General features: G+C 45.5%; 3 protein-coding genes across 12 annotated transcripts in view; 1 reads left to right on the top strand and 2 right to left on the bottom strand.

Moving 5' to 3' along the window:
• ANKS1A (ankyrin repeat and sterile alpha motif domain containing 1A) overlaps positions 1–66,186 on the bottom strand; it is a 182,794-nt gene extending 116,608 nt beyond the window's left edge. For all 5 annotated transcript variants that reach the window (XM_028161275.2, XM_028161274.2, XM_028161278.2 and 2 more), the window contains exon 1: positions 65,903–66,186. In XM_028161275.2, the coding sequence (XP_028017076.2) occupies positions 65,903–66,087 (185 nt within the window). In that variant the 5' untranslated portion in view covers positions 66,088–66,186. The remainder of the gene's footprint in view (positions 1–65,902) is intronic.
• A 101-nt stretch (positions 66,187–66,287) lies between these two features.
• On the top strand, positions 66,288–74,866 carry TAF11 (TATA-box binding protein associated factor 11). Of its 5 annotated transcripts, none has more exons than XM_054722068.1 (7): positions 66,294–66,495; positions 66,947–67,524; positions 69,863–69,958; positions 71,250–71,398; positions 73,077–73,164; positions 73,491–73,602; positions 74,243–74,866. In XM_054722068.1, exons 2-7 carry the CDS (start codon positions 67,354–67,356, stop codon positions 74,371–74,373), a joined length of 747 nt encoding a protein of 248 aa, XP_054578043.1. In that variant the 5' UTR covers positions 66,294–66,495; positions 66,947–67,353; the 3' UTR covers positions 74,374–74,866. The 5 variants fall into 5 exon arrangements, with proteins under 5 accessions (XP_054578046.1, XP_054578043.1, XP_054578044.1 ...); XM_054722069.1 differs by having other exon boundaries at positions 66,299–66,495; positions 73,491–73,587; XM_054722071.1 differs by lacking the exons at positions 73,491–73,602; positions 74,243–74,866 and adding an exon at positions 73,341–73,484 and having other exon boundaries at positions 66,288–66,495.
• A 1,453-nt stretch (positions 74,867–76,319) lies between these two features.
• Positions 76,320–138,717, bottom strand: BLTP3A (bridge-like lipid transfer protein family member 3A). Of its 2 annotated transcripts, XM_054722066.1 has the most exons (21): positions 138,462–138,717; positions 115,804–115,966; positions 115,679–115,717; positions 110,899–110,990; positions 103,671–103,860; positions 103,224–103,364; positions 101,919–102,089; positions 101,046–101,238; positions 95,519–95,605; positions 94,835–95,005; positions 94,285–94,424; positions 93,751–93,892; positions 93,308–93,501; positions 91,649–93,105; positions 85,959–86,155; positions 83,549–83,703; positions 83,314–83,464; positions 81,112–81,374; positions 80,481–80,589; positions 80,288–80,355; positions 76,320–79,577 (listed from the first exon to the last, which is right to left on the bottom strand). In XM_054722066.1, the coding sequence occupies exons 1-21, from the start codon at positions 138,503–138,505 to the stop codon at positions 79,452–79,454; spliced, it is 4,293 nt and encodes a 1,430-aa protein (XP_054578041.1). In that variant the 5' UTR covers positions 138,506–138,717; the 3' UTR covers positions 76,320–79,451. The 2 variants fall into 2 exon arrangements, with proteins under 2 accessions (XP_054578041.1, XP_054578042.1); XM_054722067.1 differs by lacking the exons at positions 103,224–103,364; positions 103,671–103,860; positions 110,899–110,990; ... (1 more) ...; positions 115,804–115,966; positions 138,462–138,717 and adding an exon at positions 102,490–102,571.
• Positions 138,718–144,179: the final 5,462 nt, after the last annotated feature.

Below are 144,179 nucleotides of genomic sequence, written 5' to 3'. Positions count from 1 at the left end.
GAGGCTGACTACACACTGTGACACTCGGTGAAGGGAGAACAGGAAGGGTGGCTCGTGGGGAAATGGGAGCAAGGGGGGCTTGGCAGAAGCCTTAAAGCTCAGAAGGCATCAGCGAGGCAGAAGAAACAGAGGGAAACCCAAATCTAGGTCCCCAAGGAGCCCCAGCAAACTGGGGCCACTGCACGCAATTGAGAGCGGCTGGAACCCAAAAGTGACAGGACAGTGACAGCAAGGATGGGGAGGCGGGCAGAGCCCGGTCACCAAGGTCCTGGACGCTACTGCCAAGTGCTCAGCAGGGACGGAGCAGATCTGTGTTTTAGAAAAGCCCTTGTTGACAGCTGGGAGGTGGGAACACAGAAGGTTAATTTGTTATCCCCCATACTGCTGTGAAGGCCGCACGTATTGTAGGATTGGGGGGTCATTATGCTAAACGGTTACACAGGTGATGCAGTGGGAGAAGATCCAGGAGCCCAGTCAGAAGTCAGCAATTTGGGCGAGAAGTGAGGACCTGAAGGAAGGCAGAGGACAGAGAAAAGGGGATAGATTCAACAGGAAAGACAGACCTACCGTCAGGGTGGGGGCCCGGGGGTAGGTGTGACCGGACAACTCAGTGGGTAAGGAGAGCAAATTCAGGAGGGAAGCCAGGGTTGCTGTCTTGTGGTTGTGGCAGTGTGCGGCAGGGAGGAGGGGAGAGGTGGTAGAGGGGGTTTTGTTGTGCATTAGTTGAGGCAGAAATGAATTTGGACTCCCATATGCAGATGTCCAGTCAGTAGGTGGATGTAAGGGTTTGGACCACCACAGTTATATGGGCAGTTTAAAATGACAATGTTCAGCCTGGCCGGTGTTGCTCAGTGGTTGAGCGTCAATCCATGAACCAGGAGGTCACGGTTCGATTCCCGGGCAGGGCATGTGCCGGGTTTCTGGCTTTGTCCCCAGTAGGGGTGTGTAGGAGGCAGCCGACCAATGTTTCTCCCATCATTGATGTTTCTATCTCTCTCTCTCCCTTTCCCCCTGAAATCAGTAGGAAAAAATATATATATAATGTGGAACTGAAACAAAATCCCACACTTGACTTCGTGCATGTTCCTTCCAAGTTCTCCAGGCTCTTGACCTTGACTGTTGAGAGAAAACAGCTTGGAGCTCTAGGAGTCTCCTCCTGACTTAGTTCTCAGGAGGCCAACGGCTCCCAGAGCACGGGGTTAGGAGAGGGCCTCTCCATTTCAGACCCTGTGAAGCGGAGCAACGGCAATGAACTTGAGGGAAGGAGGTTCTGGCGGCTCTCCATCACTCCTGATTACCTCATTAAGGGGGGTCTACACAGGAGTCAGTCTCATCAGCCTTTTTCTGCCGCGCCTCGCTGTCTTCCTCTGCGGGTGACCCTCGCAAGGGCAAGTCCGTCTCTGACCCTCAGGAAGGGCTGGCAGTGTTCCAACACAATGAAACACTGCCCGAAGTCAGCCCAGCTTTAAAAAGACTTCATCTTACTGGACTGAGGTGGACACATCCTTACTAAGAAGCTTTCTACAGACTTAACTGTTGAGGGTAAAAGGAGAGAGAGCAAGGAGCCTACGAAACCGTCGCCATTGTCAAAGAAGCGTGTGATCCTTAGAGAAAGACATGAAGCAATCACCGTAAAACCCCAAGGAATTCCAGCTAGCTGACGGGGAAAATTAAACACGCACGTTTATTTCTGCCCACTGCTGAACCTCATTAAAATGAGAGTAAAAACAAACAAACAGAAAAGGAACAGGAGAAGGAGAACAGTGAGCATCAAATGTCAACATTTGGGGGAAGATGAAGAATAGTTAGGGTAGCAGAGCTGAGAGTGACTCCCCGTGGCCGGAGAACGGATGTCAGTCCACACAGGCACCCGGGGAGGCTGAGGAGTAAAGGCACCGGGCGGCAGAGGACGTCAGGGTGGAGGGGCTGGGAACGGGGGCTGGATACAAAGTCCGCATAAGAAGGCGGTGCACGTCCAGGTCTCTGGTCACGTCTAGGGCAGCCAGTGCACTACTGCTCCCGTGCCCGGTGGGAGAAGGTGGGTTTATTCTGTGAAGGAAGTGAACCAGAGGGGGCTAGACTTGGGGACATTAGGAACAGGGGTGCAGGGGGAGCACTATACTAGGAGGAAGCCAACACCCTGAAGGACAAGAGCCCAGCCCTGCTTATCCACCTGGTTCCAGGATGCTGGCAGCCCCACCCCACCCCACCCCACCCCGAATAGTAGGTTGGAAGATTCTTTCCTGGAGAAAGCAAATACTACACAAAAAAGTTTAATCGATGCTGACTTTTGGGGATTCCCCCAACAAAGCAGGTGGGTTCCTGCCCAATCACCTTACAGTATGTAAAAGCTCCTCCCACCTCTGCACCGACCATGGCTTTTCAGTGTCTCACTCTTAAATGAAAATGACAACCAAGAACCCGGGAACATCTGAAGAAAGCACTCAACATGAAAAGAGAGCACAAAACAAACAGAATGAAGGGGCTCAAAGGAACAGGAACAAGGACCCAAATAAAACCTCAACAATAAAAACCTACTATTTGCCTGGCTCAGTGGTTGAGTACTGACCCATGAACCAGGAAGTCACGGTTCGATTCCCCGTCAGGGCACATGCCTGGGTTGCGGGCTCGATCCTCAGTGCAGGAGGCAGCCGATCAATGATTCTCTCTCATCATGGATGTTTCTATCTCTCTCTCCCTCCTTCTCTCTCTAAAATCAATGAAAACATACCTTAAAAATATAACCTACTATCACACAAAAATCGGATTAGAAAAAACTGGAACAATCCGTACAAAGTTCTTGGAAATTAACAAATGAGAGTAGAAAAATATATATAAGAGCTAGAAGATGAAGCTGAGTAAATCAGGAAATGAAACAACAACAAAAAGAGAGATGAGAAATACGAGAGAAAATATTTTAATAATTAGCGGACCAAGAGATCCAGAGAGAAGAGGAGGAAATTATCAAAGAAATACTTCAGAAATTTTCCTAGAACCCAGGGGCATGAACTCCCGGCTGAAAGAGTCCGTCCCCTGCTCAGTACGGTTTTGAAAAGACCCACCCCCAAGCACACTGTGAAATTTCAGAAACATTTCAGAACACACAAGATAAAGAGAGCAGTTTCCAGAGAGAAAAGCAGTTCGCACACAAAGGATTGGGTGGCATCAGAATTCTCAAAAGCATCTCTGGGAGCCCTAAGACAAAGGAGCAATGCTTTCAAACTGAGGCAACGTAATTTCCAACCTAGAATTCCGTAGCAGACAAAGAGTAAGTGCGGAGAATACAGGTATTTTTAGACATGCAGGGTCTCAAATTTTACCTCCCACACACCCTTCTTATCAGGAAGTGCCTGGAGGGTCTACTCTATCAAATAAATGAGCAAACCAAGAAAGAGGAAAACAGGCATCCAGGAAACGGGACAAAAAAGGCACAGGGAATGAGCCCTGCAGCAAACCTCACGATCAGGTGTCCCCCGTGACCTCGGCTGGAGGACCCAGGGGCAGGCGGGGCGGGGTGGGGGCGCTGCAGGAGAAAGTGCACCTGGCAAGACCAACTCTGTGTCCACCTGGGACGAGGAAAGGGATTTAAAAATTATGGCTGTACTTTGGGAATTAAAAGTGAGCCGGACATAGGAAACTCAGAAAACCAACGAGAGGCAGTTAAGGGGGTGCAGGAGAGAAAAGCATTGTGGTATATGAACTGGTTCAGCAGGTGAACCATGCTAAGAGCCAGAACAGCATAAACCTAAATATTCAACCTGGTCTAACGAAAAACCATGATGTACCTGAAGGGTGAAGGGAGAGGCAGTGGACCAAGAGAGTGGAGAGAGTGAAACCCGCCTCTTCCGCCGAGGGCTGGCAGAGGATGTCTAAATGTGGAAAGCAAGAAATAGCAGCATAAACATAACCTTTAGAAATGCGGAGGAAACACCTGAGGAAGCTCCGAGCGGGACATGGCCCTCAGGGGGTGCAGAAACGACTCGGAGCAGACAGGGCAGGCTGCACCCCGTCACTGTGAGTGTGGAACTGGCAGCCTCGGCTTTGCGGGCTGCAGGCGTGGGTTGAAAGGCAGTGACTCTGAAGGGTTTGTTCACGGGAGAGAAGCACAATGGAAAGGCAATGCCATTTTAACTTCACAGGAGACACAACTCACGTAACGGAGTTGGGAGGATGGCCTCCTTGTCCCTCCCACTAACCAGGTACCCCTCTCCTGCCAACGACAACGGTCAGAATAGACACGTTGTTATCAATGCTGCTCTCTACAGCATCCCATGCCGGGACCTTCTGTTTCTAGTCAGTAAACTGCGGACACACACACACCAGCAAGTTCCTTAAGAGCAAGGACTGTTTGAAACATCAGCTCTAAGAACCGCCATTTTCAGCCTCTGCTCTCTTAGGCAAACCTGCACTGCCTCCCCATCGGTGCCTCTAGCAGGAAGGGGCAACGAGAACAGCGGCTAGAGGGAGTGCAGAGTGAAACTGTCATTTGCGGACACGGGATGACAACCCGAACAGTATACACTGTGATGTGGGCACCGCGTCAGAAGTGAGGATTCACAGATAAATCGGATGTATACAAGCCCCACGCCTCCCGTGGTTTACATGATTACTGTGGGGGCCCATACCTTTTATTTGTCTCAGTTTTCCTTCACATGGCTTCTTAACACATAAGCATTCACTGCTCCTGTTTCACAACTGAAAAAAAGGCGTGGAACTTTATAGAGAGCGCCTGGGAAAGGCCCCTGAGCTGATTGTCATCTGAATCCAGTGGTGCCCGGCAGAGCCAAGCCCTGGAAACATACCTTGCCAGAGGCAGGTGTGTTGTCAGCCTGACCTTCAGCTCAGGCGCCAGGGGGTGGGTTTCATTATCTAAATCCAGCCAAGCACCAGGAACAAACACGATTATCCGGGCCCACCCAGAAGTGACAATTACAAAGAAGCCACAAGAATGCACATAATCTCCCTTGTCTTGGTCTTTAGTAAAACTTCCTGGTATTTTGCTGTATAAAACAAAGGTGCTATATCGGCTCTGGGTCACTGTCTCACCATTAGAGGACAGCTGTCCCACCCGGCCCTACTCAGGAACCTGACCACTCTCTAGCCATGCTGGACTCGGAAAAGAGAGAAATATTTATAGAACTGCTTGCTGACTGCATAAAAATAATCTCTGAGGTTCAAAACTCTGATTCTGAGCAGTGACTCGCTCAATGTATTCACTCACTGAGCACAGCTGTCTCACTGCAAGCTCCATGGGAGCGAGGCTGTCCTGTCTGTGGCCCCTTCACAGAAGCAAGCACACCATGCCTGGCACACAGCATATACACTCAAATATCTGGGGCCAGGGAAGAAGGGGAAACGCCATAGCGCTGTCCCAGGTACCTTACAGTAAAAGAGGCCGAGTCCCTGCCCTAAAGAACCTCAGACAGAAACCAAGTTGAAATGCAATGTGATAGAGAACTGTGCAGAGGCTAAAGGAGCATGGAGAAGGGCTTGGATGAGTGGCATTCCATTAGCAAGAGAAAGGGAAGAAAGGCTTTGCAAACGGGAAGTGTGTGATCACACTCAGCCAGGATGCTTTTAACACCAGCCGCTGCCCAGGCTTCTGCATTCCTCATGCATGGTACAGGCGCCATGCTCCGCGCCCCCCCCCCCAAACCCGCCTCCGCCTTGGGGGGCAGGCTCTTCCTGAGCTGCTTGCAGAGCTCCGGTACTTTGCCATCATTGCAGCCACCTCAGGTTAGAGCTCTATATCGGCCATTATTTGACTGTCTTTCTCACTAGACCACATGCAACGTAGAGGCAGATCCAAATACGTTTACCACTGTACCCTCCCTCCAAGGACGCACTGCAGCGGGCACACGCGGAGAGCTCCACAGGTAAGAGAAATCGACACCTATGAAGTGTGGTAAATTATTTTTTTAGATTTTAAGAGCTGCAAGAACTCAACTATCCTCTGTCAAGTTATTTCTTGAGCAACAAACACTGCACACATTTTATTAATTATACGTACAAACTCATACTCCTCTAAGATAACATGTTACCTAGAAAGAAAGGACAATGTTTCCTCTATTGTTTAACGAATGTGTGTGTGTCTGTCCTTCTGAAGAAGAGCTTTTAAGAATCACTTGTCACCCTCACAGGTGTGGCTCAGTGGATAGAGCGTCGGCCTGCGGACTCAAGGGTCCCAGGTTCGATTCCGGTCAAGGGCATGTACCTTGGTTGCGGGCACATCCCCAGTAGGGGGTGTGCAGGAGGCAGCTGATCGATGTTTCTTGCTCATCAATGTTTCTAGCTCTCTGTCCCTCTCCCTTCCTCTCTGTAAAAAGTCAATAAAATATATTAAAAAAAAAAAAAGAAAAGAATCACTTGTCTGTCTGCCTGCCTGTCTAAAGGAGAGCTTTTAAGAACTATTTGCTCTCTGGTTTGTCAAAGTCTAGAGGCTTGCGCTGAGGCAGGGAGGCAGATGACTTAACCAGTCGTGTTTGGGTGTCCACCTCAGGGAAACCATAAATCCTGGCTTACAGCTCTTGTCCCAGCATGCTTAACAGCATCCTGACCTGGACAATGAACTACATGGTCACTTTACTCCACCCAGACTTTGACATCCCTTTCTTGACATTCTGATTTAGTCTAAAGGCCCGGAAATAACAGCTAACATTAAATGTTTACTATGATGGCCCTGGCTGGTGTGGCTCAGTTGGTTGGAGCGTCAGCCTGTGCACCAAAAGGTTGCCAGTTCGATTCCTGGTCAGAGCACATACCTATGTTGTGGGTTCGATCCAATCAATGTTTCTCACATTGAAGTTTCTCTCTCTCCTTCCCCCCCTCTCTAAAATTAATAACCAAGTATACTTTAGGTGGATTAAATAACTCACTATTTACTTTTCAACAGACCAGAGACAGCACAGGGATTTGGGCCCAGGCCTAAGGAAAGCCGAAGGTCAGAATAATCACCAAATAGACAAACTAAGCACAAGAGTGCAGACACACATGCACCCCCTGCAAACAGTGTAAAAAGTATTTGTCTCCCTTCTAACCGCTTACACCTCCTTGCAGATGTTGAAATCACAACTCCGCATGTGCAATTGATGAAGCTTAGACCAGTATAGACCTTCCCCGGGCAATGACCAGATTAGCCCTCACAGGGCAGGTGTGGGAGATAGTTGCTAAGCAACCAACAGAGGCAGCAGCCTGATCCTGACGTGGAAAATTCCACTCTGAACCCTTCACAAGCCCTCCTTTTCCACAAGCCTTTTTGCATAAGCCTTGTCCCCAGTGTATAAAAGCAACGCACGAGTCTCCCAGAGTCAGTTTGGAGGATTCCTTTCCTCTGTGCTGCCTCCTTTGTGCTAGAGCATAAGCTTAATAAAATTCGTCCAGAAATTTCAGGCAGTTCCTCTTGATTTTTAACTGGGAACCTAAGGCCCCTACACACTGGTAACAGAACCCCAAAGGGAACCCTGGGAAACAAACAAGTATGGAGGTGAATAACTTACCCAGGCTCACAGAGCTGGAATGAGTGACAACTGGGTTTAACTCCAAAACCTTAACCACTGTGCTATACAATTTCTTGAAAACAGCTCTCTCCGCACTGCTTTTGCTCACAGTCTTTCATTTCCGCCCTGCTTCACACGCCCCCACTCTTCACTCATTCGGTCTCGCTCATAAGAAACCAATGAAGAGGACAGAGAGAGGCACTCTGCTCTATCTAGGAACCAGGTCCTGAGGGAAAGGAGTAGAGGTAGTTAACTGGAAAACTCCCACCAGCATTTCCAGAAATCCAATTAGCTGACAAACTCTGTCACAAGAGTAATTAGTGAAAACATCAGCATTATAATGAAAGCTATAAATTGACTGAATTCATTTAATCTGAAGTAAAGATGATTATTTTGTTGTTTGGAGGAAATTAAAATGACAAAAATTTCAATTTAGAAATCAGTACATACAAAAGGAATGAACACCTCAAATGAAATTTATTATCAGATTCTAGGTCCAAAAATACCACATGCATTACCTAAATGTCTCAAGAACCAAAAACAAAAACAGTTTTCAGAATGTGGCTAACATGTAAGCTGAATGTCAAAGATCTATTTTTTTTTCATACATGCAATTGACCCATAGGAGTGAATCCTGGACTTGACATGTATTATCTACAATATCTCTGTTAAGTCACCTACCCGTGACGTAAAATGGAGATGTCACTTGCCCCATCCCTACACTGCGAAGGTTGCTTTGTTAAATAAATGTCATAATGTATGTGAAAAAAAGAAGTGTGAACTGTAATCTGAGATATAAGGGCTTGGCATCGGTATCTAGAATGAGGCAGGCGGTCTACAGAATGAGACCAGTGTATAGCGCTGACATGAAACACGGAAGATATATGAAGTGGGAAACACACCTGCATCACAGCATGCAGCGCATGATCTCATTTCTGTGAGAACGGTGTGTTTCTCCGAGCCTGTGCCAACATACGAAAGGCCACATACCAACCTGTGAAGACCGGTTAGTTCTGGGGGTGAGGCGTGCATTACTTCTATAACACCTCTCTCTCTCTCTCTCTCTCTCTCTCTCTCTCTCTCTCCTCTCTCTCCCCCACCCCTTGACCAAACTTCAGTCAGGATCCTGTGAACACTCTTTACAACTAGGCCGTGACACTGGACCCCCTCCCGTCTTTGGCCTGCTCAGCCCGGTTTTAGCAAGAATCATGTTAATTAAGTTTAACATCAGTTCCCCCACCCTCCCTGAATATCTGATTGAGTGTCCCTCCCCCACCTCTGATGTCTAAGTCTTTGGCCTGCCTTTAGCAAAAATCCTGTTAGGTTAGTTTTAGCAATGACCCCTCTACCCTTCAAGTCTCCTCTTAGTAACTGTCCACGCACTGACCCCCTCACCCTGCTCCTTGGCTATAAATCCCCCCTAGTCCTTATTGTATTTCGAGTTGAGCCCCATTTCCCTCTCCTAGTCTTAAATCAAGTCTCCCTTACTGTTTTAACAAGTGTTTGAACAATTTTTTCTTTAATCGCACACACTCACCACACACACACACATACACACACACACACACACACACACACTGTTTCTTTTTAAGTGAAGCCAGATCTATTCCAGAGACACAGGCTTCCAGTTATGAGATTCTTAACCCTTTGCACTCGCTTGCTTTTTTCTCGATTCCTTTATTCTACTCGGGATTTAATTTTTTAAATACCCCAGATTTTATTACAAAGCGCAGCAGTAGAATAAAAAACTGGAGTTTCTTTTCATACAAACTTATTTATTTGGATTATTTTATATTTCAAATTATTGATACATTCAAAGAGTATAAGAAGTGCTGCTACCGATGCTAACCGTGTCGAGTCACACTCGACATCTGAGTGCAAAAGGTTAAGAGTTCTTGCAAGGAGTTTTGAAGGAAACGTGTTTCCGGGTTTGGCCTCCTTTTCTAAAAACCTCCTTGCGCTTTGATTTTCCCAGCCGCTGGAGCATTAAAACCAATTCTGCCCATTTGCTTCTGAACGGAGCTCTTCCGACACAGGCCAAGAACAGCTGGCCCAAAAGGCTGGAGTACCGCAGTACCGCCCAGAGAGGGAACCAGCTGGGTCAGGGTTTCAAAGGGAGTGGGTTCAGAGGGCTGTGCGGGAATTGTGCCTATGGCTACGCACCGGTAAAGTGATGGTGAGATCAGAGGAGGTGACTGAGTCCAGGGGGTCCAACCCCAGACACTTAGCTCCTAAAACAGTTCACAGCCTTGTCCCTTCTCCATTTATCTTGACTCTCTTCCTCATTGATGAAAAGCAAACAACTCTCCGATGTTGGCCTTTAACTTTCTGAAGTGTGTGTCCCATCAGGTTTCTCTGCTAAAGAGCTGTGGGTGCTCTCTCTGCCCACGGGGAAACCGCCCAGCCTGCCCTGCAGCAAGGACCTGCCCAAGCCGTCCCCTTACCCTCCACACTCCAGGTACCCCCACCGTCTTCGCACTTGCCCCTCTCTCTGCTCGCCCCCTCTGAATCTCTGTGAAATCTCAAACATCCTTCAAGGCCCCAATGAAAAGTCACCCCCCTTTCCAGCTGAATGAACTTTCACTGCAATCTTTTCCGACCTCTATTTAAACATCTGCAATACCATGTTTTCTCTCTTGTTTACAACAAACTTGTTTCCTTCCTCAGACAATGACCTCCTCAAAGGCAGGGGCCTTGTGTATTCCTTCATCTGTCATCCCCAGTGCCTGAACCATCTTGTCCAAAACTGAGACGCAGCGAAGAGGACAGCCGGCCGAGGCCCACCGGCGCCCTGACCCCAACGCCAGGACAAATCCTCTCTACTTCCTCACAGGACCTTCCTCAGCTCTCTCCTCTGATCGGCCCTGCCCTTCTCCCCCAACAGCCTGAACACTCAGTCCAGCAGACAGAGGAGGCTCGAATTGTTAAGGCTCAGATCACTTTCCTAACCGGTAAGTCTATAAGTCTTGCTGTGAGGAGGCTAAGTCTGAGGTCTGCAAAGGAAGCCAGAGCACTGAGGGGACGTAACGCCCCCCCCCCCCCCCCGTGCCACCCCGCCTATGGCTAACCTCTGGCCTGCCTGGCACCCAGTCCAAGGCCAAGGCTCCATATCCAGTGCCACCCTTTACTCTGAACCAGGAGCCAGGACCCAGTTCTAGCAGCCGCGCCTCTGCTCTAGATTCCTGCCGCCAAGGTGACTTCCTCAGGCAGACTCTTTCCTTTCTGAAAGTCACATTCTGCTTCTGAAGGAAACCTGGCAGTTATTTCTCAAAATACAGACATACAGGTTAGAGAGATCAAATGTTGCTGCTGTGAGCTTCTATATAAACTCATTTTAAAAGTTTTTTTCTCCATAATTTCTCCATAAGTTCTGTGGCCACTTCCGTTAATGAAAATAACTGAACAAGGCACATTGCTTTGGAAAATTTAAGAAAAAACAAAACAGAACTTGCTGGCCTAAACCAAGTCCAGGTTCCTCACTTTCTCTGTCTCTATTGTAATATGCCTACATTTAGTTCAACCCCAGAGCCTGTCTCAGGAGCTCTCCTGGCCGCGTTTAATCAGCCTCCCAAGTCTGCTCTATTTGCCAAACTTCTCTTCTAGGCTTTCCTACAGCCACCAGCATGCTGTCCTTGGACTCTGCCCACAAATAAGCACTCATTCCAGATGACGAAGGAGCTTGGCAAACACCTGGCTAAAAAGCAAGGCTACGCTCTATGCAGCATCTACCAAGTGGGGAATAAGAGACTTGCCCACAAAGGTTATAAAGGGAACAGTTTGCCCAAAAGGAGGGCTTTTCCACAAACAGCTTTTGCTTCTCGCTTCTCACATTTTAAATGTTCAGTCAAGAGGCAGCCACTGATGAGAACAAAAATTCTATCTGGGAATAAATATAGCTTCATATATCCAGGGACAAGAGGAAAGCCCTGTTACCTGGTAATGGCCCAGAGTAGAATACACCCTGAAAGCCTTTAATTAGTCTAATGCAGGTTGCCTTTTAGACGTACAAGACTACAATAGAGTCTACCACATACTAGGTATCATACTAGACACCTAACATATATTAGCTCTAATTTTCATATCCTATATAATATCCTATATAATAAAAGGCTAATATGCAAATCGGCCAAACGGCAGAACAACCGGTCGCTATGATGCTCACTGACCATCAGAGGGCAGACGCTCAACACAGGAGCTGCCCCCTGGTGGTCAGTGCGCTCCCACAGGGGGAGCGCCACTCAGCCAGAAACCGGGCTCACAGCTGACGAGCACAGCAGCAGTGGTGGGAGCCTCTCCCGCCTCCGAGGCAGCGCTAAGGATGTCCGACTGACGGCTTAGGCCGAGCGGGCCTAAGCCATCAGTTGGACATCCCCCGAGGGCTCCCGGACTGCGAGAGGGCACAGGCCAGGCTGAGGGACTCCCCCGAGTGCACGAATTTCATGCACTGGGCCTCTAGTTAAATAATAAAATAAGAACTTGCTTTTATAAGCTTTAACACACTCAGAGAGATGAACAGAACATAGAACTAAAGCCACACAGTTGGAGGACACACAGTTGCACGGGAAGCCAGCATGCAAACTTGCTCGGCCTGCCGTCTACGTTACTCTGTTTACCACCTACTCCAGTCAGTCGTCCAGTAGATTTAAGTAACTGTTGGTTCATACAGCTGCCCCTTGGTATCCACAGGGTATGCTTCCAGGACCCCTCACAGATACCAAAACCCACGGATGCTCAAGCCCCTTGTATAAAACGGCATAGTGTTTGCATATAACCTGCGCGCACCCTCCCACATACTTCAAGTCATCTCTGGATTACTTACAATACCTCATATAATACATGTGCTACGCAAATATTTTATACTGCATTTTTTAGGGAATAATGACTAGAAAGAAGTCTGTACATGTTCAGTACAGATGCAACCATCCTAGGCCTCACTTACATAATACATGTCAGCAACAGCCTAACTTTTTTTTTTAATTACTTTCAATCTGCAGTTGATTGAATCTACAGATGCAGAGCCCACGAATATGGAGGGCTGACTGCACAGCCATTCTGTTAATAGTGAAATAATAAGCCTTACAAAGTCTAACGATACGATACCTGTGTTAGCTCCACATACATACACCTTTGTGCACACATATGTACAGCAATTACTGACAAAAGTTTAGAGACTAACTCAAAGCCAAGAAATATATGGCTCTAAACTGCAATCTGAACTAAAAATACCACACTCTAAGCTGGTTCTCTGAAAATATCAATACAGTTGATAAATGCCTATCTGGGCTATCCAAGAAAACAAGACACCAACTACTACTGATCCCATGGGCTTTGGAAGGATAATAAGAGAATATATGAACAACTCTATGCCCGCAGATATGATAACTTACACATGAAATGGACCAATTCCTACCAAAATTCACATAAGAAAAACAGATCATCTGAATGGGCCAATAGCCAAAAATTTTTTTGAACCAATTAAAACCTTCTCAATTATATAGATTGATACAAATTAAATCAGTGCTCATTTCCATTTTTCCTCCAAATTCTAATCTTCGCCACGGGTGCCCCAGGCAGACTCCCATAGGTGCCTCAAGGGTCATACCAAGTATATTGCCCTGAACACAAGGCACATGGATTAATTACGTTTTCAAGAGAAACAATATGAAACAGCACATTCCCGCTCCTCGGATCTGTCTTCAGGTCAGTGAACTCCATCAGTCAACTCTGTGCTCCCAAGATAAGGGACGCGTAATTAACCTTTTGGTTATCTTCCACACTCCGGGCAGTTGTTTTCCAGAGCTCACCCTGTGGAAGCTCAGCTTGAGAGGCACAATGAACCGTCGGACAGTGCAAAATACACTCGGTTCTAAAATCCACATGGTGCTGATCTTGTGACTATTCTTGGCTCAAAAGACAAGTGAACAGGGCCTGAGGCGTCAAGTCTGGAAATGAGGGCGGTAAGGGCCATCTAACCAGACCCAGAGACCCCAACTGCCAGCCCGCACCACAGCACTCCGGCAAAGCCTGCTCCTGGCCTCAGCATGCCCGCAGGGCTGGAACCGCAGCCCTGTTTCTCAGCCGAGCACCATGCAAAAGGCCACAGAAACACTACATGCTCCCGATTCCTCAAGCTTCCTGTGGCTGATTTTCCCACCACCATTTACTTTGGACATATTTCCTCAAAGCAGAACAGAGAAACCATGACCAAATACTATTAATTGTCCTTAACATATTCCCAAATATTATTTTTAAAATATATTTTACTGATTTCAGAGAGGAAGGGAAAGGGTGAGAATGAGATAGAAACATCAATGATGAGAGAGAATCATTGATGGGTTGCCTCCTGCACGCCCCCCCCACTGGGGATCAAGCTCGCAATCCAGGCATGTGCCCTTGACCAGAATCGAACCCGGGACCCTTTAGTTCACAGGCCGATGCTCTATCCACTGAGCCAAACCAGCTAGGGCTATTCCCAAATACTTTTTATTTCTAATTACATGAAAGCAAATAGCATGTAGTACATGTCAAGATTGCTAAGACAAACTGGACTAATCATGATAAAAATATTTATCAAATGCATCCTGCAACCCAGATGTCCACTGAGTCAATAAGACCTGAAAATAAATCCACAAACCTGGTCACATTAGGTAAGTTTGTGGAGAGCACGTGTGAAACCCCAGTAAAGCTGCGAAGAGACCCCGCCTCCATCCGCAGGAGGTGCTCTCTGATCAGTGTGCCCTGAGGGAGAGGGCTCCAGGGACAGGTCTACTCCAGATGTTCAAGTTGGGGAGCTCACTTGACTGCAGATCAATTACCTTTGCTGGTAATACAACTGATATGTCTATCTCCATCCGGGTGACACTGTGTATTTTACTCTCTTCTATGGTTTCAGAAACAACTAAAGAGAGGCATTCTTTAAATGGCTCCCTTACGCCTCATTAAAGATACAAAGAACCTGAAATCAGCACCCTAAGCCCTTCTATAATAGACAATCAAATGTTTTTAGAACAAAAATTCCTAATTCTCAGGACAATCATTTAATACTCTTTAACATTGTAACAGCTTATGAGATGAGTTTCAAAGACACACTTGTTTGTCAGACTCTTTCAAACTCAGAGAGAAACAAAAACAAAAAAACAACAACACTGTAGGAACCACTGTGGCATCCCAGAAGTCAGAAAACAAATAAAACTAAATAAAAAATAAAATTCCAGTGTGACAGCAACACCCTTCGGGGGGGGGGGGGGGGGGATAGAATGAGCATGGGAAGTGCGTGGCGCAGGCTGTGGCCGTGAGAGGCAAACATCTGTCCACCAAGGGGCAGGCATCTACGTGCATGAGGAACAGGGTGACGGTGCCAGGGCAGGGAGGGCAGTGACACAGGCCTTTCCCACAAAGCAATGTCACCCCATCCCTCACGGGAGAGGGCAGCTCTCTTTGGGAAAGATACTGGAGACCTCTCCTGCCCCCAACTCTAAAAACGCCTAAAGAAGATTGATTTTTTTAGAGCCACTTCAATTGGCCTAAAAGGATTGTTCCCAATCTCCTTGATGCTTGAAATTCTTCTAAGAAAAGCCTTTTTAACCACAATTAGAAATAAATGGATTAAAACATGCTTTAAAATGATTGAGAAGTAATGCATTTTATTTCACTATGAGTAACTGACGTCGCAGCCTAGCTTAGATGAGGGCGGAAGAGAACAGGAAAGAGGTCAATAGGTGTCTTAAGTGGAAGAGAGGTCACTGCAGAGGGAGGTGTAGGTGGGGATGGGAGAGAAGGATGTAAAACCATCATTTAAAATGACAATGTACTAGGGAATTCAGTGACCAAGGACGGTGACCACAAATTCTGTTGGACCAAATTATAGAAGGGTAAAGGCTATGAGGCAACTGACAGTTCAGGCCCTAGATCTTGGCCCCAATCACTTCCCCCACTATGGTCACCATAAAGACTACTGTCAGATTAATTTCCTAAAGCCCAATTCCAATCACTATCAGCTCAACCCTTCAAAATGAGTCACGTGGGTGCTCTCCCTCCAGGGAGCACACCCCGCCTTGCCCCTCCCCTCCCCCAGGCATGTTACCAACAGCTTCCCCATTCTCAAGCTCCAAGGGCCCTCCTTTACCTCTGTAACTTGTTTCCTAAGCCCATCTTTTTTTCTTTTTTATAAATTACATTTCTTTTCTTTTTAAAAAAAATATTTTTATTGATTTCAGAGAGGGAGGAGAGATAGAAACATTAATAATTTTAGGGAGAGGAAAAGGATAGAAACATCAATCATTGAGAGAGAATCATTGATCAGCGGCCTCCTGTAAGCCCCACACTGGGGATCAAGCCCAAGCCCATTTCTTCTAGAAATTACTTTTTCTATCTCTAATTTACCCAGTAAATGTTCTCTTAGAGTTAAAAAAAAAAAAAAGGTCAAATGGCTCAGCCCATGTGTCCCAGTAGCTGAGCATCAACCCATGAACCAGGTGGTCTTGGGTTCAATTCCTGGTCAAGGCACATGCCCGGATTGCGAGTTTCATCCCTGGTGGGGGGCGGGGGGTAGGACCAATCGGTGATTCTCTCTCATCATTGATGTTTCTATCCCTCTCTTCCTCTCCCCGAAATCAATAAAAACATATTTTTAAAAAATGTTCTTAATGAGGTCAAATGATTGAGGGAAGGATTAATGACGTGTGTGGTCCAACTGCAACTTATATTTTCCACCCTGTTTTCTTCTTTACTACTTTGTACCCCACTGATTCAGCAAAACTAGCTTTTCTCCAAATATGCACAGCCGCTTCCACTTTGATGCTTTCGTCACCCGCCTCCCTCCGGGTCCGCCTCTCCCCCCATCCACCTCGCTCCCCATCTGCCTCATGCCTTAATGCACCTCCTCCTTCAAAGGCTACAGCCGCCCCAACGTCTCTCTGGTCCCCGCCCGCAGACCAGACCACCCCGGTCAGGCCCTCTGCTAAGGCTTCGCCTACATTATGCTGTCTACTCCTCACACCCACCCTGTGACGTAGGTACTTACTGTCCCTCTTTACCAGGTGAAGAAGCAGAGTCTTTGAGAAATGAAATAACCCGTCCGAGGGCCCTCCACCAGTCAGTACTAAACCAGGATTTGAATCAGGCACTCGGACCCCGGAGCCCAACGCCACCGCCACTGTGCCGTGCAGTGTGGCACAGCCAGAAAGACTCTGACCTTCTGGAACTTTACCTGCTCACACTCGCTGTCAACAGGGTAAAGTGGTGTGCTATGTAGGCGTCCATATGCCCGTATCCATGTGCATGTATGTGAGGTGTATACGTGTCTTTCTAGACTCTAAGACACTTGAGATCTAGGTCCGGCGAGGGGGCTCATCTGCGTGGTATCCACACGGTACCTCGCACGCAGTGGGGAGAGGAGGAAGTGTTTGCATAAATGAGGCTATGCATGAGTCTTGGGCTTCGTTTTTCAAACAAGAGTAGCTTCTTATAAAAGTTTGGCTCCCAAGTAATTTATTTATCTAGATGCCAGGGGGATATATTTCAAATTAATTGACAGCAATGAGGACATTAGTCCTATACATGTTGAGGATGGAGTGAATGAGCGTAACATCCTCAAGAGCCAGGACCTCTGTTAAAATGTATTAGGGTCCGCCTCTCTCCCCATCCACCTCGCTCCCATCTGCCTATGCCTTAATTCACCTCCTGAGAGGAACTGGAGAGCCGGGAGGTTTGACATTACAGCAGCACTTCACTTCCGACCACTAAGGAAGGAGACACATTCCAGGCGCTGGGACAGTCTGGCAAAGGCCTGGCGATGGAAGCAAACGAACAGCTGAAGGGGGATTTGAACTGTTTCCCTCGGCCGGAAAGAACACAGAGAACTGAGGGTCAGGGTAATGACCTCCATGCTACATGGTGAGCCATCAGCAGCTGGAGGCCCGTGGCCAGCTCCCACCGAGCGTCCCACGGGCTGCAGAGGCAATCGGGGCTCCTCAGAGGCACCCCCAGCTGTGCGAGGCCTAGTGGGTGCCTCCCACTCTCCAGAGCCACACCGCGACGGCAGCAAGGTCAGGGCGCTGCTGCGGCCGCCCTGCCTGAACCGGCCCCGCAGTGAGGGCTCCTGGCATGATGCGCACCCCTCAAGGCACGCTCCAGACCAGGGTGCGGCGCACTCCAAGCAGGTTCCAGAAGCTCTCCTGCCAGGAAGTGGGAGGTGCTAGCCCAGCACCACTGCCGGGTGCAAGTAAGTCCCCTCACCTTCTTCCTTCAGGCCTCCTTCCACCGCTGGTGGCAGAGATGCTGAGGAAACGCCAATGGCTCTTTCATTTATGTTTCTTTGTTGGCTTATTTTCAGTTATGTGGGCATCCTGGTATAGTTACCAACAGAGTTGGTATGAACCAGGCCCAGCATGCCACCCGCTTCCGGCTGCTGTTCTCCCAGCAGTGTGACAACCCAGGCGGCTGGGGAAACATTTTTTTAAATCCTCACCCGAATATATTTTTCCATTGATTTTTAAAGAGAGTGGAAGGGAGAGGGAGAGGGAGAGAGAAACATCGATGTGAGAGAGACACAAGGTACACGCCTGTGACCGGAATCAAACCCGAGACCCTTCAGTCCAAGGGCCAACGCTCTATCCACTGAGCCAAACCGGCGAGGGCTTTTAATGTTAAGATGCTGGTGTGTATTCTACCCAGTGGAGCCTTTAACAACAAATATTAATTTAAAATGTTTATTCCTTCAGGATTCAGTTTAAAGAAAGGAGACAACTAAAGCTACTGGACAGAGGAGCCCAACATTTTAAAGTTCCCTTTCTCATGTTCAAGCACAAACGACCGACAAGGTCAGCAAGTCCCAGCTTAACATCTAATCTCAGCAGTTTTTAATGCAAACTAACACCAGGGCAGTCCCGCTTCTGACTTGGAAGACGAGGCATTAGAAAATGTAAACCAGCTCATCCCTGTGCGCAGAAGCGTGAAAACGAAGTCCGATCTCCTGAGCACGGCCGAAGGACAAAACTCAAAGATTGCCTCCCATTAAACTGCGTGAGAAGGGCCTCGCGTGGCCACTGCCCCACAGGAAATAAAAACAGAGGACGGGAGGGACCCGAGCGGCCTGGTATTCGAAATCACTACCAAGTGGCCCGCAGCAGGCCCATAAAATAAAGTGGGAGGTGGCGGAAGGGAGAAGGTTAGAAGGGGGCAGGGGAAGGGAGGGGAATAAGACAAAGTAGACACTTTCTTCTTTAAACGCTGTGGCCAAAAGAAACAGGTTTCACATGTGTAAGAGCAAGGGCAGCTTGGTTCAGAGCCAACTTGTCATGAAGCCCAGTTTCCAGCACTTACTAAGAGGCAAAGCTGCAAGGATTCTTTTCTGCCTGAGCTTCCAGGGGAGGGAATACAGGCAAGACCCCGAGCTACTGCAAATGAGAAAAGGGGTCCGTGAGGAAGGCCAGGTCATTTAAAGCCAACCAAGCCCTCGGCCAGCTCCAAAGGCTTCAGTGACTGAAAACCAGCTCTGCCAGCACTGCCAGCGTCCTGGGAGCTAACACGGGGCTGCCTTCCGCACCAGCTCTCTGGAAAAGGCTTCAATTTGCAAGGAGAGGGAAAGAAAAAAACAAAGCTTTCAACTCCCCAACATACACAGTTATTGGCGGTTCTTCCATTCTTCTGCCTTTCTCTCAGCCAGTCGTCCAAATAGCAAGTACACTTGTCTAACCCACAGCTTCCGGGACAACAGCCATAAATTATCAGCTACTGACGGCCATATTCAAAAGCACCCACAATGTCCTCAAGTGAAAATAATGTTTAATTGCATTAATTTCCATCTAATTCATGAGTATTTTTAAGAGGCATTAGCCCCCAAAACTCTTTTGGAAGATGTCAAAGTCACAAAAGAGTAGGAAGAAACATTGGTATGACATCAAAGGAAGTCAAGTGTTTGAAGAAAGAGCAGTTGCTTCCAGAACCCTAACATTGTTTTTCCTATATAAATCCAAAATAGCCTTTTGCCGGTCACTCTACGCATGACCCCTCTGCCACCCTGCATTTAAAATCTTTTTAAGCTTCCATTTCTAATAGCTTGACTTCAAAACAATCCATTTAGCCAATGACATTTAGTCTATAAAAGTAGTGATAGAATGATCTGTAACATAAATTTAAATTCAACACTGCCAAAAACACTTTCAAAGAGGAACCACTTTTTTTTTTTTAACTCAACAACAAAAAGGCAAATATGGCCAAAGGATTTGAAAAGATCTCTCTCCAAAGATACACAAATGGCTACTAAGCAAATGAAGTTGCTCAATATCGTTAGCAATGAGCGAAAAGCAAATCAAAAAATCACTTTTACCCATTAGGATGGCTAAAATAAAATAGACAGTAACAAGTGCTAGCAAGGAATGGAAAATCTGGCACTGCCGATACAGAGATAAAACTGGCTTCTGAGAATCCTCAAAGCTAAGAGGACATGAAGGTCCAAGATTAAAAACAGCCTTTATCTGAGCTAGCATAAACGCTTCCCTTGACCAAAGTCATAAGAAAGAAGGGTCATTTCTGATGGGCAGCTTACCAACCAGGAAGGGGACTTGCTGCATTGCTGGTGGAATTGCAAAATAGTGTAGCCATTTTGGAAAACAACTGGGCGGGTCAACAAAAAGCTCAATACGGCCCTGGCCAGTTTAGCTCAGTGGATAGAGTGCTGGCCTGCAGACTGAAGGGTTGTGGGTTCAATTCCAGTCAAGGGTACGTACCTCGGTTGCAGGCTCCTCCCCAGACGGAGCCTCGGTTAGGGCACATGCAGGAGGCAACCAATCAATGAGTTTTTCTCACATCGATATTTCTCTCTGTCTTTCCCTCTCTCTTCCACTCTCTCTAAAAATCAATGGGAAAATATCCTCAGGTGAGGATTAAAAAAAAAAAGCTCAATATGGAATTACCACATACCTGAGCAATTCACTCCTAGAGAAATGGAGACGTACGTTCACACAAGAACTTTTGTACAACCAATGTTCAAAGTAGCATTATCCATAACAGACAAAACGTAACAACTATCTAACTTTTCATCAACTAATGCATGGATGAATAAAATGTAGCATACTTGCCCTGGCTGATTTGGCTCAGTGGATAGAGCATCGGCCTGCGGACTTAAGGGTCCCAGGTTCGATTCTGGTCAAGGGCACATGCCCAAGTTTCGGGCTCAATCCCCAGTAGGGGGCATGCTGAAGGCAGCCGATCAGTGATTCTCTCTCATCACTGATGTTTCTATCTCTCTCTCCCTCTCCCTTCCTCTCTGAAATAAATAAAAAATATATTTAAAAAATAAAAATAAAATAAAATGTAGCATACTTATACAATGGAATATTATTTGGCAAAAAAAAAAAAAAATGAAGTACTGATACTTGTGCTACAATATAGATGAACCTTGAAAACATTATGCTAAGGACAAGAATCCAGTCACAGCCTGGCCTGAATGGCACAGTTGGTTGAGCGTCATCCTGTGCACCAAAAGGTTGTCCCTGGTTGGGCACGTATAGAAGGCAACCAATCGATGTTTCTCTCTCACATCAATGTTTCTCTCTCTCTCTCTCTCTCTCTCTCTCTCTCTCTCTCTCTCCCCCCCCCCCTAATTTCTCTAAGCATATCCACAGGTGAGAATTAAAAAACAACAACAACGAATCCAGTCACAAAAGACCACATACTGCATGATTCATTTATGTGAAATGTTCAGAATAGGCCCCTCCATTGAGACAGATCAGTGTTGCTGGGGAGACTGGAGGAAATGAGGAGCGAAATCTAATGGGTATGGGATTTCTTTTTGGGGTGATGAAAATGTTCTAAAATTAGACTGTGGTGTGTTTGTACAACTCTGTGGCTATACTATAAACCAAGCATGTCAAACTCGCAGCCCACACAAATATTTTTGTGTCCCAGCCAATATAACGGTATGTAAGAAACGTTTTAATAAAAACTTCGTAACTTCATTTTTACAGCATCCTGGTATACATAATTATTAATAATGAACTACAACGTTCACTAATGACTGATTACTATAATCGTGTTGCATTCATTTTCCTTAACGCCTTATGCACAGTGCCATTTGTAGGAGTAGAACATGAAAAACAGGTTTATTTGTGTTACACTTATTATTTTGTGCAGTTATTCAATGTTTGGTAAGTTAATGTTCAAGAAAAAATGTTAATTTTTATTAAAATGTCCTAAAATTTTATGTTAATGATTACTCATTTATTTCAGCCCTTTGTATTCAGCATGTCTCTTTTGAAATAAACCTACGTTTCTATGAAAAGTGAAGCTTTTGGTTTTTTGCGGCCACATAAGCTTAAACCTTGTTTATTTGGCCCGTGTTAGCCTTTGAGTTTGACATGCTTGCTATAAACTATTAAACTGTACACTCTAAGTAGATGAATTTTATAATAGGTGAAATATATCTCAAAAAAGCTTACAACCCTGCCAGCATGGCTCAGTGGTTGAACGTAGACCTAGGAACCAGGAGGTTGCAGTTCGATTCCTGGTCAGGGCGCATGCCCAGTCTGTGCGCTCAGTCCCCCTTGGGGGGGTGCAGGAGGCAGCCGCTCAATGACTGTCTCTCATCATTGATGTTTCTGCCCTCTCTCCCTCTCCCTTCCTCTCTGAAATCAATTAAAAAACTTATTTTTTAAAAAGCTTATATATCTCAAAATCCCCCACACTATTTGACTGGTAGCTATGATCAGATTAAAGACAAAAATAACACACACATCCATTAAGGCATATGAATATGTGTCTATCTTGTCTCTTACATGAGCAAGATGCTAGGAATCAGCAGCTTTGGAGCTAGAGGGGACCTGAGAAAGCATCCAGACCAACTCCCTCATCTTATATACGAAAAACTCCAGTCAAAGAGGCAAAGTCGGGGCCAGAACTGAGTCAGGGCCTAATCCCAGGCTGGACCCTGCAGGCTCTTTCTGAACTTTGAAATCCGTCACAACGACCCCCGAGGGCATCTGAGTGTCCAACACGCACCTCAGCCCTTCTCCAGGGGCTAACAACTGCTTTAAGGCAATTCTCTCTTGTATCTGCAATGTGGTCATTAAAATGAGAATACAGAAAAGGCCAGTCTCACACACACTAGTCTGTAGTTCTTACTCAACTAGTTTTCTGCCTTTAGCTCTCTGAAGTGTCCACGACAGAAGGATGTTATTTACTGAGCCAACGCCCGCCTTAGTGAGCTGGATGTTCCCGAGTCTGCATGTGGATTGCAGGGGATTTTCCTGGGTGAAGGACAAAGGACTCAGCAAATGGCTTCATGCCACGCCCCAGACTGGTTGGAAGAAAAGGTATAGCAGTTCCCTCCTCGAACCATTGTGAGTCACTCAGGTTTTATAAGATTTAAATACCTTTTAACATTTGGTGGCTCCAGGAAATAGTGCCATTTGTAGGGAATGAAAGAAAAAAAGAAGAAGAAGAAGGCGGGGGCAGGGGGGCCAGACGGGACTTTTCGATAAAGATAAAACTTGCTTCTGAGAACTCTCAAAGCTAAGAAGATGTGAAGGTCTTTATCTGAGATCAGCATAAAACCCGTCCCTCGACCAAAGTAATAACAAAGAAGGGTCATTTCTGCTGGCCGTGAGGAAGGGGACTTGGCTACACCTGTGGCCATGATCACAGGAATGAGGTAAAATGATACATTTTAAAAATAGACATTTTTATTGATTTCAGAGAGGAAGGAAAAGAGAGAAAGATAGAAACATCATCAATGATGAGAGAGAATCATTGATCGGCTGCCTCCTGCAGGGTCGCCCCACACTGGGGATCGAGCTCGTAACCCGGACCCCGATCTGGAATTGAACCATGACCTCCTGGTTCATAGGTTGATGTTCAACCACTGAGCCACACCATCTGGGCAAAATGATATTCTTAGGAGACAGAACATTCCTAAGTTTGCAAAACTGGGTTAACTTCCATGAGGGGAAATGGCCCCACGGCAGAGAAACTGGCTTCATCAGAGGCAGCTGGAGAGCAGGGAGGAAAGCAAAGGAAGGGAGAGACAAGTGAAAGCTGGCCACAGGCCATCTTGACCAACGCTGACCGATTCTGTGTGGTCAACATCAGCATCCCTATCGTACAAGGAGTCTGGGACTTAGGAGAATGAAGCAGGCTGCCCAGGTCACACTGTGAGTGGCCGCCTGGAGTTCGAACCCTGTCCTGCTGGGCCCGCGGCTGGGTTAGCAATGCCACGTGGACCGTCCACCCCCTTCCGCCACACAGAAGCCTGCTCTCTCCGTTCCCTTCCTGTGCTTTATCTACTTATGTTGTTGACCCTCCAAACACAGCCCAGGAGAGATGCATCGACCACCCCCTGGCTGAATCCCTTCCAAGAAGTAATGAGGAAAGTATCAAGATCAATATGAAAAACAAAATCATGAATATTCCAATACACTGGGAGAGTTTAGGATCATTGGGAAATGATCGCATCCAATGTGGAAACTACCCATTGATTGGCATACTAAGAAGACTGAAACCTTTTATTCAGTTAAAATTAGTCTTTTGAAATCCAAGGTGGGGAGAAGACAGCGCTCAAGAGAAGATAAAGAAAAAGAAAAACCCAGCTCATGAATGTCAGAAGTCACACAGCAGGAACATGGAGGGTGAGCCAGAACTAACGGGAAAATAGGATAAAAATGAGGCCTACTAGACAGGTATTTCGTAGGGGCTTTGGTTTTATAACTGAAAGTAATGGTTAGCTAGTATGATCTTTACAATAAAGAGAAAGGTAAATATTTCAAAAGGATAAAGAAACAAGATCAAAAAATTTTAAGCAAAGAGGCAGGTGGCTAAATACTCTAACGGCAATGATGGGAAATAACCCTGCCCCACGAGGCTGGCGAGCTAAACGGTAAGGCATGCCCAGTCGGTCCGAGCGCATGTGCAGATCCACTCGGGAACAACGGGAGCTGGTCCAGGCAGAGAAAACCAAACAGGAGAGGTACAGCTATTCATCTATCATCTTATCAAGTCCCTGCCATGCAAGGTTCGCTCATGAGTCAAAAGTACATGAAATTTAAGCAAAGAGGCCTAATGCTGTTAGGAGCAGAAACAGAACCCTGGGGACTAGCTATGGCTGTGGGAAATATTAATCACGCTCCGTTAACCGTGACTGCCTTGTGCTGGTTAAAGGAAGGACATTCTGACCTGGCTGGGAGGTGTACGCCCGGGAACCTGGGAGTCAGCCTTGGAAGTGGTCCCTCTCATTCAAGAGCTGCCATTAGCATGGAAAGATTAGCAACCTTGGTGCCCAAACAATGGGGCCCACCCAGCCTGCATGGCCTACTTCCCCTGCCCTCAATCCCTACTTCCCCATGTGATCCTGGTCCTGCCTGTACAACAGCTGGTCTCTGGGGGGCAGAGCAGATTTAGTGGATGACCTGCTGCTCCCCCATACCGCAGGCAGGACTGGAATGAACGCTCAGATTTGATTCAACCCTGTCTCTGCTGAATTGGCTCAAGTAGTGACAGGCAGCCTGGACCCATTGATTGTCCGGTTACACTAACAGTACTGGGTAGTTACTACACTGCAGACATTATTTTAAGGCCTTTATTGTAAAGCCTTTATGGAGGTAAGAATTACCTTCATTCTTACAGAGGAGGTTGAATAACTAGACCAACACCTCACAGCCACTGAGCTCGGAGCACTGGACAAAACCTCTCACTTCCTCATTACCAGTCTTATCTTCACTGCGAGGATCCAGAAACGAGGCTCCGAGGCTAAGTGACCTAGTGACTCGCTCTGGGTCACCCAGCCGATGAGTGGCGCGGCCAGTGTTCAAACCAGGGCTATCGGACTGGAAAAAGCACTGCTCCTCATGCTGCCCTGTGACCTTCCTAAAACAAACTCGTCAGAACTAAAAAGGGGAAACAGAAAATGCCATCTTAAAAATGGTGGCTCCAGCTAACTGAAGGGAGACTGTGAAACAAAGGGGTTAAGAGCAGGGGCCCGCCCTGGCCGGGAGCTCAGCTGGTTAGAGCACCGTCCTGATATGCCAAGGTTGTGGGTTCAATCCCTGATCAGGGCACATGCGAGAAGCAACCGATGACTGCATAAGGAAGGGGGACAACAAATCCATGTGGTATTTTTCTCTCTCTCACTAAAATCAATTTTAAAAAAAGAGAGAGCGCAGGGGCCCTGGAGCCTGCCTGTCAGGATTCAATTCCCAGCCACAACACTAGGTGTGCAACTCCGGGCAACCCTTGACCATGCTGTGCCTCAGTTTCCTCATCGGCTGTGCCCTCCTCATAGGGTTTGTTGTGAAGATTAAATGAGACCACACCTGGAGAGGATTAGAACAGTGTCTGACACAAAGCAGTGAGCACAGAAGGGGACAACGAAGCAAAGCAAACACGGCCGGTCCTGGCCCGCCCCCCGGCTATGACGGTGCTTTCACTGGGCTGTTGGGCGACAGCCAGCAGCTCCGCTGTGACAGTGCTCCCGACGGAGTGATTCCAGCCTTAAAATCCGAGACCTTCCAGGTGGTCCTGTGCCGCCCGGGGCTCTAAAGGGCGGCTCTTGTCCACGGCGTCCCTTCTTCTGCAATCTCAAAAGCAACCACGTAACTGGCAGTGCCAGGCCGCGGCAGTGGAGGGCTTCACAGAGACTTCAAAGGGCAGAATACGTGGTCCGTGAACACAGGGGAGGGAAGACCATTTCCCCAACTTCCTTCAAGGCGCAGCGGTTCCCTCACGGAAAACAGGGTGGAGGCCCAAATACCACCTGGCACTCTGAGGGTCCGAGGGAACCAGCGAGCAGTAGCCACAAAGAAGCAAGCCCCAAGTCTGCACGAAGCAGACCAGGTGGAGCCAGACGCCCTGTCAGTGGATGGGAGGAATGCCAGCCTTGCCCACTGCTCCTACAGTCAAGCTGCGGCCGAAGGAAGCCACCTCCAGGGGGATGGGCCGCTCCTGGTTGTAAGATGTAATTACTTTTTTTTTTTTTTGATTTTTTTTTTTTTTTTGAAAGAGAGAGGAAGGGAGAGGGAGAGAGAGGTAGAAACATCGATGAGAGATCAACATTGATTATCTGCTTCCTAGCAGGAATAGAACAGGCAACCTCTTGGTGCAGGGGTCAACGCTCAACCACTGAGCCACACCGGCTGGGCAAGGATAATTACTTTCACGATGATCACAAACTTCCCGAACCTGCTCCTCCCCCGAGCCCGGACCAGTTTTTGACGGCCATTACATGGGATTGGAGACTCACGTCACCTTGCACCTGTTTCCCCTGCGTCTCCATCAGTCATCAGATCCTGTTGCTACAGGACTATTTCCAAACACCGCCTACACCTACCCTTCCCTCCTTATTCCCACGGCCGGCAGCGTGTCCTGGCCCAAAGGAGAGCAACTTCCTGGCTGGCCTTCGGACTCCCGTCACCCTCCTCACTTCACCCCACCCTGAGTCCACAGCTGACTCATCTGCTTTATCGTCCAGTTCTGTATGCTGTTCAGCTCAGAAACCCCAGTTCATCGCACCCCTGGCCCACACCCCCATGCCAGGGCATCACTCCCCGCCCCTCACAAAAACTGGTCTTTGGATTCGTGTTAGAACTTATCAGTCTTCCAGCTCCCGGGTCAGGTCCCCAGTCAATCTCCCATGGCCCTAACAGTCTCCTTACAGCTTCCACAGCACCAGCCCCGCCACTTCCACACCCGCATGCACCTTGCTCCCCTAGCAACCGTTCTCTGCCCCCTCAACCTTCAGCCGGTTCAAGCCCCACCAAGAAAGCTCTCCGGTCCACATCTCCCTCAACTTCCTCCTCCTCCTCCTCGGAGTTCCTCTAGTACTTGTATCATTTTATGTCGTAACCACAGTACTGAGGACGCATACGTGCCAGGCACCATTCCACATGTCCTACGCTCATCTGCTCTTTACAACAGCCTGACTGAGTTACTCTCATTTTGCAAACGGACAAGCTGAGGCACAGGCAGGCTAAGTGCACAGCAAGCCCGGAGCCAGGATTCGCCTGGTGCCAGAGCCCACACTCCTAACAGCACAGGACAATTACAGGTGCTTCATATGCACCCCGGTCACAGCCCTCGACAGTCGGGTCCGTGCCTGCACCCCCTCCGTCCCAGGCTGCACGCCAGCGAGCTCTCCACAGCTGCGGACCAGGAGGCAAGGCCATGCCCCGTCAGGAACTGGTGCTGGGGCCCCGCAGCAGCTGGAGCCAGGCTGTGCTCCTCCTGGGAGGCCGGGGGCGCCGGGGAAACGGGGCGAGTGAGCCTCACCAAAGCCCCCTTCACACTGACATCTGACTCATGGGAGTGCTCCCATGTAAATGCACCTCAAGTACCGAGACAGGACACCCTCACCTTCAGGGCTGGGATGCTACAGTGAGAAACACCTGTTTCAAGGGATTCAAATAAACTGCGTGACTCGGATCAGAAGGGGTCACAAAACCATTCAAAGGCCCCATTTTGGAAACTCCACGTGGCGCTGTCTCCTAGAGAAAGGGTCTTGGCCTCCCAGCACTCCCACGCACTCGGGGAGCCCAGGGTCAGCGATCGCTAGCCCCAGGCACGGCTCCGAGAGGCTGGGACACTGTACTTTCCAAGGACTCTAGAAGCTTCGGAGGGATTTTCTTTCTCCCTTAAACACATCCAGTCAGAGGCAGGGGTGCTCAAGGGAGCCCCCGGTGGCCCTCAAAGAGGTTCCCCAGCCACCACAGTGAGTTTCCCACACCGCCGCCACCCCGGGGATGTGCAGACTCCGGAATGCCCGCCCCCTCACCGCGAGCACCCCTCACTGGGTGGGCCTCTGGAGGTGGCACCCGGGGGCTGCAGCGGCCTCGCTGCCTTAGCACCATCTGTGACCCACACAAATACAGAGAGAACTACACTGACACCGCCTCAGTCAGTCTTCTTCCCTTAGCCTGGGACCCGTTAATACGGACACACAACATAGCCTTTCCAGCCTCCGCCACTTTACTTCCCGCGCTAACCATGCTCAGCCCCTCCTGAACCCCCCCCACCCCCCCCCAAGGCTCTCTGAAGCAGGCTTCTCAACACCAGCACTGCCCACTCTTTGGCCAGATCGTTCTTGGTGTGGGAGCCGTCCCTTGCATCGTAGGATGCTTATAGCACCTCTGGTCTACACCCCCTCCCATGCACCTCTGGTCTACACCCCCCCAGGCCACTGGCCCCCTCCCCGCCCCGAGCAGCGACACAGACACTGCCCATGTCGGGGGCAGGGAGGATCACCCCAAGCTGGTAATCACGGCTGTAAGGAAACGAAGGCGCAATTTGGTCTGAATCCCAGACCACCTGCTACCCGGCTTTCCATTTCCCAACCCCGCACACCACTCCCCAGAATTCTGTCAACAAAATCACTGAATGAGTCTCCTCCTCCACCATGTCTGTCACCTAAGTCTCCCTCACGGTTTCTGAGCTATTTCTCTAGAAAGGTCTCAATTCCCTTCTCCGTCACCCCCGCGCCCCAGCTCACCCTCCCACCACACAGGCTGCGTGGAGGCCTGTGCCCAAGGCCCGAGCACAGCCAGGGCCTGACCGGACTTCCTCTCCGCACTCGTGACGTCACCTGCCCGTCACACAGGCCTTCAGGGACTGAGGGAGAAAAACCTACTGAAGGGGGTTTAGAAAAGGCCTAAAGCAAATGGGTTTCTCTTTAAAACTCATCATTTACAGAGGCTAGGACAGCAAGCAGGCCTGCGAGGCAGTCCAGGCTCCTGAGAAGAGGGACAGGGGAAGGAGGCCAGGAGGGCCTAGAATTCCGTCTCCCTGGAAATGAGTGTAACGAAGAAACACCGGAGCAATGCACGTCCGACAGAAACAAACCCCACAGTGCCTGCTGAGCTGCCGTGTGAAGAAAGTCTTCAACCACCAAGAGGCAAGGATCTGCGTGATTAGGCAGGAACATAAAACTGTGCTGGGGCCACTGAGGCTCTTCTAAAACCAGGTAACGGTAGTAAGTGCATCAGCGAACAGATCTTTATGCTTTCTCTACCCATTCTGCCTCCTCCTCCACCTCCTCGGTCACTTCAGACACCTTTTCTTGAACTGGCAGGAGCCACCCACGAGAACAGCCATGTCGCCGCCGTGCCAGGTGCCAACCACACTCAGGAGAGCAGTGCGAACTGCCCCCAAAGGGCTCCTTTGGAAGGCGCGAGCGGCTGAGCAAACAGCACTCGTGGGAGCGAGTCCTCACCGATCCCTGGGGGACTGCAGTGACCGTGATGCGTTGGGACAGCAAGAAGCCAGAAGAGTGCCGAACGGAAGCCGGAGGACGGTGTGCCTAAAGCCCAAACACTGGCCAGCTTCACAGACCTAGCTTCTCGGTTCACATTAACGCCTGTAAATACGGGGAAACAAAAACACACCCACCAAAACCCTCCATTCAATGCCAAGGACAAAAAGACCCGGGAGGCCATTCCCAGCGCACTCCCTGTCCACAGAGCTGGCTTTTTTATTTTTATTTTTTAAATATATTTTTATTTTTGAAAAAATATATTTTTTAATTGATTTCAGAGAGGAAGGGAGAGGGAGACAGAGATAGAAACATCAGTGATCAGCCACCTCCGGCATGCCCCCCAACTGGGGATAGAGCCTGCAACCCGGGCATGTGCCCTGACCAGGAATGGAACCTCCTGGATTATCGATGGATGCCAGCCGGGCAGAGCTGGCTGTCCTAACCCTCCTCCAGATGTCTGAAGTCCCTACCTCTGGAGAAAGACCAAACAGAAAAAGGGCAGATCCTCCCCACCGCCTCGGGCTTTTTGAGGATGGGGCTGCGAGGATCAGGGTGAGCTCGATGCTGAAAACACAGGCACTCACATCAGGCTCAGAAAGCCACCCATCTCCTCTCTCTCTCCAGCTGAATTCAGGAACCTCTCGTAGGGTCTCAGAGGGAGAAGGGCACCTCTCTTCTCAGACTGCGTCTCCCCTACCATCTGCTCACTCCGTTACATCTGTGACGTAGTTTGATAGACTTTGGTCTAAATGCAACTTAAGATTCTGAGCTTAAGCTCCAAGCCTGTCGCCTCCTCTGGGAAAGGGGGTGTGAATTACATGACCTACCACGGAAACGTGCTTCCCCGGAACAGGCACACATTCAGCATGTGCTCTGAGCATCACCCTAGCACCTTCTATTGCTCCCTTTCTATGAGGTTCTCCCTCTGCCTCCAATATGTATCGGTCAGAACAGAGAACCCAACAGAGGAAAAGGACTTCACCCAGTCCCTGAGGCCCCCAATCCTTCCTACTTCCATTCTTCCTGTCCTGGCCAAACTCTCGGAGCCAATGTTCCCCTCCCCAATGTTCCCCTCCCAATTGCCTCTGCAAATTTGCTGAAACACAAAGCCATGATCAAGGTGGCAAAGCCATGTCTGTGGCCAAAACAATGGCTTGGCCCTGGCCGGTTTGGCCCAGTGCTTAGAGTGTCGGACCCCACACGGAAGGGTCCTGGATTCAATTCCCAGTCAAGGGCACGTACCTGGGTTGCAGGTTTGATCCCTGGCCCCAGCTCTGACAGGCATAGTGCACTGGTTAAGAATATGGCCTCTGCAAGTGGCCCTGGGTCTGGGAGAGGCCAAGCGTCCCTGGGTCCGGGTGCGACCATGTGTCCCTGGATCCAGATGAGGCCTCGTGCACCTAGGTCCGGGTGAGCCCAAGTGGCCCTGGGTCTGGGAGAGGCCAAGCGTCCCTGGGTCCGGGTGAGACCATGTGTTCCTGGATCCAGATGAGGCCTCGTGCACCTAGGCCCGGGTGAGCCCAAGTGGCCCTGGGTCTGGGAGAGGCCAAGCGTCCCTGGGTCCGGGTGCGACCATGTGTCCCTGGATCCGGATGAGGCCTCGTGCACCTAGGCCCGGGTGAGCCCAAGTGGCCCTGGGTCTGGGAGAGGCCAAGCGTCCCTGGATCCGGGTGAGACCATGTGTCCCTGGATCCGGGTGAGGCCTCGTGCACCTAGGCCCGGGTGAGCCCAAGTGGCCCTGGGTCTGGGAGAGGCCAAGCGTCCCTGGGTCCGGGTGCGACCATGTGTCCCTGGATCCAGATGAGGCCTCGTGCACCTAGGTCCGGGTGAGCCCAAGTGGCCCTGGGTCTGGGAGAGGCCAAGCGTCCCTGGGTCCGGGTGCGACCATGTGTCCCTGGATCCAGGTGAGGCCTCGTGCACCTAGGCCCGGGTGAGCCCAAGTGGCCCTGGGTCTGGGAGAGGCCAAGCGTCCCTGGGTCCGGGTGCGACCATGTGTCCCTGGCTCCGGATGAGGCCACGTGCCCCTTAGTCCGGGTGACGCCGTGCCCCTGGGTTCGGCCGAGACCAAACCAGAGGGAGTCGGACCTCCGTTACCACCATTTGTCCACCATCCAGAGCTGGGGGGTCAGTGCTGACATGTACACATAAGGAACTACTGGACATTGAAATTGAGTCTCAAAAGAACTGTTGGTCCAGGGGGAAGCTCGCTACAGACTGATTCATTTGCCTGTCAGCATAACTATTTTTGCTCGTCTCACATTCAGTGCTTATTAGTATATATCTAGTGACATATGATCTCGCTCATCTAGGGGAAATGATGAACAACATAGACTGAGGAACAAGAACAGAACCAGAAGCAAGGAGGCATCGATCGGACTATCGGGCCTCAGAGGGAGGATAGGGGAGGGTAGGGGGAGGGTGGGGGGAGGGGGAGAGTTCAACCAAAGGACCTGTATGCATGCATATAAGCCTATCCAACGGTTAAGTTCAACAGGGGATTGGGGCATGCGTGGGGAGAGGGGTGGGATGGGAATGGGGGGATGAGGACAAATATGTGACACCTTAATCAATAAAGAAATTTAAAAAAAAACAAAAAAAAACAAAAAAACAAACAAAAAAAAAGAATATGGCCTCTGGAGCCACACTAAATTCTAACTCATCCACTAACCAGCTCTCTGACCTTGGACATGCTACTTAGCTCCTCTGTGCCTCTCTGTAAAATGGGGGTAACAGAACCTATTCATATGACTTTGTGGTGATTTCATGTAAGGCATTAGCACAGTGCCCAGAATACAGTGAGTGCACTAGAAATTTTAGCTGCCTTGCCCTCTACTTACTCTGAAGTTCAGAGCCGTAGTCAAATAAGAATGTCAATTACAACATCCCCACACAGACAAGGGGGGCGACCCACATAGGAAACAGCCCGGCACAAAGCTTCGAATGGCCTGCATGTAATAACATGGAGGAGGGGGCCAATTAATTCAAAACATCTACATGTTCTTCTGAGTCTCCCCACAAATCTCTCATGCCCTTAACATGTTTACCAAAACAGTCCCTGCTTCCTTCACCAGCCAAGAGTTGCCAACAACACTGAGTCTGCAAGTCTGACTAGATGGACCCACTTCCTAACAGAACCTCGAGATTCCGTGGCTCCGCTTCCGGTGAACGCCAGCTGTCAGCAGTTTTGATAAGTGAGGCATCACCGCCTATCTTCTGATATGTGGGCTTTTGAGAATGAAAGTCATCACACAGGTACCTGCTTTAGAAGAAATTTTAAATAATAAAGTTTTAAAGAGATGGTAACACTTCTGAAGGACTGAATGTCAGCAGAGGGGCTCCATTTTCCTGTATCTTCAGAATTCTTACAGAACTTCAGGCCGGGAGGAGCCTCGGGACTCGAAGCCCAGCCTTCAGCCGCAGCCACATCTGGAGGCTGGAGTCCTTGAGTCATCGAGTGGTCCTCATGCCCTCAGCTTGGAGAGAGACCGAGCCACCAGAGGAGGGGCGCTCCTCCGTGCCATTCGTGTTGGCCAGGCCTACTGCACTGGAACAGCTCAGCCAGTGGGCGCTAATTAATCACGCGAGAGCATGCCAGTCCCACGTGGTTTTTTTAAATATGCAAACAGAAAATTAAATGTAACCACATTACAAAAGGCTGGTACCCTACGGATCCTTAGAGTAAAAGGAACATATTGTGAAATTCTGATTCATCTTACTACCCCAAAGATCAGCTCCAGTCCCAATAAACCTTCGTTTCCAAGCCCATCTATGTTTTGATGTTTAAAAAACTATACTCAGAAGAGAGGTGGAACCTATCCTTTGGCAAATAGCATATTTTGATAGAAAGTCTACAAAGACTCTCCGTGGGACATGCTGTGTGAGTGTTTTGTACCAATCAGAAAGCCAGGTGGCCTAGAGGGCAAGCTTAATTCTATTTTTAACTTTTGGACCAGCTAAGAAATGAAGCTATATAAATAGATGTTTCTCTGCTCTCTCCTCCCCAATGTTCCCACGCCTGTTGTTTTTGTCCATAATCCTTATCTGCCTACATGTCAGTCTCACTGTTCTGTGCTATTAGTACTGCAAGTGCACACTGTATGACCATATTCAACTCTGCATCTTCCCAACAAAGAATCGGTCCCTTTAATGATCACTTCTGAAGCTGAATTGTGCTGCTCCTTAGAGAAGAGGCCACACGACACGGGATGGTAGCTGTGAGCAGGGAACCAGACAGCTGGCCAGTCCCCAGCAAGGCAGTAGCACCGGACAGAAAGAGTATGTGCCACGAAGCCAGAGAGCCCAGGTTTAGAGCCCAACTCTGACATTTACTAAGCTGACGACTCTGAGCACTTCACACAATTCTCAAAGGGGTCTATTAGCACTAAGTGGAGGAGCTGAGGGTGAATTAAGTAAGAGTGCATGCAAAGAGCCTACTGTGCCCGGCCGTGTGGCTCAGTGGTTGAGCATCAATCTATGAACCAGGAGGCCGTGGTTCAATTCCCGGTCAGGGCACAAGCCCGGGTTGTGGGCTCCAACCCCAGTGTGGGGCGTGCGGAAAGGCAGCAAATCAATGATTCTCTCTCATCATTGATGTTTCTCTCTCTCTCCCCCTCTCCCTTCCTCTCTGAAATCAATGAAAATATATTAAAACAAAACAAAAACCACCAAGAGCCTACTATAATATCTGGTACAAGTAGGTGTAAAGAATGTCATTTTCATTCCCAAACCCTGGTGCATCTTTAAAAAACTGCTCTCTTTGAAGAGAGTGTAAGAAGCCTCTGGGACAACTTCAAGCGTACCAACATCCGAATTATGGGGGTGCCAGTAGAAGAGAGAGAGCAAGATACTGAGAACCTATTTGAAGAAATAATGACTGAAAACTTCCCCCACCTGGTGAAAGAAATAGACTTACAAGTCCAGGAAGCACACAGAACCCCAAACAAGAGGAATCCAAAGAGGACCACACCAAGACACATCATAATTAAAATGCCAAGAGCGAAAGACAAAGAGAGAATATTAAAAGCAGCAAGAGAAAAACAGTTAATTACCTACAAGGGAGCACCCATACGATTGTCAGCTGATTTGTCAACAGAAACTATGCAGGCCAGATGGGAGTGGCAAGAAATATTCCAAGTAATGAATAGCAAGAACCTACAACCAAGATTACTCTACCCAGCAAAGCTATCATTCAGAATTGAAGGGTAGATAAAGAGCTTCACAGATAAGAAAAAGCTAAAGGAGTTCCTCACCACCAAACCAGTATTATATGAAATGTGGAAAGGTATTCTTTAAGAAGAGGAAGAAGAAGAAAAAAGTAAAGATAAAAATTATGAACAACAAATATGTGTCTATCAACAAGTGAATCTAAAAATCAAGTGAATTAAAAATCTGAGGAACAGAATAAACTGGTGAATATAATAGAATCAGGGGCATAAAAAGGGAGTGGACTGAAAATTCTCAGGGGGAAAAGGGTGTGGGGGTGCGGGAAGAGACTGGACAAAAATCGTACACCTGTGGATGAGGACAGTGGGGGGAGGAGGTAAGGGCAGAGGGGAGGGTGGGAACCGGATGGAGGGGAGCTATGGGGGGAAAAAGGAGAAACAATTGTAATAATCTGAACAATAAAGATTTATTAAATTAAAAAAAAACTGCTCTAGTGAGGGCACAGGGAGACACTTGAGCAAGCTTCTTGGCTCATGACAAACAGTCAAGCAGACCCATTCATCAAAGACTCAAAAACAATTTAGTTAGGATTTTTTATAAAAAAGGAGAGGAAGAAAGGAGGAGGAAGAAGGAAGAAGGAGGAGGAGGAGGAGGGAGAGGAGGAGGAGAAGGAGGAGGAGGAGGAGGAAGAGGAGGAGGAGGAAGAGGAAGAGGAGGAGGAGAAGAAGAAAGTGGCACCTACACTAACGCTTAGAGCAGGCAGAAAAAGGAAACAGTACTACCAGGCAATGTGGATACAACTGTGGCCAAGAAAGAGACCTTACTTGATGCCTTCAAGGGGCTTGCAGTCTATCTAAAAGTGGACAGAAACAAGCAAACGGGAAATGACAACACACATAATAAAGACAACACCAGGAGTTACAGAGCAGGCTCTGGGAGCACATAGGAAAGGCCCTCACCGCAGAATCAGAAGACCTCCTGCAGGAAGTGACATATCACAATAACAACAGCCAAACTAGCACTTAGTGAAGCTACTATGTGCTGGGAGTATTTTCAGCCCACTGTGGATGACCTCCTACAGTTCTCAGAACAACACTGCGAGAGAAACATGTTTATTACTGCCATTTAAAGATGAAACAAAGCGGTTAAGAAACTTCCCAAGGTCACACAGGGCACTAGCAAGTGACAGCGCTGGGATTCGAACCCAGAACCTGACTCCAGAGTCTAAGCACTTAGCCAGCACACCTACTGCCTTTTCCTAGATGAGGCCAGGCGCTGTCAAAAACCTGGGCATGCGAAGTTTTGCAGGCAGAGAGGCATGTGTGCAAGTATACTAGTAGATGCAAGCCAGCACAGGGCCCAAGTACAAGGGAATTGCAAACGGGCATGTAGTATTTATTAAACGAAGTCACGCTGAAGCATGGGTGCAAAGTCAGTGAGCAACGAGGAAGAGAAAAGAGCCCCAGACACATTCAGGGCTTTGGACTCAAGGGCAAGCCACCATCCCGGGAAGGTGCTCCAAGCCCACGTTTAACTTTCTCAGAACCAGCAGGCTCCGGGGGAACCTTCCCAGGGACTGGCTTCCAATTTTTTGCATAAAGAACTAGAAACATCAACGGTGTATGGATCATAACTGATACTCATTCAGGATCCAGTTTTTTAAGATAGATAGATATATAGATATATAGATATATACTTCACAATGTAACAGTAACTTGTCAAGTTCACATTTAATATGCTACAGTGAGTTACATGGTGCTCCATTAAAAAAAAATTCATGCTTGCAGTCAACTTTTTCCCTTCAATAAATCAGAGGGCAGCAGAACACAATTTTAATGAGACTGTAAAATTCACGAAACAGATCTGGTAGCCATGTTTAAGGAGACCTTGTGACAACATGCTAATAACTGATGGCTTTTCGTGAGACTGATCCAGAGATACCTTTCGCTGCCTCTTACCTCATAATTTTCTTCATAGGAAGCACAGATGCACATGAAGGTTTAAACTGATCACCAGCCTTTTCTTTTTTTAATCCTCACCTTAGGTTATTTTTTCCATTGCTTTTTAGAGAGAGCAGAAGGGAGGAGGGGGGGGAGAGAAGCATCGACGTGCGTTAGATACATCGATTGGGTTGCCTCCTGCGGGCACCTCAAGCAAGGCCAGGGATAGAACCCACATCGAGGTACATGACCTAGAGGTACATGCCCTGGCCAGGAATTGAACCCTTTGGTCGGAGGGCTGCTGCTCTAACCACTGAGCAACACGGGCTGGGCTGTTGCCAGCCTTTCAGCAGGCCCACATCCTAAGGCTCCCATTTCCTAAGCACATACCAGGGCCAGCACTGTTCACACGTCTTCACATGTTGAAGATCCTCACAAGGACCCTATGAGGTACTAGGGTAGGTAGGTAGGTACTACTGTATTCCCATTTTGGAAGAAAACAGGAGGCAGAGTTTGAGTAACTGACTGCTGAGCAGAGAGCTGGCATTTGAACCCAGGCCTGCTGGCTCCAAACCTGCACTACACACAAAATGGGCTCACCAACCCCACCCACATCGGCACAGACTTCAAGCCCCTTTGATTCTCCACTAGAAGGTGTTCCACCCCACAGGGAAGCTCCAGGGGGAGCATGGGGGGTGGGTCCAGCGACAGGGCAGGAAGGTGGATGAGACACAGGCAAAGCATTTCTGGAGGAGCCTGAGGCAGACAAGCAGGAGGGAAGAGGCTCTTCGGAAGAGCCTGGGTAGGTGTCACCCGGCGGGGGAGGGGCTGGTAACGAGACAGCCTCTCCCCAGGCAGGAGTTCTGGAAGGTGCTTATCGGCCCCCACAGCTCCGCCCTGTACCCTGCGGTGACCCTGAGCACAGCAGAACACCTGGAATTCCCTAAGCAGGACAGCCACAGGGTGGGGGGTGGGAGGATGGGAGGGTGGGAGGGTGGGAGGGTGGGGGGATGGAGGAGTAGGGGGGTGGGGGAGTGGGGGGGGTGGAAGAGTGGGAGGGTGGGAGGGTGAGGGGGTGGGGGGGGTGGGGGGATGGAGGGGCAGGGGGGTGGGGGAGTGGGGGGGTGGAAGAGTGGGAGGGTGGGAAGGTGAGGGGGTGGGGGGGTGGGGGGATGGAGGGGCAGGGGGGTGGGGGAGTGGGGGGGTGGAAGAGTGGGAGGGTGGGAGGGTGAGAGGTTGGGGGGTGGGGGGTAGGGTGTTGGGCCAGCTGGGCCAGCGGCCTCCCACCTTAGCCCCAGAAGAGACCAGTGACGGGAGGGGCAGAGAGCAGGCAGGAGTGGATTGCCGGGTCGGACCCCCGCCTCATCCAGCAGAAGACAGCAGCCTCTACTCAATGCGACTTTTCCTAAGTCACAGCATCAGACCTTTGGGTTAGTTTAACAGGTGAAGAGAGCAAAACAGGGCAGAATACCACTTAGTTTGCACTTTAATGTGAATCCTCTTACAAAACAAATTCTCTAACATTAATTTGAATCTGGCTGCAGTGGTTACAGGAACTCTGACAGGTAGTTTGGAACACTTGGGGGCAGGGAAGCTGGCTGGAGGTAGAGGTCACATAAATGAAAAGGTGCCACCATCGCTGACATCTAAACGTACCTCTAGTGGAACCGCTTCTCCACAAATCACAGGGGGGCCTCTCCGCTCAGCCAAGGGCCGGCCCCCACTTCCCCACAGGAGCTGGGTCTCAGTGCCCAGGCAGGGAAGGCTGGGAGCGGGCTGCCCGCCCCCCCCACCGCCCCACCCCCCCCCCCCCCCCGCGCTAGCTTCTCAGGGCCTCCTCCCCTTGCCCGTCCTCTGCAAACAGGAGGGGGGCGGGGGCTGCAGGGAGAGGGGTAGTGGTGAACCAAGTAAAGGAACATGCAGGGAGATGCCCCCTCGGGAGCAGGTGTCTCTAACTGTAAAAGGCAGCCCCCCTAATTGTGAGCCTTTCTACCTATTACTGTCCATGGAACAGAGGAGAGCGCAGGGCAGGCCTTCCCTGAGGGGCAGGCGCTCAGTGCACGGAGCGACACCCCAAGATGGAGTGTGCTAAACGACTTAGCAACATTTCCCAGAACTCTGTAGCCCAATAATGTGGTGTTTTGCCTTTATTTTTATGCAATTCCCATCTGAACCACAAAGAATTATAAGCCCCACACAGATGGGATTCTGAACATTCTGAAACTCTTTTATTTTTAAGTTACATGGGGACAGGGCATATTTTAGAGGAAGACTTTTACAAGAGACCAAATGAGGAAAAATTTCTTCAAAACAGGACATCTGGCAAACCTGACAATTCTGTTTTCATGTGCTGATGAAAATTTCTTGGACCCGGGTTCGTCTCTGAATCATTCTCCTTAAAATAGAGGCTGCATAGAAAGCATTTTGTTTCATTTTTCTTTTTAGCAGGCTCCAGTGAGAACAGAGGAAACGGCAGTCTCAACCCACAGGAACTTCATTTTCTCTTACCATTTTAGTTAACATTTTAACTCAATTCAGTGATGTTGTTGAAAAGTGCACGGTAGCCGAGACTTCGGCCTCATCCTTTCACAAATCCAGATTTTCCTCAATGTGCTACCTAGTAAGATGCTCCTTTATCCCTAAATGCTTTTGTTAAACAGACTTAATTCACTGTATTTTTCTTGCATGAAATTACGTGGTGGCCACAGCTGGAGCCTGGGTCCCCTGCACAGAAACTGCTGAGGGCCTTTACAAGATGTCAGTGATTCCTGCTGGGAGACTTGGTGAGCACAGTCTCTTCCCAGAGCTCGGGGGTGCGATAGCTGGAGGTCTTAGAGATGGCCTCAGAGGTGGCCTTGGCGAAGCTGCCCCGGTGCCAGTGCAGCCCCTGGCCGAGTGTAGCGGGTGGCGATACCAGCCGTCAGCAGCAGATTCTTGGACACGGGCTGAGACGATGCCAGTGCCCTGGGGGCGGGGCTGAGGCCCACCAGCACAGGGCCCCAGCAGCCACGGAGTGGGGCCTGCTGACCTTGTTCCCCCGGTACCCTTGCCGCACAGGGACAGTAGAGAGCTTGACCAGGACGATGGTCCCACGGATGGCAGTGGTTACTTCCTTTGGGCACTTACCACCCAGAACAACATGTCTGTTGTCGTCCCCAATGGCGACAAAGCCTTGAACCGGGTGTTCTGCCAGTGGGGTTGCCTTTGCACTGGCATAACCTTCAAAACCTCGTCCCTGAGGGATGCCCCCAAGAAAAAGTCAATGATCTCAGGTTCCTTGATGGGCAGGGAGAAGAGGCAGATCTCCAAGGACTTGAACTTCCTGTCCTTGACCAGGCGGCCCAGCTTGGTGACGCTGCCACATCCTCCCGGGCGAGGAGTTGGCTCAGTGGATAGAGCGTGGGCCTTTGGACTAAAGGGTGTCACCAGCCTTTGGGTGTTTTCCTGGAGAAGAAGCCGGAGGCTGCTGGTTGGCTACAGGGAAAACAACTCTGGGCTGGGACCAAACACCTTCTCTGAGAAGAGGGGAACAGAGGAACCAGCCCTGCCTTAACGAGGGCGCCCTGAGCTCACGGAGCGGCGCAGAGACCAGCACTCGAGGAGGTGCCGGCCTTGCCTCTCCTTCATCATTACCTTTCCGCCAGCCGCGCTGAAGCAGAAGGAAGCCCTCTGGGAGGAAATGCTGAGAATGTAAAACCTTGTTAACAAAGAAACCTGCCGAGGCTTGGAGCTCCAAGACGGTAACAGCACCGGTCTATGCTGGGCAGTGTCCACACTTCCCCAGCTGCCTTCAGTACTAACTATGGGGACTCCTTCTTCACCAAACATCTGAGGATCTACTAAGCTCTAGGCACACATGAGCAAGACAGAGCCACATGACCTTGGCCCTCGTGGAATTTTATTCTGGTGGCGGACACCCACTTCAAATGATCCCAGAAATAAAAGTATGTAAAGAGATAGCTAATACTTCCCACTATAAACAGAATACCCCCAAATTCCCTTTTAGAGAAAACATCACCCCACTTTACAGCTGAAAATGAAAAAGACACATTAAGCAATTTGCCTGAGATCACACTACTAACTAGCTCGGCGCTGCAAGGCCGCGAGCCCTCGCTCTAACCACACAGCAGGTCACCTCTGCTCTGTCACTGCGGCCGGGCCCAGTGAGATCAGCAGGAAGGACAGCCCCACAGCCCTCCGGCTCCCACGCAGAGCCTTCCCGGGCTGTGTCACTAGCATGGCCCTGGCTCCACGGAGCAGTGTTATCATGTTCTTCCCATTTGGCTCCTGGGGAAGCATTCCTTCTCAAGACTTTCAGAAACTAAGAGTCAAAAACACAGGGAGCTTGCCCTAGCCAGTTTGGTTCAGTGGATAGAGCATCGGCCTGCAGACTGAAGGGTCCTGGGTTCGATTCTGGTCAAGGACGTACCACGGCTGCAGGCTCCTCCCCAGCCCAGCCCAGCCCTGGTCGGGGCACATGCAGGAAGCAACCAATGTGTGTCTCCCCTACATTGATGTTTTTCTCTCTCTCTCTCCCCCTCCCCCTCTCTCTAAAAATCAATGGAGCCCTAACCGGTTTGGCTCAGTTGGCTCAGTGGATAGAGCGTCGGCCTTTGGACTAAAGGGTCCCAGGTTAGATTCCAGTCAAGGGCATGTACCTTGGTTGCAGGCACATCCCCAGTAGAGGGTGTGCAGGAGGCAGCTGATCGATGTGTCTCTCATCCATGTTTCTAACTCTCTATCCCTCTCCCTTCCTCTCTGTAAAAAAAAAAATCAATAAAATATATTTTTTTTTAAAAGAGGGCTCATCTTCCCCTTTAAAAAAACACAAATAAATAAATAAATAAATAAAAATCAAATCAATGGAAAAAAACCCTCAAGTAAGGATTAAGCAAACAAACAAAACAAATCAAACAAAAAACACAGAGAGCTCCAAGACCTTTTTTGAAGAATAAACCTAAAATGACCACTGGGCCAGGAGGATTTCTCGCTGCACGAGAGAACGCGCTGGCACGCTACCTGAGCTGTTTCCCACCCTCAATATTGGCAACGGAGCTTCCCAAACCTCTCCTCCCCAGTCTCAGGAACGCCTGCTCTCTGCCAAGCCAATCAGGATCGCACTGAACGGCGGCTCCCTGGCAGCACTCCAGGTCACACGGGAGGAGCCCGGCGACCTCAGCTTTACTGAGTGATGAATCTTTTTGTTGAGCACACTGAGTCCTTAACTAATTATTTTTAAATTCTGATGATTTTAATGATCCTATTTTCCGAAGTAGCAAAGTCTAAGAATCGTTTGTATGAATTCTGCAAAACTTCTTTGGGAAGATGCCATCCCTGCTGATTGATGAGTTTTAGACCCAAAGACTATTTTACTTAGTCTTTCCTCACTGGTGAGTAGTGGGGGGTTGAGAGACTGAGGCTTCAGCTCAGCCTCTACCGTCATGGCAACCTTAAACAAGCGGCTCACCTCTCTCTGATTTATTTGTATTGTGGGCACATGAACAATCTTGCTCTATTTCTCAGGGACACTAAAGCCAAATGAATTTACAGAGATAAATGCAAAGGGTGTTATTCAAAGCTGAGATATTTAAATCTGGAAACAGCCCAAGTGCCCATCAGTAGATGAGTGGATAAAAAATCTGTGGTACATTTATACCGTGGAATACTATGCAGCTGTAAAACAAACAAAAAAAGATCTCTTATCCTTTGAGACAGCATGGATGGATCTGGAGAGTATTGTGCTAAGTGAAATAAGCCAGTCAGAGAAAGACAAGTGTCACATGATCTCACTCATGTGGAATCTAAAGAACAAAATAAACTGATGAACAAAACAGATCCAGAGACACAGAAGCATGGAACAGACTGTGGAATCTCAGAGGGAGGGTGGGGAAGGGGATGTGTGGAAACTGATTAACCAAAGAACTTATATGCATATGTGCATAACCTATGGACACAGACAATAGTGGGGTGAAGGCCTGAGGAGGGGGAGGGTGGGAGAGGGGGTCAATGGGGGAAAAATGGGACACCTGTAATACTTTCACTAACAAAGGTAAATTAAAACAATGTAAGGTTGAGATATTGAATCATCTTTCTGTACCTGGCTCCTAGCACAGAGCAGAAACTCCGTAAATGGTTGAAGAAAGAGCCATGTTCACCTCTGCAGAAGCTGACAGCGTTCACCAATACAGGAAAGAAAACCCGGCCTCTAGGGACCAAAGGGTGGGTCAGGTTAACCACAACAGACACGGGCCAAACACACGCAGCCAGCAGGACCACAACCCAAGTTCTGCATCCCTCCACCAGCCAGCGGCCCGCCCACCATCACTGCACACCACACAGTGCAAAGGGCGGGGCGCACACGTCACCCAAAACCAACTGTCTCTCAATCCATCCCAAAGGGACTGTGTTCCTTTCAGTGGTTCTCTACCCAAGATATCCAAGTATTCTTACTAGTGCCTAGCCCTCTTTCTAACCTAATGTCACCGTTGCAGTAGAATAAATAAAGGTCTATTAAACTCTATTTGCCAGGTGAGAGATTTTCAGTTATTTCAATCCTACTCTTTAATATAATGTTTCCAGCTCCTTCTCAGAGGCAAAGGGGCCCCTCGCCCCAACAGTGTGCTCTTCCAGCCCTGGGGGGGGGGGGGGGTCACCCAGTCTCAAGGTCTGGAGCCCCACCTCCTGGAGACCCCAGCCTCCCAGAACACGTGGGGTCAGTCAGGGAGAAGACACAGGAGCTGCTCAGGCGTTGAAGTGGGGTGGGGAGAGAGAATCGGGCTGACCACCCTCTCTCCCCAAGGGCTCTACAGGAGAAGCTAGACCTCCGTGTTCTAACACCAGGGGCCAGAGCATACCAATGATGAGGTCACGCACTCCACTCATTGCAGATTCTGGAGAATCCACAAATGAGTAAACATGAAACAGGGAAAATGTGATCTGACCATATAAGAATTATAGCCATTTACGTGAACTGTTTACCTAATTACCATGCAACACGATGATCATGCCTATCAGGAAAGGTGTCAGATCAGCAAAAGAATGTCTGATTTCATCACAACGCTGAACAGAGGTCACACATGATCAGCTTTCATAAACTGTTGCTCACCTAGCGTGCTTTCTTACTCGCAACCTGAAGCAAAAGTGAATACCCAGGTGTGCTGGGACTTGTGCTGTAAGCACAGCAACACCCCGGCACAGCCTGAAAGCTGGAGCTACGGAGGGTCACGTGGCTCGGAGCACCACGCAGATTCCAGGAGCGAGGGATCCATCCTGCAGTTTTACTTCTATGACTCTGCAGGCAAACTGCCCGTCCTCTTCTGTTCATCTGAGTGAGGACTCTGCCCCACGAACCGCCGCCTTTCACCCTGAACTGTTAAGGATGTGCAGCAGCAGGAAGTCTGGAGCTGGGGCCGGCAGATAACTGGCTTTGGGCTGACTGGGGAGAGCGGCTTCCTCTCGGCATAAGGGTGCGGTTTGCGTTTCCTAATGACCATTCCGGGTTAGGACGCCAGGCACTGCCAATCACAAAGCCCCGGAGCTTGTTTTGCCTTTTCCAGAAGTTTCCAGTCCTGTGCAAATGTTTCTGGAGCGTCACGAGGACACAATCTGAGAGCTGAGGACCAGGCCTGTGAGTGGGAAGTCCTGGGCCCGAGATAACAGCCCTGCGGGTTTAGGATCCCTCGCTGTCCTGTGCACACAGAGCTCATTCCAGCAGCCGACCAGAGGCCAAAGCAAAGGTCAGGTTAGCTTTAAATTTACCAAACTCTTGGAGTCTAATGCACAGGCCATTCGGCAGCAAGTGCACGCGCCTCAGGACAGAAGTGCAGTGACCCTGAGACCTGAGGGAGCCAGGTCTGTCCTTCCCGCTGCCTCCTCACTGGCTCCCTCGGTCAGGCCCACCGCCCTCCACATTGAATCTGCATCACAATAAACAAAGGAAGGTTAAACAAACCAAAGACTGATTTACCTGCCTGATTTTGTTTTAAGTTATCATACAACCCTAGGCCTTCATCGACAAACTCCTAAGCATGTCAAATAAAGAACGAGGCCGTTGGAAAGCAAACACCACCCTTCAGCTAAAGAGGAAAGAAGTCTCACTCAGCTAAGACTTGCAAAGGCCCACTCTCCCATTTCACATTGTACAGCCCTGTGTAGATCCTATTGGGTCACAGGATAGACTGGCCTCTGAACTGCGATCGACCACCACCAGTCCTGTCCACCCGGCTCCGGAACACCTGCCTCCACTCCACACCCACTGCACTGGCCCTCACCATTCCACACCCACTCAACCCAACCCCCTGACCCATTTCCCCACATCCAACTGAAACCCTTCGGTGTAAAATCCAACTCCTCAGCTTGGGCACCAGGCCCCACCTCCAGCTGCTACCCCAGCTAGCTCTCCCCAGGGCACAGCCCCTCCTCCGGCACAGCAGGCGATGAGCTGCAGTTTTCCGAAGGTGCCATGCTCACCACACATCCCTTCTTTGCACACACTGCACGCTCCTCTCCCGCCTGGAAGGGTCTCTTTCCCTTCTCTGCCTGTGCAACTCCTGAGCTCTCATACTCCACCCGACTTCACTTCTTCCCCTCGCCCCAAGACTGCCCCACCCCGCCACCCTGCCCCTGATTCCCACGTGACCGTCCAGCACCCGTTTCTCAGCACTCATCACACTACCACCTCCCCCATGAGAGCGGAGGCTGGACGGAGACTCCAATGGTTAGCACAGGTCTGACACTCACTGAATGAAGAAACTGCCATTGTTCTTTTCAAATCAGCACACTCCCCTACTTCCCAAGGGAGTTATGCAAAAAGCAAAGAAATGAGCATTCGGGGGAAAATGACTCGCGACGGTGAGACATGGAATTGAATTCAGATAAGTAACATAAGCCTAGGTCTGCGGTTTTATGGGAGAATTTATTTAGGTCTGGGAATGTGTCTAGTGTGGTATTTGGCACCTAGAGACCCACCCCTGCACCCACTCCACTGCCGGTGAGAGGAACGTGCCCCCAGACAAAAGCCCACAGATGGCGGCAGAGGTGAGAAGTGGTTACCGCAGGAGGGGCATTGGGGCTGGGGTGGCAGAGAGCCTTCAGGAGTGAGGAGTGTTAGAAATGCTCTATGTCTTGATCTTGGTGATGACTACACAGATGGATACTGCTACAAAGAAACAAGCCCCGAAGGGGTCACTTATGTAGCCACCAATGTGCACTTCCTAATCCCTTCACCTTTTTCACCCAGCCATTCCCCAGCCCTGCTCCCCTCTGGCAACCATCGGTCTGTTGTCTGTGTCTATGAGTGTTTCTATTTTGTTTGGCTGTTTATTTTGTTCTTTAGATTCTACATATAAGTAAAATCATATGGTATTCGTCTTTCTGTCTGACTAGCGCAATACCCTCTAGGTCCATCCATGTTGCTGCAGATGGTGAGATTTCATTCTTTTATGGCAAGTAATATTCCCGTTTATATAGACCACTACTTTTTTATCCACTGTCTACCGATGGGCACTTGGGCTGCTTCCATTTTTGTTTACCGTAAATAAATAATGTGGCAATGAACACAGAAGTGCATATATTCTTTCAAATCAGTATTTTGGATTTCTTCAAATAAATATCCAGAAGTGGAATCTCTGGGCTACGAGGCAGTTCCATTTTTAATTTTTTGAGGAACCTCCATACTGTTCTCCATACAGGTAGGTCTTTTTCCCAGGAGTGGAATTTGAAACCAATCGGTCTGGAGTATCCTGGCTTTCCGTAGTGCCTGCAACAATTTACGTTCCCACCAACTCCACATCCTTGCCAGTACTGGTGTGCTGGTTTACTGATGGCAGCCATCCTGACAGGTGTGAGGTGACAGGTCACTGTGGTTTAAATCTGCATCTCTCTCAGGATCAGCGATGCTGAGCATCTTTCCGTATGTCTGCTGGCCATCTGTGTGTCCTCTTTGGAGAAGTGTCTCTGCAGGTCCTCTGCCCGTTTTTTTACTTGGACTGGTTGTATTTTGGAGTTAAGTTACATGACTTTTTCAATAAATTTTAGCTATTAACCCATTACTGGATGAATCATTGGTGAATATGCTCTCCCGTTCAGTAGGTTGTCTTTTCACTTTGTTGATGGTTTCCTTTGCTGTGCAAAAACTTTTTAGTTTGATGTGGTCCCACTTATTTTTTCCTGTGTATCCCTTGCCTGAGGAGATATATTGCCATGAAAAAGTATCACTATGAGAAATTTCCGAGATTTTACCGCCTATGTTTTTTACTAGGATTTTTATGGTTTCCAATCTAACATTTAAGCCTTTAATTCATTTTGAATTTATTCTGTGTATGGTGTAAGAAGGTAGTCTAGTTTCATTTTTTTGCATGTATCTGTCCAATTTTCCCAACACCATTTATTGACTAGACTGTCTTTACCCCATTGTATATTTTTGCCTCCTTTGTTAAGTATTTATTGACCAGAAAGACGTGGGTTTATTTCTGGGCTCTCTATTCTGTTCCACTGATCTATATGTCTGCTTTTATGCCAGCGCCATGCTGTTTTGATTACTATAATCTTATAGTATAGTTTAATATCAGGTAGCGTGATTCCTCCAACTTTTTCTTCTTTCTCAAGATTGTTGTGGCTATTTGGGGGCTTTTATAGCTCCATATACATTCTTGGAATATTTGTTCTAGTCTGTGAAATATATCATTGGTATCTTGATAGGAACTGTATGAAATCTGTAGATTGCTTTAGGTAGTATGAACGTTTTAATGATGTTAATTCTCCCTATCTATAAACACGTTATATGCTCCCATTTATTTGTATCTTCCTCAATTTCTTTCTTCAGTGTCTTATAATTTTCAGAGTACAGGTCTTTTACCCAGGAGTGGAATTTGAAGCCAATCAGTCTGGAATATCCTGGTCAGCACTAGTGATCAGGAAATTCCAGGTAATCTGCCTGATAAGATGCCCTACCCTCCCCTGAAGGAAAACGACCTTCCTTGCCTGAAATAATCCACCCTTTTCACTTAACTTTCTTGTCCCACCCTCTTCCTATCTTTAAAAACCTTCCAATGCTGTACATCTGAAACTAATATAATATTAAATGCCAAAAAACACACACACTTCCATTTTGTACAACTCCTTGGAGTACCTTCTAGATGAGATACTGCCCAACTCATGAATCAATTAAGACAACTAAGTCCTCAGCAGTTCAATTTTCTCCTTTAACAATGCTTAGGTAAAAATGTACAGCTCTGCGCACTCACTGTAGGTAAATTATACTTCAATAATGTAACAGCAGTGACTCTTGGCCCTAGGCCGCTGTCATTATAAAGGGTCAGCAAACGCATTCCTACACCAGGCATTAGCAGGAGGCAAAATAAATGTCTCACACGCATATTACAATGTCTCAAAGGCACAGAGAATCCATCATACTTAATAAAACACGCATTTCAGAGTATTATTAACTTCATAGTCACTCTTTCACAACACATTTTCCCATCAACAAAACAAATACTCCAACAACAACCACAATCCTACTGGACCTGAAACAGTTTTTTGAAGTGCTCTCTCAGTCTGTCGTTTCTCGCCTAGAGATAAAGTCTGAACTCAATCAAGCCAGCATCCAAGCTGGACCCGCCCACCTCACAGCCTCCCCTCCACTGACTCCACGTGTAGTCGCCCCTGCCCCTGGGTGGCCTTCCTCACTGCTCCACAAACAGGTCTTTCCCGTTGAAGCTCCCCACGTATTCCCTAGCTGTTCCCGCTCCTCCTCCGCACCAGGCTGCTATCAGCTATCTGAATCTTTGGCTCTCTTCAAGGACAGAACTCAAGGCCCACTTCAAGGTTGGGGAAGGGTCTCCGACCACTTCTCCTCCTCCAACTCCTTTACACTATTTACAGCCGTGGCTCAATGGCTGAGTATCCAAAACGGTGCCTGGGCGTCCTCGGTACAAATATCGCTATTAGTTGGCATTACTATGTCCCAGCCACCGTTGTTAGGTACTTTACTCCTTATACTCATTTAATCTTCGCTCAGTCTTGTTATACGGGAGGTACTCTTCTTAGAGACTAAGGAACTGAGGCAAAGAAATTCAGGAAGTTGTCTATTATCTCCCGATTGGTAGGTGGCAAAGGCGAGATCTGAACCCAGACAACCTGACTGCCTGAGAAGGTCTTTGTTTACTTTTTCTTTGAAGAATTTTAGGCAAAGATGGAACAGAGTTCCTTCACCCACTTCCCCTTGTTAACATCTTGCATTACCATGGCACATTGATCAAAACTTAAGAAATTAACACTGGTACAATAATATTAACTAAACCGTAGACTTTATTCAGATTTCCCCAATTATTTTATTATCCTTTTTAATGATTTTTAGTGAGAAAGGAAGGGAGGGGGAGAGAAAGAGAAACATCAATGTGAAAGCAAAACATCGATGGGCTGCTTCCTGCACACCCCTTACGAGGAATCAGAGGAATCAAACTGGCAACTTTCGGGGCGTGGGATGAAGCCCTACCAACTGAGCCACCCGGCCAGGGCTGGATTTCCTTAATATTTTACTCATGTCCTTTTCCTGTGGCAAGACTGCACATTACACTTAGTCATAATGCCTTAGTCTCCGATCAGTGATGGTTTCTCAGCCTTTCCTTGCCCTTCCTGACCCTGTCACTTGTAAAGAGTACTAATCAGGGATCTTGTCGAATGACCTTCAATTTGAGTTTGTTTTCTCATGATTGCACTGAGGTGATGGCCGCTGGGGAAGAACAGGAAGTGCTCTTCTCAACACATCCTACCAAGGGGTGAGTTATATCAACGTCACCTACCACTGGCGACGTGAACCTAGACCTCTCGGTGAAAGGGGTGTCACCAGGTGCTCCCACGTACAGTTCCTGTTGTTCCCTTTCCATATTCTATTATTAGCAGGCCAGCCTCTGAGTCCAGCCCCACTCACGAGGAGAAGCAAACTCCATCGCCTGGAGAGAAGCGCTCTGAAGAATGTGTAGACATGAGCTGAAGCCACCATAATAATTAATAAATATTTTAGGGAAGATGCTTTCAGGCAGCTATTCTGTTTCTCCTGAAACTTTCACCCACTGGTTTTGGCCTTCATTGATAAATCTTGCCTTCGGCTATTATAACTGTGGAGAGCTAATGGATTTTCTAGCCCCTCATTCCTTCTACATTTACTAACTGGAATTCTTCTGAAAGGAAGAGCTATCTCTTCTCCCCCACTTATGTTATCTATTTTGCTGTTCAAATTGTTTCAGCTTTGGCCACTGAGAGCCCTTTTGGGTTGGTTTCTGTGTTTTTTGACATTTCCTGTCTTTTTTAAATTTCCCCTGTCCCAGTCCTGGAATCAAGCATTTCTCTGAAGAGTTGATAGGACACTCTATCATCGCTCTAATCAAGTCAGTTTCTTCGAGGAATTGGCAAATGCTGTATTCTTAAGTATCACCTACAGCGGCACGCTGAGCATACAGTATTTAGGCCAGTGATGGGCAACCTTTTGAGCTTGGTGTGTCAAACTTCGCCAAAAAACTGAGCATAACTCGGGTAGTGTGTCACTTTGAGGAAAAAACTAACTCCAAGACTCTAGTCACAAATGTTTCATCCTCAGGAGCAGCAAATGTTTCATCCTCGGCATGCGGCCGCGTGTCATCAGAAATGGCTACGCGTGTCAGTGCTGACACGCGTGTCATAGGTTCGCCATCACTGATTTAGGCACTAACCCGTATTTGCTATGGAAGCTGCGAGGGCTGAAAGGCAATGGCCGGCTTACACACACACCCAGGAGGGGACAGACGCCCCCTTCTCCTGCCCTGCCCTCTGGACAAGGTGTGTCCCGGCCTCCAGCAGCTCCTGGTTCAGTGGAGCAATCCGCAGGAGCTCCTTCCCCAGCCTGACTCAGAGGTGCTGGCCGGGAGCCCTACAAACTCGGCCTTCTTTACGGACGGGAAGCAGGTGCCAGAGAAGTAAGGCATCCCTAAGATCAGACCCAGCAGGAAGGGCCGAGGGGAGGGACGCTTCCGTGCCCTGCCCCGCAGGCAGCGTGCGCTCTGGAGGAGGAAGGCTCCTGGGGAAGGTTCCTGCACACATTTCTTAAGGCTTTTTTTTTTTTAACTCAGAGATTTCATCCAGGTGTCTACACATCAAATAAAAGGCTAAAACCAAAATCAACGAAGGAGGGAGAAACACTACTTAGATTTTGTTCCACTCAGACCCAGACGACCACAGGAACCCAAGACCAATCCTAAATTCTCAGTACAAATACCAAGTGGGCAATGAGAGGCAGGGAGGTTAAAACAAATGTAAATACGCTCAAAACAACAATAAAAAGGAGGGGGTTAGGCCTGTAGGTGTCAACACTTCACAAGTCCCAGCACCTGGCAAGGAGGGAACCTGGCACCAGCCTGATCCTCACAGGGTCACTCCAATGACCTCATATGTCATCACCAAGAGAAAAGGCAGAAAACAGGTCAGCAATAGCAAGCGTCTGAGTAAACATGGCAATAACGGTGGTTAATAGGATGTGACTTAATAGTCACATTTTTTCAAAGACCCAGACTGTGGTCCGAACTCACAGCCTGAGGCTGTGGGCAAATTGGTTTATTAGAATGACAACTAAACCCCACAATTAGCCGACCGTAAAGCCCCAATATTAAGACAAAAAACACAGAAGTTGTAAGCAGCCAGTTTTAGAGCTTCTACCAGATCATTTCATCAGCACTAGCAGCATCACACAAAGCTTACAGTTACACAGCTCCTCAGCAAACACAGCTATTCTGAAATGAGTGTGGACACTCACTCAAAAGAATGAATACAAACAAATACCATAAACATCTGCCAACTGAATGAGAAGCTAACCCGTACCTGGGCGGCCACTGTCCTTATTCCTCCTTGTAAATGAATGATTTAATTGACCAAAGTTAAACATTAAGGAGAGAGGTAACAGAAGTGACGGTAACTAAAGACAAGGAGTCTAACAGATCATGATGGGTAAAAAAAAAAAGAGAGACATTAAAAAAGACAATGTTATTGTTTTGGTCAACAGAACATAATAGGTAAAAGTACAGGAATTATTATTCCTTATACACTCTTTCTTTAAGAAGAAAAACTGTTGAACTTTACGGTGAAACACTAAGTCTTGGGTCGTTTACTTAAGAACCTTTCTGAAAGTCCCCTCTGGGTCTGATAACTACGGCAAAAGGGCTGTTGGTAAGTGATGAGCGAGAAAATTATTCTCCAGCTACGTCTTCAACATATAATTATGGAGATAGCAATAGCTGAACAAGTAACGAATCTGGAATCGTTGCCAATTCCAACATCGGAGGTATTTTCACTTGTAGGTAAAAGTAATAGAGCTATTCTGTTATTGCTGAGCAGAGGACCCAGAGGTGTTCTCAGAGCTCGCAGCGGGAACACGCTTTTCCTTACACTTCTACCACCTGGGGACGCAGACTGGCAGCTCTCTCCGTGTGAAATGGCCTCTACAGGCCTTGCAATGCAGAACCTCAGTCCTGAGCAAGTCACTTAACCTCTTCTAATCTCATTGGTAAAACGGGCACTAATCCCCACACCACGGGACTGTGGGGACTAAAGCACCCAGGGTTATGGAGAGCGACGTCCCTGTCCCACAATCCCAGGCTCCAAGCTGGTTTCAATCATCACGTGAACCAGGCAGTGCTCTCTGAAGATCATTTTACGGACAAACTGTTGTTTAGGAGTGTAAAGTTTGATCATAAACCACGCACTAATGAGGGAGGGAGGAGGGACGAGAACTGTAAGAAAGCAGAGTTGGTAGCAACTGTTAGAAATAACTTCAAATACACACACCTCTGGCTTCCTGCCAGCTGTTTAGATTTCCTTCCCTTGCACACATTTTGTCGCGGGTAGTACATCTGGTGGTCATGTGTCCAAAACAAATCTTTATCACTTTGAACCTGACACTTGGGGGTGGGGGGGCGCGTGTCCTGAATCTTCTCAGATGAAACTCATGACTACATGAACCTGCTTGAGAGGAAGAAGCGAATTTTCTAGAAGGAAAGTTTGGAAAGACAAAAGGGGTGCTTCTCTTCCTGAGCTGCATGGCCCTGCTCCACGTCCTCTGAGCTAATACAGTATTTGGCATAAGGCGAAACGCACTCCCCTCAACCAACCCTCCCATGATTCCTTTAAAAATACGCCTCTCACTTTATGCAGTCAAAGTGTGCTAACGGGATTTTGTGCTCCAATCTTGGATAAAAGGAAGCATCCCCATTTGCATAAAAACTAGGAGCAAGGACTCCAGAGCCAGGCTGCCTGGGTTCAAAACTTTGGGCAAGATACTTGACCTCTCTGTGCCTCAGTTTCCTGGTCAGTAAAATGGGAGTGATACTAGTGCCTTTCCCAAAGCTGCTGCGAGGCTAAAAGGAGTTAATATTTGTCAAGTGCTTAGGACAGCGTATGTTATAAAAGCAACTGTTGAATTAAAATAAATAATTCCCTACTCAAACCCTCTGGTAAAATATTACCTAAGCATATAATAAATGCTGGCTTGAATCTCATCCAAAGAGACCGAGCCTTCCAGGCGGTCAAGTGCAGTGGAGTCAGAGACTCCTCTCTCTGCTCCCCTCTGTGTGGCCCGAGCAGGTCACTGTAACCTCTCCCCAACGCTTCGCTTCTCTGGGAAAGGCATTAGTGAAATGGGAATAATAACAATTATCAGCAGGCATGCTGTAAAGGTAAATGAGGAAATACAGATGTAGAGTTCTTGCCCAGAGAGCAAAGCATTAGGTGCCCAAAAGTGAAACACCGCCCCCTCCCAAATACACATGTACAGACCCACCTACAAGGCGGCCAGCCGGTAGCACTGAGCTGTTGTGAATTAACTTGTGAACTGAGCACCTCAAACACTGCAATTTGGGTGGGGCTTTGCCTTGAAGTTTTATCAAGACTGTAGGGCAACCTGAAGCAGCAAAAGTAAGGCAGCTGGATCCAACGAGGACAGGAGTCAACGCACCCACTTCCTCAGGCCGGACCGGAGAAAGATGGGGAACGTGACACCCAAAGTTATGAACAAAGCCAGGACGGGGCTCCCCTCCAGGCCCAGCAGAGAGCTCAAGACCTAAAAACAAACACCAGGAAGTCTCAGCATCTTCCAGTGATTCAGGTAAACAGCCCCGAACTGATGTTTTGTAATGTTTTCTTGGTCACCAGACTTCTTATAAGAAGGTCTGGATTGTATTTAAAATGAAAAATAACTTGAGAAAAGGACTGTGTTTAAAGGAAACGAGAAAGAAAATCACAATGGACGCTGACTGCGGTGAAAGGAAAGCAAAGGCGACAGCTGGTCAGCAGGCAGCGGGCTGGGTGTGGGCAGAGACCCCTCTGAAGGACCTTTCTAGGGTTCAATCAAGTGCCACCTCCAAACAAACGAGCTTGTGTTTTCAAATACCCGATGCCTCAGGTAACAGTGCCACTTTTCTACCTTTTCACAGGTAAGAATTGAGAGCTTCCAACTTTTAAAAATAAATATTCCTGTGAAAAATTACAATCCCTCTGAGATTTTAAGCTTTTGCTGCAACTGAGAAGCATTACAATCAGGAAATCTGAGTGTGCACATGCAAAGCTGAAAGTCACAAAATGCACAAAAGGGTGGATGATGATACAATTTTGGTTTTCTTAACACTAGTAAGGACAAGCACTTACTAATGCCTTGAAATGTAAAAAGGAATGCTACTAACCCATTATCAGTGAGTGCTCCATCAATGCTGACTACTATACCTTCGGGGCTGCTGTTCCAATCACAGCGAAGACCTGACGTCTGCGTCCATCATGCTGTTCTAGCACCACTGCCGGGGACGAGTTCCGTGTGCAGCCGCGACAGAGGACCCCGCACCGGGAGGTACAGCCACAGCCTCCGCCTTGCAAGAATCGTGCACCCCCCGACTCAACGGTGCTGCCTGGCTCCCTGGCACTATGAAGGTGGAGTGTTTAAGATACATCTTCCTTTCTCAACAAATGAAGTTCAATATATTTCTTCTATTACCTTTATCTTCATTTTTCATCTGCACTAATGACAATGCTCTTTAAAGACTCTGAGAGCCCGACATGCAAGTGCTGCGAACTCAGTTAGTGACGGAGCTGGATGCTGCCAAGGCCTCTCGGCAGTAGAACCCTGACGGGCCCAACTACTGTCAACGAGGGAAACAAATGGCGGTTCCAGTGCTGCTTTTATCCCATTTAAACTGACTCTAGATGTAGCATTGGAGGGTGTCCATGGGGAATCTGAGCCACGGCAGAAGGACCCGGACCCAGCTTCCCGAATACAAAACTAATCAATAAAATAGAATCCCCCCAAAATGCTTTCATACATGGCTGAGCTCCAAACCAAGTAAAAAAAGACATAGGTGTCAAATGCAATAAATCAGAAATCAACAAGGAGACAAAAAAATGTGCTCAGTAGACTTAATGAAGGACAGTTCAACTGACGCTTCAATTTTATGTAAAGAGTGTGACACCGCGATACATATTCAGAGTAACAAATGAGCCTGAATAATCTAAGTGACAACTCAGTCAGACGTATCTAGATTCTTACAGAGAGCCACCCTGTACAGCTGGTGGCAAACACCGTTCTGGTGGGTCTCCCATAATTACAACCTGAAGAAATCTGTCTACTCAAATCCCTAGAGCATCTTTTTAAAGCTTTCTCACCTACAGGGTCATCTATGACCAGCAGGAAATTTGAGAGAGAGAGAGACAGAAAGAAGAGAGAGAGAGAGAGAGAGAGAGAGAGAGAGAGAGAGAGATTGAGCTGATTAGAAGCCAGCTGAACTTCTCTCTCGAAGATAAGAACATGTGATTGTAAATGGCCAGCGGAACAAGCACAAACTGGACCTCTGAGTAAAATACCACTCAACTGAAATACACAAAAACACACACCATCACTTCATTACAAACCAATTCAACTGTTTTTCATGGGAAAGTAAAATTGATAAAGTCTAAATGTCTCAGAGCACATTTTAAAAAGGTTATTACTGAACCACAAATATGTTTAAATAAATGAGTTCATAATATTTACAAAAAAAACTCATTAGACACCTCTGAGGACTACTAAAAAACCAATCTGATCTGAAAACTGGTAAGTAAGGGGAAAGAATCAAGCACTGAATTCATGTTTCCTGTACAAACTGTACCTCAGGATAACCAGGTCATTCATAACAGGAGGTTTCTCTACCAAGTTTCTTTCTAAAAAGTATTCCAGTTAACAAGGGGAGAAGGTAAAACAGAAATCAAAATTTCACCACTTTGCAAACTTAGTTAAATCATGGATGTAGGCAGTGATGGCCGCCAACATCACAAAAAAGACTCTCCTGAAGGAAGAAATCCGCCAAAAACATCTGAACCTGAGTCAGACCAAGTCTCTAGATCTGATTTCCATCTTACAGGAAACACGGGGGACAGATGAACACGCTGAAGGGTACGCAGAGGTACAGTCAGCAAACCCAGCTTGTGGGAAGTGGGGCAAATGACCTTTGTCTTCAACAAGTAAACTGGAAGGGAAAAGTGACCGAGATGAAAGGCACAGATTTTAATAAAGAAACTCACGAGCTTTATCGAGTGAATGGAATGCGTGGACCTTGTCTGGACACGGATGTGAACAAACTGACAGTAAAGTACTTTAGACAACATGGGAAACATGAACCCTGACCGACTAAACGTTGGGTAATTTTAAAGAACTGCCGTTTTTTAGGTGTGATAATGATATGGTGAATAACTTTTAAAGTGCCCTTATCTTTCAAAGATACATCCTTAAGTAATAAGATATATAGGATTTTCTTCAAAATAATTGAGGTAAGGGGGGTACTAAAAAGAAACAGAATTGGTCATGAGGCGTTAATTGTTTTATGGGCGCTTAAGGTATGCGAGGATTCATTATTTTATTCTCTTGGCTTCTGTATGCTTGAAATTTCCCATAATGAAACTAGAACTACGAAAGGAACTGGGTTTTGTCCCATTCTGCTTGGAGCATATTGCTCCATGCGTTTGTATGACTAATGGACCTCTTTTCAACATTTTGCCTCTGAAGAGGGACCCAAGAGGCCCCAACCTGACCATTAAAAATCCTGTGCCTGGCCCTGGCTGGTGTGCTCAGTGGTTAGAGCGTTGGCCGATGCACAAAAGGGTCTCAGGTACCATTGCTGGTCAAGGGCACATACCTGGGTTGCAGGTTCAATCCCCGACCCTGGTTAGGGTGAGTGCAGGAGGCACCCAATGGATGTGTCTCTCTCACATGATGTTTCTGTCTCACTCCCCCACCCCCCCACCTTCTCTCCCTCCCTTCCACTTTTTCTCTGAAAACGCGAGGAAAAAAATGTCCTCGGGTGAGGATTAACAATAAAAAATCCTGCGTCTGCACAAAGGTAACTTTCTAAGTATAAGGAGCATTTAACAGCCATAGATTAGTACATGACTTTCCAATCAAAAGGGCCGAGGAGATGGAAGGGCCTGAGAATTATTACAAGAGTCCTGGAATACAGCGGCACACATGTTGATCTGCAATGGCTGAATGCTCAAATTACACCTACTATCCTACTGAGTGTATAAAACGTTACAAGCATGAGTGTGCACAAAAACCACCTACAAGGATGTACATACAGTGCTGTTCCAATAGCGAACAACTCAAACTGCTGTCTGATGGCAGGGGAGGGATTCGATGAGTTACAGTTCGTACACACTGTGGAATACCACTTACCCATTTAAAATAAGGTTGAGAAGAATAGAAAATGGGAAAGTGTTCACAATATAGTAAGTGAAAATCAGAGACAAAGTATGTACAGAACAACAGCATGTGTGTGTGCGTGTGTGTGTGTGTGTGTGTGTGTGTGTGTTTTAAGAGGATGTGCCTGGGCAACATAGTAATCTTTTTTTTTTAATATATTTTATTGATTTTTTACAGAGAGGAAAAGAGAGGGATAGAGAGTTAGAAACATCGATGAGAGAGAAACATCAGAAACATCCATCCCGACGCTCTATCCACTGAGCCAAACCGGTTAGGGCTGTCATTTGTTTTCCTTTAAAAAAAGAAAAACCAGTTCACATAGAAAAAAGACCAAAGTGTGTTCACCCAAATTACAACAGTTAATTTCTTTAGGTAGTGGAGTTATAGATGATTTTGTTTTCTTGTGTTTTTATGAGTCTAGCAATTTTTCTATAATAAAGGCAGAGGTCCGGATTCCTTTATCTAATATTCAGAAATCCAAAAAGCATTTTCAGACGCTTAGTGGCAAACTCGTTGAGGTACAGAACCTGACCTAAACCAACATGGAGCTGCTCCATACTAACTGCACTCACTGTATTTACGGATCTCACAGCGGAAATATGCCCCAGTGCTGCCCAGGTCCCAGCAGGGGCTCAGTACTACCCTCCCCAAACCCAAAGGCTCTGGATTCCACACCCCAAGGTTTGGGGCAAGAAATTGTGGGCCTGCATCAGTTTGTAACTTTGCCTCCATCGCCATTTTTAGGCTTTTCAAAATGGGACTCGTATCTGAAAAGGATGGGTGCCCCTGTTATCAATAATAAATTTTAAAATTGCATCTTTAATAAAAAGTGTGTTCTTAACACACAGGATTATCATTTCAGAATCATCACAGGTGGCAAACATTGTCATACACATTTAGCTCATGTGATGCTGCTTCAGGAGGTGGGCACTGTCCCAGACCCTTATACAAATGAAGACACAGGTGCTCAGAGGGGGTATATAACTTGCCTACGTCACAGGCAGAGTTGGGATAGAACCTGGCCCTTAGGGGCTATGCTACTAAGTAAGCTAGCAAGCCAGGGCATTTCTTTTTTTTTTTTTTTTAATACTTTTTATTGATTTCAGAGAGGAATGGGGAGGAGGAGAGAGAGAGAGAAACATCAACGATGAGAGAATCACTGATTGGCTGTCTCTGCAGGCCCCAATCTGGGGATTGATCCCACAACCTGGGCATGTGCCCTGGCCAGGAATCGAACCTTGACCTCCTGGTTCATAGATCGATGCTTAACCACTGAGCAACTCTGGTCGCGCAGGAGCAGTTCTTAATAGTGGTAATAACATCACAAGTAAAGCAGAGACAACTGACTTGTTTTAAAAACTTTTTTGATTTGTAAACTAAACCAACTTGATCTACAAATTACTGAGAAAGGATAAATATGAAGCCTTACCATATAATTTGTAGCATTACTACCATTAACTCTAACCACACCAAAGTTATCTGAAGATGTCCTATGAATGTAACGATATAATTTTCTGTACCTCAGAAAATCTCCCAGTAATCTTTGGGAAGTCAGTGTGGGAACATTTTCTCCAGAAAAACCAAGTTCCTGCCCACAGGAGAGCCTGGCATTTCCAAGAGCAAACGCTCCACCATCTACTTTTGGGGTTTCCTTGGTGTCTCTGGACTGTAAAACTCGGTAATTTACTTTCCTACCGAAGACTAAGATAGAGACAGCCTTGACTTCCTTTTCGCAAACGGAAATTCACAGCTGTTTGGGGTGAAGCAGGGGGGGAAGAGGGGAAACCCTCCTGAAGGGATTTTTCTGGCCAAGGACGCAACTTTCACTGGGGCCATAACCTCCGGGGCAGTGAACATGCTGAGGCTGACTGGATACAAATCACATTCTTCAGACCACAAGGCTGTTTCACTGTTTCCTGTCTCTAATTTTTGTAACCAAGACAGTAAAAACTGAACTTCAATTGGAGAACAAAGAAAAAGGGAGATCTGTTATCAAACTTCCAAATTATCTTTCACCACAAGTAGATCCCTTACTCAGTTTAGATTAGGCACTTTCTAGATTTTTTAGATGTAAAATTACCACATATCCAGGCATGCTATCTTGCTTTGTTTTGTGTTGTGTGTGTTTTTAACAAGGAAACTGCATTCTGCTTTAGAGAAAGCAAAAATGCACACCAATTCCAAAGGACAGGCTGTCATCCCGATAAAATCATACTTAAGAGAAGTATTTTAAAAAGCTCTCTAAAAGCCATTTCAATGAATTAAGGAGGTTTCGTGGGAGATCCTGAAAACTGCTATCCTAATGGGGAGCTGTGTTTCGCTTTGATTTGATTTTTGCATTCTCTCAGAAGAGCAGGAACTTACATCAGACAATCCCTGAGAGCCCGTTTCCAGCACCTCCCGCTCTACAATCCTCACAGGCTCCCAGCCGCCCTCTCCTAGGGTCAGTCAAATCATTTTGCCCCAAACAGGCACATTCACAGAAAGCTGCCCCGCGGGGGGCGAAAGGAAAGGGGCCACAGGTGCCTCTGGGGATGATGAAAGACGCTTTCCATGGAGTGGTTATGCTAACCGCTCTTTCATCGTTTAAGTCTAAATTCCTTAAATAAATATTAGGGATCTTTCTTTAAAAACAATGAACAATTTGTCATATCTCCTGACATTTGAGAGAACCTGGTATTGTTCCTAAAATGGAGTCCATTTTTTAAAACTTTTCATTCTTCATTTCTTATTTCAGAAGCTTTCCGTATCTTTGGGAAACTCTGGCTGTTTTTGGATAGTCTTCCCTGCCCCCCGCCGCCCCCACCCCAAACGGTAGAGTAAAAACAAGTTCATAGCCACCCTTACCGCTACAATGAGTGTGAACGCAGATAAATGTCTATAAATGTTTCTGTTTCTCGAGCAGGTTTCCCTGGCCGGTCCTTTCTCACTCCCTCTCCTCCTGCTTCCGAAGCCAAGGGTAGAATCTACCTAAACCAGGACAGCCTCTCCTCGACTGCGGCCTCTGCCTCCGTTTCTGTGCTTCTGAGCCCTCAGCAGTGTGTTAGTTCACATCATTCACACACATTCACTCTCACACACGAATGTAGCTCATAATTCAACCACAGTTTGAAGTTAATACGTGATGCTTTTTCTTAACGTTTCCTTTTCTCAGATCTGTCTGCCCTTAAGTTGACAGAATTCATCTTTCACCCAGATCTTAGTGAATTCTCCTACAGACGCTGCTTTCCTGGAAATCAGTGGTTTCCCTAACCATAAACTCTCCGGCACGTGGGAATCTGGGGCCGCCACGGCCCACGGCTGAAAAACACCGGAGGGAGAGGACGTTCGGGGAGGTGCACTTCCGCCCTCCCGGCTTGCTGACAGCACCGAGGCGGCCATCAGGACCCAGGGCCCTCGCCAAGGGCAGAAAGGGAGCAGGAGGAACGCGCCTGACCCATTCTCTGAGAGAGACTGGCATGCCGTGCAAGCCCCCGCTATGCTCAATATACGAAATGTGGGAAAACATTAGTCACGAGAATTTGAGGAACCAAAATTGCATCTGATGGTCTCAAGGGTCTCACTGACCTGCAGAATGAAGTTGCATTTAGAAAACAAGCTTATTACTGAGGACACTCAGGGCAAAAACTGCCTAATTTCCATGGCCTGGCTCTTACCCGTGACAAAATGTGCTCCACGGTCAATACAGGGCAGACCATGACTGAGGCTCATGTCGGTATCAAGACTACGGATGGTTATTTGCTTCATCTGTTCTGTGTTGGTTTTACTAAAAATTAAAATAAAAACCATCAGATTCAGAAGACCTCTTACTCTTATGCTTATCAACAGGTCTGCCAAACACGGAAGATGATGGAAATCATGACCCGAGAGAGCAGACAAATGACTTGAACGAAGTCCATGAACTGACTCCAGGTCGCGTTGGGAAAGACGTGGGAGAGGCTGGCCAATCTCGCTATCCACTCCAAGATGTCTTTGTCAGAAAGCCAAATGCTGAAGAAGCCAAGTCTGAACTGGGGAACTCACGGAGCTTCATGGTGAAGGTCGCTGCTCTAGAAAAGCCACTGGGGATGAGACAGGCGAACGAGCTGATGGGCCTGAGCCCCCAGTCCAAGAAGCTACTTCACTCAGACGTAAGGGTGACAGAGGGAAAACCCAATTTGTGAAAATGGTTTAGCGCCGTGCCTGTCCAAGCCACAGACGGAAGGCATGCACCTGTTCAACTATCAGGACATGAGCCATTATAGCAAGTAAAATCCATGCTCTCCAGAAGCTCTGTAGCACTAGATATTGTGGACAGCTACGCTTTCTAGGTAATCTTCTTGTCCTCTTAAGTAACAAAAACTACATCTGAATCATTGTGGATAGAACACCAAAATGTTTTTCCTCCTTTCATTAACAAGCTATAGTGAATGTAAATTAATCTTTATTTAATGGCTAAGAGTCACAATAAACAGGAATTATAGCACTAAGCTATAGTTTGGTGATACCTGGAGCCTCACCCGGTGTATAGGTCAGTGATGGCGAACCTATGACAAGCGTGTCAGCACTGACACGCGTAGCCATTTCTGATGACACGCGGCCGCTGAGGTGGCCGCATGCCGAGGATGAAACCTTTGCTGCTCCTGAGGATGAAACATTTGCGACTAGAGTCTTGGAGTTAGTTTTTTCCTCAAAGTGACACACTACCCGAGTTATGCTCAGTTTTTTGGAGAAGTTTGACACACCAAGCTCAAAAGGTTGCCCATCACTGGTATAGGGCTATATACCTCTATGTTAATAGTCTCAAATTACTGGGGGGTGGGAGGGAGAGATCCTAGATTTTAATTGCTTTTTCTGTTTCTTATTTGGTCAATCATACAGACATAACATAATATCATAAACACTGTGAGACCATGTATTGGGAGAGGGACTAATTTTTTTTATTCAAAGTGTGAGAAAGTTTATTTAGAAAGTTAGAGAGGTAGCGGTGAGCCGGCTGGACTGTGCAGGCTCGGGAAACAAGTTACAGAGGCAGCAGAAGGGCCCTTGGAGCTTAGGAGAGAGAAAGGCAAGGCTCCTGGGGGGGAAGGCGTGGGTGGGACTGACTAATTTTGATAAGAGTACCTACGATATGCCAGGTCTGAGCTAAAACTTTGCAGTGTGTCTAGCAATCGGCCAGGCACAAAGTAGAGGATGGGTAAACATTGGGTAAGTGAATGGCATTAATGTGCCTGCCTGAGCAGGTCTGCTCCCTTATTTCCTGTTTCTAATCTGCCAAAGTTTGGAAAAGATACCCAAGTGAGACATTTAAAATGTCTGGCATGGTACTTCACACACAGCAGGTGCAGCATGGCAAAACGGTATGTGCTGAACTGAACTGAGGGTGGCTAGCAGTGAGTACTTGCAATGTGCCAGAAATTGGGGTTTCTTCCACATACTACCTAAGACAGTACTATAAGGCAGGTAATATTATCCCATTTGATACGCAGATATTAAGGTTCAAAGTGGCTGAGCAATCTGTGTAGTCAGTGGCGGTAACAGCACGAACCCAGGCAGTCTGACTCCAGACAAATGGCCTCAGCACAGTACTCCGCGGCCCCTGATGTACGAGGTAAATAAGGGAAGGTCGGAAGGACAGGCAGTTAATAACTTTTTTTTTTTTTACTCTAGAAGTCTTTTTTGCTGACTCTCAGGTACATTCTCAATGGTGAGGGTTACTATATGGAAGCACTATACTGACAGGCCAAAGCAATAAACTGTGGAAGTTGGGCAAAGTATTCGTCGACAACTACTGTGCACTACGGATGATGGGCTCCAAGTGGGAGCCTGAGCGATCAGTGTGCACCGGGGTCGTTAGGGACACTCTGCGAAGCTAAGACCGAAGGCCAAGCAGTGGAAGAGAAAAGGGGAGGGGAGAGAGGGGGCACTGTGTGGCTTAAGAAGAAGCACAAAGCTCTTGTGGAGAGAGGGGGAGGGTCATACATAGAGGACTAGAGGGACAGATTGATATGAAAAGACAAACACACGTGTGGTTTGGAACATTTGTATGCACTGCAGCTGTAAGCTCCTACTCCCGCCGCTTTACTTGGTCACTCAAACAGCTGGACAAACGTCGCCTGCAGTTGGCAGTACCAGTGGGGGCAGGTCAGGGAAGCCAATGCAAAGGCCAAGTCCCTGAGGTGGGCCGTGTGGGCAGGGGGACCCACCCTCTACTATTTCCAAATCTCAAAAGGCAGGACATGCTGACCTAGGGATTATTAAAACACACGGTCTGGGTTGCTTACAAGTCTCTCGCTAGATTGAACCAGTCACCTCTAATTAATGACACACCTAGTGTAACAAGTGCCTGCAGATCCCCCTGCCCCTGGGGGTCACAGGGATGAGACGCTGGCTTCCAGGCTATCTACCATCTCTCCCACAGCCACAGCAGCAGGTCAGGAGTCAGCTCTCCCACGCAGGGAATGGAGACACCACCATCCACACTTCATGACAAACTGGACATATTCTATTAGCAGGAGGCCCAAAGTAAAAACACTGTGCTCATCAGAGATTTCCTAGTCTTGCTTAACTACATGGCAGCTAAATCCTCAGCAAAATTTCAACAGTCTCGGAGTGAGAGCACTAAGAGTGACGTGACCTGTACTTGAAGGCAGGAGAGACATGAAAGCGTCTCACCTCAGCAGATACACTGGGGGTTACGGTATCTGGCAAACCTCCAAATGCTACATCATTCAACTCATTAGAAACTGGCACCTCCGAACTTGTAGTCTTTCTCATCTCTCAGACATCAAGAAGTACAGAAATATCAAAGTGATCCAGGCAAGATTCAAAACCCAATTCACTCATTTGAAGTACACTTTTCAACACCTGTGATCTAGGGACTGGGAATATAAACATGAGAAGACGAAATCACTCCGAAGGATGGAAATGTGTGCATCAGTTTAGCATTGCCACTCAAGGCTCCAGCAGGAAGTCCTCCCAGCGTCCCACTCACACCACGTAAGTTTCCGTTCCCACTCTGTGCCTCCCCCCGAGGTGTGCCCACCTGGCACACTCTACTCCGCCTACCCAGATCCTTACTTCCTTCAAAGCCAGCTGAAGTCCCCCTCCTCCAGGAAGCCCTGATATCCATCTCATCCCAAAGGGATATCTCATTTCTCTGAACTACTAACAATTACGGTATTACCATCAGTTTATTTAGAAATGTATTGTCCTCTAATACTCTTACTCAACAAACCCTGAGTGCCAATTGTGGGAAAGCATTTTTCCAGGGGCTGGAGAAATTGCAGCAAAAGTACTGGTGTTTTAATCCCCAAAAGAACTAAGGAGAGTTCTTCTCTTATATTACTTTTAAAAATCTTTCTATATTAGAGCGAGGTTCCCACTCGGTGCTTAATACCTAACAATTTATTAGAGCCTTGGGCTTCCTTGGTCCAAGCTCACCCAAACTGATGTTACATAAACTAAAAGGGAACAAAAGCAAACCAAGCCATTTCTAAATGAACTTCCACTTCTTAAAAACCTCAAAAGAACAAGGAAGGAAAAGAAAACGGGCTATGAAAGTGCTGCTGAACCAACACATTTTACTCACACTGACAATCCCTCCCTCCAAGCCACGCAAAAGTGATCTCTTCTTCTCGATCCTTACAGCTCAGGTTCAAGGGTTTATTTTAACAACAGACCTTGGAGAAGTGGAGAGCACCCCTCAGTTTCCGAAACAAGTCTCTCTAAAGCTTTATTTCTTGACGAATAAGCCCCTGATGAATCCTGCATATGCCACTTAACAGGCTGGCTAATCCAATGAGGTTCACTACAAGGAACTCGAGTTTGAGCTTCAAGCACAAGAAGGGCTCAAAGAACACTTAAAGGTGTTAAGTCCAGAGGCAAATTTAATGTAAACAACAAAAGCCAGGTCCTGCAGAGCCCGGAGGGAGATTCCAAGTTCCCAAAAGGAGGGAAGCAAGAGAATTCCCTCCAGGGGCGCCGCGAGATTCTGCAAGGATGGGCAGTTTCTGCAGGAGGAGAGGGCGATTTTTAAAATATATATATTTTGCTCTAAAGTGGCTTGTTACATACGACAGCTGGCACCCTACAGCGGGCGAGGGCGAAGCCGGGCTGTGCCATGCGGCAGAGGCTGCCACCTGGGCACTCCCACCATTCTTCGTAGCCAGGTCAGGAGACCAGACTTGGAGAGCCCGGCGCCTCTCGGACCCGCACCAGCGTCCCCGGTCCCGATGGCCGTCTGCCCTCGCCTCGGGGCACCCCGAAAACCCACCCGCCCGGGTCTCGGGAGCCTCGATCTCTCTAGGGACCCAGGAGACTAGTCCCCAGGGGCTGCCCGGCGCCCGTTACCCACCTGAGCAGGCTGGAGAGGGGATGGCTCGAAGAGCCGAGGCCGCCGCCGCCGCCTCCGGAGCCGCCGCCGCCGCCGCCGCCGCCGCCCCCGAAGCCAGAGGAGAGCCGCTTCCCGGACAGCAGCTTCTCCACGGCCGGGAGGTGCCCGGTGCGGGCCGCCTCCAGCAGCTCCTGCTCCTTCCCCATCCCCAGGGCCACCGCCCCCTGGACCCCCTCCCGGGGCCGCAGCCGAGCCGGCTCAGGCTCCCAAACTTTCCGTCTCCGGGCAACGCACCCCCCCAAAACCGGCCGGGGACACCACCCCCCTCCCCCCGCCTTCCCCCCCCCAGCAGCGCGTCACTTCCGGGATCCGGCGTCACGCGTCACGGCGCCCTGCGCCCGCCCTGCGCCCACCTAGCTGGGCGGGGCTCGCGGGCGGCACAGGTGGCCGTGGGAGCCACGTGGGCCGCGCCGTGGCCAGTGGGGCCTCCAGGGGCGAGAGCAGAGCGCCGCGCGGTCGCCCGCGGTACAGGTGAAGGGACCCGCGGGCCCACCTGCGTCCGCCCCACGACGTGCGCTCTTCCCAGAGGTTTTGGCGCCCAGGACGTGAATACGGTAATGCAGGCCGTGGAAACAAAGAGGGAAATATGGTAACGCGCACCTGCATTCCTAGTCCGTTCTTCAGTGCGCACAAGTTATGGGATGGGTGTGGGGGCCCAGGGGCACAGGGGCGAATAGAATGCCCCTCAGTACCTCAACGACGGAAGGGAGCAAAATTCTAAAATAAAAGTATACCCACTTCATGCTCCCAATCCCTGAAAGGGCTCCTAAAGTGAAATTCAAAATAAAAGAACCTCCCTCTTACTTGATGGAATTAACCAATCTGCCGGGGAAAGTCAGGTGTGGGAAGCGGACCCCGACCTTGAGTGCCAGTGACTGGACAAGTCTTTTAATTGGTTTTGTTTCTGGCACTAGCACTGCCCCTGGCCCGAAGTGGGCGCTCAGAGGTGTGCAGTGGACAGATGGGTTGGGCAGATTCCGTTCACGCTACGCCTTTTCTTCCAAGGTGCTCGAGGTGAGAGCCAGGCCCGTGGAGCCGCGGCCGAGGCCCAGCGAACACGGCGCCGGGAGCCGCGTCCCACGCGCTTCGCGGACGGCGCTCCCCTCCCGCCGGCCGGGGAAGCGGGGGAGGACGGAGTTCACCGACGTGGCGGGTTTGGAGGCGGCACGGAGAGGGGAGTCCTCCGGTAAACCGTGCGGCTCTCCTTTAAAAGGCGGCTTTCCCAGGATGGGAAGCCCACCGGCTGAAACCCGTGCCCTCGCCCACCGCCACCCTTAAAGCGGGGCCCGGACGTCGCCTCTGAATGACCGCGGAGGAGCCGCGGGTGACGTCATCGCGGCGCGACGACAGGAAGTGAGCTTCCAGCCCCGTGTGTGGCGGCGCCGCGACCCGCGGTCCCACCTTCGGCTGCGATGGATGGCGCCTGCGAGTCGCCCGCGGAAAAAGGCGGAGAGACAGGGGCGTCCGACGAGGCGGCCGCAGCCCCCGCGGGCCCTGGGGCCACCGACGCGGACGGACACCCGGAGGAAACGGACGCGGACGGAGACGGGGACTTGAAAGAAGCCGCGGCTGAGGAAGGCGAGGTAGGGAGACGTTGGCGGGGCCGAGAGGACCCCGCGATTGTGCTGTGGCTGCGCAACCTCCTGCCTGTGGACCCCCGCCCCCCGCCCGGCCAAGACCCCTCTGATCGGCAGTCGTGGAGGCGGGTCGGGGTGGGCGGAGACAACACTGGAGTGCTGGTCCGGTCCGGGAGACCCAAGCACTGGGTTCATATATTTAATCCCCACCCTTGACTATTAAAACTCCTTCTAAGGGAATTTTAATAGCGTCTTGGTTTTCCTGGTGAGGAAATTGGGATCCGATGTCACACTGAGACAGTGCAAGAGCGAGAACCCAGGATTCCTAGAATCCCTTCCACTGCAGTGTGGTTTCTCACAGATGTTGCTTAAGCATAACTTGTTATTCTAGGCAGCAGACTCGTTAAAGGGAGGCCGAGGGAGCTACCGGTTTAATCACCTTATGTCCAAGGGTCTCTCTATGGCATAAACACACTAGACCCATCCGTTGTGCTGGGCCAAAGCGCCGCAGGGATCGCTAGCCGAGTGTCAGCCAGGGGAGCAGAAGCTCGGTGTTCTCTGGGTTCCCCTTCTAGAGACAGAATGGTAGGCTCTTAGAGCTGTAAGTTTGGCGCTTAAAGAGATCGTGGAAGGATATTAGATTAGACACAAACAGCCTTTCAGAGCATCAAGTTTTATTAAAATACTAGAGGCCTGGTGCACGAAATTCATGCAGGGGAGGGTCCCTCAGCCCAGCCTGCACCCTCTCCAGTCTGGGACCCCTCGCGGGATGTCCTACTGCCCATTTAGGCCCGATCCCAGTAGGATCCCAGTAGGATCGGGCCTAAACGTGCAGTTGGACATCCCTCTCACAATCCAGGACTGCTGGCTCCCAACTGCTCGCCTGCCTGCCTTTCTGATTGCCCCTAACCACTCTGCCTGCCAGCCTGATCACCCCCTAACCACTCCCCTGCCAGCCTGATTGATGCCTAACTGCCCTCCCCTGCAGGCCTGGTCACCCCCTACTGCCCTCCCCTGCAGGCCTGGGTCTCCCCAACTGCCTTTCCCTGCAGGCCCAGTCGCCCCCAACTGCCCTCCCTTGCAGGCCTGGTCCCTCCCAACTGCCCTCCCCTGCTGGCTATCTTGCGGTGGCCATCTTGTGTGTTAGAGTTACGGTCAATTTGCATATTCTTTTATTAGATAGGATAGAAAGTAAGAACTTTTAGCCCTGACTGGTTTGGCTCAGTGGATAGAGCGTCGGCCTGCGGACTGAAGGGTCCCAGGTTCAATTCCTGTCAAGGGCATGCACCTTGGTTGTGGGCACATCCCCAGGGGGTGTACAGGAGGCAGCTGATCGATGTTTCTCTCTCATTGATGTTTCTAACTATTCCTCTCCCTTCCTCTCTGTAAAAAAAAAAAAAAGTAAGAACTTTTAGAAAAAGAAAAATGTTGTGAAACTTTTTTTTAAAGACTTTTTTTTTTTAATATAGTTTATTGATTTTTTACAGAGAGGAAGGGAGAGGAAAAGAGAGTTAGAAACATCAATAAGAGAGAAACATCGATCAGTGCCTCCTGCACACCCCCTACTGGGGATGTGCCTGCAACCAAGGTACATGCCCTTGACCGGAATCGAACCTGGGACCTTTCAGTCCGCAGGCCAATGCTCTATCCACTGAGCCAAACCGGTTTTGGCTGTTGTGAAACTTTTAAGAAGGAACCTTTGACCCCGCTGGCCTGGCTCTGGTTGAGCATCGACCTCTGAACCAGGAGGTCACAGGTCACAGTTCGATTCCAGGTCAGGGCACATGCCCAGGTTGCCTGCTAGATCCTCATTGTGGGGCGTGCAGGAGGCAGCCGATCAATGGTTCTCTCTCATCATTGATGTTTCTTTCTCTCTCTCTCTTCCTCTCCTTTCCTAAGCAATAAAAATACATTGTTTAAAAACAGAACCTTTGAAACATCTCAAAAACAAAAAGGATTTGAGGAATATTAGCTTATTCCAATAGAGAGTTCACCACATACAGAAATTTGTACCCAACAGAAAATGTAACTTTTTTATGCTTCCAAAACACTTCTAAAAATTGACCATAAACCGGACCACACAGAAAAGCAAAAATTCTTAAAAGTAGAAATCATAACAGGCCACATCTGTTAGAATAGTGCAATAAACTTGAAATTTAACAACAAAAAGCTCCCACTTCCACTCGCACCCCCCAAAAAACTAACACCTGGACACTTTAAACTGTTTTCTAAATGGCCCCTAGATTAAAGGAATTAACTAAGAGACACTACCATCAAATCCAAGGGGTTTGATCAAAACCTTAAAGAAAAATTCATAGCCTTACATATTTATATTAACAAGCAGGAGATATTGAAAATAAGCACCCAACTCAAGAAACCAGAAGTTCAAGAACAAAATAAATCAGAAGAACGTAGGAACAAGAAGTTGATAAGAATAAAAGTAGGTATTAATGAGTGAATGTTTTAAAAAACATAAGAAATAATAAAAACCTGGTTATTTGGAATGTAAGTGCACAACATTATGAAATAAGGGCTATAGGCACTGATAGGGAGATCTTTAAAGTTTTAAGAAAATTTAATGTTCAGGTGTAGACTATATAAATCCTTAAATCAAAGAAAAATGGCTCATTTTTAAGGAAAATATAAATCACCAAAACTGCTGAAGCACAAAGAGGTTATAAAACTTGTATAATCAGTAAGTAGAGAAGAAAGTGAAACGGTTGCCAAAGATATACTATGCTGTTACTTACCTCTCACATTCCTGTGTTTTAATGAGAGTTCCTCTTGAAAAAACAAAGGTGAAATTAATGAGATTTGTTGTGTCCTTAGATTGTAAATTAAATTGGAGGGGATGAAGCTTGGATTTTGATTGTTTGTTTGTTTGTTTGTTTGTTATTAAACAGACATTAAGCATCTAGCATAGCCTGGCCAGCATGGGTCAGTGGTTGAGCATCAACCTATGAATCAGGAAGGTCGAGGTTCAATTCCCCGTCAGGGTACATGCCTGGGTTGCAGTCTCGATCCCAAGTATGAGGTGTGCAGAAGGCAGCCAATCAATGATTCTCTCTCATCATTGATGTTTCTATCTTTCCCTCTCCCTTCTTCTCTGAAATCAATAAAAATATATTTTTTTAATCTAGCATAAATAAAACTATGCTAAATGTTTTAGTGGGGTGAGATAAATGAGACAAACCTGTCTTCACAAAGTTTTCAGTCTAGTAAATATTTGCATGATGCAGTAGAATTAAAAGATAGGAAGAAAAGAGTACTACATGTGGGAGAAGCTCATTTAAATGTTCCAAGTTCAAAGAAACACTGTTTTGATTAGAAGATTCCTTCTTTTTAATGTTCTTTCCACATGGAATCATCACAAGTAAAGAGATCTATAGATTTAGAAGCAGAAGAGCTGGCCGGACGGAAAGGACTTTCTGACATCCCCTCTAAAGAATGAGGTTAGGAGAGTGGGCTCAGGGGGAAAGGTTTTCATGATCCTTGGCATTTTATTGCCCTTGTGAACAAATGTGGGAGCTATGATCATACCTAAACAAGAAAACTGGATTTTTAGCTAGTTTTCTTTCCACAGCTAGGCTATAAATTTCTTCAGGGGAGCTAGTGTATCCTACCATTGAATAAGTGGATTTGTTGTGTTGTAATGAGAATGATGTTTTCTTACCTTAGCTGAGTCTGGAAAGTAGGCCAAATATATAAAAGCGTTTCTTTCATCTCCTCAGCTCAAGAGTCAGGACATCTCAGATTTAACAGCAGTTGAAACGGAAGACTTATCATTACTCACTCCTGCAGCCAAAAAACTAAAAATAGACACCAAAGAAAAGAAAGAGAAGAAGCAGAAAGTGGATGAAGATGAGATTCAGAAGATGCAGTAAGTTACTTTCTGATCTTTCCCCATTGCCAGGCTCTAACTTGACCACACAAAATTAAGAAATTTTTCTTGACCTTTAATTTTTTTTTTTATAAACTCATTATGCTTTCTGATTGTAAAAGTAGTATGGTTTCGTTGCAAATAATTCAGAGACTACAGAAAAATAGGAAAAAAAAGTTACCCATAATCCCATCACTTAGAGTTTACCCAGGGTATATACCTTTTCATGTGTTTTTTTTTTTAATGTTTGATATGTATTGCTAAATGTTTTCATGTCAGTCAATATGCCTGTAAATCATCATTTTTAATGGCTACATTGTATTCCATTGTGTGGATGGACCATAATTTGACCAATCCCTGCAACTGTTCTTGTGTTTTGGATTTTTTTTTTTTTTTTTTTTTTAATATATTTCATTGACTTTTCACAGAGAGGAAGGGAGAGGGAGAGAGAGGTAGAAACATCGATGAGAGAGAAACATCGATCAGCTGCCTCCTGCACGCCCCACACTGGGGATCGTGCCTGCAACCAAGGTACATGCCCTTGACCAGAATCGAACCCGGGACCCTTCAGTCCGCAGGCCGACGCTCTATCCACTGAGCCAAACCGGCCAGGGCTGGATTTTTTTTTTACAACATTATGATGCACATCTTTACATACTTGTCCATTTGATTCCTAAAATAAACTGGAAGTGTAGTTGCTAGTTCAAATAGTATGAATATTTTCAAAAGATTTTCATACGTATTTCTAAATTCTTCTCCAAAAAGGTTGTTCCACTTCACATTCTATCAGCATGTATGACTTTCTGTCTTCCCATTCTCTTTAGTACCATTCTTTTTAATACTTGTCATCTGGTTTATGAAAAATGTTATCTTGTTTATTATTTTAATTTCTTTACTAGTAAAAGTTAATTTTTTTCCCTCTATACTTATTGGCCATTGGTGTTTTTGTAAAGTTTCTGTTCATGTCCTTTGCTCATTTTCTAAAATTGGTATGGCTGCCCAGCCACATGGCTAAGTGTTTGACATCAACCTATGAACCACATCAGGACACATTCCTAGTCAGGGCACATGCCCAGGTTGAGGGCTCGGTTGCCAGTAGGGGGCATGCAGGAGGCAGCTGATCAATGATTCTCTTTCATCATTGATGTTTCTCTCTCTCCCTCCCTCTCCCTTTCTCTCTGAAATCAATAAAAATATATATATTTAATAAATAAATAAAATTGGTATGGCCATTGTTTTATTTATGTGAAAGAATTCATTCCTATAGAGTATTAACCCTTTTCCATATATTTTACAAAATTTTCCTCCTTAATCTGTTAATGTTGAAAACTATTGGTTTGAACATAACTTTATGTCTTAAATTTTTACAATAACGTGAAGTGTAATAAGGTCGCATTATAGGAGAGAGCCTAAGGCTGAAAACACAATCTATATGGTATGATACAGTGACCTACATTGTTGTTTGAGTTTTTGTTCTTAATAAAGTAAGAAAGGAAATTGTGTTTAACTTATTCTCAAGTGCCTTAAGAGTAGAAATACTTTTTCATTCCTCATGAGCATTAACCTAATACCATCAACCCCTTGACAATTCATTTTCAATTTGACAATTGATTTTATTGATGTAATAAATAATTTAAACATTCTTTCCTATAACTTAATTACCTGAATCTTTGTCTAGAATCCTGGTTTCTTCTTTTTCTGAGGAGCAGCTGAACCGTTATGAAATGTACCGCCGCTCAGCTTTCCCTAAGGCGGCCATTAAAAGGGTAAGGATGGACTATCACACTTCATTTTCATCAGCTGGGAGAACCAAACTGGTATCCAGAGTTATGTCCCTTGGCATTTGGAAGTGACGTGTTAGGCACGTTGGGGGTCATTTAAGCGGGAAAATAAAAATAACATGTCCCTCAATAATTTGACCAATTTCGGTTTTGTATTCCAGGGATAGGGTCTTGACACACAGAATCGTTGCTTCAATTGTCTCAATTTCAGCATCCGGCCTTTGGCAAACACTCTCAGTGCAGAGCTCCTGTGGGCACTTGTTTCTGAAGCCGGCTGGACTGCTTTAATCAGTCTTTGTCCTTCTCTCCAGCTGATCCAGTCCATCACTGGCACCTCCGTGTCTCAGAATGTGGTTATTGCTATGTCGGGTATTTCCAAGGTTTTCGTCGGGGAAGTGGTAGAAGAAGGTGAGTGGTGTTGGTGTAAGTAAAGGATTGAACCTGTGATGGTCTTATTTTCAAGAACATCGGGACTGAGGGACTTAATGAGGCCCTGTAGTAGTTTCCACTTACACTAGAGGTTGACCAAGTGGGGGGACCTTTGTATTCAGCAGAACGTGACCATTAGTCCTTCAGAGCTTCCTACTGGGAGTTAGGAAACATCTAGGAAATGTCCCTTCCTGATTCCGGCCCGCAGCCCAGGGTGACAGAAGCAGACCTTGTATTTTTTTTCTCCAATGAACTTGGTTCGTTTCTGCTGCCAAAAGATACAGGAAAGGCTGTCACTGGGGCTGACCAGTGTGAGGAGTTATAACCGATGTTTTGACCCTTGAAACTGCTCCCATACTTACCGAGTAAATAGCTTGGCTGCTGCCCACTGCTAATCACTAGCAACCCCAGTGCGTGCCCTTGACCAGGAATCAAACCTGAGACCCTTCGGTGCCAGGCCCAGTGCTCTAACCACTGAACCATGCTGGCCAGGGCAAACATGGTACATTTTAGAGAAAATGCCTTGGTTTACTTCCTCAGCAAGCTTAGAAGAGTTGATGAGAATTACAGTACTCAAAAGGATTGTGAATAACTCTGGTGTGCTCACGAAACTGTCTCCTTACCCTCTCTTTAGCACTGGATGTGTGTGAGAAGTGGGGAGAAATGCCACCACTGCAACCCAAACATATGAGGGAGGCTGTTCGGAGGTTAAAGTCAAAGGGGCAAATACCCAACTCGAAGCACAAAAAAATCATCTTCTTCTAAGACCGAAGCCGAGAAAGGCCTGGCCCTGGAGGATGTGCTGGTTCCAGACCTGGGATTGCAGGCTGCGCACTGGTGCTTTGGGATCTGCCATGTTTCAATGTCTTTCTCATCACTGTTCATCACACCTAGAAAGCATGCGGCCTGTTGCATACATGCCTTGACTGAATATTGGGACCTTTGGGCACTTTGAGGCGTTTAATTGTCTGGCTAGTTGGAAGCAGAAAGGCACGTGGGCATGGCTTCTCTGGACGAGCTGCTTTCAGAGAGAAAACCTCTCCAGGAGAACTTGGATAGTTTCGCACTGGCCCTGAAGTTGCTGTCTTAGGTTTCCTTACCTCTGGTTTTAAGTAGACGAAACAACCAGGAACTTGACTTAGTGCTACTCCAAACGAACGGCGTGGTGGTGCCGGAGAGGGGAATAGTTTCTCCTGTAAACATTAAAGAATCTCCCATGGGTTTTGGTGAGTGATCATTAAACTGTTTCCCAACTTGTTGTATGAGTATTCATTTTCTGTCTAACTGGTTGGAATAGGGGGAATTCATCATTTGTTTTTTTGGTGTAAAACTGGTCTTGGATTTTTTTGTGAAAATTTGAGCCCTTCTCACTTTCTACTAGAGCTATTAAAATTTAATATTAAAAAAAGAGTACTTAAAGCACTTAAGAACAATGTAAAAGCCTATATATTTCAGATTTCTTACAGATATACCACAACCAGTTCTGTTTAATTAAAGTTTAATTTGCTTTTTTCAGGTGGTTCACAGAACCAGTACACTCCGTTTGATTAGATATTGTAACATTGAAGTTTCCCAATACTGACCAGTATTCTAGTTCATCAGATAAGTTCCCATTGTTTTCCTCAAATGAAGGGGAATGGCGTGACCTTTCCGTGACAGTGATTAGCAGTAATAAGGCTCCAGTATTAGCTAGCAGTCCCCAAGAATTCTTTCCTCTCAGTGTCACAGGGAGGAGGGCTTGAAGCTGCTCTGAAGCTTTCCGTTCTGTGGAGCACCGAGTGGGGGAAAGACACAGAGTAGGGCAAATCTGACTTAGTATCTTACTCGAGTCATGGTTTTAAACTTGTCCTTAGCCAATGGAGAAGACACTTCAGTGGGGCTAAAAAGTGGTGTTAAAAGGCTAACTCTTGACCAAAAACGAATGAACTAAGGGGAAATGAGGGAACAAACATTCTCAGTTCTAACAGGAATTTTTTTAACAGTTATAGGAACTATTTCAATGTGAGATACTGGGTAAGGCTGGAACTTACAAATAACAGGGAGAAAGTTCACATCCCAAGTCTGGCCACTTAGCAAAACCTCCCAGTTTAAGAGTGTTTCACCGTGTGTCTAAGAGATGGGGAAAATAATCCCCATTCAACAACAGCTACTATCCGTACCTCCCCAGAGGTGAACGGGAATATTCGTATCCTAGCAGAAGGTGGGGGAAGCCATTGGTCAGAGGATAGTGCATCCACCAGAATCTCTTGAAAATACTTCATGACTGTGGTAAGTCACAGCTTTTGCAGTTCTCATTATCAGGATGCTACCTACTAGCTTGTGCAGCAATGTTCCGTTATTTCCATAGTTTTATGATGTTATAACTGATTTTAGATGTTTAGTCAAGTATTAAAGGAGGAAAAAAACAGAAGCCCTTAGTGTAAAGGTTAAAATGGAAAGTCCCCATATCACCACAGCAATACTTCAAACTACCTTTTTCCCAATACCCTCCTGAACTAAGGGGAAGCTAATGTAAGTGGGTTAAATGGAAGTCTTCAAGTTATGGGATGTGTGAGGGGTGGTGTTTACGCCTTGGGTATTTCATACACAGGAACCATTCCTTTTAGAACCATGAAAAAGTACATAAAGTTGAGGCCCATGGCAAAATCAAGATCAGATTAAACATACAGCAAAAAGCAGCCAACACAAGAATGGAACCCACGCCTTTCGTCTTGAGAAACTAGGTTAATTATTCCAGTGAGTTGAAAACAATTTGAGATTGAAAACCATCCCTGCAGCTCAGCTGAGAGATTGACACCAGTGCAGGTGCACTAAAGCATATCTCCAGTACATCCACACAAACAGGCAATGCAGACAGTCACAGAAGAGACAGTTGTAAAGGTCTCACAGCCGAAATGCTGATGTGCAGTGGCTGGCGTCTGGGAAGTGGTGCTGTCGTCACTCCAGACGATTTCGTGAGGTATTATTTCTTGTTCAGAGTCTTCAAGCTCCAAGGCAGAAATCGGAAGCAGTCCAAAGGAGCTACCATTTTTTTCCTTTACATTTATCCTGATGATAACCAGTTCACATTTCATTATGAAAAAAGAAAATCTTCCCTCTTCCATTGAAGAGAAGCAGGAAGTTACACAAGATGTTTACTAAAATTCCATGGGACAAATGACCCCTACCGTATTTCCTGAGGGACGGTTTCAAGATACAATAGCCAAAGCTGCTGTATAATGGAAGTGAAATATCGGGCTCCATTTGTCACCTGGACCAGAGCCCCAGAAACTGAGCTGGCTATTAACGGGGTTAACCTTGGTATTGCCCGGGTTTCTACTGCCTTCCACCAAGCACAAGTTCTTAAGGTAAAGGTATACCAGGCAATGCCGATTAGGCATGTTCTTCGCATGGAGGGATATGGCGGACCGGGGAGGAGAAAAGGGGGAGAAAATCAGTGTGATTTTAAACCAATTCTGGTGAGCCCAAAGTTGAATAACTCCATTTTCCAACGACTGGATCTCCCTCCTCCCCTTCCAAGACTTTAGAAATGCCAGAGAGGACTGGTGATCCATTTGTTCTCCATTCTGCCTTTGAAGGGAGTTGTATTTCACCAAATAGCCCTAGTGGCCTGCAATTCCTTCCGGGGGCCTCTACCATGCAAGGACTCCTTACCCCCCAACCCCCTGCAGCCCTGCACAGGTCCTGCCAGAGCACTTGACAAGCTCCACAAGTTTCTGATTTGCTATGAGAAGTGCTTCCTTTTGCCTAAGGCTCTGCGGTATTTCAGGACCTGGTGAACATGTCCTTCCTCTTGCTGGATATGTGATCAAACACCACCCCCCCGCTATCATCATTCAAGATGGGTCCTCATCTTAGTACCTCCACCCCCCATCATTTTTGCTGCTCTCTGCACCTGTATATTTTAAGTAAGACCCAAGGTGCACAGGTGATTAAGACACTAGCATGGCCATGTGTGAGGTCCTTTTCTGGGTTGTCTTCATGTGCCCTTGCTGATGATGTAGTTGGCCTTTTGGCCACAATAGCACATCGACCCTTCCCCTCAGCAATGCCTCCATTTCTATTCTGAGTTTTAACAGAGCGCACTGTCAGCTGCTGTGCTGTTTTCTGTAAGTGCATTCCTTCCCACTCACCTGTCACTTTCCTGAGTATTCACAGCCTGGCTTGTAGCCCTTCTGCTGTGTGTGTGTGTGTGTGTGTGTGTGTGTGTGTGTGTGTGTGTGTGTGTTTTACAGTCTCTGGTTTACCTTTCAATGCCTACAAGTAGTGACATATGATTGCATTATAATATCCTACTTTCAGGTTATTTATGAAAATATTAAATAAGGTTAAACCAACCATCAATCAGTAGGAAACTTCCCCTGTTAACACTCTTTTCCAGAAACATGTTTATTCTTAAGTCTCTAAGTTGTTTCCAAAATATTCCCATAATCTCACAGTAACTGGTGCTTTTAAACTGCCTTAATGAAGAACTTGGCAAAAGTTCTTTAGAAGTCTGAACAAATTAGATACTGTTCCTTCTTGAACACATGTTTCTTTTTATCCTAAAAAATCTATAATATACAAGTTGGGCATGATTTCCCACAGGGAAACATTTTAACTTTCCTTCAATAGGTCAATGTGATCAAGACTTTACTGACACTACTAAATCACTAATTTACCATCCTGCCGATTCAAGGTGAGTTAGCTGATGAGTTTCTGTCCAATCAACACAGTCTGAAGTACACAAAAGAGTATAGATGAAGGTAGAGTGTTAAGGAAGAATTAGGTAGGAAAGAAAGGAGGAAATTGCGCTTTTTGTGGGCAGGGGTCAAAACCTAGCTAGGATGAAGGGTTTTTTGGTTTTTTTTAAGTCAAAATTACATGATTTTAAAAAGCCACCGTGACAGAGGGGAGTGGGGTGCAACAGACTAAGGTGTTTATGTTATAGTTTAAAACACATTTCAGCTCCCGAACCAAGAGCTAAGGAGAGTGCTGGTAGAAAGTCCTAGTGCTGGGGAGACATGTGCCAGGGACCCTGGGGAGACAGGAAAGCACCTCCGAGGTGCAGCCGCAGGAGAGGCACCTGGGGCTCAGAACCAAGCTCCCTGCTGGTCCCCACCACATCATGCCTTCAACCATCTAACTCAGAGTGATTATTATTTTCTTGACTTAAATTTCAAATAAACTGTTACAGAAGGGAAAGCCGCTGTTTACTTTCTACCACAGCATCACAATGACAAAGCAATAACAAAGGAAGCTGAACCCTGAAAAATCTGATTGTAATATCAGCCAAGAAGATATGAGCTTAGTTTTGGTTCTCTTTCCAAAAAAAGCAGGGTCCCGGTCTCCCTTATCTCGTGCCTCTCCTGGCTCCCGCCTTGCTGGCTGCTTCCTGTTGCACTCCACCCCTGTGGCCAGAGCTCAGGCAGGACTGTTCAGGTCTGCTACAGGAAGCTCTAGGAAGAGAATCTTTGGTGGCTGTGTGTGTGACTGAGGAGGTGAGCACTTCCCCTTGTTCACACAGGTTGTGGAGGAAGCAAATGTCTGTCATGAAACCATGCAGTGAAATGGCCCTACAGTGTGGAGAAGATGCCACCCAGTGTGCAGAGCACCCAACAGCTTTATATAGGCAAGACGGGATGCGTGAGCCACGCACAAAGCTGCCCCCAATTTCCTGGAACACAGTCATGCTTGGCCATGTGTGCCATCCCAGTGACAACACCTGGCAGAAAGGAGTTAAGCACTCCCGGTCCCTCTGGCATCCTTAGCCCACGTATTCAACACTGGAGCCGCCTTCTCTCGCGGGTGCTGATGGTGCTGGTGACTGCCTCTCCTTGGCACAGATGGCTGAGCCACAGCAGTCAGAGCTCAAAGAAGGGGTTATATTTCCTAAGCTCCCGAAAAAGTTTGTCTTTTTCCTGGTTGGCATTGGCCAATGCTTGTTTAGTTTCTATAAGTTCCTTTTGTAGGGCAGACAGTTCTTTCACCTGAGAAACAATAAGTAATTCAGTTAATGAATAAAGTAACACAACTTGAAAAAAGTAAAAACAGTAAGAGAACAAGGTGGAAGAAAGATCCACAAGTTTGGCCAATGATCAAGAGAACCCAACGATTTTTTCTAGGAGTCTAATCCCCTCTTCAGAGTTCATCCGTTACAGGGACAACAGCTGGAAGATGTGTGTTCAGCAACCGTCCTTCTACCACCAGCTCCTGATTGACAACCTCTATTCAGCGCATCTAGAGGCTGCTACTAGGTGACAGAGCCCAAACCACCCATCCACATACAGCACAAACCTTTCCAGCCTTCTGGGGTAGTGTGTGGTTGTTGTTTTTTTTTGGGGGGGGGTTGTTTTTTTTGTTTTTTAATATATATTTTATTGATTTTTGACAGAGAGGAAGGGAGAGGGAGAGAGAGTTAGAAACATCAATAAGAGAGAAACATCCATCAGCTGCCTCCTGTACACCCCCTACTGGGGATGTGCCCACAACCAAGGTATACATGCCCTTGACCGGAATCAAACCTGGGACCTTTCAGTCTGCAGGCCGACGCTCTATCCACTGAGACAAACCAGTTAGGGCCAGCCTTCTGGGTTTTACCAGCTTCTGCGACTACAGTCCCTAGGGGCTTATGGGGAAGGTACTGTTCAGTTGGGTCCTCTCGCTGTCCAAAAGCCTCCCCTGTGAGCACCAAAAATACCTGTTCTTTTGGGAGCTGTCTCTTTTCACTGTTCGGTACTTCGGCTGATGGTCTGTCCTGAGCAGCAACTGGAAAAAAAAGCAAAGGTTCTAAATGACAAGTGGCTGCCCAGATGCAGACAATTCCCAGTTGTCACCTATTCCTACAGGAGGAGAAAGGCAGAGAAGCCAGGGGGCTCACAAGCCCAACTCACCGCCTACATGGAACACACCATCATCACTCCGCTTCAGCACAACATGCTCCATGGCTAGAGTGATGGGCACAGGACCCGGAGACGTTGGGTAGATGGGGGGGATATCATCCTACAGGAAAGAGGGAATGCATGATGCCCCCACCAACGCAGAGCAATCAGGTAACAACCCAGGCTTCTCCCATTCAGTCTGAAGCACTGCTATGTCATTGTTTATCCATACATTCTTGCAAGGTGTGAGCACTGTATGTCATTGTTTATCCATACATTCTTGCAAGGTGTGAGCACTGTATGTCATTGTTTATCCATACATTCTTGCAAGGTGTGAGAGGCACAATGAGTCTCTCCCATTCTAGAGATGGTGAAACAGGATCAGATAAACTAGGGATTGCACACAATCAGGCTGCACGCCAAGGACAAGGTCAGGGCTACAGACAAGGTCTTCGGGCCTGAACACAGGGCTTTTTGACAACACAGATGTATGTAGAGCTATAACATTGACAAAGAATTCGAATATGCTTTTCCTCCCTCACTCCTCACTCATTTTACAGAGACAAGGCAAGAGGCTAAAGCTGTCACTGCCAGAATTCCTGGCCTGATAAAGTCTAGGGTGAAAACCCAAAGTCTCTCTCACCTTCAGGGTGATTCTGGAGGTCAGGAGCTCAATCTGCATGGGAACTACCACCGGAATCTCCTCATCCTCCAAGAAGGGCCCCAGGCCATTGAGCACTGAGGTGAGCAGCTCAAGGTCACAGCCTTGAAGCACTAAATGCAGAAAGCCATTCTTTGTGGCCAGGGGGGAATGAACAGCTGCACCAGGCCCCACCTCAAAGCGTAGGCCCACAGCTGGCCTGATGTGGCAAGTCTTCGAAGTTGAGGATTCTTGAAAGCTCGTACCTTAGAAACAACAGAAGAAAACATTAATTAAATAACAGTCAGGGACTGTTCTAAGCACTTTATGTATATACTAGAGGCCCAGTGCACGAATTCGTACACAGGTGGGGTCCCGCGGTCTGGCAAGTGATCGCCCAGTCCTGATCAGCCGGGGATGGGAGGGCTCCAGGGCGTGTCCAGCCCTCTTGCCCAGTCCTGATCACCGGACCCCAGCAGCAAGCTAACCTGCTGGTAGGAGCATCTGCCCCCTGGTGGTCAGTGCGTGTCATAGCGACTGATCGAGGGGTCGGCCAAAAGTTCGACCCATCAGACACTTAGCATATTATGCTTTTATTATGTAATCAAATATTACGTAATATTTATAACAACCCTATGCCAAAAATATTATCATCCTTCCCATCTTAGAGATGAAGGAACTAAGACCCAGAGAATAACTGCCCAAAGTTACACCACTTATAATAGCAGGACAGGATCTGAGCACTAGCAGCCTGACGGCGAAGACCACGGGCTATAATGCCCATGGTGGAAGGGAGGGCAAGAGCCAAAAAAGGTGGCCTTGCTAAGAATGGCCAAGGAAAGCTCTGAAAACATAGAACCCTCTACTCTGCTAAATTTGAATGTCTCTTCCTTTCTGTCAAGTCTTGGTCTCCCCAGATAAAGGCACGCCTCTCTGATAAAGCCAAGCAGGATCCACACTAATCTCAAAACTCCACAAAAACAATCTCAGCTGTAGCCAAGGATATGGAACAACCGTGTACTTACATAACTGTTAATGGTACAACCATTTTAGAAAACAAACTGGCATTATCTAGAACAGTTAGAGCTATAACTTCCCTAATGACCTAGAAATGATATCCTCAGGAATAGAACTCTGGAGAAACTCTCCAACATACATACTAGAGACATGAACAAGGATGTTCAGGGCAACACAAAAATACTGCAAACAACCCAAATGCCTGTTCAGAATAGACTGAAGAAGTAAATATAGTGATGGGTACAAGAGGTATTTGAGGGTGATAGTGATGGTTGCACAACTCTGTAAACTTACTAAAAATTATTGAATTATACATTTATAGTGATTGAATTTCACAGTACGCTGCTTTATAAAAAGCAAAAATTATACCCTCAATAAAGCTGTTTTTAAAAAGCAAAAAGTAGTATATTTACACAATAGAATATTATATAGTAGACACAATAAATTATAGCTAACACAACAGCCTAGAAGAATCTGAAGAATATCATGTTGCTTGAAAGAAATCACAAAAGAATAAAAAACTATAATTCCACTTAGAATAAAGCAAAACCCCACAAAGCAAAATAATACATTGATACAAACACAAGTGGAAGCATTGTAAAGCAAGAAAGTGACAAATACAAAATTCAGGGTGCCGTGGTTCCCTCTGACAGAGGAGAGGCAGAGGTTCAGGAGAGGAGTCCCAGGGCTTCAAAGTTAATGGCCCTGTTTTATTAAACTAGGAGGTGGGTACGTGGATTCACTGTATTATTATTTTTTTATACCTTACATATACCTTATAATTATTCCTTAGTATTTACCTGAATATTTTAAAGACCAAAATTTTAAATGAAATGTAACACAAGCCCAGATTTTTCCTGTCATCTTTTAAAGTCTAAATGATAATTCACATCAAAGGGTTTAATCTGAGTGACAGAAGCTCCTTGGTCAGATATAATTTGATGTCAGCAGCCACACGAACGAATAAGTGGACACTGTCCTCATGCATAAGCTTAAGGAGCATGTGGGAAATGAAAAAGCTCCCAGAAGTTCCTGGAAAGAAGGTGGCTTCCTCCCCCAATGGCTACTGGAGGGAAAGGCTAAGGGCTTGGCTAGGGCAGCTGCCACTGGAGCAGTGACAGAAACCAGTTAAGCTATGGCTGCCCCAGACAAATCCCACCAGCTTGCTGGAATGGCCGCCCTCCTTACCTGGGCATTGTCCATGCAGGAACGGCCAGAGTCCCACGGTGCCCAGGTGCTGCAGGCTCAGTTCCTCTGCCTGCAGGGCCACAGTCAGGTCCTCACCACGTACCTCAATCCCCAAAGAGACCTCATTTACCTTGAGCACCAGAACCGAGACCTGTAAAAGGAGACTATCTTAGCTGATTCCTGAGCTTCCAGCCTGGAGCCTGCCCTCTGCAGAGAAGGAAGTAGAGCAGCTGACCGGGTGAGGATGGAGGTCTTCCCCACTGGGGGGGGCCAAACTGTTGGCCTCCGGTGACCCCTGTCCACAGCTTCCCACGATGGAGCTCCCTTGAACACCAACGCTGTCCAGGACACTTGGAAGAGATCCTGGTGGAAGAGATTCTGAACCAGACTCTGCATAAGAAAGACAACAAAAGAGTTTAAAAGTCAAAAACTTCTGTTCAAATACAATCTCTAAAAACAATGACAATTGCAAAATCAAAACATGACATTTATGAGACTAGAAATTTGAAGACTAACTACATATTTGATGAATTTAAGGAATTATTGTTAATTTTTAAAAGTACAAGATATTTCTTCAAATATTTTAAAAGTCTATAAATGGAAGTAAGTCAAGTGTCCATGGATGGATAAATGTATAAACAAAGCCCTAGCTGGTTTGGCTCAGTGGATAGAGCATGGGCCCAAGGACTGAAGGGTCCCGGGTTTGATTTCGGTCAAGGGCACATGCCTGGGTTGTGGGCTCAATCCCCAGTGGGGGCGTGCAGGAGGCAGCCGATCAATGATTCTCTCTCATCATTGATGTTTCTATCTCTTTCCCTCTCCCTTCCTCTCTGATATCAATAAAGATATATCATTTTTAAAAATGGATAAACAAAATACGAAGGAAATTCTGACACATGCGACGACGTGAATAAACCTTGAGGACATTAGATTAAGTTAAACAAGATGGTCACAAAAGAACAAGTATTGTATGCTTCCACTTATGAGGTACTTAGAGTGGTCAGATTCATAGAGAAAGAAAACAGAATGATGGTTAACAGGAGTATGGGGGTAGAGTTTCATTTTTTCAGGATGAAGAGTTCTGGAGATGGGTAGTAGAGATGGTTGCACAACTATCTGAATGTACTTAATGCCACTGAATTATAATTAAAAGAGTTCAGATGGTCAATTTATGTGTCTTTTACCATAATTAAAAGTTTGTATTTTCTAGAGATGCATAATGAAAATATTTATGGATCAAATGATGTTTGGGATTTGCTTCAAAATAACATGGGAAGGCCGAAACCGGTTTGGCTCAGTGGATAGAGCGTCGGCCTGCGGACTCAAGCGTCCCAGGTTCGATTCCGGTCAAGGGCATGTACCTTGGTTGCGGGCACATCCTCAGTAGGGGGTGTGCAAGAGGCAGCTGATCAATGTTTCTCTCTCATCGATGTTTCTAACTCTCTATCCCTCTCTCTTCCTCTCTGTAAAAAATCAATAAAATATATTTTAAAAAATAAATAAATAACATGGGAAGAAGGGAAGTGGGCAGAAGTATGTATGAAACAAAAATGACCATGTGTTCTTAATATCTGAAACTAGGTAATGGGTATATGAGGGTCCATGATTTCATTGTCTACTTTTATATATATTTGAAATTTCCCATAAGGAATTAATAATAATAATAACAGCCCAGCTGGGGTGGCTCAGTGATTGAGCATCCTATGAACCAGGAAATCACAGTTTAATTTAGTCAGGGCACATGCCTGGGTTGTGGGTTTGATCCCCTGGGGTACGTGAAGGAGGCAGTTGATCAGTGATTCTCTCTCATCATTGATGTTTCTATCTCTCTCTCCATCTCCCTTCCTCTCTGAAATCAATAAAAAATATATTTAAAAATAATAATAACAAAACAAACATGGGCACACACCACTCAGCTTAAGAAACAGTACATTCTCTCTCTTTTTTTTTTTTTCATTTAGAAACTTAAGGAACTATTTTAAAAATATATATATATTTCTATTGATTTCAGAGAGGAAGGGAGAAGGGAGAGAGAGAGAGAAACATCAATGATGAGAGAATCATTGATCGGCTGCCTCCTGTATGCCCCCTACTGGGGATCGAGCCTGCAACCCAGGTTTGTGCCCTAGAGTGGAATCAAACCCAGGACCCTTCAGTCAGCAGGCCAACACTCTATCCACTGAGCCAAACCAGCTAGCGCAAGGAACAATTTTAAAAGTTTGCTTTCCAGTGTAATTTCCTATGCTAAATTGATCTAATTCCTAAAAGTTGTTTTATCATAGACAAAAAGATCCTAGTTATTTTTCAATAATAAAATACATAGTTAGGCAAAAACCAGACCACACACACACACACACACACACACACACACACACCATTAACACCAGTTACAAAACTAATGCTATGCTGCAGCTGGGTGGCTGTAAGACTAGTCTCGTTCTGTGATAAAGGTCAGGCACTAAACAATCATCTAGAAGATGTGGGGATAAAGCTAGCCACAAATCCATTAAAATTTCTCTTTTGGTTAAGAAAATGTCTATCTTATCAAATCTCAGCTCCTTCTGCATCCTACCAGTCTGAATACAAGCAGCAGAAAGAACGCTTTCTGGGCTTCTAGAACATCAGCTGGCTCTGCTTCCACTTACCAGACTCCATGAGCATCACGAAGCTATCACTGCCATCACTGTCTACTGAAATCCGGTCTTCAGGGCCACTGCTGTCCAAGGAGACACCATCAAATGACTGCTGAGATACTGTCCTCTTCATGGAAAAAAATCGGAGTCGGGAAGCACCTCCACTTACTGGGGCTGCCACCTTCTCATCTATCTTGGCCACGGTCTCCCTGTTCAAAAATCAAAAACAAAACCCACAGATGTGGTTCCAGAAACATTGTTTCGTTCCCTTGCAATACCCATCCCTTCAGCCCAGACAGTTATTATATACAAAAACTTTGATGTCAACTATTACTTACTATAGGGGAAAGGTGTGTCACACCATTTTAACAGGCGGCCTTTATGAATCCTCATATTCCAGCATTTCAAGCTGCATAAGCAGCTCTACCTTATCAACATTCAATGTCAAGGTTATTTAAGGTCATGCCAAAAAGAGAAGAGAACAACTACCTACAGCCCATGCTAATGAATAGCACCTGAATTCACCCACATTCATTCCACAAGTATTTACTGAATAACTTCTCATACAAGGCACCATACTAGGCACAGGGCAGAGGTGGAGGGCGAATAAAGTGATGAATAAGACATCCCCTGTCCTCAAGAATTTATCATCTAGAAGGCAGGAGGAGACTCAAACATAAATAACACATATGGGAGTAAGTTACAAATACCGTAAGAGAGGGACAGAGGTACAAGCCAAAGGCCAGGCCATATCAAAGAGGGGGCAAGATGAGGAGAAGGGGATCAAGAATGGCTTTGTGGAAGGAGACGGCATTTGAGTTGGTCCTTGAAGGACTCTGAAAGAGGTAGGGAAAAGAGCATTTTATGGGGAAGAAACAGCATAAGCAAAGGCATAGAACCAGAAAACAAAAAGTCCCTTTAGAGACTAGTAAGTAGCTCAACCTAACTGGAGCATAAATTTAGGGAAAGAAATGGAAGATAAAGTTAAAAAGGCATAACATCGTGAAAAGAAGCCTTCAAATACTTTTTTTTAAATAAAATATATTTCTTTATTAATATCAGAGAGGAAGGAGAGGGAGAGATAGAAACATCAATGATGAGAATCATTGATCGGCTGCCTCCTGCACGCCCCCTACTGGGGATCGAGCCCACAACCCAGGCATGTGCCCTTGGCCTGAATCGAACCTGGGACCCTTCAGTCCACAGGCCAACGCTCTATCCACTGAGAAAACTGGCTAGGGTTTCAAATACCTTTTAATCCTACTCTCCCGTTTTATAGATAAAGAAACTGACTCATGGTTAAAGATGAACTTAAAAAAAAAGGAAAAAAGAAAAACTCAAGTCTATTACCTTCTTCCAAAGCACTTTTTTTCACTTTACCATATGGTTGCAGTCAAATTATAGAAAATCCTGGATGAAAGATTATATATGAATGTGTTTGGAAAACAACTGAGAATCCCTGCTCTAGGAATTGTGGGAAATCTCTGTACCTTCTGCTCAGTATTGATATACTCTAAAGAAATACAATTGATTATCCTATATAATAAAAGGCTAATATGCAAATTGACCAAATGTCAGAACAACCAGTCCCTATGACACACACTGACCACCAGGGGGCAGATGCTAAACATAGGAGCTGCCCCCTGATGGTCAGTGTGCTTTGCTGCTCAGCTAGAAGCCAGGCTCACAGCTCGCTAGTGCAGCAGTGGTGGCGGGAGCCTCTCCCACCTCCGCTGCAGGCAGGCAGTAAGGAGCGAGGGGTCCCAAATTGCAAGAGCCCCAGACTGTGAGAGGGATGTCTGACTGTCAGCTTACGCCCAATCCTGAGGGGTCCTAGACTGTAAGAGGGTACAGGCCAGGCTGAGGGACTCCCCCACCTCCAGTGCACGAATCTCATGCACTGGGCCTCTAGTTTAAAATCTACACTAATAAAAGAGTAACATGCTAATTGACCATACCTTCATGGCACCCACCAGCCAATTAGGAGTTGAGTATGCAAATGAACCCAACAAAGATGACAGGTTAATTTGCATACGCAGGCGCCAATCGACTGAGGGCAGGGCAGGCCGCAGGCATTCCACCCCACCCCAGCTGCTCAGGGCCTCTGGGCAGTGTGGGAAGGCAGAAAGGTAGCTCCAGCCAGAGCGAAGGCAGTGCCGGCAGCCAGGGGAAGGAAGGCCCATTTTTGCACGAATCTTCATGTATCGGGCCTCTAGTAAATAAATAAAAACTGTAAAGTGCCATGTGATTTATGCCACATGAAATATTTCAGTTAAATTCAGGTAATATTTGAGAAAAAGCCTGAAGGTTTTAGAGTAGGGAAATAACAAGATCACACCTGTGTTTTAGGAAGTTTGACCAGGCTTTTTCTAACAAGTTAAAAAGTAAAGACTTCAATGAGGAATTCAATTAATTGTTTTCTAAAACAGTTGACATTTGGGGACAGACAGGAGCAACTGATATGAGATTCCCTCAATGAGGAACTGGGGGTAAGGCTCAGCAGTGTTTTCACAAGCCCTCCAGCTGTTTCTGAAGCAGGCTTACATCTAAGAATCCCTGCTCTAGGAATTGTGGTCCGAACTTGACAAAGGACTGAATGAGCGGAGTCAAAATGTAGAACTTGAATGAGCAGACTGATGATACCAAAAGGGGAAAGAACTGGTCTGGGGAGAGATAAGGAATTTAGTTGTATGTATGTGAGGTTCCAGGCACTCCTAGGACATCCCTGTGGAGCTTCGTGCAGTAGATAGTTTTAAATGAGTAGGGGAGGGAAGTCAGGATTAAAAATAGAGAATATAGCCCTAGCAGGTTTGGCTCACTGGATAGAGCGTCGGCCTGGGGACTGAAAGGTCCCAGGTTCGATTCTGGTCAAGGGCATGTACCTTGGTTGTGGGCACATCCCCAGTGGCGGGTGTGCAGGAGGCAGCTGATTGATGCTTCTCTTTCATCAATGTTTCTAACTCTCCATCCCTCTCCCTTCCTCTCTGTAAAAAATCAATAAAAATATTTTTTAAATGAAAATAGGGAATATAGCAGAAGTGAGGAAATGGATAAAATAACCTAGAGCACAGGCTGATATAAATCTTCTGAAAGTTTGGCAAATGCATCAAGAACTTTAAAAATGTTTGTAATGTTTGACCCCAATAATTCTATTCTAGATTTAATCTGCATAAACAGTATTGTTCACAAAAATAAGGGCATTTAACACAGCATCAGTTCTAGCTGAGGAAAACTGGAAACAGACTAAATGAGTTCCCCTAGACAGAGGAATGGATGAAGAAATCATGATACAACAGTTTGCTAGAACGTAATAGAGCCATTAAAAATTATGTACACATAATTTTTGAATAGGAAAACGAATGGAAAAATACACATAATAAAACATTAAGTGAATAAAACTGGACATTTTCTATATTCTATAGAAATATAATCCCATTGCAAAAACCGTATTTGTGTATATATGTGTATACACATATCAGCATTCACATGGATACACAAATATATATATGAATACTGGAAGATAATGGATGAAAATGTAAATAGTGGCTATCTCTGGACAGCATCATTACAAGCGGCTTTCATGTTTTCTTCTATTTTTTACATTGTCAACAAAGTGAGCATAATCATTTTTATAATTAAAAAATTGTGACCAAGGTGATGAGAATACATGGTTACATTTACAGGATAAAAGGAAGAAGAGAGCAGCTGAGGAAGTAGAAAAGACTCCTCCCTCTGAAGTCGCACACGCTCAGGATGAACTGACTGGCAGGAGTCGCTGCCACTGCGGAGTCCAGGGTGAGGACTGCGAAAAGGCCACTGGCCTGCCCAGTCAGGAAGTCACTGCAGGTGTTTAAAAAAGAGCTTGTATCCCACACCTTTCTCTGTTCTGTTCATCTCTCCTCCTTCCATCTCCCTTACTCTTCTGCATTTAGAGAAGGCAGCACATTTGGTGACTGGGAGTCCAGGCTTTTAATCCTCGCCCCACCACTCACAAGTTGTGTGATTCTGAGCAAATTCCTTAACTCTCTGAGCCTCAGTTTCCTCATTTGTAAAATGGGAGTGATACCAGTACCCGCCTTATAGGGTTGTTACCAGAGTTCAAAGGATTAATCTTATAGGTATTTAGGACAGTGCCTGACATAAAAAGCACTCAATAAATGTTGGCAGGGATTATATCATTCACCCCCTTAAAAGGGTTCCTGTTTCCTTCTTCCTAGACCAGTGATGGGCATCCTTTTGAGCTTGGTGTGTCAAACTTCGCCAAAAAACTGAGCATAACTCGGGTAGTGTGTCACTTTGAGGAAAAAACTAACTCCAAGACTCTAGTCGCAAATGTTTCATCCTCAGGAGCAGCAAATGTTTCATCCTCGGCATGCGGCCGTGTGTCATCAGAAATGGCTACGCGTGTCAGTGCTGACACGTGTGTCATAGGTTCGCCATCACTGTCCTAGACTATGTATGCCTAGCAGGATCTAGCACACCCACCGGCAATGTTGAGAGAGCCACTTAAGACAATCCACTCAGACAAAAGCTCTTAAGCCACCAGTTTTCATACCGAGGTCCCCAAACCACAAAATGTCCCAGCAAAGATTTCCTGTAGTCTTCATTATCTTTCCTAAAACCACAAGGCACCCAATGGAAAATCTATACCTTTCCACTCTTCTGGCTCCATTCTGTGTTTCTGCTTACTCCCTACTTATCTCCAGTGCCTACCACAGAGAATGGCACACAGTAGGGCTTAAAAATTATTGCTGAACGAGAGGATGAACTTCCTCCTCCTCTATTCTCCTGGCAGGCATTGATAAGATATATCAAAAAGAGCAAATCCAGCCGAAACCGGTTTGGCTCATTGGATAGAGCGTCGGTCTGGGGACTGGAAGGTCCCAGGTTCAATTCCGGTCAAGGGCATGTACATTGGTTGTGGGCACATCCCCCGGTGGGGGGTGTGCAGGAGGCAGCTGGTCGATGTCTCTCTCTCTCATCGATGTTTCTAGCTCTCTATCCCTCTCCCTTCCTCTCTGTGAAAAATCAATAAAATATATTTTTTTTTAAAAAAGAGTAAATCCAAAGCCCAGCTTTTTATCCACAACACAGGTTTCTGGGGCGCATCCTCCCTGAGGCCTGTTTCCTCAGCTATAAACTAAGGATACAAATATCTGCAGCTACCTACCCGGCTGCCGTGGGGATCAAACCAAACAAAATGCTACACTAGCGCTCACTGAAAAGACTAGCATATCATACAGATGGCAGGCATTATCATTCTGATATAGTATATCTGATATAACAGCAAATCAGAGAAAGAGGGGATAATTTAATCTTAAGAAGCAATAAGTTGACTTGAAAGCTGCTCAAGAATAGTTTATGATATGTGGAGGCAAGTGAAATCACATGGGATTTTGTTATTTTATTGCGATTTCTGGTTCTTCACTTAGCACAGAATCAGATGTAGCCTGAAAATGAGTCTCTCCAATTAGTGTACCGGTTACCCTCCAAGTAGCCTGAAAATTCCTCCACTGCCCTGCCCTGCAGGCAGCTCTGAAAAACCAAAGGCTTTGCCGCACATTAAACAGGCCATTCTATGCATTCTTGGGACTGCACGGTACATCCCACTCTAAACATGCTCACAGTAAAAGACTGTAAGTCTAATGACCGTAACTAGGAGGAAGAGATGGGGTAACTGAAGGAAGCAGAGAACCACTCACTTGGCTGGGGGCAGGGACAGCATTTTGTGCATGGTGGAGCTCATTCGGTCTCTGCTCAGACTGAAGGCATCCTTGGTCAAAGACACAGCTTCCTTGGTGAGGTCCATGGTGGCATGCAGAGCCTCCTTGGTGGCATCCTTGGTCGTATGAATAGCACTTGACAATTCTCCCTCAATGTTCTTCAAGGGTGCAAGTTCACCCTGTCCATTCACAGCGGTATCCCTAACACCTGGGGGCTTTGGGGCAGCTGGTGAGCTGGATGCCTGGGCTCTGCTCAGTCTCTTGGCCTGTAGGGAATCAAATGCCTCATGGCCCTTCCCTGCCAACTGCTGTGCAAGAGAAGCTGAGTGCTGCAGCTCTCCATCGCTATGGAGAGGCAGTGACCTATCCTGGGCCGCATCCAGATTTTCAGTGCCACTGTCCTCCAGAAACTTCTCAGGGCTTGCTGGGCCCTGGTCTGAGGAGGCATCAGACTTCAGCTCCCGATCCTCTGAAGGAGACAGCTCCGAATCTATGAGGCTGGTGGTATCTAAACCCACAGAGTCAGCTTCGGTAGCACCAGGGGCAGGATGCATGAGCAGAGCCACCTCAGCGCTGGGGAAGAGGACCCCAATGCAAGCTGTCTGGTCCTGCAGGGCAGACCCAGTCATGGCCTCTGTATCCTTAATCAGCTGCTCCTGAAGACCCTGGAGCACCTCCTGCAGGCGGAGCAGAGCCAAGTACTGGTAGTGGTCGAGCCTCACTTGGACATGTTCAGGGGAGTGTACAAGCATGTGAACCTCTGCCGTGTCCTGCAGCTCGGCCAGAGGCTCTTTGATGTCCACACCACCACCGCCTTCTCTCATAATCTCCATGACTTCGGTAAGGCCTGACAGGCTTTTCAAATCATGTTCAGTCTTTGACCTCAGATGGGACACAGTGTCAGGGGCCAGGGCCCCAGACTGGACAGGACTGCCAAAGCTGGCTGATGGTTTTAGCCTCCCTTCTGCTGCCAAAAGGAGCTTCTGTGCCTGGGCTTGCTGCCAGCGCAGGGGTAGGCAGGCCCAAATGGACAAGGGGAACGGGGCCACAAAATTCAAGGTATGGCCTTTGAAGTTCTCGGTTCCCTCAAAGTCCAAGGAGATCTGGGGGAAGTGGATGGACCAGAGATCCTGGGAAGCCTTAGGCCTCTGGGGAGGGAGGGTGTTAGCATGAGGGAGGCTGGAATCCATCTGGAAGGCATGCTGCACAAAAAGCATATGCAGGAGACTGAAGCCACCTGGGACCTTGGGGAACTGAACATAATTGGAATGAAAGAACTCAGCAGCAGCAAAACCCTGGAAGAGACTGTGGAGGTCTGGACAGCTGCAGTGTGGGGGATGACGTGTATTGGTGGCAGTCATGGCCGATGCAGAGAAGACTAGGGCCTGGGGTCGATGCAGCCCAGCCTGCTCTCTCTTCTCCAGCGGGAAGCTTACCTTCAGAGAGAAAAGGAAACCCAATTCAGAATGGCCATCTGAATATCTGCACGCCCCACCATTAACACACAAGGAAAGACCACTGGGGCTGTGAAACTGTTTTCCTTATTCTGTCAAGAGGACAGAGCAGAACCCTGGATCATAACGGGCGAAATGCAGCTGTGGCTGTCAACAGGGAGCAAGAATCCCACCCTCTCCCTACCTTCAACCGGACGGCATCCAGTCGGATGTCCAAGTGCTCATCTTTCTGGCCGGAATCTTCCAGTTTGTAGATAGCTTTGAACTGCTCCAAGCTGCGGTACAAATCCAGGCAGAAGAGGTTTCCCCAGAGCAAGCTGACAGGATCCACAGTAAATGTCAGATCATTTAACTCAATGTAGAGATTGGGACAGGGAACTGGAAAGCAGAGAAGAGAATCGTTATGTACAAAGTAGCAACTCGACTCCTACTTACGAGCTAGTACTCATTTGACTACAAAGAGAGCAAAGGTACGTATTTATACAGGGCAGAGTCTTTAACAAAGGTGTGCTAAACTAACTCCAATACCCTAACTCTAACAACAGTGAGAATGTAAGTATAGTCCCAAGTCTGACAAACGGGAAGATCATGCCTGGACAGGAAGAAATGGCCACCTTCAATGCTTACCCGGAAGCTCCTGATTATCTGGGAAATAATACTCTGTGAACTCAATGTGAATGGCAGAGACCTGAGCGGGTAGGTTGTGAAGTTTCCGACTGCAGGAAAGGAGTGTAGATGGCTTCTTACTGGGCTGTTTAGCTGTAGAAACCTATGTTATTACAAATTGCTGTTAGCATCTGTGCTGCACCCAGAGTAGAATTTCCTACACTTCCTCTACGATCCTCCTAGCCTGTCCCAGGGAGCATAGTGCTTCTACACGTATTCTCCACGTATCCCAGGCATTCTCACACCTAACACTATCCACAAGTTCATGTTTTCCATGGAAGGTTTGTAAGGTTTGCAGTAAGATATTCACAGGAAACTGATGGAATCCCAAGTACAGATCTCAACAGACATGCTCAGAAGGAAACATAAGTGTCGACCCACCCAGAAGTTAGGGAAACAGACCCCAAATTCCACAACTTTGTTCACACTGTTGTTTTCCAAAGGAACCGCCCCACCCCTTTCCAATCACGCTTCCCCGTGCCCTGGACTCCTCACCTGGTGGATGTCCAAGTCATCCACCCGTATTACCAGGCAGCTAGAGCGCAAGCGATTCCACGCTGGAGGCCGAAGGGCAGCCTTTCTTCCTTGAGAGGGGTTTCTCTCAAGGGGGTTCTTTCGAGTACTGGAGAGAGAATCTAAATAAAAATTAAAAGGTGAGAAAGACACTCAGACACATTCAACTCTCATTATTAATAGAATTAGGAAGTAAAAAATCGTAATCAGGATTATAAAGTGATGACCCTAAGATCATTAATGCCATTTGTAGGAAAGACAGCCTAACACTGTCTAGCTTCTGGATGGAACTCAAAAATTATCTTCTCGCTAAGACCAAGCAACAGCGACTGAATAGAGATGATGGCACCCTCTCGCAACATTGCAGCCATCCCTGGGGACAAACAGGACTGGGTAGAGAAAAAGGTCACTAATGACTCTCATGGGATAAGGTTGGGATAACCAGCTAGTCCAGTGCTTTGTCTCACTGGATATTCAAAGGGAAATAGCCAGAGGATAAGCAACAGGAGTCCTCCAGCTCCTTGTAACCCACCTGCTTTTTTCTGGAAGGGAGAGTCTACCCCCAGGTGCCAGGGAGGTTTCAGACCCATCTCCTCATGCCACTTCTCCATTTTACTCTGAAATTCCATCACCAATTTCTGGGCCCACTGGCCTCGGGTCTCCATGGCCTCACAGTGCCGTACCCAGTGTCTGCAGCTGTCGCCTGTGCAACAAAAAAGCAAAAAGATTTTAGTCCAAGATCATGATCCAATGTCTAATTTTTCCTTTCCACTGGTATAGTCATAGTTCAGAATCTGATCCCTCAGCCCTAATCCAGAATTTTCTAAGATATGTAAAAATCAACAAGAGCACTCAAGTTCTGGATTCCACATGTGACCATCCCCTCAGCTTCCCAAAGGCCAGCTTCTGGATGCCACCATCTCTGACTACAGACTACTGGAGAGGCTCTAACCAGTGAAGTAAGGGGCAAAAGGCAGAATCAAAAGCAACATCTCGGGCATTGCCTTCCCTCCCTAGTCCCTCTCATCCCTGATAAAGAATAATCTATAATGGACCCTGAAAGTTTCCAGAAGGTGTCGTCTGCAAGAGGGCTATTTCCAATATCTCAGGTGCTGCAAGCCCTTGCACCGTCCTGAGGGGCAGTGGGTGATGAACTCAGGAATCTGCGCTCAATACCTGGGCCAGGCTAGAACGGCCCCATTCAGAATTCCCATACCTGCCCAGTGGAAGGGGTAATAGTCAAATGCCATCTTGCGGAAGGTAAGTTGCATGGCACCATCCATGAGTCTGTTTGCAGAGACACCTATAAAACAAAAAGAAAGGTGATTAGCAACAGGAGGAACGAAGACGACTAAGCACCTCTTGAAGCATTAAAAGTTCTCTTCAGGACCTGATACACAGTGCACCTCAGGTGATTTTCAAGACTGAGTCCCTCCTTTTTCGAGTTGCAACAGCCAATGGACATGCTCTAAAAGATCCCCCAAAAAAGTATATCCACTGTCTCTATAAATGGCTGCCAAATTTCCAGAAAGGCAAAAGCGACTGAAAAACTCAGGATTTAGGAGTTCCAATCCCAGGTCTCCCATAGATACATGATACCAACCTAGATTGATTGATTGATTCCTCCAAACCTAACAATACTTGTATTACTGTCCCTCAGCACACCTGGAGAGGCATAAGGCAGAGTCTCCCTCAAAAAACAGGACCCATGTTATTATTTCCTTTCATACCCTGGCCTCAGAGTGAAAGCTGTGATATTAGACAATCTTTAAGGACTGCACATACAAAATACCATGGAGTACTAAAAATACTACACTAGCAAGAACACTGTAAAGTAAACATATAGAATATTGTAGGTAAATTGGGACTTTTAGCAATAAGTCAATTACAGTATCAACCTCTGGTCAAGATGGTGGAGTAGAAAATGCAGTACTCGCCTCCTCCCATAACCACATCAAAATTACAACTAAACTACAGAACTACCATCATTCAGAACCACCTGAAACCTAGCTGAATAGAAGTCCCACAACTAGTGATTTAAAGAAGCTACACTGAGACTGGTAGGAGAAGCAGAGACATGGAACAGGCTGGTCCCACACCCACATGTGGTGATTAAAAATCAGGAGGGATATCTTGGCTGCGAAGGTCCTCCCTGAGGAGCAAGGGGACCCAGCCCCACACCAGGCCCCCTCCCCCTGCTCCCAGCCCAGGGTTCCAGTGCCAGGAAGGAAAGTCTCCATAACTTCTAGCTATAAAAACCAGCAGGCATTGTGGCTGAGTGACACAGAGTCCCAGACAGTTCCTCTTAAAGGGCCTCTACATAGACTTACTCTGACTCACTCACTCTGAGCTCCAGCACGGGATAGCAGCTCAAAAGATACCATGGACATACAAGGAGAAACTGAACTGTCTGGCATCAGGGGGAGAGCTGGGGGGCAGCTTTCTCCCAAACAGAAGTGCTGGCACAGGCACTGCTCTTTTGATGAGCTCTCCCCACAGAGCCAGCAGGCCAGCACCATATCTGAGTCTCCATCAATCTGGCTCACTGTTAGCCCTGACCTGTTGATTCCCTGAGACCCGGCTCCACCAAACTTGTGGACCCATCCAAGCTGTTTCCAGTGGCTTTTTCATATGAATGGCCTATTTTGCTCACGCTTCACTTTCCTAAAATCTCTCAAACAAGCAGCATCTGGCCTCAGCATGCCCCATACCTCTCGCTAAGAGGCTCCAGGCCTGGTACTAGCAGCAGCTGGCCTTGGTTCCAGGCTTGGCCTACCCTGGGCATCTCCAAGTCCAGCACAAATAGCAGCCATCTGCAGAGTTTTGTAGCTCAAGCGTCATGGCCCAGGGCAGAATACAGACAGTGACTGATCTTGGCCTGCACCTTCTGGGAGTCCCCAGAGCCAGCACACCTGTTTGGAGCTTCAGACTACTTCCAAGCACCACCCAACCACCTCCACAGTAACACACTCAGCAGGCACCAGAGACCCACTGAAGTTTTATAGGTATCTCTGTAAGACCCACTCTGTGGAATGGGCCCCTACATAGCTGATCCTCCATGGTGGGTGGTGGTTGCAGTCAGCCAGGCCTTGCAGCTGATCAGCCTGGGGTAAATTCCTCCCACTGATGTGCCAACAGCAGTCAAGGCTCAACTACCACAGGAGGGTATACACAGCCCATGGGGGGGGGGGGGGAGCAGGGGGGGCGGAGAGACACACCTGAAGTGCCCAGCTTGGGTGATCAGGGAGGCTGTGCCACTGGACCCTACAGGATACCTGTTGCATTATGCCACTCTACCAAGCCCAGAAGACATAGCAGCTCTACGTAATACATAGAAATAAACACAGGGAGGCTGCTGAAATGCGGAGACAAAGAAACATGTCCCAAATGAAAGAACAGAACAAAATGCCAGAAAAAGAACAAAATAAAGACAAGCACTCTACTAAATGAAGAGTTCAAAATACTTATCTCTTCAACTCAACTCTAAGAACTGTAAGAGGAGGAATTATTCTACATATATGTATTGTCTGCCCTATCCTGGTCTGCACGTCCACCCTGTCCCTTACTACGATGAAGGGAAATACCATGAGATATTCTAGGTATAAAATGGCAAACCTACAACTAGGAGGGTCCTTTCCCTCCAATATAGATCTCACAAGTTCTGACTAATCAACATCCTACCAAGAGATACACCTATACCAGTTTTTCCATTTCTCAATCTTTTTTTCATAATTACTCTAAAGAGCCTTTTTATATATTTTTTCCAATTGTACCCTCTATGAAATTTTAATACCTCAGATATACTGTATATCAGACATATACTGCTAATGTACTATATGTCTATCTGTGCTTTATACATAAGAAGAATAAATATAAAGCTAATGTTTATTCAATGCAAGGTTAAGAAAAACTAAATTTTCTTTATATTTGCTGAGTAATTTTTAATGCAATTTATTAACTTATATAAATTATAATTTATCAAATTACATATGCAAATTTACAATTTCTATAAATATGTAACACCAATATAATCAAATGTTTAATTATTCAAAATTACTTTAGCAAAAATAAAATAGTTGAAATTTTTAAATTAATTTCATTAAAAATATATTAAGTAAACTTAAGTTTTAACCTTTGCTTGACATGAAAAATAATATTTAGCCCTAACCGGTTTGACTCAGTGGATAGAGCATCGGCCTGTGAACTCAAGGGTCCCAGGTTCAATTCTGGTCAAGGGGCATGTACCTTGGTTTCGGGCACATCCCCAGTAGTGGGTGTGCAGGAGGCAACTGATTGATGTTTCTCTCTCATCGATGTTTCTAACTCTCTCTCCCCCTCTCCCTTCCTCTCTGTAAAAATTTAATAAAAATATATTTTAACAAAAAAAAATTTAACTAGCTACTAGATATTCATTCAGATATTGTCAATATTTTTTTCAGCACTTCACTAAATGATGGGTTGAAAAGTCCTCTAATCACAGCCAGCTATTCACCAGCTTGTAATACTGATCTTCCATACATTTTGTATACCTTTCATGAATTCAACATCAATGCTACTCATGTGATATCTAAGCAAATCCAACAAGAAATTAAATACTAAGGAATAAAATTTTGTCAGACAGGGTGAATCTTGGAGGACCGCAAACCATTATTATATGTAAAATTTTTCACCCCTCCCCCCACCAAAGAACCAATTTTCTTTTTTTAAATATATTTTATTGATTTTTAAAAATATATATTTTATTGATTTTTTGCAGAGAGGAAGAGAGAGTTAGAAGCATTGATGAGAGAGAAACATCAATCAGCTGCCTCCTGCTGGGGATGTGCCCGCAACCAAGGTACATGCCCTTGACCGGAATTGAACCTGGGACCCTTGAGTCCGCAGGCCGATGCTCTATCCACTGAGTCAAACCGGTTAGGGCCAAAGAACCAATTTTCAATGTCCAGAATAGGCAAATATTAATACAGAAAGTAGATAGGTGGTTGCTTGGGGCTGTGAAATGGGGAGTGCCAGTTAATGGATACAGGATTTCTTTTAGGGAAGACAAAATGCTCTAAAACTGGATTATAATGATGATTGCACAACCCTATAAATACACTAAAAAACAATGAGTTGTATATTCTAAATGGGTGAATTATATTGTATGTAAATTATATCTCAATAAAGCTGTTTTTTAAAAAGAGTCAATTTTCACCTGCTTGGTGGAAATATCCCAATTCAAATGCATGAGCTAGGCTACTCAAGGGAGAGGGTATATAGCCATGCTTTCTCTGTTGGAGTTACTTGGAGTTAAAAGAACAGCAAACTATAAAGACTGAGCATATAAAAACAGGGTCTACAAATGAAAACAAATATAATTACCAATCACTAGCATACTTAATTATAAACACATAATTATATATGAGACATAAATGATAGTATACATAAATAAATTACTAATGATGCCCTAGAGCCCAAGCATGTCAAACTTGGGGCTGGCATGCTTGGCTAGCCGGTTTGCTCAGTGGATAGAGTGTCAGCCTGTGTACTAAAGGAACCCAGGTTCGATTCTGGTCAAGGGACCTGGGTTGCAGAATTCATCCCCAGTAGGGGGCATGCAAGAGGCAGACAATCAATGATTCTCTCTCGTCATTGATGTTTCTATCTCTCTCTCCCTCTCCTTCCTCTCTGTAATCAATAAAAATACATATTTTTTAAAAAATAAATAAAAGTAAATGACTAATAATGACTCTCCAGTGAGCTGGTGGGAAAGGATAGCCTAGCTTTAAGAGAGACCAAGTTTTGGTCTCACAGGCCTTATCTTAGGGAAAATAGTTAAAAAGAGTCAGGTGATACTCTTTTTTTTTCTTTTTTCTTTTTTTAAATATATTTTATTGATTTTTCACAGAGAGGAAGGGAGAGGGATAGAGAGCTAGAAACATCGATGAGAGAGAGACATTGATCAGCTGCCTCCTGCACACCCCCCACCAGGGGACATGCCCGCAACCAATGTACATGCCCTTGACCGGAATCGAACCTGGGACCTTCCAGTCCGCAGACCGACGCTCTATCCACTGAGCCAAACCGGTTTCGGCAGGTGATACTCTTGCCTTATCAACCACCAACCTCCTCATTGAAGCCTTTGAAGTGAGAATGCTCCAGTGTGATTTCTTTTATTGAGATACAACTGACTTATAGCATTATATTAATTTCAGTTGTGTAACATAATGATTTAATATGTTTATACTAGAAGGCCGATGCACGAAGACTCGTGCCAGAATGAGCCTTCCTTTCCCTGGCTGCCGGCACCGCTTTCACCGCTTTTGCTCTGGCCGGAGCTCCCTTTCCACCTTCCTACGCAGCTCAGAGGCCCAGAGGGGCGGGGGCAGGCCAGAACGCCTGTGTCATCCCCATGGCGATGACACAAGCGACCTGCCCCTCCACTGGCCACTTGGCAGCTTCATATGCAAATTAACCACCATCTTTGTTGGGTTAATTTGCATGCTCACTCCTGATTGGCTGTGGGCATTGCAAAGGTATGGTCAATTAGCATGTTTGTCTGATTCAAGTGAGGTCTGGGGAGAGCCCTGGCACCTGTATTTTATCAGGTATTACAGGCTGAAGAGCACTGCATACACAGACATAAAGAGCAACCACAGCAAAGCTGAGGCTCAAAGAATGCCTGTGATAGGGAAAGTCAACCACAGTACTCCACAGAGAGCCTTCCTCCCCAGGCTTGCCTAGGCTCGGGCCTCACAGGGTACCTGGTTCTCGGGACTGGCTATCATCACAAATGTGCAGGTCCAGGCGGGAGATGAGCAGATGGTAGGAGGACTCTTTCACATCAAAGTTCTCAAAGTACTGGCTGAGCCGGTTGCTGCTGTTGCTGCTGCTGCCCTGGCTGCCACCAAATGCCTGGGCCCAGGACTGCTGGGCACTGGGAGCAGGTGGGGTGATCTACATGCGATAGAGAGAAAAACAAGACGTCCAAACCCTGAGAGACTCCCCTGCAGGCTTTTTTAAGCTTTAGTCCAGCCTGAGGAAAAGCATAATTCAGCAAGATGCCACTTCCCTCTATTAACTGTTCACCTGGTAACTCAGGTCTGTCTCACCAAAATTGCCCAAATTCCCAAAAGCCTAATTATAATTAGTTTAGTAACTGTCAGAGTACTGTTCTGAGGTCTGAATTGCTCCCCAAGCTTTCACTCCCCAGGACTGAGCTGACTGATGCTAAAACACCTCCTCAGAAATCTTCCCTAAACACCCTCTTTCAGCCCCAATAGATGCCTGTCTTTGTGCTCTCATAGCACAGTGTTTCTCTCTATTACACCACTCATATCACAGTACAATAACTTGCTGGTGTCCATATTTCAAAACAGTGAGAGCTCCAAGGAAGGAACAAGAGGCTTTAGTCTACTTTTCCTCTCCATTGGTGAGCACTGGGCACCTAACACACCAGAGGTATGAACAGAACAAATTAATAAATCAGAGCCAAGGCGAAGCCTATGCACACCCAGAAGTAAATGACAAATCTCCCAAATAAGCCAAATGCAGTCTAGATTCCGCCTATGTTGGTATGAACAGGTAGGGCCTACCATTTCCCCAGCCCCACCAAGGATATCTGTTTTGCCTCTAACCTGTCCAGGTTCAGGGGCCAGGCTCTTTCTCTGCTGGGCTGACTTCTCCATGGCCTCACTCAGTGACTCTGCATACTTCATCATTGCCTTGAGCTGCGAGTCGGTTAGCACCCAGAGCAGGTCATCCAACAGGAACATCAGCTTGGAGGCTACCACATTGCAATCTTTGGTCTGAAGTGGCCACACAGAACACAGATTCAACACCTTGCATCATTCCAAATCCTAAAGTGACTATCACCCAAACAATTTCAGAGATGGCTTTCAATTCCAAAGACATGAAAGTATCAAGCACTTTGGAGAATCAATTTCTTGAAAGTACTAAAGCAACAACAGACAACTGCAAGGTACCTATGTCAGTGTCCCTATAAATGGGTAAAAATTGTGGTTTTCAAAATTAAGATGACAGGGAGATGGAAATATTCTCTTATTAGTGGACTAGAGGCCCGGTGCATGAAAATTCATGCACTGGAAGGGAGTCCCTCAGCCCGGCCTGCCCCCCTCTCACAGTCCAGGAGCCTTCAGGGGTGGGAGGTGACCCGGCAATCAGGGGAAGGCGACGCCCCCATCACACCTCTGCTGCTGGCCCTGGTTACCTGAGCCTCAGGCAGCCCTGGGCAGCCGCCATCCAAGGCTTGCCTGCATCTCAGGCCGGCCCTGAGCGGCTGGGGGGCTGAGGGGACTGGGGAACTCTGGAGGCAGACACATGGAGCGGCCGGACCCACCTGGGGGCGGGCCCGGCCATGCCACGTGCCTGCTGCCCTGTTGGGGCTGAGGGGACTGGGTGCTGCCATCTTGTTGCTATGGGTACTGCCATCTTTGAGGGTGTGGCAGTCAATTAGCATATTCCCTCCTTATTGGCTGTGGGTGCCACCATCTTTGTGAGGGCATGATGGTAAATTAGCATATCCCTCTTTATTAGATAGGACACTGTGGCAACACTGAATTGTAGGCCCTGCCCTTTCAACTGTCATTCCAGAGACCAATAACATCAAGAAAAGAGGGTAGCCCGGCCAATGTAGCTCAGTGGTTGAGTTTCAACCGATGAATCAGGAAGTCATGGTTTGATTCCTGGTCAGGGCACATGCCCAGGTTGCAGGCTAGATCCCCAGTGTGGGACGTGCAGAAGGCAACCAATCAATGATTCTCATCATTGATGTTTTTATCTCTCTCTCCCTCTCCTTTCCTCTCTGAAATCAATAAAATAATTTTTTTTAAAAAGAGGAAAGAAAAGAGGGTATACCAACTCCCAGGTTTTCTAGGAGAATGAAAGATGGAAGTTTTTGTGAGGACAGAGAACAGACTCACTCTTCTTTTGAGGGCTATTTGGATCCTGCCTTGGTTGGTAATAAGCCTCAGTGGGGTGGTAACCAGGTCCTGACCACCGTTGTCTGTAGCATCTGCCTCAATCCGAAGGGTTTGCCAAGTTATTTCCTTAAATGTTAAAACCTGGAAGGAGAAAGAGAGTAAAAATCCCTTAATTCTATGGATGAAATTAACCAAAAGACAGGAAGTGCAAGGGAAAAAGACTGGCAAGGCAGAGACTCCCACCATTCTCAGTTGGGATACTACCAATAGAAGGCCATGGATCAGAGATCCATAATTGAGGAAAGGATATAGCAATAACACTGGACAGAGGAATTCCTGAATAGGGTATCATTTGAGGAAATTCCCAAAGCAGGAATACTATCCTTTGAGAATCAGTCCTACTTTAAATCTCCCCATTCTCTCCTCTTGCAATGCTAGAGCTGTCACCTCTCCTCGGCGGGGGTCAGTGATGCGGGTGAGACGCAGGTCACTCTGCTGCCAGCTGGGGTTCACACTATAGCCCTGGAGCTGCCACAATTCAAAAGAAGCGTGGAAGGCCTTCGAGTGAATCTTGATGGTGATGGAATTGACGACGATGAACATCCCCTCTACCACCTTCTCAGCAAAGCCATACTCACTACAACAAATGAGGCAGACCAATGTTCAGAACCCGGTGAAAACATACACACACTGTGTGAATCAGGCAAGACTGTTAACAATGCCCACCTTTGGGTGCTAGAACTATGGATAATTTTTTGCTTGCTTTCTTTCTTCCCATTTCTACTTTCTTGTATTTTTTTAAATTTCTAATAAAATTTTATGATGATACAGTACTCTTTTTGATGGGATTTTTAAAAAATAAAATAAAATAAAAAGAGTTTACTTGGAAACAATCTCCTTCCTCTTACAAAGAATAAATTGAAAAATGTTTTTATAGTCCAGACATTACCTGAAATAAGGATTTGAGTATTTTCTGTGAGGGGAGGCATAAGTACATAAAAGGAACACTAGGTTTCTATAAAACCTTCAAAGACATAGTATACTCTACAAAGGTAGTGGAAAGAGGAAAGAAATACAGCTAGGTGAGGGAGGGGCATAATACTTGAGAATCTAATCACGAACAGTCCCACCTTGTCCTGGCCGGTGTTCTCAGTGGTTAGAGCATTGGTTCGCACAGCAAAGGGTTTCGGGTTCAATTCTTGGTCAAAGGCATGTACCTGGGTTGCAGGTTTGCTCCCTGTCCCTTATCGGTGTACATGCAGGAGGCAACCAGTCGGTGTTGCTCTCTCACATCGATGTTTCTCTCTCTCTCTTTCTTTCTTTTTCTCTACCTCTCAAAGAAAAAATATCCTCAGGTGATGATTAACAAAAGAAGAACAGCCCAACCTTTACCCTATCAAATATATCCCAAAGACCATAGCTGTACTTCCACAGTGAGAGGCCAGAAATGGCAAGGAGAGGAATGAATTATAAACTAAAACAAACAAACATATGCAGTTGACCCTTGAACAATGCTGGGGTTAGGAACACTGACTCTCCCATGCAGTCGAAAATCCATGTTTAACTTTCAATTCTCCCCAAAACTTAACTACTAAGAGCCTACTGTTGACTGGAAACCTTACCAGTAACATGAACAATTGATTAACACATTTTGTATGTTATATGTATTATATACAGTATTCTTACAATACAGTAAGCTAAAGAAAAGAAAATGTTATTAAGAAAATCATATGGAAGAGAAAACACATTTACAGTACTATACATATTTATTGAAAAAAAATCCAGCCCTGGCTGCGTGGCTCAGTTGGTTAGAGTATTGTCCTGTACACCAAAAAAGGTTGTGGGTTTGATTCCTGGTCAGGACACATACCTAGGTTGGGGGTTTGATCGCTGGTCAGGGCATATTAAGAGGCCAGATGTCTTTCTCTCTCTCCCTTTTTCTCTCTCTTGAAATTCAATAAATTCAATCCTCGGATGAGGATTAAAAATAATAATAAATAATAAGTAAAATAGGGAAAACCAACATATGGCATTAAAAATCAAAATAAACGTTATCCTTGGGGGTGGGTATGACTAGAAAGGACAATTATAGCACCTTTATTCATAATTTCCAAAATTTGAAAGCTACCAAGGTGTCCTTCAGTAGGTAAATGGATAAACTGTGGTACACCCAGACAATGAAATATACTTCAGTGTTAAAAAGAAATGAGTAAGAGAGACATAAAAAGACATACAGGTACAGTAAATGCATATTACTAACTGAAAGAAGCCAATCTAAAAAAATAGAACCATACTATATGATTTCAACTATATGATATTCTGGAAAAGAAAAAACTAGAGCCCAGCCAGTATGGCTCAGTGGTTGAGCATTGACCTATGAACCAGGAGGTCACGGTTCAATTCCTGCTCAGGGCACATGCCCAGGCTTGATCCCCAGTGTGGGGAATGCAGGAGGCAGCTAATCAATGATTCTCTCTCATCACTGATGTTTCTATCTCTTCTCTCTTTCTCTCTGAAATCAATAAAAATAGATTTTAAAAGGAAAAAAAAAAATAAAAGGAAAAACTAGAAACAGTGAAAAGACCAGTGATTGCCAGGGGTTGAGGTTGAGGTAAAGGTTGAATAGGTGGAGTACAGAGGATTTTTAGGGCAGTGAAAATACACGGTATGATACTATAACGATTGATAAAAGTAATTATATATTTGTTCAAAAACATAAAATGTACCCACAGAAGTGAACTTTATTGTAAACTGTGGGCTTTGGGTGACTATGATGTGTTAATGTAGGTTCATCACTTGGAACAAATGTATCACACTAGTGGAGGATGTTGACAACAGGAGAAGCTATGCACATGGCGGGGGGGGGGATGGTGGTGTGTGGGAAATCTCCTAACCTTCCTCTTAATGTTACTGGGAACCTAAAACTGCTATTTAAAATGTCTTTTTTTAAAAACTGAAACAAGCCGGCTTGGCTCAGTGGATAGAGCATCGGCCTGCAGGTCCCAGGTTTGATTCTGGACAAGGGCATATGCCTGGGTTGCGGGCTCAATCCCCAGGAAGGGGTGTGTAGGAGGTAGCTGAATAATGATTCTCATCATTGATGTTTCTATTTCTCTCACTCTCCCTTCCTCTCTAAAATCAATAAAAATGTTTTTAAAAAAAAAAACCAACACCAAAAAATAAAAACCTGAAACAACCTCTTTGTATGTCAAATTAGTACAAAACCATGTGAAGAATGATTTCAAGTGACTTTCAAACACCCTCTTTTGACCATATATCCCTAAAGTGACATATCATGAGGTTAAAACACATATATACACACATAGAAATCTACTGCAATCAGTAGTCTTATTGATAATTACAATATTGGTTTTGTTATTTTTTTAAACTATCAAAAAGTAAATAATTTATTACTATATTGTTATTAGAAATCAAGATTCAGCATATGAGTAAAAAATATAAATATTAAATCTAAAAAGGTTAACTCAAATATAGTCAATAATATTGAAATAACTATGTATGTTGCCAGATGGGTACTAGTCTTTCCAGGGGGTCACTTTATAAGTTATATAAATGTCTAACCACTATGCTTTATACCTAAAATTAATATTGAATGTCTACTGTAATTGAAAAATAAATAGCCCTAGCCGATTTGGCTCAGTGGATAGAGCATGCGCCTGCGAACTGAACGGTCCCAGGTTCAATTCTGGTCAAGGGCACATGCCCGGGTTGCGGGCTAAATCCCCAGTAGGGGGCATGCAGGAGGCAGCCAACCAATGATTCTCTCTTATCGTTGATGTTTCTATCTCTCTCTCCCTCTCCTTTCTTCCTGAAATCAATAAAAATATATTTTTTTAAAAGAAAAAGAAACAAAATTAAAAATAAAATAAAAATTAACTCAAAATCCTTTATTAGAATTGAGAAATATCAGGATATTGTCATGATTTATGTTTCCCTTTTTTAAATTTTTAAAAATATTTTATTGATTTTTAGAGAGAGAAGAAGGAAGAGGGACAGAGAGAAACATTGACATATCAATCTGCTGCCTCCTGCACACCCCCTACTGGAGATCAACCCGGTAACGCAGGCATGTGCCTTTGACAGAGAATCGAACCCAGCAACTTTTTGGGTTTTTTTGTTTGCTTTTTTACATTCTTACTTGTAGTTTCTGTTCATTTGTTTTGTTTTTGCTTTTTTTTTTTCCTAGAAAAAACACAACTAGGGGGATTTATATGATAGCATCAGGATAGCAGGGGGAAGAAAAAGGCCAGAGGCGTGGGCACGCAAGATGATACCCAACTAACTGAGCCACATGGGCCAGGGCTATTTTCCTCTCTCTCTCTCTCTCTCTTTTTTTTAAATTTCTTTATTGATTAAGGTATTACATATGTGTCCTTATTCCCCCATTACCCCCCACCTCCCATTTATGCCCCCACCCCCCTGTTGTCTGTGTCCATTGATTAGGCTTATATGCATGCATATAAGTCCTTTGGTTGATCTATTTTTCTCTCTTAAAAATACCTTTTCCCTAGAACTGAACACTAAAAAGGCTTTAAAGCAATGACAACTCTATGAATACCATTTTGCCCAGACTGTAGTCTCTAAATAACATGTCTCAGTAAAGGAATCAGGTTCCTTGGAGAAATGGCTGATTCTAGGTCTGAGGTAAGGATGTATAGAGAAGTCTGAAGCATCTTGTTTTGTCTAAAAGCAGGAAGATTATTGGAATCTTATCCCAAAGAACACAGAGCACTTTTGAAAGGTTCTCACTGGTCAATGATGGTTACATCTGAATACCAAAAAATAATGACTATAAAAGTATGATATACAACAAATATATTTAAAAAGTAAATGTAAATGTAGGGTATAAAAATGTAAAATGTAAAAAGAATGTAAAATAGTAAAACACTCTGGAAAAGTTAGACAATTTCTTTAAAAAGTTAAATTCATACCTATTATACCACCCAACCATTTCAGTCCTAGATTTTTACCCAAGAGAAATAAAAGCACATAACCACAGAAAAACTTGTATATGTACATGTACATTCACAACAGCATTATTCACAATAGCCAAAAACTGGAAATAAAATGTCCATCAGTAAGTGAATAGATAACAAGTTGTGGTATATCCACACAATGAAATAATATTACTCAGCAATAACAGGAATGAACTATTGATACACTCAACAACATGTCTGAATCTCAAAATAATTATACTGAAGACATACTATATGATTTCATTTATATAAAATTATAGGAATTGCAAACTAATCTATAGTAACAGAAAGGCAATGTTTGGGGATAGGAGGAGGGCTGGGTAAGAGAAGGGAGGGAGTATAAAGGAGAACAATATGTGTGAGTGTGATGAATTCATATAAGTTTTGCATATGCCAAAAGTTATCAAATTGTATACTTTATATATGTGCAGTCAATTTTGTCCACTATCCTATATAATAAAAGCCTAATATGCAAATTGACACACAAGACTCCAACACACAAGATGGCTGCCCCCATGTGGTCAAAGATGGCCACCCCCATGTGGACACAAGATGGCTGCCACAAGATGGCCAGCAGGGCAGGGCTGTTGTGGGCGATCAGGCCGGCAGGGGAAGGTAGTTGGGAGGGACCAGGCCTGCAGGGGAGGGCAGTTGGGGGGGATCAGGTCTGCAGGGGAGGGCAGTTGGAGGTGACCAGGCCTGTAGGGAAGGGCAGTTGGGGGTGACCAGGCCTGCAGGGGAGGGCAGTTGGAGGTGACCAGGCCTGCAGGGGAGGACAGTTGGGGGAGCCCAGGCCAGGAGGGGAGGGCAGTTGGGGGTGACCAGGCTGGCAAGGGAGCAGTTAGGCGTCCATCAGGCAGGCAGGGGAGTGGTTAGGGGGTGATCAGGCTGGCAGGCAGAAGCAGTTAGGGGCAATCAGGCAGGCAGGCAAACGGTTGAGAGCCACCAGGATCAGGCCTAAACGGGCAGTTGGACATCCCTCGAGGGGTCCCAGACTAAAGAGGGTGCAGGCTGGGCTGAGGGACACGCCCCCCCCCCTGCACGAATTTCATGCACCGGGCCTCTAGTAACATAATAAAGCTATAAAAATGATTAAAAAATGATAAACCTCTTCCTCTTCCCACCCCCAAAAAAATCTCTTCAGAGATTTAGGGTGTCAACTCATAATTCTTTTTCCATTGATATATAATTTACATATAGCATTGTGTTAGTTTTAGATACATATCATTTTTACATTTGATAAAGGTAAAGAATACAGCATTTATCCTGACATTCCTGTACAAACTGTATTTCAGGGTAATCAAATAGTTGGCAAAAGAAAATTCTTTATAGAAAATCACAGCTAATAAATGTAATAGGAAGAAAACAATTATAAAGTCCCTACTTTGCATCCCACAATAAAATAAAGGATCTAGACAACTACCATTCTCCTTAAACCAGGAGGTGAAAGGTAGATAAAGAACTTATCATAGTGGACAAATTAGGCCAACACCATTTAAATCCACTAATTAATCTTAACCAAAGGAACATGATATTATGCGCCTCCAGATATGTTACAATAGGAAATACACAATACTATTTCTGAAATATTCTTACCAAAAAAATTGAATCAAATCAAGCCTTTAAATCTACCTACCAGACTAAATGAGAAACATTTTAAATGACACTTTGAGTATACAATCAGACAAAAATATAAAATGTGGAAAATTTCTTATAAAAAATAATCCAGCCTACCCAGTGTGGTTCAGTGGTTGAGCATCGACCTATAAACCAGGAGGTCACAGTTCAATTCCTGGTCGGGGCATATACCTGGGTTGCGGGCTTGATCCCCTAAGAATTTAACTTTTTAAAGGGGGGTGTGCTGGAGGCAGCCGATAATAAAAATAATCCAGTTTCTACAAAGAATAATGGTATATTAAAAGTGTGGCTCAGTTGGTTGAACGTCATCCCATGCACCAAAAGATTGCCAGTTTAATTCCCGGTCAGGGTACACGCCCACGTTGTGGGTTCCACCCCCCCACCATGTGGGGCATGCAGGAGGCAGCCAATCAATGATCCTCTCTTATCACTGATGTTTCTATAGCTCTCTCCCTCTCTCTTCCGCTCTGAAATCAATAAAAATATAGTAATAAATAAATAAATAAAAGCACATTATCCATTAAAAAAATGTGTGTTGTATCAGGAGGAGGGGAGATGAGAATTAAAAAGCTTTAAAACTCATATCACCCAAATATAATGTACAGAGCTCTTTGATCAGTGTATTGTAAAAAATATTTTAGAGACAATTCAGTAAAATTAAATATGAAATACATATAAATAATATTAAGGAATTTTGTTAATTCTATTAACTGTGATAACAGTACTGTGGGTTCTTTTTTGTTTTTTCTTTCCAGTGTTTGTCTGTTAAAGATATATGATACAGAAGTGTTTACGGGTGGAATTAGATGGTGTCTGGGATTTGCTTTCAAGTACTACAGCATAAACACACACACCACAAAATGGCAAGAGAAAGGTGAAAAAAATGGCCAAATGTTAATAATTGTTGTGGTTAGATCTTGGGTACATAGGGTTTCATTACACTATTCTCTCTACTTTAGTGTATGTTTGAATTTTCCATAATTTAAAATTTTTATTCTTTAATTAAAAGGTGATCTGGACCAGTAATATTTCCCACTAACCTCTGTCCTGAAGCAAGGGCAATGGGAGACTGTCCATTGGGAGGCCGCGGCTCCTCACATGTCTTCATCTCCACCTCCACCTTATCCAGACACTGAAATAAAAGCCACAAAGAGCTAAGCATCTGCACAAAAACCCACATAGCACAGTCTGGTCTTACTCATCCCTGCTCCAGTGCCTAGCCAAATGCTACATTCAGCGGGCAGACAATATCTGTTGAATGAATGAAGGAACAAACTGAAATACCAAGAGAGGTCTCATCTATTCCCTTTCACTTCCATTAACAGAACAACTCCACAACAAGCATGGGATTAGCTCACAGCAGAAAACATAAATCCAAGTTACAGAGATATTACCAGCCCTCAGTATTCCAGTCCTTGGGATAAAGATATGCACCAATCAGTTCCTAAAAGAGCTGTCATTTGATAATCACCCAACAGTCAGCATTAACTAAACTTCCAATTTTTCCTGTTAGGATTCTAAGGGAAAATAGGGAAATATAAAGGTAGTATCTGCGCAGCAAAACCTGTTATGAAAAACTACAAAACAAAACCAACTCAGGGCTCCTGGGTCTTGTGTCTCAGCCCTAATTCCTATACTGCCCAGCAGTCCCAGAATTAGTCCAAACAATAGTAGCTCTGTCTCAGAGAGAAGCTCACAGGCCAGATAAAGCACCCATGGCTCCCAAAAGGGAGAGCCTATCAGGACTCCTCCCTATCTTCTCTCAGATCTCTTAAAACTCTACCCCAGGAGAAACCAAGATGGCAGCATAGGTAAACATCTGAACTTGCTGTCACGCACAACCACTTCAAAACTACAACTAAAAGACAAAACGGGTATCATCCAGAACCACAGGAAGGCTGGCTGAGTGGAAATTATAGAACTAGAAGGAAAGAGAAAAGCACAGTGAGACTCGAAAGAGGGGCGGAGGTACAGAAGTGAAGTGCAGAGGTACGGAGGCGCATGTGCAGAAAGGGCTAGCAACTGAGTATGCTGTTGTCTTTTTTAATCGGGAGGGAGATACAAGCTCCAGACTGCTCTGAACTCCAGTTCCGAGCAAGACTCTGGAGACCCAGACTCATATGGGGAGAAACTGGACTGTCTGGCATCAGGCGGAACTCGAGGGCGGTGTTCTCCCAAGGTGCTTGCAGCAATCATTGTTTCTGCACGGTGCCGCAGGACACACAGACACAGGACCCCTTCCAGGCAGGGCTGACAGTCAGCCATTGCTGGTGATTCCCTGAGACCCCCTCCACCCAATTTACAACCCCACCCAAGCTGTGCACAGAGGCTTTTGCATATGAATGGCCTGGCCCTTTGCAATCTGAAACCTAACATACTGCAGCTGGGTCAAAGAGCCCCAGACCCTCCAAAAGAAGACCCAAGGCTGACAGCAGCTTGCATTGCTTCACAGCTGGGCCTCATCTGGGCACCTCCAAAAATCAAACAAAGAAGATGAATCTGCAGATCTCTCTGTAGCTCCTGCTGGCTGGCCTCAGGCAGAGGCTAAATCAGCACCTCCTTAGAGATCCAAGAGCCAGTGTACCCATTGGTCAGAGAGAGACCATCCAGACTACAATTCTTCAGATCCATAAGAGACACACTCAGGGGACAGACTCAGTTAGCGCCAAAGCCCCACCGAAGCAAGTCTTGCCCCATAAGTGTGTCTCCAACACAGAAGTTCTCCCATCATAGACACAACTGATCTTCACAGCCAGTTGGCCTGGAGGTCAATTCCTCCCAGTGATACCAACAACAATCAAGGCTTAACTACAACAAGACTGTGCATACAGCCCACAAAGGGGTGCACCAAGTGTCCACCTCAGGTAATTAGGGAGGCTGAGCCACTGAGCCCTATAGGACGCCTAGCACACAAAGCCACTCTATCAACTCAGGGAAGCAGCCAAAATGCAGAGACAAAGAAACAGGTCACAAATGAAAGAAATGAAGGAAAGCAAACAACTGGATTATAGAGTTCAAAACCACGGTTATAAGGTTACTCAAGAATCTTCTAGAAACCGCCGATAAATTTAGTGAGACCCTCGAGGATATGAAAAAGGATCAACTAGAAATTAAGCATACACTGAAATAAAGAATAATATACAGAGATCCAACAGTAGACTAGAGAATCCAAGAATCAAGTCAAAGATTTGAAATACAAAGAAGCAAAAAACACCCAACCGGAAAAGCAAAAAGAAAAAAGAATCCAAAAATATGGAAATAGTGTAAGGAGCCTCTGAGACAACTTCAAGCGTACCAACATCTGAATTATGGGGGGGCCAGAAGAAGAGAGAGAGCAAGATATTGAAAACCTATTTGAAGAAATAATGACAGAAAACTTCCCCCACCTGGTAAAAAAAATAGACTTACAAGTCCAAGAAGCGCACAGAACCCCAAACAAAAGGAATCCAAAGAGGACCACACCAATATACATCATAATTAAAATGCCAAGAGCAAAAGATAAAGAGAGACTATTAAAAGCAGCAAGAGAAAAAGTGCTAGTTACCTATAAGAGAGTTACCATACGACTGTCAGCTGATTTCTCAACAGAAACTATGCAGGCCAGAAGGGAGTGGCAAGAAATATTCAAAGTGATGAATAGCAAGAACCTACAACCAAGATTACTCTACCCAGCAAAGCTATCATTTTGAATTGAAGGTCAGATAAAGAGCTTCACAGATAAGAAAAAGCTAAAGGAGTTCATCACCGCCAAACCAGTATTATATGAAATGCTGAAGGGTATTCTTTAAGAAGAGGAGGAAGAAGAAAAAGGTAAAGATAAAAGTTATGAACAACAAAGTGACAACAAATACGTATCTATCAACAAGTGAATCTAAAAATCAAGTGAATAAAAAGTCTGATGAACAGAACCAAGATGGAGGCAAAGTTAAACAACTAATCTGCTGCCTCGCACAACAATTTCAAAAATACAACTAAAAGACAAAACATCTACCACCCAGAACCACGGGAAAGCTGGCTGAGTGGTAGATTTACAACTAAGGAGAGAAAGGAGCCAAACACTGAAAAGCTGAGTGAGGTACTGAGGCACAAATCGGGCTGGAGGCGGGCGACTGGGCACATGGCTTTTCTTCAACCCGCAGGGAGACAAGCTCCTAATCACTCTGAAATCCAGTTTTTGGGGACACGCGGGGGACCCAGACACCTACGGGCAGAAGCTGGACTCTCGGCCATCGGGTCAGAAAGTGAGAGTGACTTTTCTGCAGAGGTGCGCCCAGCAATCATTGTTTATTGCACTGGAGCATGGGACGCAGGGACTTGGAAACACGGAAATGCAGAGACAGCTGACGGCAGCCATCGCCGTTTGCCATGCCCTAGCCTAGTGACACCCTGAGACCCCGCCCCGCCCTGAGGCCCCGCCCCGCACATTCTACAAACCCGCCCAGGCTCTACACAGCGGCTTTTGCATATAAATGGCCTGTTCTGTGGCAGCTTGACCAAATTAACTGCAGCTCCAGTCAGACTGCTCCAAAACCGCCCAAGCAAAGGAGGAGAAAGCTAGTCCTTGCTGTAGCTCCTGCTGGGGGACACACAGGACACAAGGGTACACCAAGAGTGTCCACCTCAGGTAACTGGGAGGCTGACCCATTGAACCAATAAGACACCTAGTACACAAAGCTACCCTACCAACTCAGGGAAGCAGCAAAAATGAGGAGGCAAGGCAACAGATCACAAATGAAAGAAATGGAGGAGAAAAAGCGACTGGACATAGAGTTCAAAACCACGGTTATAAGGTTTTTCAAGAATTTCATGGAAAAGGCTGATAAATTTAATGAGACCCTTGAGGATATGAAAAAGGACCAACTAGAAATTAAACATACACTGACTGAAATAAAAAATATTATACAGAGACCCAACAGCAGACTAGAGGATCGCAAGAATCAACTCAAAGATTTGGAATACAAAGAGGCCAAGGACACTCCTCCAGAGAAGCAAGAAGAGAAGAGAATTCAGAAAGTTGAAGATAGTGTAAGAAGCCTCTGGGACAACTTCAAGCGAACCAACATCAGAATTATGGGGGTACCAGAAGAAGAGAGAGAGCAAGATGCTGAAAACCTATTTGAAGAAATAATGAATGAAAACTTCCCCCACATGATGAAAGAAATAGACTTACAAGTCCAGGAAGCGCACAGAACCCCAAACAAAAGGAATCCAAAGAGGACCACACCAAGACACATCATAATTAAAATGCCAAGGGCAAAAGATAAAGAGAGAATCTTACAAGCAGCAAGAGAAAAACAGTTAGTTACCTACAAGGGAGCACCCATACGATTATCAGCTAATTTCTCAACAGAAACTATGCAGGCCAGAAGGGAGTGGCAAGAAATATTCAAAGTGATGAATAGCAGGAACCTACAACCAAGACTACTCTAACCAGCAAAGTTATCATTCAGAATTGAAGGGCAGATAAAGAGCTTCACAGATAAGAAAAAGCTAAAGGAGTTCATCACCACCAAACCAGTATTATATGAAATGCTGAAAGGTATTCTTTAAAAAGAGGAAAAAGAAGAAGAAAGATAAAAATTATGAACAACAAATACATATCTATCAACAAGTGAATCTAAAAGTCAAGAGAATTAAAAATCTGAGGAACAGAATAAACTGGTGAACATAATAGAAGAACCGGTGGAGGGGAGTTATGGGGGGAGGAGGGGGAGGAACAACTGTAGTAATCTGAACAATAAAAATTTATTAGAAAATAAAAAAAAAAATCTCTACCACAGACATCCCCCTGGATTATTTGCAATCAAGACAAACCATTACCAAGCAAATTGGGTGCGTCTTCAACTTTGTCCACTGGATCTGAAAGAGAAAAGCAAAGATTCAGGACTGTGGAAGGCAGGCCTGCTGGCCAAAGAAAGCAACAGCACTCTGACCCCCATTCTCACCCGGATGGAGGCCTTGTTGCAGTAGACCCGAGTGATGGCTAACCAGGTAGGCAGCTCCAGCACATTCTGTAGAACCTCTTCATCCAGTTCCAGGTTGGTCAGCTGACCCTCCCCTTTCAGGGTACTCAAATTGATTTTGTCTGGGGAAAGATTCTTAGTGAACCTGAAAAGAGTAATGATAAGAACCCATTATTTCCATGGGAACATGTTGAACAGCATTACAGCCAATAACACTTCTGAATTTAGAGAAAAGAGAATGTTAAAGAATAAACATCTAATGACCACATGTCTCTATGCCATGGAAGATGTTGGGTGTAACCTATCATTCTACTCATGATTGTGTCATCTTTCTATTCAAGAGCCTATAATGGGAATTCTGGGAATATGGTTGTAGCAGTAGCAACATAGGCTTTTTATATTTCTGAATCCCCATATAAAAACAGACAGAGCATGGGGGGCAGAGGACAGGAAGAGAGTAACCAAAAAAAAAACCACAAAAAACACACACACACACACAAAAAAACAAAAAAAAAAAAAACAGATCAATTAGACAGCAACACAAAAAGCCCATGGACAGCCCAACTACAGTGGCTCAGTTGGTTGAGCATCATGCCATGCACTGATAAGTTGTGGGTTCGATCCCAGTCAGGGTACTTATGAAGGCAACTAATCGATGTTTCTCTCCCCCTACCCCCTCTAAACATGTCCTTGGATGAGAATTCAAAAAAAATAACACTAGAAAATAAAGCATCCTTATAACCCACCCCCCATACAAGCAAGAGGGCAAAAACATCAACAGCCACAAGACATGAGTGCTATAAGCAGCTGTGCAGATCTACATAGAGGGAAGCAATAAGACATCTGACAGGCCAGAGAACAGAAGAACCCCAAGCCAACCAAGTCTTAAATGTAAGACAATGTGACCAATTTGAGAATAGCAATTGAAACTGGAGGGGTTCTGTCCACTGTGTGGCCCAAAGTAGCTGAAGTAGTCTAGCCCTATAAACTCATATAACTAAGGCTTCTTCTCAGGACAGGGACCCTGCACTGAGAAGAAACTGCTGGGAGAGGAATCCAAATTGAGTAAGATGGGATAACAAATGAAAAAAAAAAACAGTCCAAATTAAAGGGTGTGGGCTATGGGGGGAGGATAAGGACTCATATTTTTTAACACTACTTGAAACAACAGAAGAGGGAGATCTATGAAGTTAAAATATGAAACAGTAAGAGGCTAATTATTAGCTTGTTAAGTAGAGTAAAGTGAACACCAGCCCCTTACACATAACTTTGATGTTATAAAATACATGACCTCCACCTATAATCTTGCCAAAGGGATTGAACCTGAATCTCATCATGCTACTCACTGGGTCCAATTGTTAATTTGCAGAAAATACAGGACAGAGGAAAACTGCTGAGCTGCACTGAGCTGCACCCTTAAGTGTGCAATCAGGAAGATCAAGACCATGGGAAACTCTATAGGTCAAGTGGCCTGGATATAAACAATTCACACAGGCCAATCTTCTCACTAGTCTACGTTCACTGTCTAGTCTTTGCTCATGTGTTCTCACCCACTCCCTTTCCTGGAGGACCCTCATCAACATCTGCCATTCAAGGCCCAACTCAAGACTGCTCACTGAGGCTTTCTTTCCCTAACTGCTGCAACGCATATTAAACAATTAGGGTGCCCTAGCTGGTTTGGCTCTGTGGATGGAGCATCGGCCTTCGGACAGAAAGGTCCCAGGTTTGATTCCGGTCAAGTGCACATGCCTGGGTTGCGGGCTCGGTCCAACGTGCAGGAGGCAGCCAATCAATGATTCCCTCTCATCATTGATGTTTCTCTCTCTTCCTCTCCCTTCCTCTCTGAAATCAATAATAAATAAAAAAACCCACAAAAAAACAATTAGGGTCTTAGGATGTTCTCTAATTCTCCCATGTGTGTCCACCCCTGAGCAATTAGATGTTAAGCTCTTTGAAGTCAGGGGCTTAGTCTTAGCCATCCCTCCTAATCTAAATGGCTACCTGGCAGAATTCTGGGCCTATGTACCGTAACTTTTAGCCAATTGCACTGCTGGCTAACTAGTCCCAGCTCCCTTCTCTCATCTCCTTTGGCTGATCAATTTAAGGCCAGTTCCTCATAGCATAACCTTCTCTCCTGTATGACAAACTAGATGAGTCTCATCCCTGTCATTCTTTCTCACTGTTACTGCCTCTCATAATTACTATTTTCCACACAATAATTAATTGTATTTGACCCTCCACTGTAACTATACTTAGCCCGTACATATATTAGATGCTAATAGTTGACTTTAGATTAATACATATTGTTTACCACCCAGCTGGCATAGCTCTGGTTGAGCATCAACCTATGAACCAGCAGGTCAAGGTTGGATTCCTGGGCAGGGCACATGCCTGGGTTGCGGGCTTGATCCCCAGTGTTGGGTGTATGGGAGATAATCAATGATTCTCTCTCATCACTGATGTTTCTATCTCTCTCTCCCTCTGAAATCAATAAAAATATTTTATATATATGTATATACATGCATATATATATATATACATACATACACACACACACACACACACACACACACACAGTTTACCAACTTTTTATTTTTCACCCATATCCTTTCTTTTTACTAAGCTGTGTTTCTAGTGTTTTTGGTTTTCCTTAAACCATAAGATCATGACATGTAAGAGTTGTATCTTGAATTTTTTTCTACAATGCTCAAAATGGTATTGTATACAAAGACTCTAACAATAATTCAAATGACAGTAAAAACAATTTTAGAAATTTATAAACATGCAAAACAATGTTGTATAATAATAAGGGATACATAGGAATGCACTGGCATGATAAAAAATTCAGGAAAAGTGCTTATATGTGGGACGAGGGGAGAGGTCCACAGGAAGCTCCAACTATATGGATAATACTTATTTCTCATTGGAGTTGGGAGGTGACTGTATGGCTGTTCATTATATTACTCTTTTTACCTTTTTATATGGTAACCATAATAATAAAAGCATAATATGCTAATTAGACCGGACAGCTGAACGACCTTCTGACGTCATTCCGGACGTCCTTCCAGACAAAGCCGTGGCAGCGGGGGCCAAGGCAGAGGCGGTTAGGTGCGATCAGGCAGGCAGGCAGGCAGAGGCAGTTAGGAGTGATCAGGCAGGCAGGCAGGCGAGCAGTTAGAGGCGATCAAGCAGGCAGGCAGTGTGGTTAGGGGCGATCAGGCAGGCAGGCAGGCAAGCAGTTAGGAACCAGAAGTCCTGGATTGCAAGAGGGATGTCCGACTGCCAGTTTAGGCCCTGGGATCCCTGCAGGACCGGGCCTAAACCAGCAGTCGGACATCCCCCGAGGGGTCCCGGATTGCAAGAGAATGCAGGCCAGGCTGAGGAATGCCCCCCTCACCCCTGTGCACTGGGCCTCTAGTTTAATAATAAATCCTTCTAAGATTTCTGCCATATACTTACTATTGAGAGAACTACTCAGCCATGAGTCTCTCATACTGCTACATGGTCTTGCTCGCTATGCCAAAAATGCACGATCCTGACCACTCCTTACCCAGGCCACTTCTCAGGATTGTGTTGCAAAGAGCAGCTTTAAGAGATAATGTCCCCTCCAGAACAAAGAGTAGGCTTGTTAACCACTTACCAAAAGAAATGGGTTCCCCAAATTCAACGTTCCACTCCTGTAACACATGTGTAGGCATCTATCTGGGCCCATTCATGTCACTCCCGTGGAACTTGGGGCATGGGGACTAATTGTAAACATAAGCTTATGCTGCTTGCTAGGCTGTAAGTAATTAAGTCCTTCGTCTCTGATCCAGGAATCTCATGTGTTCTGCCACATACAAGAACTGTAACAGGCTAATTATTAGCTTCTATACAGGGTAAAGTAAAATCCCAGACCCTTAGACATAATTCTACTGATTTTAATTAATAAAAGGAATTTAAATAAATGTTTACTAAATATAAACCAATTTTGTTCTTAGATTCAAAAAGACAAGCTTTCCCTAATGGCTCTTATCATCTAGAAACTAACTTGCCACAGAGGGAAAGAATTCCTCTTTTCCTGTAAGGAATGGCTACCAGCATGGAAACAGGAGTGGGTTGTGAAAGAGAAAAAAAGAACATCTTAACACTTCCACTACATGAAACAACCACCGAAAGAAAAGGAAGATATATAATGCATGCCCCGTTGAGAAATATGGAGGCAACATAGTCCTGAGGGACGGAAAGGAAAGTAGAAAACAGAACTCAACATTATTTGTAATCACTAAGTACAGGCAGGCTTTCTTTTTCAAGTCCCTTGTGTATTTATTTATTATTTCTTTCAAGTCCCTGTGTATTTAAATAAGATATTACAATTATGCCCTGGCTGGTGTGGCTCAGTTGAATGTTGTTCCACACATCAAGAGGTCACAGTTCGATTCCCAGTCAGGGCATATGCCCAGCTTTTGGGCCCCATCTCCAGTAGGGGGCATCTCTCTCCCTCTCTCTAAAAAAATCAATAGAAACTTAATTTTTAAAAAGATATTACAATTATTATTTCTTCCTAGCAGTCATTCCTTTACTGTTAAATATTCAGGAAAGCCACATCCGCTCAGAAATTGGGGCCGGCATCCTTCAGAAGTATTTGTCTTAAAGATAAGAATATTTGAAGACATAAAATTAGTTTGTAAAAACTGTATGTTTCCTCATGTCCTCACCACAGATTCTGGTAAGACCCTATCTTCCTACCACAGCTGAGACATGGAGGGAATGGCCACTGTCAAAGGTGGAAGTAAGGATCGCTTTAATACGCAGGAGAGGGGAGAGAAAGTCTAAGAATCACTCAATAGGCTACTTCTCCTGGTGATAAAAAGGCATTTTTAAGAAAAGAAAGTGATAGGGACTTTTTCAAGTATATTCCTCTGAAGAAAGAGGAACATGCTTCGAATAAAGTGAAACATAAACATAGCCCAAGAATGAGCTACACTGCTTGCTCCACTGCCATTCTCAGAGTGATTATACTCAATAGGTGTCACAGATCTAATTTCTACATTGTATTCTATGCAAAATCTAACTATTTTCATCTCCATACAAAATAAATGTCATTTTCGAAGCCTTGAATTAAAAAGTATGAGACTATGTTACATTTCATCTTAACCTTGCCAGTATTTAGGGCAATGTGTGACAAACTATGTGCCTCTGATCACGGGGATGGCATCACTTGGGTATGTTTAACATGCAGATCATTGGGCCACACCCGGATATGCAGAATCACAAAGGGGAGCTGGGTAAGGAATCAGATTTTTTAATAAGCTCAAGACAATTTCTTCGGTTCTCCAAAATTTGAGAGTGCCTTAATTTGAGGTTTCAGTTAACCAGCTAAAATACTTCAAGGAAGAGAAAGCCAGAGGCTGCAGATGGGAAAGAGATGCATAAATCCATTCTTCAAGAACAAAATTTTCAACTTCTATTCTTATTATGCCTTGGTGGTTAACAGCACAGGCTTTAGAGTCAGACTTGGGCTCAAAATGTGGCTCTGTCACTTACCAGTACTGTGACTTTAGGCAAACTGTTCAACCCACCTCATAGGGCTGCTGGAATTAAGAGCTATATATGTAACATACATTAAATAACTGGCATTTATTAAGCGCTCAATAAATAAATCGTAATCATTGTTATTTCTGGATTTCACTAACCTCTCCTTTTAGAAAAGACTTAAATTATTATCTTTTAAAAAAGGTTTAGGAGATCATTTTAAAATGTATATAAACATTGAATCATTATGTTGTACAACAGAAACTAACAATTTTTTAAAAGGTTTAGGAGACTTAGATTATTATCCAAGGACTCAGGTTTTCTTCAAGAGTCCACCCCCTCAGATCTACCTTCCTATCTCAATGTAGCATCTACTATTCCCAGTATATTTATTTCTACCCTTTCAACCTAGGTTTCTAGAAATTGAAATCTGAACAAGATTAAAACTGAATTCATGTTCCCCAGAAATCCTACCTATGATATCCCACTCTGACTCCAAGAATAGATCTTCATCTCTTGTCTCTCTAGTACCAACGGGTCACAAGAGAACAGAGGACAGGGAATAAAATCATAAATGAAGTAGTCAAAATCAATCTTGTAAGGGCAGGGCCAACCAATTGAAAACAACAAGCCTAGAGGTGGGAACCAGCAGAGTTCTATGAATTCTGTAGCCATGTCAATTGGCAAATGACAACACTGGCTTCTTCAGGGCAGTTCTGACAGTAACCAGGTGGACTTATGTCTCTGATTGTCTTGGAGATGATGGCATGTGTGTGAACTCCAGCCAGCCAGGACTGGAGACTCACCTCAGGGAGGACTGTGCAGCAGCCTGCTGGCACGCTGCCCTCATCAACAGCACTAACACAGCGGAACAGGAAAAGCACAAAATCTGTCTTCCCATCCCAAAGTGGATTAGGCCCTGGATGAAAAGTGATCATTTGTATTTCTAGGTAGGGCACAGAACAATAAGCAAGTGACAGGATAAACTTCCTTTTCTTATATAATTTTGACTATTAGAGTAGAGAATCTCTACAGAGATTACCTGCTTCAATCTCTACCTAGTCACACAATCCCTCTTAACTTTTTCCCCAGACATTTTTACTCTACCTTGACATACAAGAACGCTGACTTAACTTTTTTTTTCTAGGCCACTGCTGAGTATGGAGATGGACACACAGCTTAAAATAATTTTATGTCTTTTTATCCTATAGACTAGGCTAGATCAATGTCCTCTGGTCAACTAAGAGTCATTTAAAAACAATTTACTTTGTAAAACACAAATGGTTTTGGAAAAGCCTCATCCCCTGACCTGGACTAGCAGAACCAGACTACTAACGATAATGACATTTTACTTTGTACACAGCATTGAACTAAGGAACTTAAATACATTCTTTCCATTAGCCTTCACTATACTTCATTTTTCCCATTTTAAAGAGGAAGAACATGGGGTTCAGATGGGAAGTAATTTGCCCAAGGTGACAGGGCAGGAAGAGGCAGAGGCAGAGTATGAACCCAGGTCTGCTCACTGGATTGTCTTACTTCTACTAACATCTCTTACTACTGTGTTCCTCCAAAACACACCGGGCACAAAACAGACTTACAAGCTGTCTCAGAAATGGGTGGAGGACATCCTTTCCCTTCTTACAACCTACCATGGACTGCTTAACCTGTATGAGAAGAATGAATCTAAACGTTGATAGTTTAACTCCATCAAAAACCTTTCTAAACTTTTCCAACCCAATCAGATTAATAAAATCTTTCTTAAGTATGCCCAAGGTTAATTCACCACCATTCCAGCAAACTATCCCAATCTCTTCCAAGAAACTAACAAGAGACCACAGAGGGTACTGTGCCATCAGCTCTATGATCCAATGTGCAAGTAATCATCAAAAGCTGAATAACCAAGAACTCTTAGTCCACTCTAAGGACTGATGATGGCACATGCAGGTCTGCTCTACCACCACGGCTGTTCTCCCATAGCAGCAATAGTGATATAACATATAACTGCTTTTTCATTTAGCAATTTAGTTTCATATTCATAAAAAATGAATATTACTCTATTACTTTCTCAAAAAAAAGGCAGTAAGAATTCTTCAGCTGAATTTGTCTGCATTTTATAGTAATAACAAAAAAATAGGTAAAAAAGGTGATCCATTGTGGGTGAGTTTTGCAGAGATCTGCTCAACCAGGGAAACCACTAATGAGATCTGATCTGAGACCACCCTAAGGTCTCTGGCACAAACTTTATTCAGCATTTGTGTCCCTAATTGAGGATTATATCACTGAGTCCAAGGGTGGCTGACAAGGCTAATGGAAGCCTGCTATTTATTCCACTTCCAGTATGTGGGAAAACATTTTCTGGCCATCTGTTACTGTTACAGAGTATAGAAGCTAAGATGAAATCGAGTTGGAAAAACAGACTTTGATCAGGTTTCATTTCTGCCAAAGGACTGCAATCTGCCAGAGACAACAGAGAAAGACTCTCAGACATCTTGAAAATGTACAATGTTGAGAAGTGAGAATTCTTAGATTTGCAGGTTCACAGAATTTCTAGAAAAGATCTTAATCTTTAGTCTAAATTTATAATTTGCAAATGGTCATAAAGTTAAATGACTTGCCCAAGAATCACAACTAGCCAGTGGTAAAGCTGGGACTAAGTAAATGGCAGAAATGGGACTTAACCCAGCATTCATTCCAATCTTGCCCAGCCGGCATGGCTCAGTGGTTGAGCATCAACTTATGAACCAGGAGGTCACAGTTCAACTCTTAGTCAGGGCATATGCCCGGGTTGCAGGCTCGATCCCAAGTGTGGGGCATGCAGGAGGCAGCAGATCAATGATTCTCTCTCATTATTGATGTTTCTATCTCTCTCTCCCTCTTCCTTCCTCTCTGAAATCAATAAAAATATATTTTAAAAATTAAATTAAAAAAAAAACTTCTGCATGGCCCTGGCCAGTGTGGCTCAGTTGGTTGAGCATCATCCTGTGAACCGAAAGGTCGCTGGTTCAATTTCCAGTCAGGGCACATGTCCAGGTTGTGGCTCAATTCCATGCAGAAGGCAGGTGATCTCTCTCTCACATTGAGGTTTCTCTCTCTCCTTCTACTTTCCTTTCTCTCTAAAATCAATTTTTTAAAATGTTTTTTTAAAAACTATTGTTTAGCCCTGATGGGTTTGGCTCAGTGGATGGAGCATCGGCCTGTGGGCTGAAGGGTCGCAGGTTCGATTCCGGTCAAGGGCATGTACCTTGGTCGCAGGCACATCCCCAGTAGGGGGCGTGCAGGAGGCAGCTGATTGATATTTCTCATCGATGTTTGTAACTATCCCTCTCCCTTACTCTCTCTGTAAAAAAATCAATAAAATATATTTAAAAAAACTATTGTTTAAAGAAATAAAAAACTTCTGCATGAACAGATAGATATATGACTTTCTTAGGAGAAAATTCTTTCCTTATAGATTTTTGTTTGTTGTTTAAAATGTTGGGTTTTTTAAGTGGTTTTGTCTTATTTGAGGTGCAATTTATATACAGTGGCTTATTTCTGAACTTTCCATTTTGTTCTACTGATCTATTTATCCTTATGCCATTACCACACTCTATTACTGTAATTTCATTTTAAGTCTTGAAAGTAGTATAAACCCTCTCATTTTTTCAAGATTATTTTATCCATTCTATGTCCTTTTCATTTTCATATAAACTTTTAAATCAGCCTGCTAATTTGTCAGAAAAAAAAAAAAAAGCATCTGCTGAAATTCTGATTGGAATTGCATTGACTCTGTAACTGGATTTGGAGATTCACATAGTATTAACAAAAATCAGTAAGCCTATCCTTGAACATGGTATACATTTAAGATATGACATATTTATTTAAGTCTTCTTTAATTCCTCCCAGCAATGTTTTGTAGTTTAGCATACAACTTTTCTTAAATTTATTTCTATATATTTTATACTTTTGACACTATTTGTAAAGGAAATTTGTTTTTTCTAGTGTGTTCTGCTAAAACATAGCTCTAAAAGTATATTTCTATATTGACCTTATATCCTGCAACCTTTTTTTTTAATATATTTTATTGATTTTTTACAGAGAGGAAGGGAGAGGGATAAAGAGTTAGAAACATCAATGAGAGAGAAACATCGATCAGCTGCCTCCTGCACAACCCCTATTGGGTATGTGCCCTCAACCAAGGTACATGCTCTTGACCGGAATCGAACCTGGGACCCCTGAGTCCACAGGCTGACACTCTATCCACTGAGCCAAACCAATTAGGGATATCCTACAACCTTATTCAATTCAGTTATTCACTCTAGTAGTTGTTTTGTAGATTCTTCAGGATTTTGCATATAAATAATTATATTATCTGTGAATAGGTAAGTTTTACTTCTTCATTTCCAATCTCTATGACAACTGAAATTTGTATTTTGATCTCATATTCTGCAACCTTGCTAAACTTATTAGTTCTAATAACTTTTTAAAAAATAAGTCATTAGATTTTCAACATAGACATTCATTCATGTTGCCTACAACATCTTTATCAGGATTTTGTTACCAGAGTTATGATAGACTTATTAAACGAGTTTGGAGCCCTTCCTGATTTGGCTCAGTGGATAGAGTGTCAGCCCACAGACTGAAGGGTCCCGGGTTCAATTCTGGTCAAGGGCACATACCTTGGTTGCATGCTCCTCCCCGGCCTGGGCCCTGGTCAGGGCTCATGTAGGAGGAGGCAACCAATCAATGTGTTTCTCTCACATTGATGTTCCTCTCTGTCTTTCCCTCTCTCTTCCACTATCCGTAAAAATCAATGGCAAAATATCCTCGGGTTAGGATCAACAAAAAACAAAACACACAAAAAAAGCCCTAGCTGGTTTAGCTCAGTGGATAGAGCATCGGCCTGTGGACTGAAGGGTCCCGGGTTTGATTCCGGTCTTGGGGCACATGCCCAGGTTGAAGGCTCAATCCTCAGTAGAGGGCATGCAGGAGGCAGCCAATCAATGATTCTCTCTCATCATTGATGTTTCTATCTCTCTCTCCCTCTCCCTTCCTCTCTGAAATCAATAAAAATATTAAAACAAACAACAACAACAACAACAAATAACACAAGTTTGGAAGTGTTTCCTTTCTTTATTTTCTAAAATAACTTGTGTAAATTAGGTACTATTTTTTCGTTAAATGTTCTATAGAAATCACCAATAAAACTATCTGGGCCTATAGGTTTCTTTGTGAAAAAGGTTTTGAGAACAAATGCAATTTCTTTAATAGATATAGAGCTACTCAGATATACTATTTCATTTTGACAGTTCTGATAAGTTATGTTTTTCAAATAATTTTGTACATTTCATCTAGATTGTCAGAAATGAAGGATATACTAACTGAAACGAAGAATAATTTACAGGGAATCAACAGCACAGTAGACGAAGCCGAGATTCAAATCAGTGATTTGGAATATAATGAAGCAAAAAAACACCCAATGATAACAGCAAAAAGAAAAAAAGAATCCAAAATTATAAAGACAATGTAAAGAGCCTCTGTGACAAACTTCAAGCATACCAACATTTGCATCATGGAAGTGCTGGGAGAAAAAAGAGAGAAAGCAAAATATTGAAAAACTATTTGAAAAAACAATGACAGAAAACTTCCCTAACCTGGAAAAGGAAATATCATACAAGTCCAGGAAGAACAGAGACTCCCAAATAAGATGAACCCAAAGAGGCCCACACCAAGACACATCATAATTAAAATGCAAAAGGATAAAGACAAAGAGAAAACCCTAAAAGCAGCAAGAGAAAAGCAATTAGTTACCCACAAGGGAGCTCCTATAATACTGTCAGTTGATTTCCCAACAGAAACTTTGCCGGCCAGAAAGGAGCAGCAAGAAATAGTCAAAGTGATGAAAATCAAGGACCTACAGCCAAGATCACTCTACTCAACAAAGCTATCTTAGAACCTATGGACAGATAAAGAGCTTCCCAGACAAGAAGAAGCTAAAGGAGTTCATTACCACCAAACAAGTATTAAGTGAAATGTTGAAGGATATTCTTTAAGAAGAAGAAAAAGATGAGTAAAATGGCAATAAATACATACTTTAAAACAACTGAATCTAAAAATCAAAATAAACAAACAAGCAGAACAGAAACAGACTCAGAGAAAGAGAACATTTTGATGGTTGCCAGATGGGGAGGTTAGTAGGATGAGTGAAAAAGGTGAAGGGATTTAGAAGTACAAATCGGTAGTTACAGAATAGTCATGGGGATGTAAAGTACAGCATAGGGAATATAGTCAATATTATTCTAATAAACTATGTATGGTGTCAAATGGGTGTGAGATTTATCAGGATAATCACTTAGTAAGTTATATAATGTCTAATCACTGGGGTATACTCCTGAATATAACATAATAGTGTATGTTAACTGTAATTGAAAAGAAGATTTTTAAAAAAACAAGCCACCTGGATCAAGAACTTAACTACACTTTACCATCTACTTTTCAACAAAATTAACAAAGGTATAGAGGTTTAGAGAAGTTCCAGTTGCCTCAGGCCCAGGTCAATGGCAACAAAGACAAACTGAGCCTTATATCCAGATCCCTTGGCATAGCACATAGGCCTCTATTATCTAGCCTCTCTCTCCAATATTGTTTCTAGCTGTGCTTTACCCTCAAACTCTATAGGCCAGTGACACAAAATGCAGTCTCATAACCTCTCAAATCAGTACAATTTTCCTCTGCCAGGAAGGAAGGAAGGAAGGAAGGAAGGAAGGAAGGAAGGAAGGAAGGAAGGAAGGAAGGAAGGAAGGAAGGAAGGAAGGAAGGAAGGAAGGAAAACATTAGAAAAGGAAAATGTATGTTTTCTGCTCTGCCTGGGAAAGCACTAGACCAGACGATTAGAGGCAGCCAATTTGAATGAATTTAGCCCACCCTAATCTGGATTTTCTACATATTGGAATTCCCCAACTTTCAAATGACTCATACATACCACAAACAGCTGCCCAGACCCTACCCCATGCCCACTACCACTGCAACAGAAATCATTTTGGAAAATCAAAAACAAACTAGGAACTTCCAGAGTACCTGTGGATTCAGAAGCTATGAAAACAAGAGTAGCTTAGGTGAGCTGACCCTGTAGGACTTATTCTGAATTAGAGATGGTCTAATTAGAATAGCATTCCTGCTCCAAAATATGTACTCTACTTTCCCCCCTTGACTCAGCTAAAATCATATATCCTAAAGAATTGGGAATTTTGGTGAGAAAGTGAGATGAGCAGAGCATGCACACCTGGTTGGGAGAGGGGGTATGGTAGCAGATGGGTGAAGGTAGAATCAGCACAATGGGGTGCACATGTACAGGGGCCTTAGTAAGTGAAAAAGAGACACAAAGGAGAGAAAGGAGAGTGTATCAAGAGCAAACTTCAGCCGTTTCAGAATTTAGTCTAAGTCAGTGGTTCTCAACCCAAACAGATTCAATTCCAGGAATGGTACTGCCAAGAATTACATTTTCTAAAATGGTGACAAACACTTGGGAAAGTTCAAAACAATCTTCCCCCAGTTGCAGACCTGGAATTCACTGTAGTTTAAAGTTATGCAATACTTTGTGTTTATATGTAAAACAGTTGGATTCTAGGTTTATATAATCTAAACAGGTAATTCACCCATGTAAATATCAAGAATCATTCAAAGTCAAAAAAGACAAATGATAATGCTTCTTTGCGCAAAATTATTCTGGGAACTGCATGACATCAGCATATCCCAGATCAGTAGTCGGCAAACTCATTAGTCAACAAAGCCAAATATCAACAATGATTGAAATTTCTTTTTGAGAGCCAAATTTTTTAAACTTAAACTTCTTCTAATGCCACTTCTTCAAAATAGACTCGCCCAGGCCTTGGTATTTTGTGGAAGAGCCACACTCAAGGGACCAAAGAGCCGCATGTGGCTCGTGAGCCGCAGTTTGCCGATCACTGTCCCAGATGCTCGTGAAATGCTGGTCACATCCCTCAATCACAACCTAAAAAGTTTTTGCAGAGATATAATGATCTCGATGATCTAAAAGATCTTACTCCAAGAAATAGGAAAGAAAAAACTTTTCCTTCTACTTCATCTTCCCTCTTACTTCAAATGGTCCCTAACAACCAAGACCCAGAACTCCATCTAGTGAGCTTATACCATATATGGCTTTTATATATGGGCTAATTTGGGACCCAACTCAACATTATAACGCTACTAGAGGCCCAGTGTACTAATTCGGGCACCAGTGGGTCCCTTGGCCTGGCCTGCGGGATTGGGCTGAAACCAGCTCTCCGACATCCCCTGAAGGTTCCCAAAATGCGAAAAGGCAAAGGCCAGGCCAAGGGACCCATCAGGGCATGATCAGGGCTGGGGAGGGACACGGGAGGTTGGCCAACCAGGGCGGGACTGAAGGAGGGCTCCAGGGCGTGTCCAGCCCGTCTCACTCAGTCCCAATTGGCCAGACCCCAGGCACAAGGTAACCTACTGGTCGGAGGGTCTGCCCCATGGTGGTCAGAACACGTCTTAGTGAGCGGTTGAGCAGCCTTAGCATATTATTAGCATACTAGAGGCCCAATGCACAAAGATTCGTGCAAGAATGGGCCTTCCTTCCCCTGGCTGCTAGCACCACCTTGGCTCCGGCCTGGAGCCGCCTTTCTGCCTTCCCACACTGCCCAGAGGCCTGGAGCTGCTAGGCCACTGGGATTGGGCCTAAATGGGTGGTCAGACATCCCTCAAGGGGTCCCAGATTGGAAAGGGTGCAGGCTGGGCTGAGGGACACCCCCCGCCGTGCACGAATTTCATGCACCAGGCCTCTAGTGTACTATAAAGACTGATTATACATGTAAAACAACAATTGCTATAAGCAAGTAAAACAAATATTTTATAATACATCCAGTCCTTGTTTTTATGGCAAGAAGGTAAAATCTAATTAATAATACACTAATGTAGGTTCTCTGGTGGTCTAGTGGTTAGGATTTGGCGCGCTCACACTAATATATATTATTTTAAACATTAGATTTCCCCTTTACTATAGATATTGATTGAGTCTACAGCTTATAAATACCAGGAAGTGTTCTAATATCTACAATCATCTCCAGTAGCAAGTACTTGCCTCATCACACAAATATAAAAGATCCCTTAATGATGTTGGGTGAATTGGATTTCATTGCCCTTCAGACCTCCTCACCCACTCATCCCCTGTACCTCTCAAGTCTAAGGTTCCCTGAGTTCCTGCCTGCACTCCTGCACCCACTTCACCCACTCAAAGCATCCTCAAATTCTCTGGTTTTCGAAGCAGCCAAGGGACACAATCCCTGCCATCGTGGAGGACACACTCCAGGGGCTGTAGAGAATTGAGCTGTGTTAAAAAGAATTTTTTTCAGTGATTAATGTTATACTTACAGATTATTACTCAAGCAGATTCTATATTAGGTGAGAGTAACTAAATGACTTCTATTTTCTGTTCACTCTAAGAATACTGTATATAATTGTGCTATCTTCTTAGACTCTCTATATAAGTAAATCCTCTAAGGACCCAACCTAGTGTATACATTTCAACTATTTCACCTATGCTGAGGTCAAAGTTTACTCCTTGTAGTATGCCTTGATGAAAAACATGATGAACAGGACAGTCCTTGTTTCCTTCTCGCCTTAAGCACTGATACAGAGCATTCATCTCTACCTCTCTGTATTAAAATGTTAAGAAACATAATTCCTAAATATCTAAAAAATTAGACATTTGGATAAGTTGGGAACAACCTTGAAGATGCTGAAAAACATTATCTCCAGAAACTAACAGCAACCTCTTGAGCAATTTTAATAAGTAAAGATAAGTAGTAATAGTCATCATTTATTAAGTATTTTTTTCAGGACCAGGCACTTTTATACAATATTTCTAATCCTCAAAACAACATTGGGCATTATTACCCCCCATATTAAAGATGAGGAAGCTTCAAGAAGCTAAAAGACTTGCTGAACACACAAATGACAGAGTAAAAATATACAGCCACCTTTCAGAATCCAAAGTCCTGGTTCTTTCTGCTACCTTGATGTATCTCTCAATTTTTCAAAACAGACAATTTCATTATTTGTGTCAGATACATATGACAATGCTGCTTTTATATTTTTATTGCTTTTAAATGCTAGTTTTAAGACACAAAACAACCATTTTACCCTTGGAAAGATATAAGGATTGTAATACAAAAGCTATGAAATTCAAATTTTAGTTTCTTTAGTAAAAATGGGGTATAAGTTTACAAAACAAAATGAAACTATTTAATATCCAGGTTAGACTGAAGACCAAACAAAAACCCAAATGCCTGAAGAACAGCCCCTCCTTTCTCTCTTTTTTTTTTAAAAAAATACATTTTTATTGATTTCAGAGAGGAAGGGAGAGGGATAGAAACATCAATGATGAGAATCATAGAACAGCTGCCTTCTGCACACCCCACACTGGGGATCGAGCCCGAAATCCAGGCATATTCCCTGATCAGAAATGGAACCGTGACCTGGTTCATAGGTCAACACTCAACCACTGAGCCATACCAACTGGCCCCTCCTTTCTCTTTCTCTTTCTTTCTTTCTTTTCTTTCTTTCTTTCTTTCTTTCTCTCTCTCTCTCTCTCTCTCTTTCTCTCTCTCTTTCTTTCTCTTTCTTTCTTTCTCTCTCTCTTTCTTTCTTTCTCTCTTTCTTTCTTTCTCTCTTTCTTTCTCTTTCTCTCTCTTTCTCTTTCTCTCTCTCTCTCTCTCTCTCTCTCTCTCTCTCTCTCTCTCTTTTAAAAATATATTATTTCGCTGAAACCAGTTTGGCTCAGTGGATAGAGTGTCAGCCTGCAGACTCAAGGGTCCCGGGTTCGATTCCGGTCAAGAGCATGTACCTTGGTTGCGGGCACATCCCCAGTGGGGGGTGTGCAAGAGGCAGCTGATCGATGTTTCTAACTCTCTGTCCCTCTCCCTTCCTCTCTGTAAAAAATCAATAAAATATATTAAAAAAAAAAAAAAGAAAAAAATAGCTGGAGCTTTTAAATATATATATATATGTATATATATATATATATTATTTCATTGATTTCAGAGAGGAAGGGAGAGGAGAGAGAGAGAGAAACATCAGTGATGAGATTCATTTATTGGCTGCCTCTTGCGCGCCCCCTAATGGGGATCAAGCCTGGGCATGTGCCCTTGTCGGGAATCAAACTGGGACCCTTCAGTCTGCAGGCGGACGCTCTATCCACTGAGCCAAACCGGCTAGGGCCCCTCCTTTCTCTTAATGTACATGATTGTTATTTTGACAAGGAGCTAAGCGTCACATCCATTCCAAGTAAGTTATATGAGCAAATGTTTATAAATTACCCTAATTATTTTCAATGAACCTACCTAATTTGAGCATTTCTTCCAAAAAAAGGTGTTATGTTTTCATGATTCTGACATTTGCTTGTGACTTAAATTTATAAATAGATCGAAATTTAAAAATTAAACAGAGGTAAAAATAAAGTAGCCATTTGGTTTACCACAAAGTAAAAAAAAAAAAAAAAATTCAAGCCCTAACCAGTTTGGCTCAGTGAATAGAGCGTTGGCCTGCAGACTCAAGGGTCCCAGGTTCAATTCTGGTCAAGGGCATGTACCTTGGTTGCGGGCACATCTCCAGTGGGGGGTGTGCAGGAGGCAGCTGATCGATGTTTCTATCTCTCTCCTTTCCTCTCTGTAAAAAAAATCATTAAAACATACTTTAAAAAAAAATTCAAAACACATCCACCAGAATGGCTAAAATGAAAAATACCAAGTGTTGGCAAGATGTGGAACAATCAGATTTCCCATACACTTCTGGGTAAAAGTATAAATTGATATAGACACTTTGGAAAACTTTTGGCAATATCTATTAAAATGTAATATATGTATATCCTACAAACCAGACATCCGCTCTTACTAAACCCCCAATAGATATGAGTACATTTGTTCACCAAAGGACACACATTCCCAACAACACTACTCATCATAGCCCTAACCTGGGAAACTATCCAAACGTGCATTATTAACAATAAAATGGGTAAATAATTACAATACTATACAGTAATGAAAATGGAGGATCTATACCTTGATGCAACAATCGGGATTAATCTCACAAAAATAATGTTGAGCTAAAGAAGCCAGACATAAAAGCATACATACTATGTGATTCCATTTACATAGAACATAAAAAGACAAAACTAATCTAAACTGCTAGAAATCAGGACAGTGGTTACCCTATGGTGGAGGTAATGATGAACAGAGACACAGGGGGTTTCTTGGGTGCTGGTAATATTATTCCTTCATGTGGGTGCTGGTGAGAAGGGTATGCTCGGTTTAAAATATTCAACAGATGAGAATCATTACAGCATAGCAGCAGAGTAGGTTAAAAAGCACAGCTCTGGAATCAAAGTGCCTGTATTTGAATTCAGTTCCATCACTTATTAGTTATGACTTTGGGCAAGTTATTTACCCTCTCTGTGCCTCATCTATAATAATAAAAGCATAATATGCTAATTAGACCAGACGTCCTTCCAGATGACCTTCTGGGCGAAGCTGGGCTGCAAGGGAAGCCAGGGGTCCCAGGTGCCTGCTGGCAGCCGGAAGGAAGCCCAGTCCCGGGTGCCAGAGGGAACCAGAGGGAAGCCAGTGCTGGCAGCCAGGGGAAGGAAAGCCTACTCTTGCACAAATTTCGTGCATCGGGCCTCTAGTTTCTTTATAAAATGGGCCTAATATCTATCTTATTTAGTTAGTTTGAGGCTTAAATAGTCCTAAGACTTATAAAGTGCTTATTTGCACAGTTGGCTCTTATTATTATTTTCTAAGTAAGTAAAAGCACTATATTCTGAAGCAACACAAGAAGATAAAGGGAAACAAAGACATATGATTTGACTATTACTAGAAAATGCATAAAATAAGTATTTGGGAAGGGAAGGTGACAATAAAGGAGCATGACCTAGAACAGTGATGGGCAACCTTTTGAGCTTGGTGTGTCAAACTTCGCCAAAAAACTGAGCATAACTGGGGTAGTGTGTCACTTTGAGGAAAAAACTAATTCCAAGACTCTAGTCGCAAATGTTTCATCCTCAGGAGCAGCAAATGTTTCATCCTCGGCATGCGGCCGCGTGTCATCAGAAATGGCTACGCGTGTCAGTGCTGACACGCATGTCATAGGTTCGCCATCACTGACCTAGAAGTTGGGACTAATCCTACCAACCCTCACCTACACAGACCCTGGGCAAGCAGTCAGCCTCTGTGAGCCTTCAGCTCACCACTGTCCACCCAGGGTGGCCACGATGAGCTAGCTCTTCAGGGGAAAGAATACTAATGAGCCCTGGCTGGTTTGGCTCAGTGGATAAAGTGTCAGCCTGTAGACTGAAGGGTCCCAGGTTCGATTCCAGTCAAGGGGACATGCCTGGGTTTCGGGCTCGATCCCCGGTGTGCAGGAGGCAGCCAATGAATGATTCTCTCTCATCACTGATGTTCCTATCTCTCTCTCCCTCTCCCTTCCTCTCTGAAATCAATAAAAATATATTACTAAAAAAAAAAAAAAAAGAATAGTAACAAGTGGAGGCACTGATCAGGAGCTAACAGGGCTGAGCACAGTCAGACTCTCTTATTCTCCATAGGATTCTGAAATTTTCTATGCCTCTGAATTTCACCTAATGTTTATATTTTTAAAATACCTACCATGTTTATCAGCTATGTCTCTGTCACTCAAGGTCATTATTTCCTGCAACTATTTGGAGCAAATAATTAAGACTTCTAATTGGTTTCTAAAATAGCCAGTCAGGTGGGTTGCTGTCATTCACACTGCGGTTAGTGTTCCTAACTTCTCTGGCCATGTTATAACAGCTACTTTTTATAAACCCTATTTACATGCCAGGTACTACAATACTTTATCCCCAATCCTCAAAAAAATCTGCTGGGTATGTAGTATTCTTCCTTATTCTCATCTTTTACAGATAAGAACACTAAGGCTCAGAAAGGCTGCCTGTTCATTCAAGTGGCAGAGCTGGAAGGTGAATCTGGCTTGTTTGGCTCCAGAGTCCTTGCTCTTTCCATGAACCATAGTCCCCTGACTTACTTCACAATCATATTTCCTCTTACTTGTGTAATAAAAGGTCATTAGCTAAGGTCATTAGCTAAAACAAGAAAAATCTAACTTAGTGAAAAATCAATTTGGATATTTTTTAAATAATCACTTTTGTTTCTAAGTGAAGGTCTCCTGGGTCTATTTAAATGAATTTTGTGCATTGAAGCTACTTGTATTACACAGCAATCATACAAACCATAGGTTAAAGCCCTTAAAAGACGTTTACATTTCTTCCCTGCCGAATCCCCAGTGCCCAGTGCCTTGTCTACAGTAGGCACTTAACAAAAATATTTTAAATAGCACTTCCCTCAAATCTTGTTTACCAAAATACTCTACTAAGGAGGAAGATGCATTCCAACAAGACACTTTAATATCTGAAAATTCATGACTAAAATTAAACAGACTATGGAAGTCACTGGGATATCTTTCCTGCTATCAGACACTTCCCTCCAAGTCAAGTGGCACTGTCATCATCAGCAACAAGTAATTATTAAACGCCTACAAATGTTTACTTAGCCTAGTAACTCGGTCTCTTTCTCTCCTCTCTCTCCCCCTCAGGTTTGGCAAGCCACAGAAGCTAGTTCTCCTCCAGGCAGGCCAGCCTCTGCAGGTGCAGTAGAGCCCATAGAGACACAAATGTCACACATGCTTAGCCAGTTATTCCAAGTCAAACAAATACAAAGGCCCCAGGAGTTTGACCTTTCCTTCAACCACGCTAATGTCCCAGACCTCTTCCTGGAGCCCTGAATAACTTCCTCCTTCTCCTCCTCAAGCAACCACCCAACCCTGAAGAAACCAGCAATTTCTCCCAATGTCTGCCATATCTATTCCTACTTCATCTAAAAGAGATAGTTTGAAATAAATAAATAAATAAAAATAAAAGAGATAGTTTGTTCACTAAGGATTCACTGAATATGTTAGCATAGACTATTAAGTTTCCTCTTTAAAAACCCTGTCCTCATCGGGATATGAAGTACACAGAGTATGTGGGTCCTCAGGGGAAAGTACACTAGTAGGAAGCTGGTTTTCTTCCACCACACCTTACCTTCCACTGAACGAGGTATCCTCTCTAGGCTGTTTCCTCAGCCACAGCATGAGAGGTTGAACTAGTCATGGACTATTCACCTGGGTCCAGAATGCCTTGCAGGGTTCAGGCATGTGCTTTAGGGGTTCATACCCCCCACCCGGGAACATATATAAAAAATTAACTGTTCACAAAAACGGGTTTTTCTGGAAAAGTCTGACTTATACTTGTTGCTGTCACACAAGCAGAGGCCCAAAAATTAACCATACTTTGTGTTTTATTGAGTATTCACTATGTGCAAGGCACTGTGCTAAGTCCTTACATATATTAATTCATGCAACCTTCACAATAACCTTTTAAGTTAGATACTATTATTGTCCTCATTTTACAGCTGAAGAGAGTAAACCAGGAAAGGCCTGGGCTCTTAAACACAATATTTTGTTAGGTGAGATCATCTCTAAACTCTAAAATTCTGATTCTATGTTCATTCAAAGTATCATTAGTCCTACTTTCATTTAAATCTTTACACAGAACAACCAAACCCATGGAACATCCAGATGAAAACAGTACTACCTGAAAAGAATATATTAAGGGGTTAATCCTAGCAAAGGATCCAAAGGCACTTTCTAGCTCCAGCGGCCAATCTGCTCTTACTTTTATAACGTGGTGATTAAAAGGTGTATCTCAACCTATTACTAATTAAAGTCTAAAATTAAAGTAACAGTAAGTCGTAGTGCCAACCGGGAGAGGGGACGCAGTGGCAGCAATAGTGCCCACATACTGCCCACCCACAGAGAGAAGACCAGGGAGGATGATCAGTGCGAGGCCGCTGTCCCGTCTGGACTGGCTCCTCCCCCTGCTCCCACCTCCTGAAAACCGCTGACCACGGTGGCCGCGGCTTGAATCACTCTCCACCTGAGATCCCGAGCTGGCTGAGGGTATTCCGGCATCGCCGACCCCCGCTGGGAATAAGGAGTGAGCATTAAGCGAAAGCCTAGCTTCCCATTTCTGTGGACACCAGTTCCGACAGCCCCCAACAGTAACACAGGGGTCAGCAGTTATCCAGTTACACCTGCAAACTGGATTGCCTGCCACCCTCTCCTGCCCAAATTACTGAGGGACATCACAGTGCTTAACAAACGGCTTCAAAGCAGAGGTGGACACGGTCGGTTCTTTTCACAGGCCGTCAAAAACCTCCACATATTAAAGGGGAGGTTATTGAAACTTTATGCCCAACTCTCTGGACCTGTCCGCATTAGTCTGTGGAATGAGAAGAGAAGCAGAGGAGGGCGCAGGGAGATCAGAGGAACGGCCCTGGGTGCGGGATATCTTTTCCAAGGGTGATGCAACAGGGTCAGCCCGACGGCCCAGAGGAGGAGCTGGGAGCTCCTGGGAAGGAGAAAACCAGCGTTGGAGTTAGACATCCGAGTGGAAAACGGGTGGTGAAGGACCGGGTGCGAGGGTTACTTAGAACGGCCGAGGACGAAGGGGCTGGGCTGGAGCAGTCCGAGGAAGGAGGGCAGCTTGGAGGGCTGGGTGGGTGGGTACCCGGAGGGGAAAGGGAGGGAGGGAGGGGCAGCGGGTCCCAGCAGGAGGGGGCGGGGGCAGGAAACAGCCGGGGCGGGCAGGAAAGGGTGCAGTCGTGGGGGCCTCGGAGGGACGGTCACATGCAAGGGAGGTCGGCGTGACCTGCTCGGCGGTGCGGGAACTGAGGGAGGGGTAGCCGCCGGGGATCCTTGAGGGTCGGGGGACAGAGGAGCTGGTAGGTTGCGGGGGGAAGGGGGTGCCGGGCACCAGCGCCAAGGGCCCAGGGCGACGGAAGAGCAGAGTGGTGACAACGGCCGGGGCCAGCGGAGCGGGAAGAAGGCTGTCCAGCTCGAGCTGAGGCGGGGGCCGCCCGGAGTCCCGACTCGGGCTGAAGGGAGGGAGGCCGGCCCGCGGCGCGGCGTCCGGGAGGGGAGTCGAAGGGGGTTAGGAAGGGCCCGGGACCGCGGCGGGACGGCGCTCTCACCGGGACAGGTGCTTCAGGATCTGCTTCTTGATGATCCCGGCCATGCCGGAGCCGCGTCCCGCGTCCCGCGTGGGAAGCAAGTGGGCGGCTGTGGCCTCCTCCGCCGTGAAGAAGCAGCTCCTCACCTCGCCGCGGCGCGGGGACTGGATGCCGCTGCCATGGCGCTCTCCCGCCCCTGCCGGCGCGCTCTCTCCGCCGCGATCCCACCCACCTGCGCGGTGCCGCGGGCGCCGGCCCCGAGCGACGCAGAGATAGCGCAATGCCGGCCCGACTCCCGGCGGCCTGAGGCGCGCGTGGTCATAGGCCGGGCGCGCGGCGAGGGGCGGGGCGCGGCGGCGTGGGCGGGGCGCGCGGCTCCGCCCCCTCCCTCCGCCGGACAGCTGACCTCTCAGCGGAAGGAGATGCGAATGGCTTGGTCTCTGAACTGCGGGGAGTTCACACTCCGAGAGTCGCCTTGAAGCCTCGGAGGAAAGGCTGGGTGTTGGTAATTTTTTGCAGGAACTCGCTAGATAATTGCGCAGTTGCAGGTCCACTTGTCATTCATTTCCTTCACACATTCACTCATTATTTGTTGAACAACAACTGACTCTACTCCAGGAATCAGGGTGGGAAGTGGAAAGTAGTTTCAGGGACCTCACAGGTCCATAGACTCACTGGGTCGGCTGCTTCCGACTGAAAAACAGAGGGGTGCCTAGTCGTCTTCCTTATGCCCCTCTTAGCCTCCACCCGGTTAACCAAAGTTTACTCAACACTCAGGTACACCCCTCCCAAAAGAAAATCAGACAGCTTGTAATTCTTAAAATTGCCAGCAACCTTAGAGAACAAGTTCTTTGTTTTGCAAAGAAGGAAACTGAAGCCCAGGGAAATAGTTGAAAGAGCTTGCTCAAGGTCACAACTACTTAGACTCAGGACTAGGAACCAAGTTTTCTCTCAGTCCAGTGCTATTTTCACTCTGTTTCATGCACATACTTAAAAAGTATAACCCATGTACCGGGGACATCTGTAGACCCAATGGCAAAGGCAGGAAGGTGGCAGTTTTCTAGAACTTAAAACCTTCAAGCAAAAACTTGATCAAAATAGTACTGTCTCTCAGACAACAGCCTTATGGGAAATCTGGCCACCAGTTAATTTTAAATTTATTCACTTTTGTGAATAGGTAATACTACACATAATAAAAAAATCAAGATAAGTTTTCCTGTCCTTCAGCCATTCAGTTCTCCCAAAACATGTGTTACCTAATTCCAGAGATAGTCTAAGCATGGTCAACCGCATAAATGTGAAATTTTAAAGATAAATAATCAGCTTGGCTGGTGTGGCTCAGTGATTGAGTGTCGACCTATAAACCAAGAGGTCAGGGTTCCATTCTAGGTCAGGGCACATGCCCAGGTTTCGGGCTCGATCCCCAGTGTGGGGCATTGTAGGGAAGCATGAGACTTGGTTGTAAAGTTTGTAAGGAGGACATTCTGAGAAAAGGGAAGTGTGAAGAAGGCCGCCTACCCTGTTTATCGGAATTCCGACTTAGGAAAGTGCCGAAGTTGGGCCCCTAATTATTCCTTGACCTTTCCAAACAAGTCTGTGCCTGAGCAGACCTGCGGGTGTTGACTGCAATCCTGGTGCTTAATCTTTAGGTGTCCTTGCTTAAAAGACACTACAAGCACAAGTGTCCTCTCAAGATTACTTACCCTGCTGATTGTATCCAAAAGATAAACTTTATCTCAAACTGCTGCTACAATAAAAGCCTAAGGAGGCAGGCAATGGAGACTGCCCGGTTCTGTTAGCCGCGTCTGAGTAATCCATTCATCCATCGCTCAGGGTCTCCCGGCCAGTCCCGGCAGGGCGTGCAGGAGGCAGCCAATCAAAGATTCTCTTTCATGGTTGATGTTTCTATCTCTCTCCCTCTCCCTTCCTCTCTGAAATCAATAAAAATGTACTTTAAAAAAATAATAACATACTTCATGCATGTCTATGCCTGTCTCTTGGTCATAGCAAACTCAATTTTCCCCAAAAGCACCACCAAAATTACCTTTTTAAAGGGAACCAAGCCGAAACCGGTTTGGCTCAGTGGATAGCGTCGGCCTGCAGACTGAAGGGTCTCAGATTTGATTCTGGTCAAGGGCACATTCCCAGTGGGGGGTGTGCTGGAGGCAACTGATCGATGTTTCTCTCTCATCGATGTTTCTAACTCTCTGTCCCTCTCCCTTCCTCTCTGTAAAAAATCAATAAAATATATTAAAAAAATAAAATAAATAAAAATAAAGGGAACCAAGTCATCCTCAGCCTAGGTGCTCTATGACCCAATCCTCTCCAACAGGACTGCATAGTCTATCATTATTTGTTCCTCTGCCCACCTCTCATCAGAATACACACCAATAGATCCTAAGGAAGGGGATTCTTGCCAGGATTACTGACCATATCACTCCTTCCCAATTCCGCTGTCAGCTGCCGGGGCCTCAGGGCAATTTCTTGCACTTCAAGCTTCTTTTCTTGGAGCACCCCATCAGCTGATTTAGACATCTGACATTAGCTATGTAAAACAAAACCTGCCTCATACTCAGCAGCATCCTGTAGAACCACTCATCATGCCTGGTGAATGAGTTATTCGTGTTGAAAGAAAAAACTCATGCCCTAACCAGTTTGGCTCAGTGGATAGACTGAAGGGTCCCTGGTTCGATTCTGGTCAAGGGCATGTACAATGGTTGTGGGCACATCTCCAGTGGGGAGAGAGGCAGCTGGAGAGAGGCAGCTGCAGGAGGCAGCTGATTGATGTTTCTCTCTCATCGATGTTTCTAACTCTCTATCCCTCTCCCTTCCTCTCTGTAAAAAAATCAATAAAATATATTTTTTTTAAAAAGAAAAACCTCATGCTCTAAAAGAATCTGGCCTCTCTAAGGATCATTGAATAGGAGAGTTCATACTCTCAACAATAGTATTAATTCATTTATCTTTCCCTGCAATACTAAGAATGCAATGCATATATTAAAAAAGAGAGAGAGAGAAAGATTTAGGGGCAACCCATACTTTTTTTTTTAAGTTAAACATTTTTAAAAAATATATAGTTTTATTGATTTCTGAGAGGAAGAGAGGAGATAGACACATGAATGATGAGAATCATTGATTGGTTGCCTCCTGCACACCCCCCACTGGGCAGGTGCCCTACCACAACCCAGGCAGGTGCCCTGACCAGGAATTAAACCGTGGCCTCCTGGTTCATAGATCGACACTCAACCACTGAGCCACGCCTGCTGGGTAAGTTAATCATTTTATTTTGAGATGATTGTAGATTAACATTCAATTGTTAAGAAATAATATTAAAAAATCCCTGTACCTTTTAATTAATTCCCCAATGGTAACATCTTGCAAAACTTTAGTATAATATATCACAACCAGGATATTGACATTGATATACTCAGTACATAGAACATGTTTTCCTTTCTGATACGAATGCCTTTTATTGCCTTGTCTTGCCTTATTGAGTTGGCTACAACTCCTGGCACTTTGTTTAATAGGACTGGTGAGAGCAGACATCCTTTCTATGATCTCAATTTTAGAAGGAAAGCATTTGGCCTTTATTAAACCACTATATATATATATATATACTAGTAGCCCATTTGCAGGAAAATCCTGCAAGCAGCTGTTGCGGCCGCGTGCGCTGCCACTGCCACCGCCTTTGCGGCCACCGCGCCTGCACCCGCTTGCCACTGCCACCCGCCCTGCTCCGCCCGGTTCCACCCCGATCCGCCCCGCCCGGGCTTTCCCTCTGGCAGCCACCTTGCTTTCCACTTTTCCTCCCTCTTCCTTCTAAGTTGTCTTCAGTCTTCACTCCTCCCTCTCTCGGCATATGCAAATTAACCGACATCTTTGTTGGGTAATTTGCATACTCGCCCTGATTGGCTGGTGGGTGTGGCTTTGGCTGGTGGGCGTGGCTTGGGCGTAGCGAAGGTGTGGTCAATTTGCATATTACTATTTTATTAGGTAGGATAAAAAGGTAATATGCAAATAGACTGAATGGCAGAACAACTGAACAACCAATCAAAGCATAATATGCTAATGATATGCTAAAGCTGCTCAACCACTCGCTATGACATGCACTGACCACCAGAGGGTAGATGCTCACACCAGTAGGTTAGCTTGCTTCTGGAGTCCCGCTGATTGGGACTGAGCAAGATGGGCCGGACATGCCCTGGAGCCCTCCAGCAGTCCCTCCCCAGCCCAGACGTGCACTGGTGGGGTAACTCAGCCTGGCCTGCGCCCTCTCACAATCCTGGACCCCTCAGGGGATGTCAGAGAGCCGGTTTCAGCCTGATCCCACAGGCCACTCCCCTTGGGAAGGTGCCAGACACAGGGCTTATGGCTGGTGAGCACTGCTGAGACAGTGTGAGCATCTCCCGATAGGTACTGATTGGGCACAAGCCTGCGGCAGGCACAGTGGGGCTGGGTTGAGCGGGAGTGGCAGGTAGGAGCTGCAGGCAGCCTTGGAGTGCAGGTTTCTGCCTGATCCCTGCAGGCCACCCAGAGGGACCCCACCCGTGCACAAATTCGTGCACCAGGCCTCTAGTTAAGTATAATATTAATTGTGGATTTTTTTTTGTGGATACTCTTTATCAAGTCAAGGAAGTTCTTTTCTTTTCTTTTTTATTTTTTTAAAATATATTTTATTGATTCTTTACATAGAGGAAGGGAGAGGGATAGAGAGCTAGAAACATCGATGAGAGAGAAACATCGATCAGCTGCCTCCTGCACACCCCCTACGGGGGATGTGCCCGCAACCAAGATGCATGCCCTTGACCAGAATCAAACCGGGACCCTTCAGTCCGAAGGCTGACGCTCTATCCACTGAGCCAAAGTGGTTTTGGCAGGAAGTTCTTTTCTATTCCTATTTTTCTGACAACTTTTATTATTAAGAATTAATGTTTAGCCCTAGCCGGTTTGGCTTGGTGGATAGAGCATTGGCCTGCAGACTGAAGGGTCCCAGGTTCGATTCCAGCCAAGGGCACATGCCTGGGTTGTGGGCTCAATCCCCAGCAGGGGGCGTGCAGGAGGCAGCCAATCAATGATTCTCTCATCATTGATGTTTCTATCTCTCTCTCTTTCTCCCTTCCTCTCTGAAATCAATAAAGAAATAAATAAATAAATAAATAAATAAATAAATAAATAAATAAATAAAATCATTGCCTAGCCCTAACCGGTTTGGTTCAGTGGATAGAGCGTCAGCCTGTGGGCTGAAGGGTCCCAAGTTCGATTCCGGTCAAGGGCATGTACCTTGGTAGCGGGTACATCCCCAGTGGGGGATGTGCAAGAGGCAGTTGATCGATGTTTCTCTCTCATCGATTTTTCTAACTCTCTGTCCCTCTCCCTTCCTCTCTGTAAAAAATCAATAAAATATATTTTTTTAAAAATGGTGTTCCTGCCTTTAAAAAAAAAAAAAAAAGAAAGAATTGCCTAATACAAGGTCATTAACATTTACATCTATGGCCTTATCTTTTTTTTGGCTCAGTGGTTAGAGCGTCTCCCTGTGGACTGAAGGGTCCTGGGTTCCATTCCGGTCAAGGGCACACGCCGGGGTTGTGGGCTCGATCCCCAGTAGGGGTGTGCAGGAGGCAGCCAATCAATGATTCTCATCATTGATGTTTCTGTCTCTCCCTCTCCCTTCCTCTCTGAAAACCAATAAAAAATTTTTTTTTAAATTTACATCTATGTTTTCTTCTAAAAGTTGCATAT

Source organism: Eptesicus fuscus, chromosome 10 (assembly GCF_027574615.1).
Source record: "Eptesicus fuscus isolate TK198812 chromosome 10, DD_ASM_mEF_20220401, whole genome shotgun sequence".
Classification (NCBI taxonomy): domain Eukaryota; kingdom Metazoa; phylum Chordata; class Mammalia; order Chiroptera; family Vespertilionidae; genus Eptesicus; species Eptesicus fuscus.
This window is presented reverse-complemented; position numbering and strand designations above follow the sequence as displayed.

Coding starts and splice junctions, on each gene's coding strand:
- BLTP3A (XM_054722066.1), bottom strand. CDS start 138,505: ATGGCCGGGATCATCAAGAAGCAGATCCTGAAGCACCTGTCCCG. Junction 115,967..138,461: donor ATCCTGAAGCACCTGTCCCG/GTGAGAGCGCCG, acceptor TACTCTTTTCAG/GTTCACTAAGAATCTTTCCC. Junction 93,502..93,750: donor AGATAATCAGGAGCTTCCGG/GTAAGCATTGAA, acceptor TCTGCTTTCCAG/TTCCCTGTCCCAATCTCTAC.
- TAF11 (XM_054722068.1), top strand. CDS start 67,354: ATGGATGGCGCCTGCGAGTCGCCCGCGGAAAAAGGCGGAGAGACAGGG. Junction 71,399..73,076: donor GATGAGATTCAGAAGATGCA/GTAAGTTACTTT, acceptor ATCTTTGTCTAG/AATCCTGGTTTCTTCTTTTT. Junction 73,165..73,490: donor CTAAGGCGGCCATTAAAAGG/GTAAGGATGGAC, acceptor CCTTCTCTCCAG/CTGATCCAGTCCATCACTGG.